General features: G+C 41.2%; 6 protein-coding genes and 1 long non-coding RNA gene across 7 annotated transcripts; 4 read left to right on the forward strand and 3 right to left on the reverse strand.

Annotated features, from left to right (window-relative positions):
* Nucleotides 1-17,777: 17,777 nt before the first annotated feature.
* LOC135469867 (protein SMIM7 homolog) lies at nucleotides 17,778-21,135 on the forward strand. The gene is made up of 5 exons (XM_064748491.1): nucleotides 17,778-17,853; nucleotides 18,733-18,774; nucleotides 19,034-19,083; nucleotides 19,702-19,792; nucleotides 20,266-21,135. Exons 1-5 carry the CDS (start codon nucleotides 17,828-17,830, stop codon nucleotides 20,279-20,281), a joined length of 225 nt encoding a protein of 74 aa, XP_064604561.1. The 5' UTR covers nucleotides 17,778-17,827; the 3' UTR covers nucleotides 20,282-21,135.
* Nucleotides 21,136-22,965: 1,830 nt separating this feature from the next.
* On the reverse strand, nucleotides 22,966-42,397 carry LOC135469868 (uncharacterized). Its single transcript, XM_064748492.1, has 15 exons — nucleotides 42,249-42,397; nucleotides 39,999-40,086; nucleotides 38,658-38,752; nucleotides 38,365-38,498; nucleotides 37,837-37,935; nucleotides 37,226-37,378; nucleotides 36,610-36,768; nucleotides 34,005-34,118; nucleotides 29,577-29,705; nucleotides 28,885-28,989; nucleotides 28,243-28,401; nucleotides 26,958-27,053; nucleotides 25,149-25,848; nucleotides 23,585-23,739; nucleotides 22,966-23,184 (listed from the first exon to the last, which is right to left on the reverse strand). Exons 1-15 carry the CDS (start codon nucleotides 42,313-42,315, stop codon nucleotides 23,092-23,094), a joined length of 2,346 nt encoding a protein of 781 aa, XP_064604562.1. The 5' UTR covers nucleotides 42,316-42,397; the 3' UTR covers nucleotides 22,966-23,091.
* Nucleotides 42,398-42,586: 189 nt separating this feature from the next.
* LOC135471788 (uncharacterized) lies at nucleotides 42,587-45,808 on the forward strand. The gene is made up of 3 exons (XR_010444472.1): nucleotides 42,587-42,748; nucleotides 43,432-43,545; nucleotides 45,028-45,808. It is a non-coding gene; the product is annotated as an uncharacterized LOC135471788 (long non-coding RNA).
* Nucleotides 45,809-47,275: 1,467 nt separating this feature from the next.
* Nucleotides 47,276-57,762, reverse strand: LOC135470415 (reticulocalbin-2-like). The gene is made up of 5 exons (XM_064749343.1): nucleotides 57,435-57,762; nucleotides 55,430-55,577; nucleotides 54,282-54,441; nucleotides 53,528-53,723; nucleotides 47,276-49,829 (listed from the first exon to the last, which is right to left on the reverse strand). Exons 1-5 carry the CDS (start codon nucleotides 57,589-57,591, stop codon nucleotides 49,558-49,560), a joined length of 933 nt encoding a protein of 310 aa, XP_064605413.1. The 5' UTR covers nucleotides 57,592-57,762; the 3' UTR covers nucleotides 47,276-49,557.
* Nucleotides 57,763-63,458: 5,696 nt separating this feature from the next.
* On the reverse strand, nucleotides 63,459-69,998 carry LOC135471545 (very long chain fatty acid elongase 7-like). The gene is made up of 8 exons (XM_064750814.1): nucleotides 69,862-69,998; nucleotides 68,144-68,242; nucleotides 67,504-67,691; nucleotides 66,801-66,881; nucleotides 66,333-66,389; nucleotides 65,496-65,601; nucleotides 64,495-64,631; nucleotides 63,459-64,076 (listed from the first exon to the last, which is right to left on the reverse strand). The coding sequence occupies exons 2-8, from the start codon at nucleotides 68,199-68,201 to the stop codon at nucleotides 63,846-63,848; spliced, it is 858 nt and encodes a 285-aa protein (XP_064606884.1). The 5' UTR covers nucleotides 68,202-68,242; nucleotides 69,862-69,998; the 3' UTR covers nucleotides 63,459-63,845.
* Nucleotides 69,999-76,783: 6,785 nt separating this feature from the next.
* LOC135469722 (regucalcin-like) lies at nucleotides 76,784-82,652 on the forward strand. Its single transcript, XM_064748288.1, has 5 exons — nucleotides 76,784-76,940; nucleotides 78,105-78,284; nucleotides 79,894-80,121; nucleotides 80,999-81,142; nucleotides 82,449-82,652. Exons 1-5 carry the CDS (start codon nucleotides 76,784-76,786, stop codon nucleotides 82,532-82,534), a joined length of 795 nt encoding a protein of 264 aa, XP_064604358.1. The 3' UTR covers nucleotides 82,535-82,652.
* A 7,082-nt stretch (nucleotides 82,653-89,734) lies between these two features.
* On the forward strand, nucleotides 89,735-95,761 carry LOC135469727 (PHD finger protein 24-like). The gene is made up of 6 exons (XM_064748293.1): nucleotides 89,735-89,965; nucleotides 90,538-90,729; nucleotides 91,853-91,931; nucleotides 92,422-92,621; nucleotides 94,579-94,727; nucleotides 95,671-95,761. The coding sequence occupies exons 1-6, from the start codon at nucleotides 89,735-89,737 to the stop codon at nucleotides 95,759-95,761; spliced, it is 942 nt and encodes a 313-aa protein (XP_064604363.1).
* The last annotated feature ends 21,469 nt before the right edge of the window (nucleotides 95,762-117,230 follow it).

A 117,230-nucleotide genomic window follows, 5' to 3' on the forward strand; every position in this document is an offset into this window, starting at 1 on the left:
ATTCCATGTGTGTGTAGGGCTATACTTAGTCCTGTGTTCCCGAATTCCAAGTGTGTGTGTAGGCCTATACTTAGTCCTGTGTCCCGGAATTCCATGTGTGTGTAGGCCTATACTTAGTCCTGTGTCCCGGAATTCCATGTGTGTGTAGGCCTATACTTAGTCCTGTGTCCCGGAATTCCATGTATGTGTAGGCCTATACTTAGTCCTGTGTCCCGGAATTCCATGTGTGTGTAGGCCTATACTTAGTCCTGTGTCCCGGAATTCCATGTGTGTGTAGGGCTATACTTAGTCCTGTGTCCCCGAATTCCATGTGTGTGTAGGCCTATACTTAGTCCTGTGTCCCCGAATTCCATGTGTGTGTAGGCCTATACTTAGTCCTGTGTCCCCGAATTCCATGTGTGTGTAGGCCTATACTTAGTCCTGTGTCCCCGAATTCCATGTATGTACTCAGGTTATAATTATGTGTCCCCGGAATTTCATGTGTACTCAGGTTATAGTTCTGTGTCTCGGAATTTTATGTGTGTACTCAGGTTATAGTTCTGTGTCTCGGAATTTTATGTGTGTACTCAGGTTATAGTTCTGTGTCCAGGAATCGCATGTGTGTACTCAGGTTATAGTATGGTGTCGCGGAATCCCATGTGTGTACTCAGGTTATGGTATGGTGTCTCGGAATTTCATGTGTGTACTCAAGTTATAGTTCTGTGTCTCGGAATTTCATGTGTGTACTCAGGTTATGGTACGGTGTCTAGGAATTTCATGTGTGTACTCAGGTTATAGTCCTGTGTCCAGGAATCGCATGTGTGTACTCAGGTTATAGTATGGTGTCGCGGAATCCCATGTGTGTACTCAGGTTATGGTATGGTGTCTCGGAATTTCATGTGTGTACTCAAGTTATAGTATGGTGTCTCGGAATTCCATGTGTGTACTCAGGTTATAGTTCTGTGTCTCGGAATTTTATGTGTGTACTCAGGTTATAGTTCTGTGTCCAGGAATCGCATGTGTGTACTCAGGTTATAGTCGTGTGTCTCGGAATTCCATGTGTGTACTCAGGTTATAGTATGGTGTCTCGGAATCCCATGTGTGTACTCAGGTTATGGTATGGTGTCTCGGAATTTCATGTGTGTACTCAAGTTATAGTATGGTGTCTCGGAATTTCATGTGTGTACTCAGGTTATAGTATGGTGTCCTGGAATTCCATGTGTGTACTCAGGTTATAGTATGGTGTCCTGGAATTTCATGTGTGTACTCAGGTTATAGTTCTGTGTCTCGGAATTCCATGTGTGTACTCAGGTTATAGTCCTGTGTCCGGGAATTCCATGTGTGTACTCAGGATATAGTCCTTTGTCCGGGAATTCCATGTGTGTACTCAGGTTATAGTCCTGTGTCCGGGAATTCCATGTATACAAGTGAATGGCTTGAATGGGTTTTCAATCCTTCGACCTTCGTTTGTTTATTTTTTCTTAGTTTTCTGGGTATAAAAGGCGCATTTCAAAAAGGGTTGCATTTATTTATTTATTTTATGGGGGCCTCCTTGGCTCAGTTTGTTAGCGCGCTACGGCAGCGTAATGACCCAGTAGCCTCTCACCATTGCGGTCGCTCTCATCTTCTCACCAATGCGGATGGTCGTGGCTTTCCCCAGGCTCTGCCCGATTTCCTCCCACCATTATGCTGGCCGCCGTCGTATAAGTGAAATATTCTTGAGTACGGCGTAAAAACACCAATCAAATAAATAAATAAATATTTATTTTGCGTGATATTTAAATAACATGTAGATAAACTGTAGGCTTGTCTTCTATGTGCCCAGTTAGGTGACCACTTGACTCCATGCCTATAACCTGTATACGTACGGTGAACTGAATACGTTAGCAAAGCTTGTCAGTTTTAATGAGGTATACGCCATGTCGATTTAGTGGTACTACATGAATGAATATAATGGCTGGATTCACAGCCTGACAGTGGCATTGTACTATCGGCATTGTACTATTGGCGAAAAAGGCTACCATACATGTCATCGTAAGTATAGTGTACTCTGTATTTTACGGCGGACGATTGTTAACCGACTGTCTGGTCCGTTGTCTGGATTATTAGACTCACTCTATGTATTACAAAGTAGGTGACAGATTCTTTGTTATCGTTCTAGGCGGCGTAAAGTACGTGGAAATTCGATGACAATTCAATAATTCCGACACCACTTACTCAAATTATTAATACAGATCCTCAAAAGTAAAACCAAGAAGGGGAAGGGAGGACTGGGTCCGAACTCACGACCAATACAAAATGTTCCTCAAAACTAAACTACAACTCATTTCGTTTGTTGACAGAAATCTAGGTTAGGTTGCGATTGATCCAGTATACATTTAGCTACAGTAGGCCTATGCACATCGTAGTGGACGGAAAATAGGACGTCAGCTTCCCACAACGACATCAGCACTCAGAAGCTAATATAAACCTTCCCCTCGGGCTATATAACTACCACATTTACCTATTACTATGACAACTGACTTTGTTAAGATAATTTGCGTGTATTTTCACATCAATGAATCTGCAAGTCATGGTGAGTGCCCAAGGTGCATGACATGTTTGTTGTAGGGCTGGCTCAGTCTTGTTGACATACAAAGTTAGCCACTGCCATACATACACAAATTTACCTGTGTCTTGATGCATGTAAACAAACTGATAACTGTATACATGCCAATGCATCGAGACTCACTAGCATTGGAGACTGGCTCCAGTGTGGTATCACATATTTTAATATTTGAAAGATTCACTACAGCTTATAATATATGTAGCACTCAGTATAGTTAATAAATAGATCCATCAATTTATACACTTTGATCGTCGATTTGAACGGCAGATGAGATTTGATCTGTTAGATTCACTAGCATTGCTGGATGTCCTTTTAAGGTCTCTATACAACCTGTGCATAGCCGACTCCTGTATGTTTGATGTGATGTAAGTCTGGTATCTGTTCAGAGACCGGGTAGAGCCGGAGCTGAGTACCACACCTTGTCATGGCCAAAAGCGGGGCGACTGCTTCCGGCCAGTGAGACCCAAAGGAAGACATGTGGGCATAGGTAATATAGCTGCTGGAGAGATACAAATATACTATGCACTTGATTTTCTGTTGTTTATGAGAAACAGGTAGATGAAGACGTACACCTGCCTCGATGATTGAGCGGTACAGGTTCACCCCATTTATACCACCCAGGGACGTTTGTCTTTGCTATCTGTCTGGTTTCTTTCTCACGTGAAACCTGCACATATACGATCCTTTAGTACTACCGGTACTCAAACTTTGAGCAATAAATAGTATACATGTGTAGTATATATTCCAAGCATTTTCAACTTATACTCGTCACAAAACTGAAAAACAAATAGTGGAATCAAACAAACGTTAGTCATTCTCTAAATGTCACAGAGCAGTTCCCAATCATTCTGACCTTGTCACATTCTTCAGAATTGATGATCAATATTCTCTTGCAGAATTAATTTGAGATTTTTTAAATCCTTATTTTCCAACAATTTGGTATTATCAAATGGATATTATGTCCCACACGTTATTTTCGACCTTTATATTTTATCCCCCGGTAGACGACAGCATGCTTGTTAAATAAAACAGTCCATAGTTATGATCTGTTACAGCTGGTTACTGCCTCATACATGGATGCGTACAGCTGCCGCACCGACATGTATATGCAATGACGAGCCAATATTTTCCTTACACACATGTATCGATCCAACGTTCGCTGAAATCAAAAAGCGTGAAGATGTTAAAGTACCTGATTTTTTATGAAAATTTAATCAATCGGCATTAAATGTCATCGCTTGTTTAATAGATTTTAAAGCATTGAAAGTGTTTTTAGAAACGCCAATGTTTTAACGCCTAGACGTATAATTGAGCAAAAAGTGAAACGGCAATGCTTCGAAACTTTTGTCATGACGGAGTTTCAATTTTTAATAATTGCATCTGCAGAGAACAGAGAATTAGAACCCAGTACCTCACAACACCTGGCTTCAAACACCTTTGAAACGGTATCTGTTGTCAGGAACCATTTGTTGTCATGAACGAAGCCATTCATACGACTTCACAGTCATTCCAACTGTTAAGAATCACCCGCCAAAATAATTTTAGCTTTACTACGTTTAGGTGGGGCATTTGGCTTTAACTTTTTGCTTCTCCCACTTTGCATGAGCGAGGCGTATCACGATGATGTCTCCATGTAGCAAACCTGGCCCTGCGCAGACATGACTCCCTACCCAAATATAACGGGTCGACTAGCGCTTGGCTTTTCCTCATACATGCATGAGCGTCAAAGCCGTCACGTTTAAAAAGTAGGCATGGCAGGTAAAGGGGTCAGCTGCTTACCAGCACGAACTCAGAGAACGGTTTTGAAGATTGAGAGAGAACGTTGTTCCGAGAATCTCACTGAGGACATGCTGGTCAACGTTAGCACCAATCTTGAAAAAAAAAAGCTAGTTAAAGTACTGGTATAACAGTATTTTTTAGGCAAATTGATCTGATAGGGGAGTTTCGATTTCGAACTTTTATCGATAAAGGTCGAAAAGGTTCAAATCTATCCTGTGACCTGTCACATTTACTATAGCATGTGCGTCTGAAAAAAAATTTCATAAAAAATAATTTAGACGAGACGAATGATGGAGAAAACCGAGAAGCTGAACGTTTGGGAAGATGAAAAAGTCCCTAATAGAAAGAGGTGTAATATGTGCCTCTGGAACATGGTGAGACAAGTGATCGGTAAATTAATGTCAGCAAAAAGTTGGCTAACATTTTTTACAAGTCATATGACACAGTAGTACTGTTTTTACCTTTGACGACTAAAAACTTCCAACTAGAAAATCCCCTACTGTTTTCCTTTTTATCTCTTGGTCATGTTTTTTGTTTTTTGTTTTTACTTGTTTTTTTTTTTTTTTTTTTTTTTTTGTTTTTTTTGGGGGTACGTTTTCTTCGCTCAGTTTTTTTTTTTTGAGACATTATTTGCATTTTCACACCTTTCTGCTCGATGCCTCGTGGGATGCCCAGGATATGTGATAATTTGCAGGTGCTTGTCTCGTGCTACTCCAAACCCCTCCGGCAGCCCTGCTATATATACATGTATCAATAGTGATAAACCCATAAGTCATATATGGTGAATGTTTGGGTTTACCTTGAGGCGATTCACTGATTGGTCAATCCGTGTCATAAATAGTTTCGCCTATACGTTCACCACCAAGTCAGCTGTGTTGTAATCAAGTTATAAACAGGAAAATTCCATCGCCTTATTAATTCTACATGTGCGCCTGTGTCACTATTTTCAACCACGTTGTATATTTATAATATATATATAGACCTGTAGACCTATACAGATATGTGTGTGGAATGGCGGGGAAATCTATATTAGGAATATTACACTGGTGTTTTACTTATTAGACCTGTGAAAGGACCTCGGCGATCACACAGGTGTAGGCCTTTTGATAGGGTATAAACGTGCATAACAGATTGTCACAATATATTAAGAGATTTTATTTATTTATTTATTTATTTGATTGGTGTTTTACGCCTGGTTTTTCAACCCACCCTGCAGACATCAGGGCACATGTAGTTCTCATTCACAGAATCGCGTTTTGTGTAAAACAAAGTGATATATTGATAGTTATTTATTCACTCAGAAATCGATCTGTATATCACAATTCATAACACTGAGTTGACGTTTCTCCAACAGCAAAAGTATAGACGGTTATACCAACACTTTTCGGCCTAAATTTTCCGGAAGCAGTCGAGGTTGTTTTCGTGGGGCAGCGCGTATGTAGGATCCAGGATGCAACCACTAGTACACCTCTCAGTCATTGGAAGCCACACTTAGATAAGGATACCGGCCGGTAGCTCATATTCTACGTAACTGCTTCTTCATTTTTTTAAATAAAACACAACCTCATGGAGGTAAATTTAGTGTATTTTTATCAGACAGGATTTCCCTCACGCAATCACGAAGCAATGGAGAAAACTGGTAATGTATGTGAGTATCGAATTAAGACGTCAGGCAGAGACTGACCCTGCGGTTACACGAGGTCAACGATTAATAAGGGCTATACCTTCTGCCAGGAAATATATATCTTCCGTAGCACTGTTGTTTTCCTTCGTCTTAGTTCAATAAAAATTGTAGTGCTTTTACAGAATTTTTTCACCGCTTGCATTTGTCTATACAAAAAAGTAAAATAATAAGTTATACGTTAATAAAATGCTTAAAGCTACAAGAATTGGTAAAAAGCAATTGATTAGATGGCGATTATTGTCTGGCTGCTTCACAGGCAATCTAATTGACTGAATGATTACTGACGGACTGGCATGTACCTGGCGAACCACTCGTACAACTGGTTGCTGCCTAGGATGATTGCCTATAAAACTGTTGGCTGACTGACGAACTGAATGGCCGAATCACTGAGGGACTGGCTAAGCGGCTGGGTAGTTGCTTGTAAAACTGATTGCTGACTGACGAACTGAATGGCCGAATCACTGAGGGACTGGCTAAGCGGCTGGGTAGTTGCTTGTAAAACTGGTTGGCTGACTAGCTGATTGAATGGCCGAATCACTGAGGGACTGGCCAGGCGGCTGGATAGTTGCTTGTAAAACTGGTTGGCTGACTAGCTGATTGAATGGCGAATCACTGAGGGACTGGCCAGGCGGCTGGATAGTTGCTTGTAAAACTGGTTGGCTGACTAGCTGATTGAATGGCCGAATCACTGAGGGACTGGCCAGGCGGCTGGATAGTTGCTTGCAAAACTGGTTGGCTAACTAGCGGACTGAATGGCCGAGTGACTGGTGAGGGAATGATTTGGCGGCTGGATAGTTGCCCGTAAAACTTGTTGGCTACAAGGCATATACGCACATATACTTAATAGCTTTATGACTTTTGGTACATAGGTTTTCTAGCCGGCCATATAGCTGACTGTAATGGCTGATTGACTGGTTGACTGAATGACTGAATGACTGTTCAGCTACACGCTGCTAGCTGGGAAGGTGGCTAGTTAAGTATTTGATGTGCGATACGCGATTTATTTCCGGAAGAGATTATGCATATAAAATCTGTGCCTAAACTAGGTTCATCCGCGTGCGCCTTATTATGTAACACAACATTTCAAAGCAATGTGAAAATCAAACCGGAAGCGCTCTAATGAACGCAAGATATCCTCAAGGGAACTCTCCTACACGGAGGTCTAAAAAAATGCACCTGAGATGGATGGGTTGAGTGACAAAGGCCAACTGCCTACCCCATGTATTTCACACATGGCTGCCAAGATGCTATATATATTAAAAGGAAGCCCAAAAGATAAAAAAAAACATTTTACATAGAAATTGTTACTTTACAGTTTTTGCACACTTAAGTCCTTGACGGATGCACTTTGATATGCAAATTGTATTGATATAAATAGGCCTGCCTTATTACATTACAAGATGGTCACAAAACTCTTGATTTCAAACGTTGGTTAATTCTATAACATCGAAAATCCATACTCTCTGACAAACATTGGCAAACCAATGTGACATGTAAACTATGGAAATATTTTGTTAAGGATTTTGAAAGAAACATGGGGGTACCATGAAAGGCTTTTAACCACATGGCATAAAGTTGGCTTACTGGCACTTGCATGTACTTTCAAAGGAGGTAATCAAAACACCTATTAAAACTACATGCAAATCATTTATACATCTTCTTCTTCTTAGATTTCGATTTTGTATTTTACGATTTATCTTATATGTGATTAAATACATGAATCAACCATGATGCGGTGAGTTTTATGGGTCTTATTGATGTTGTGTTAAATACGATGTCTTCAGACACACACATTTTTCCTCTGATGAAACTTTTTGATGAAAAAAAATCTGAAAAAGAAGTAAATGTTATCTTCAACCGCCTAGATTGTATGCTCTTGGTTATTGTACTGTCACGGTTGAATTGTATTTCTCTTTAACATTTCAGGTGTAGAGTTCACGTAAGATTAATCACGTTCAGCTCGATAATTAACGTGATCTCCAGTTCACACCATAACTGTCGATAGGATGTGCTGAAAACCTTCATTTAAATGCACCTGGCCCCTCTCAGTGTCTGATCATTCTCCTGTGACGCCTAATTACGCCAATATACAGGTAGTTATCTCAAAGTGGTCTGTGGTAACCCAGATGGTATCAGTGACGTCACTTGCTTCAATGTTCATTCGTCGAATGCATTCACAGATCTATATGTGTAGGCATTTTGAATGATATAATCTATGTGTGCTGAGTCGCGAGAGTCTGAAGTCACATCACTTGTTCCAATACTGTTAGAGGAGACCACACATGAAGAAGACCGAGTCCCAAATGTATTTTACCAGGTCGAAAAAATTCTTATTTTAAGAATTTTCGTATTATTTAAAATTCTAAAATAAAATAAATCAAACTATTTTCTGGACAGTGTTTAATGGTTTTTCACCTAACATAAAGTTCATACAATGATGTTTTCTTTGCTTTTAAATCACAAATTAAATGACCTCCAACAATCCGAAATGTTCACCAATATGTGAACTGTCCAGTTAACAGAGACCGACTCTATGACTGTCGAGCTCACTTGTCAATTAACATACCTCTACTTAAGTGGAAGACCTGTTGGCCGAGAGGTCAAGACAGTCACGAGAGGTCAAGACAGTCACGAGAGGTCAAGACAGCCACGAGAGGTCAAGACAGCCAGCTTACACGTATTGTTGGCAATTATAGGTCGTACATTCAGAACTATATAGGTATTATATTCAGAATTATTGTGGCTTGTCCAGAATTCTATGTCGTATATTCAGAATTAAAGGTCCATTATTCAGAATTCTATGTCATATATTCAGACTTAAAGGTCATATATTGATAATCATAGGCCGTATATTCAGAATTACATAGGTAGTATATCCAAAATTATGTATAGTAAATTGAGACTTTTATGTCGTATATTCAGAATTATAGGTCGTATATTCAGAATAATAGGGCGTATATTCAGAATTATAGGTCGTATATTCAGAATTATAGGTCGTATATTCAGAACTCACACTGCATGCCTCAGGTCAGTTTTCAGGACAAGAATCTGCTATATCCAGAAAGGTAAATCACATATAACGATTTTACTGTTATTTAAATCACTTTCTAAACGGCTATCTGTCTGTAATCTCATGGTGCACAATTGTCCGACACACCTATTTGGTGAGAATTGTACAACAGGCCGCATCAGTAACTACTTATACAAACCTCACGAATGGCACTACTGTTTACTGGAGGAGATATGGCACTACTGTCTACTGCACGAGATATGCCACTACTGTCTACTGGAGGAGATAGGGCACTACTGTCTACTTCAGTAGATATGGCACTACTGTCTACCGGAAGAGATATGCCACTACTGTCTACCGGAGGAGATATGGCACTACTGCCTACTGCAGGAGATGTGGCACTACCGTCTACTGCAGGAGATATGACACTACTGTCTACTGCAGGAGATATGGCACTACCGTCTACTGCAGGAGATATTGCACTACCGTCTACTACCGTCTACTGGAGGAGATATGGCACTACCGTCTACTGGAGGAGATAACAGATTTGGCCACTATAATATACATGTGCATACGTTTAAAGCGAGTTGCTTTTAACAATTTACGCCCCGCATAATGCAGTTTAAAAGCATGTCATATAGCCAATGCTTTGCATATGACGACCTCGTGTACAGGGCATATCTTATCAATCAATAACACTAGCTTTTTGTCTTTCTCTGCATACATGCATGCGCGGGGCACAAATCGGTACAGTTCCCATTTCAATTGTCTATGCACTACTCTCCAGACTGAGGATACAATATGTGACGATATACTTATGTGATCCTGAAAAAAAGTACGTTTCTGCCTCTGGAAGTGCTCGGTAAAAACTAACCTGTAACTGACATTGTGTGGTCACCATGTGAAGATGACAAATGGCCGGAGAATTTACTCTCTGTGTGGCCTTGCATGGAGATCACACCATCCATCAAAAACTGATGAAGAGTAGATCGATATCTGTGTACAGTTACAGTGTCACCGACACACCCCGGACATTCGCGACAACTGAAAGAACTGAAAGATTGCATTTATGATATTTTGATTTAATTGTAATACTTGTAGCCTATGCATATGTGATTTTGTATTATCAACAATCCACTGGGTGGTTAATTACAAATGTCGGTATATATGATTAATAAGGCAGAGCCTGAAATTGAAAGCTGACGCACTTTGTGTGAATTTGTGGATAAGGCCTATCGTGGATAAAAAATAAATTAAAAATAAGGCATATTATGCCCAGCATAAAGTCCCAAGGGATGGTTATTTATTAATATATACGATGCAATGTTGATCGATTGAGAGACTTGGCTTGCACATGAGAGCTCGTTTCAATTAAATCACAATAGATAATTAAATTTTGCCTATAGTCAACAGAAACTGTTATTACGCATCTTCTGAACACTGAGAAGGTACCAGACGGGTTACATTGTATCATCCGCACATTCTAACTTGGCATATCAGGAATTAAACCCTAACTTTTTCTATTCATTATTATACCAAAATTATAACATAATGTTGAACGGTGGATTGAGGGACAAGGCCAATTGATAATTTGGGCATATATCAGTATTATAGCTGACATATGTACAAAGAGGCCTAATTATATGGGTCTGCTTGAAGCGGAGGCCCCTATACAGAGGGATCGGGAGAGGGGGGGGGGGGGGGTCCATTGTGTGCCCAGTTGACCTCATCAATGGTCCATTGTATAGTATACACTAGTACGTAGAGAAGAAAGGCGACAAATTAGCAGTCACCGAGATTTCCACTTACAAAACCGCCATTTCGTCATATAAGTGTAACCCCTACAGTAAAAGGGTTTCTGTACAAAATCTTCATCATGCGCTTCGTAATTAAATAAATAACATCATATCACATCACATCACATCACATCACAATGTAAATTATTGCATGGAGTTAATGCATGCTTGCATTCAATGACACAAATGCTGGATACATACGTCTATCCCATCAGTTAATGATGCTGACACGTACATGTATACCAGTAAGGGGTTTAAGGTCGTTTCTGTCTATACTCTACATGTTATATATAGTACCACACTGTGTCATGGCTACTTCAGCCATTCAGTGGGTACATGGAGTTCTGAATATTTCACAATGCACTTAAGTATGGTCCAGTTCTAAAAAATATTGTTTAGCCTTAAACGTGGAGAAAATATAAACATTACCGTACATAAAGTTCATATGAAAGTGCGCCAAGTTAGTTGTAAGTATGAATTTCAATATTTTATTCGATTTTTTATTTAAAGGGAAAAAGACACTTACACTTACACTTACAAATCATTTTGTAAGGTGGGTATTTGGGACAACCTCTTGGTATATATTGAATAAATAATGATGTAACACATGTGTAATAAATACCTCTGCACTAGAATTTCGCCTTTTCAGCTGCTTACAAATAACCAGGATCATTTGATCATTTTTATATCTTTAATGTATTCATAAATATTGTCAAAATTCACTTTTAATACATGTGTTTATTTATTCACATGCGAATAAATTTATCACATCCGTATTGAAGATATTATTGTGCAAAGACGATATATACCAAGAGGAGGTCCCAAATATAACCATACAAAAACATTTTCGAATACCGGTACCCTAATTTTTTTTTCCTGGAAGAAGAAATGGAACAAAATATTAACGATCATATCTGCCAATTTATTCACTCCCCCCCCCCCCCCAAAATACTCTTTCTTCTGATTTTGCATCATTTTTTATGTTTTTTCTCCATGAAAACAGGCGTCAGTGCGCAAGAGTATACTGCCCTTGTTAATTTTGAAATCCCATCCACGTGCTTAAGTAAGGGGAAATAATCCTTGTTCTACATGATCAAAACCTTGAACATTCAAATTCTATAAAGACCTTACTAGTTAAATTTCCCATGCAATTTAAGCATCATGCAGGTTCTGTATGACTCTATGTCTTGGCAACGCTTTAAACAAAAAGACTTTTTATACACTGAGGTAATTTCGAAAAGTTAGTTTGCCATTGCCGCTACTAAAACCGATAATAAATCTGTGTTCAGTCGTATAGGCTTAATACATGTACGTGAATATACGCCTACAGTACGGTTTCTGAAGAATTTAGTTTTTCGTGAATAATTCTTTACAAAACCAACTGAGAAAAATGTGCCAATGTGGGATTTCGTTATTCTCAAACATTTCCATTCCTCACCAGGAGCCTGAACCAGGTGATCGAATTTCATGGCTGATAATCATTTTTTAATTTTTTAATTTTTAGAGCGCTAATGCAACATCGGTGCAATAAGCGGATGTCACACGATTTTTTGAGAGTGTAATCGAATATCTGCTAGCCACTGAAGTCGCAAGACCTTTTCAGGTCATCTGTAAGGGTACGTTGGAAGGTATTCCAGCAACCTGGAAGGCTTACACTAATTAGGCCTACAATGTGTATACTTCATAGGCCTACCGTTTCCCATAAAGGCCTGTTATAACCATGCAGCCCATCAAAGCTCGATTTGTCTTTCGTTCACCTTACAGCCAGGCCTACAGCCGCTATAGGGGCCTACTCTCCACCTTAGGGATAAAACTCGAAATACGAGATCAATTCATAACGGTTTAAATTCAAATACGAGATCAATACATAACGGTTTAAATTCATATTTAAGTCCTCTCGAAAAATGACTAACGTGTGGGCTTATGAGAGGCTGAAAATATAGCTGTCCCTGAAAGACGGGTATGGTGAGCGAAGTGAGACAAAACTGGATTGGTCACAATAGCCTGTAAAACAGGAATTTATTCTGTTTAGCGACAGGTACTCAAGTCGCATCTCCAGTGGTAAGCGGCGAGTGCGCCGTTGGTAACTACAAAATTGCGAACGTTGCAGCCTAACGAAATGAACTTCTGAAAATTATCATTCTGAATAATGTATTTTAATTTGAGGTAGCTAAATACCACCTACACCCACCCCGGGTAAGATAAATGTCGTCCCGACATTTTAGAATACAGTAATGAACAGGCGAATAAACATATCGCGTGAAAAACCACTTGACTGCACATGCACGACTGGAATATTGCTCCTGTATCATTTTCTTGGAATCGTAATGTGTTGGACAGACAAATTAACGATAATACCTCCAACATTTACTTATCTATGGTCATGCTTTAGCAATCTAAAAGCAATACAACTCTAAAAGTACACATTTAGTCCCGCATCACACTTCCTATTTTTTTTTTTTCGTTTTTTTTTCTAGATATACTCAGCCTGAATATACTAACATCACTAGATGCTCAACTTTCGCTTGTACTGTGCGACTCCTTGAAGCCTTTCGTTACACATGTAACGACAGGCATGAAAACATTTCCATTAACACATACTGAAATAAAATAATTTGTGATTCCGTAAGGCTTATCATATACTTCAACATAATACACAGAGCTTTACAGATTGAAAAAAATGGCGGAAATAGGCTGACTGGGTTTATGAAACATACCACAATGAGTAAAGGTACTGTAAGGAAGTAATCTTCGGTACTGCCGTCTACACCGTATGTCAGACGGGTTGGTGGCTTTCTAGACCTTACTGAACGACGGAGGGATGGCTCCTCACCTGATGTATTGGCCAAGTTATGACCTGGTCTCTGCCGATGATCTGTTAACGATTACTGTGCTCTCGAGAACGAAGGCATTCTTGGTAGGATGGGCGTAACAGTAGGGTTAAGCTGACAAGGCCTAAAGTCACGCTCATCATGGTCCGAGACATCTGAAGTTACTGGGCCTGAATATTTCCTCTGCCGTTGATTGTACTTTGGGTGACTTGATCGAGCTCTGTCTTCTGTAGTTCTTTGGGATGTGATAGGAAGACACTTACAAAGTCACACGGTAGAAGTATGTTCCGATGAAGAACTCGCTGTCTCCCATCGCCGTGCTGAGTTTTGACACGATATAATGGGGCTTCGTCTTCCATCTGCTCCACCACGACATGGTCTTTTTCTTCCCAGTGGCTACGGAGTTTTCCCGGTCCACCCCGTTCCAACAAATAACGTATCAGCACATGGTCGCCAGGCTTCAGGACACCTGCACGGACTTTCTTGTTGTATTGCTTCTCTGAGTGGGTTGCCGCTCTTCCAGAATTTCGTGTAGCTTCTTTAAACGCTTGCTGCATAGCTTTCTGCTAACCCGTAACACCTGCTGGTGCTTTGTTAGGTTGTCCAACGCTGAAGACAAGATCTATCGGCAACCTTGGAGATCTTCCAAAAAGCAAGAAAAAAGGCGCGAAGCCTGTGGCATCATTGCGGGTACAGTTATATGAGTGCACCATTTTGTTCAAGTGAGTAGCCCAATCTGGGAGTGTTCGCAGGGTATTGAGCAACGTGCGATTCATCCTCTCCACTTGTCCATTCCCCAGTGGGTGTAGACTGTAGTCCGCGATTTTATCAGACCGCAGTGTTTTTCTAGATGGTGGAACAGATTGTTTTCAGACTCTCCCCCTTGGTCGTGATGTATCAGCCGAAGGAGACCAAACCGCAGAATATAGTCGTTAAACAGACGCGTTGCAGTTGTCTTGGCACTCTTTATTTCTGGTGGGATAGGCTTGAACGTATCTGGTGAAGTGATCTACTATAAGGAGGATGTATTCGTATCCACCCTTGCTTTTCTCCAGGTGTAGGAAATTCAAAGACACGATGTGGAATGGGGCTGTCGTGACTATAGGCTGCAGAGGCGCTCGCGTTGGCCTACCTGGGTGCTTGTTCTTCAGGCAGCTGCATTGATTGTTAACAAATTGTTTAACAGCATGCAACATCTGGGGCCAGTAGAATCTCTCTTGAATGAGTTCCAATGTCTTTTCGGTGCCTGGATGACCCATCTCTTAGTGCAATTCCTTGTATACCAGCGATCTATATGAAAACGGAAGCACCAATTGTCGACGATCTTTAGCATCTGAACATGGCAATAACCGGCACAAAATTCCGTTATTGTCCACCTGTAGCTTTACTTCTCGCGCAATAGACATTTTACTCTTGGCGAGGCATTATCTGTAAATCCCTTCTTGGAGCCTTTCAATTTCAGGTAAGTGCTTATGTCAAGATCACTGAGTTGAGCTTTCCGGATGGATTCGCGCGTTGGAGAGGTAACCGTATCGACTGAGTTACAAATTAGATCTAAGTTCTCGGTACTCATAACTTCTGGATCGTCTGTGACGGCAGAAATTCAAGAGGTAAGTTCATTTGCTTGGGCCGTGATACCATTTACCGTGGGACCGATGGACTCTTGGGACATCTCTTCTGTTCACTGGGGTATGTATCCTTCCGTGTCGACTCGCACACTGGCCATCGCTCCTCGTAAAGAGAGTCTTTACTGACAGCAAAGGGCTCAACTTTATTCGACAATTTAATTTCTGATGCAGAAACGGCTCGGATCACAGAATCAACTTTTTCTAATGTTCCAACTTTTGTCTGACCCCTCACTAATGCATCATGCTTGGTGGAGTTACAGATGATTACATCTTCTTTTCGACTGTCCTGACATTGTACAAGTGTATCCAAGACAGTGACATTTCCTGGCAAAGTTGACTTCAGCAGGGCCATTTCAGTAGGGCCATTTGAGCTGTCACCTGTTAACTCAAAAGTCATTTCCACCCAACCTTGATAAGCAATCGCTGATCCATTTGCTACTTTTCAATTAAAATTCTCCACTTATTAACTCAGATCACAATCGTAATTTGCGCTCTGAAAAGTTCTTCTGGAGCCAGATATAGGGAGGTATACAAACTTGGGACCTCGTGTCCCATAAAACCTCGGTGGTGAGACCATCCAAAACACAGTTCAACAGAAGTCTTCTCCCAATAAGCTGTGCTACAGTCTTTTCTCGATGCGTGTTCCTTGTGGATCCATGATTTTCTGAGGCTTAAGAAGTTTTTCTGTCCATCCCACGCTTTTCGCTGGAAATTGTTTCCACACTACTGATATATCTATCCTCGTGGGTCTCTTTAACAACATCGGTTGTAACTGGAGCCTTAGTAACATTCGCTTTTAGTTTGCCTCATTCTGTTTGACAACCCTACATCCTCGAGCCCAGCGGTCCGAACTTCCACACTTGTAGCAGTGTGTACACTCATCACCGACTCATTATTTGCTGAACAAGGCTTATAAAGTTCAGACGTCCTTGCTGAGAGGCTTCTCCGATTTGCCCCTTAAAGTCAGTACTCCATACAGGTGTATCAAAGCCAGGTTGTTTACTTGGTAACCATGGGTTTTCTGATTGATTTATATCTACAGAGCACAGAAATCGGTCAACTGACAGGCATCCCATCTTGTGAACACACCTCGCTAGGGAAGTGGTCGACTACTTGAACAATTGTCGATCTACCATGCTCAACTTTGTAACTACCAGGTACTTTTATGTGATCCAACAATTGCACAAGTTTTCCTCAAGGAATACAATTTCTGCTTAACTGTAAGGATGAGGTCAGGATCTGCCATTTTTAAAGAGATGCAAACAACTCTAAAATCTGGAATCAGTTAATGTGCTCATCTGTTGTGTGACATGCATGGGCAATTAAACAATGTCAGTGGCACAAATCACATTATACGTGTTCAATCTCCCGATCTTCAACAAGGAAAGATATTTATGAACTACAACACTGTCTCTGAAAGGTTTCACTTAACAATACACATACCATAGTTGCACTGAACACTAATCATCTTGCGCATTGTTCATAAATGTTCACCATGAAAACCCAGCAAAACACTGCGACTGTCCATCACGGTTTTCACGGGGTTTCTCCTGTCGGCACTCGTGATTGTAACGTCCTTCCATAGAACGTTTATGTCCTTATGCGCTCAATGTGTTGGTACTGGTGACCGTAACGCCCTTCCGTAAAATATTTATGTTTGCATGGTGATCGGTACGTCAGAATCTGTCCACCATAGTCTCCTCACACTGTATCTTCCGACACATATGGCTTGGCTGTTGCAGTGTTCTTGTGACCGCAACTGTCCACAGTACTAGCCCTCATCCCGGTCAGGCCCCCAGATGTAACACGGATATGATGAGGGAAGTGAGCCAGAAACTGGATTTGTCACAATAGCCTATAAAACAGAAATTTATTCTGTTTAGTGACAAGTCACATCCCCAGCGGTAAACGGCGAGTGCGCCATCGGTAGCTACAAAATTGCGAACGTTGCAACCTAACGAAATGGGCTTTTGAACATTATCATTCGGAATAATGTGTTTTTAAAAAAACTGGGAGGTGGCTAAATACCGCCCTACATACCCGTCGAAGTTGGGAGACCCGAGATCAAAGCCCGGTCGGGTCATACCTAAGACTTTAAAAATGGTACTCGTTTGGCGCTCAACATGGAGAGATTAGAGCAAGGAAACAGGACTGGTTGACCCGGTGTCAGTATAATGTGACTGGGTGGGTGTCATGTCTGGTGTCTTCGTCATGATACTTCGTCGTGACAGCAACACTTCGGCGGAATGGACTCGCTCTGCCACAAGAAGACACACTATGTGCACACACATCTAACGACTCCTCGTCGTCATATGACTGAAAAATTGCTAAGTACGACATAAAACCCCAAGCATATATATACATAGATATATACGTACAAATATGTATTATCCATGCTTTATCTATCTGAAGGTTAAGTAGGTCATCTCCACTACATCCATTTGAATGTTTGAAGATTACCAGGGCTGTCGTTTGAGACGTGTTCGATGCGAGGAAAACAACGACTGTCAAAATGATCTCGGATTTATTGTTATTTGGGTAAGGATTGATTACCCTGACTAAATATACTCTTATCTCAGAAACGGGAGCAAGAAATACAGTGTTGTTTTACTGACATAGCAAGATATCATGTATTTGTAAGTAAAAACGAAAGGAAAGGGTGCTATGTACAACAACAACATTGTATATTCGTGGTTTCGAGCACCCGGGTTCCTCGCAAGTAGAAGGTTATAATAAACCTGGAGCTGAATGGACGAAATGCTGATTTTTGCCGTTTCCTAGAATTCTAAGTTTAGAATACTACTGTCATTGAAGATAACATATCTGAAAGCTAGATGCATTCTGATTACTTGTCCAGAAAAAAATTCTTACCTAAAAGCTAAATTTTTTTTTTTTTTTTTTTTTTTTTTATATGCTAAAATCATCTTCAGTGCCTATATCTCACCTGGGTTAAACAGTCAGCGAAATGTTCTTTGTACACAGTTGTAAGCCTCTCACCAATTTGGTCGCTCTAAGTTCAAGTCCATTTCTGGCTTCCTTTTTGTGCGATACATGGGAATGTCTGCCAACAACCTGTAGATGGTCATGGATTTCTCCTGGGCTCTGCCAGGTTTCTGCCCACCATAATGCTGGAGTCGTCGTATAAATGAAATATTCTTGAGTACATCATAAACACAAATCAAATAAAGAAATAAATAAATAACATAGTGGAGAATGCGCCAACCACTTGCACAGAAATTATATATAGGACTATGAGAACTGGGTTTACTCTTCTGCTGACAAGGGAATAAGGATTGGAATTTCCTCACAAATTTTCATGGTTTATATATGGCTGGACTATTAAGAGAATATGGCAGTGAGCAAGTTAGGGTTAACTTCAATGTTGATGTTGTTATTATTATTTTTTTTTTTTTGAAGGACTCTGATGGTCAATGCTGGAGCCATACTTAACTTCAATCTGTAAGTTTTCCCTCTCATCTGTTACCATGTTTTCTTGTAACCACTTTTTTGTTTTCAGCTTCTTACAAGCACTTTGAAAACTAACACATAAGAGCCTGTGATGTTCTGTACTTTGTACTTACCTGAAACTGTTGAATTGTGGTATTTAACAATCCAATTTCTTCAGTCTCTAGTATTTAAATAAAAGTTATACTTCTTTACAAATCACATTTGTCATATATTTTAGTGATTTAAGGTTGTATATTTTTTCACTTTTCAGAAAAAAAAGCAGGGATGACACCTTTGGTTCAAACATGGAGCCATCAACTGGTAATCTTTATTCTGCACTCTCCAGCCGTACGTGGGAAGGTCTGCCAGCAACCTGCGGATGGTCGTGGGTTTCCCCCGGGCTGTGCTCGGTTTCCACCCACCATAATGCTGGCCGCCGTCGAATAAGTGAAATATTCTTGAGTACGGCGTAAAACACTAATCAAATCAAATCAAATTTATTCTGCATATTAATGGGGTCTGATATAGTTTTATTTTTTGTGCTGCTTTATTTTACCTTTTTTAATTGCTGCATGCTTGATTAATATGTTATGAAAATAAACAGACCTGAGCTCTCCATGTCCAAAGAATGTTTTACCCTTGAGTTAAGACACTTCCCTGGCAGGTCTTAGTTTGGAATATTTTTTGTTCTTTACTTTGCAGGGTGATGCCCTTATATTTTTTATAATTACATCGACAACTAATAATTGACACAGAATTACATGTACCATCATTTGGAAATGTTATATGAAGCATCTTGAGAATTGAAATGAATATTTTGGGAGATATATAGATATATAGATAAAATACCATGTTCAGAGTTCACTGAAAATAACCTGGATCCAGAAGCTGATGTTTGTTGCTATACTCTGACACTATTTCGTCTTTTCTTTGTATCAGGTGATAAAGTCAGAGAATTCTTGCAGTCATTACGATACTTTAGAATCTTCATCGCCCTGTGGAACGTTCTGATCATGTTTCTCATGTTAGTGTAAGTACCAGAATACCATGTCTCATCTTTCTGCCTGCCACTTAATTTTAGAAAGCCCATATTGTGTTGAGGATAGGACATCGACATCATATGAATAGCATGAAGTGTGAGATCAGCTCGAACATACAGTTGGTATTTACCCCAAGATGAATGCTAGTCAGTTCGTTATTGACCATTTAGACCAGAAATGATACCATTTCTATACAGGTTATATTCATAGCAGAGTATTTTTGACATACATTACTCTGAGGGGCCTCAGCAGCTGAGGTGATTAGTGTGCCAACGTAGTAAAATGACTCGGGAGCCCCTCACCAATGCGGTCGCTCTGAAATCGAGGCTGGCTTCCTCTCCGGCCCTATGTGGGACAGTCGTTGGTTTCCCTCTCACCATAATGCTTGCTGTCATCATATAAGTGAAACGTTCTTGAGTATGGTATAATACAACAGTCAAATAAATATGTTTTCTGTTGACAGATTTTTCAGCCACTGATGTTCTGGAAGACTGGACAAGGGAATTGCTGACCAGACATTGACAGAGAGTATGGTGTTGAAGATGGAGGCAGAGGAACCTGGGATAAATATGAACATTTGTCCAGTGGTGTTTAATTAGACATCACTTCTTGTTGACAATAACTATGCTGCTTTGTATCAGGTGATTCCCTGGGCTCTGCCCAGTTTTCTCCAATCATAATGGTGGATGACAGTGTATAAGTGAAATATTCTTGAGAACGGTGGAAAAACCAATCAAATATATAAATAAATAGTATCAATTGATTGTTCATGGACACCAGACTCAACACCCTGCACAGTTACAATATACTGACAATGTAAGTTAACCTTTGTAAGTCTGCCTTTCTCAGCAAATCTGCCTTTGTAAGTTTGTCTCTATCTGCAAGTCTGTCTTTGTAAGTCTACCTTTCTGTACATAATGTATCTCTACAGAACCACATCACCTGGAGTTATCACATTTCATAAGCCTATTTACAGTCCTGTAGCCTTAAAATGTTTAAACCTGTGCCCCTTTTTGTCTGATATAGCTAACTTCGCTAATGAGAATATATATTCATGCAGCACAGGATATGTATAGATGTAACCAGGGGAGATATGATAGTTTGTTTACTGGACATTTTAGTTCATACCATAATGCATTCATTATTAACTCACAGACCATACAGAGGGTGTATCTTTCCAAGGGATACTTAAATAGTATACAGTCCAGGGTCCTGTTCCTTGTGAATGTACGTGAATTACAAAGGAGCTGGACTATGAATGTAGAAACATTGAATATGCTCATCACACTAAACTGTGTATATATTGTAAATAAAATCAGTATTTATATTTTCAGTTTTGCATGTTTAACTTTTCTCTGTCATGTTAGTACATGTAGATATTTTGGATGGACTGACTAATAGATCATTTGATTAACAGGTTAATCAATTTCAAATTTTTCCTTGTCGAATATCCTAGACAAATCAAGTCGGGTGTTCCCAGCCAGAGGTAATCCATGACCATTTGGTGTGGTGTTACAATCCAGCTGGAATTCTTTACCAATCCGGTCTGGTGTTACAATCCAGCTGGAATCATTGACCAATCCGGTCAGGTGTTACAATCCATCTGGAATCCTTGACCAATCAGGTCTGGTGTTACAATCCAGCTGGAATCCTTGACCAATCGGGTCTGGTGTTACAATCTAGTAAGCTCAAATGCTTGATCACATCTGGTTTTCCATTCCAGCAGGAGCCATTTAGTTTGTGTGGTCCAATCCATAGGGAAAACTCGGACAAAAATGTCAGATGTTCCAATACAGTGGGAGCCTTTGAGCAAAAATCAGGTGTTCTGATTTAGCAAGAAACTTGGCCAGTAAGGGCAGATGGTCAAATCCCACTCTTTATCGATTAAACTGACGTAACCTGTCAATGTGCTGGTACTTCCTACATACATAAACATATATGGGCTGCTGACCTTTCTCCATCCAAAAAATCGACAGGTCTTAAAAGTGAAATATTCTTAATTATGGTGCCAAACAAATCAACACACCCATCAGAACAAACTAATGGCATTTCATAAGCTGAGTTTTTTCTTCTTGATTTCATTCATTTAGCCCAATATTTTCTCACTTAGTACAGAAGTATGATGGAAGGGGAAGCAGAGTTTTAGGTCAGTCATAACTTGTGGCATGAAGGTTCAAGAAACTGGCCAAAAGGTGCCAAGTTTAACTATTACAAGAAAAAGAAATTCCCTGAAATGTCTGGTTAGCATCAATGTATTTGATTGGTGATTGGTGAAGAATATTTCACTTATACGACGGCAGCCAGCATTATGGTGGGAGGAAACTGGGCAGAGCCCTGGGGAACCCATGACAATCCACAGGTTGCTGGCAGGCTTTGTAAAGTACGGCCTGCATTAATGTATTTGATTGGTGTTGTACCCCATGCTGAAGAATATTTCACATTTACGACGGCGGCCAGCACTATGGTGGGAGGAAACCAGGCACAGCCCGGGGAAACCCACAACATTCTACAGGTTGCTGGCAGGCTTTCCCAAGTACGGTCAGCATTATTGACAGAGTTTATGGTGCACTATGATCAGGGCCATGGGATGCTTTCTGTCTGGTGCATTGGTTAATGTTCTTCAATTTTGACACTGAAATATCACAAAATCTGTTGCGTGCTAGAAAAAAAGACAAGTGTGGTTTGAATGAAATCTTTTCATAGTACTGACGTCTTTTAAGTTTGTGAAAAATTCCCACTGGTTACTTTGGATTATCAGAATGATGAAGGATTTTACACGCTGCAGTAGAGGTTATTCGTACAGCCATTATCCCATTTAGAAGAGGACAAAAGGGACATAACCCCACATTTCACAAAGTCACATCTTACTTTACAGAATTATGAATAAGATGAGCCAAAGAATTAGCTGGAACCCAAACTGGCTCATTTGGCTTGTATGTTATTCTCAGTGTCATAGATGATAAACCCTCGACCAGTGAGCTCACAAGCTAAAGTTTATTTATTTGATTGGTGTTTTACGCCATACTCAAGAATATTTGACTAATATGACAGAGGCCAGCATTATGGTGGGAGGAAACCGGGTAGAGCTTGGGAGAAACCAGTGCAGAAGCACAAATCTGGGTTTGCTTTCTGAGGAAGGAAATGTAACACGCCACACACAAAAAAATCACACACACAACAATTGCTTTGTTTATTACATTTCTTTTCACTTTTTTTTTTTTTTTGGTGGTTGGGAGGGGGGGAGGGATGGGGGAGCTGAAGCCATTGGAAATTATAAAATTGTAATTCATTAGCGACGGAACGATCGATTTTTCACATCTGTATTCTTATAAAAGTGCACACCAATCTTCTTGGATCGTTCTTGTCGAGCCAGTTTTCGTTTCTGAAACAACAAAAACAGAGTTTACTAGCGATTACCTGTAAAACATTACTTATTCTTTACAATCTTCCTAAACTTTCATTTTTCCTTCATATTCCAAGTAAACAACAAGAATAACTGACTGGTTGGAGATTAACACTACAGTCAATATGTCACTGACAGAACAGCAGGCATTGTCCTGGGAAGAGCAACATGAAACCAACCACACAAATCCTGACAATTTGCCCATATCAAACTGAAACCCAGAATGAACAAAAAGAAAATAAACAATAAAAAGAACCAGACACATACATTTGCCCCTCTTTAACAATGCCTTGCTTTTACTTGCTTTCCTTTTACCCCTAGGTAAGTTAAATTGCACCAAGTCCAGATAGAATGCCATTTCTCTAAGTCTTGTACCCACCTCACGACTGGATATACTGGGAAGCGAGTTATCTTTTTCATCTGCCCTTCTGCCAGTTGATCGTTTCCTTTGATCAGATTTACTCTTATCTACTGGCACCACTTCCACCACAGCTACCTGTCCTGTCTGTTTCACTTTGCATCCAAAAAATTTACCTGTCAACAAAAGTACATGCATGTTTAATATCCTATTACTCCAGAATAGTGCACCTGAATGTTGGATTTAGAATGGAGACAACTGAGCACAGCCTAGAGGACACTACTGTACTTTGCCCGATACCGGACATATCTCCTGATGCAATATCCTGATGTTAATGATGTCAATCAGCACTAATGTCAATCAGCACTAATGTCAATCATCACTGATATTAATGATGTCAATCATCACTGATGTCAAAGATGTCAATCATCACTGAAGTTAATGATGTTAATCATCACTGATATTCATGATGTCAATCAGCACTGATGTTAATGATGTCAATCAGCACTGATGTTAATGATGTCAATCAGCACTGATGTTAATGATGTAAATCAGCACTGATGTTAATGATGTCAATCAGCACTGATATCCATGATGTCAATCAGCACTGATGTTAATGTCAATCATCACTGATGTTAATGATGTCAATCAGCACTGATAGCAATGTCAATCAGCACCAATGATAATGATGTCAATCAGTACTGATGTCCTTGATGTCAATCAGCACTGATGTTAATGTCAATCATCACTGATAGCAATGATGTTAATCATCACTGATATCACTGATGTCAATCATCACTGATGTTAATGGTGTCAATCATCACTGATGTCAATGAGGTCAATCAGCACCAATGATAATGATTTCAATCAGCACTGATAGCAATGATGTCAATCATCACTGATATCACTGATGTCAATCATCACTGATATCACTGATGTTAATGATGTCAATCAGCACCAATGATAATGATGTCAATCAGCACTGAAGTCACTGATGTCAATCAGCACTGATGTTAATGTCAATCAGCACTGATACCAATGATGTCAATCATCACTGATATCAATCACCACTGATGTTAATGATGTCAATCAGCACTGATAGCAATGTCAATCAGCACCAATGATAATGATGTCAATCAGCACTCATGTTCATGATGTCAATCAGCAATGATAGCAATGATGTCAATCAGCACCAATGATGTCACTGATCACTGATATCACTGATGTCAATCATCACTGATGTCACTACAAAATAAACATTCGGAATCCAGGCTATAGTGACATAATACCTTCAGTAAATTATTCTAGCAAGAGAATTAAAAGTTTTGCTCCTCCGTCTTTGGTAATTAAGTCAATTTAAAAGTTTATAAGTCGTAAGTTTTAAGTGATAAGTTTATATAAAGTGATAAGTTTCACCACACTTTAGCAATACATGCTATAAACTGAAGAATGTTCAGTAATATGGATTAAGGTTAAAGGTCAATGGTCAAGATCAAGATCTTAGCCAATTTAACCAGTGTCTAATTTCACTGTTACATCTAAATTGAAGCATGGGTCATGAGATTCCTCTACAACCAAAACCTACTATCATAGTTTATCTCCTTCATGGGCGCTGCTTCGTCCGTGGTACTCGTAGTGGTCTGATCCAGGATTCTGAAGTTGCCACTCGTACTGGACCGATATTCCACGGATCTCACAGCTGCACTTTGGCTGACCGCATTGTCACAACTGACCAGTGAGCTTCCAGAAGTAATGTTCATACTGATACCTGTATTTTTATCTACATGCACATTTCTTCTCTTTGAGGTTTCTTCCATGTCTGGAGGAGTGTGCGAGTTCCTCTTTCCAGATTTCTTCCTTTGTTTGCTATTTACACTAGATTCAGTCTGTTTTACCATTTTTCTTGACTTTTTCCCTTTAACACTGCTTTTATTTATATCACTATGTCCAGTTTGTGCCCTTTGGTCATTTCCCACTGGTTGTCTGCCCTTGGAGTTTGAGGGCTGCTGTTCGCGGTCTGGAGGGCTGACAGTCTCTGCAGCAGTTTCTGGCATTCTCCCTGCAGCAGTGGCCTCCCCTTCCTCCTCCTCTACCTCTGCCTCCCTCTCTAACTCAGAGTCACTCTCCCCATCAGACAAGTCCTCATCCTTCACATCCTCTCCCACATACTCAGCATCTACCTGAATCTTCCTCAGGTTCTGCTTTACTTTAGGTTTCTCACTCACAGGTTCAGATGGGATCTTCTCCTCTTGCTTGTCACAAGGTTTCTCATCAACACCCTCACCCTGTCAAACAAAGAATCACAGGCCGGTCATTTTGAGAATTTCTCTGATGTTTTGTCAGCTGATGACCTGCTGATTTTATAACATGCACTTACACAATTTATCAGGCATATAGGATGAAAATACAACCTTGCCACCTGGAGAACTGCGTTCTTATGAAAGAAATATACAGAATCACTGAATCACACAAGCTAGATTCATCAGTGGTTGGTTGACAGACTTGTGCTGAACAGTCAGTCTACTTACATTGTGTGAAAGAGATATACAGAACCACTGAATCACACAAGCTGGATTCATCAGTGGTTGGTTGACAGACTTGTGCTGAACAGTCAGTCTACTTACACTGTATGAAAGAGATATACAGAACCACTGAATCACACAAACTAGATTCATGAGTGGTTGGTTGACAGACTTGTGCTGAACAGTCAGTCTACTTACACTGTGTGAAAGAGATATACAGAATCACTGAATCACACAAGCTGGATTCATCAGTGGTTGGTTGACAGACTTGTGCTGAACAGTAAGTCTACTTACATTGTGTGAAAGAGATATACAGAACCACTGAATCACACAAGCTGGATTCATCAGTGGTTGGTTGACAGACTTGTGCTGAACAGTAAGTCTACTTACATTGTGTGAAAGAGATATACAGAACCACTGAATCACACAAGCTGGATTCATCAGTGGTTGGTTGACAGACTTGTGCTGAACAGTAAGTCTACTTACATTGTATGAAAGAGATATACAGAACCACTGAATCACACAAGCTGGATTTATCAGTGGTTGGTTGACAGACTTGTGCTGAACAGTCAGTCTACTTACATTGTGTGAAAGATATACAGAACCACTGAATCACACAAGCTCAATTCATCAAACACTGCAGCTAAATTAAATTGAATGGACTGATGGAATAAAGTGATCCTGAATTGGTTTAAGTGACCAAGCCACTTTGTAAGTAGACCCGATAAACAACCAAATCATTTACTGTTTGTCCAAGTCAGCAAGTACACCTGTGACCAGGAGATAATGTATCACTTCTGCACAAGTAAGACGTAAATTTATTGTAAGGCAGCTTTTTCTCATGACCACTGCCACAAATTCCCATAACTGACCTCCGAGCCCGGGGGTTTGGTGAAGTATGGAATTTTTCCTCTCACAAAGTCATTCAGCACCATTTTGGCCACTGTGGATATATCAGGCTCTCCACCCTGAAAACAACAAAACTGCCATGTAATCCTGGTAACAACACTGACTTACACCTTTAAATTATCTTTCCTCATCACATCTAAAAACCAACAGTTTATTTGAATATATACCAGCATTGCATGCATATACAGATATTGACTGTCTACATCATAGGACAATGTATGAGAGCTTCATGACACATGTACACCAGCTCCAGTTGGCCTACCTCGGTATTCATCCACACTACCTTTATAGTACAGGCCACTAGTATCCCTAGCTCAATGAGGTTCTGTTCATCCACACTGCCTTTATAGTACAGACCACTAGTATCCCTAGCTCAATGAGGTTCTGTTCATCCCCACTGCCTTTATAGGACAGACCACTAGTATCCCTAGCTCAGTGAGGTTCTGTTCATCCACACTGCCTTTATAGTACAGACCACTAGTATCCCTAGCTCAGTGAGGTTCTGTTCATCCACACTACCCTCATAGTACAGACCACTAGTATCCCTAGCTCAATGAGGTTCTGTTCATCCACACTGCCTTTATAGTACAGACCACTAGTATCCCTAGCTCAATGACATTCTGTATTCAAATTAAGGGTCCTGCCCCACAAACCAATCACAGGCTAACTACATTTACCTCCCATGATAGCATATACATTTTAGTGTTACCATGTTTTTATTTACAGCTAAATTAGCGTCTGAATGTTCCGTGTTAGGCACGGGGGCCTGACTGACATCATAGAAGTGAAATGATGTCATTCAGGTTGCCATTTTTCACATGATAAATATTGATTTCAAAATAATGATAAAATATATTTTGCTTCTCAAGAAAAAAAAACTGATGCATAAATTTGTATGAATGTTACGCGCTACAAGCCTACAGCTTACCATGTATGTGAAGGAAAATAAACATATTAAAACCAAATTTTGATTGATTCTGATTAATCAGGGCCATTTCAGCTTTTTTTTTGATTAATTCCTTATTAGAAATAGTCAAGTGTTGGCACAAAAAGTATAATTTAAAGGCCTTTATGTCCTTTTGAAAGTGCATTTTTACAAACTAAACTTTAGGCGAAATACGGTATGCTGACCATACCGTTTGGAATAAAGTAACTGACTAAATAATACTGATCATTTGACATTTTTTTCAATTACTATTTAGCAACTTTCAGGCTCGTCACCTCTGTTAAACAAGTCCATGCCAGTACCTTAAGCAGTTTTCCAGATTTCCTCGCTACTTGTTCCAGGAAATCCTCATGGTTCTTCCAGTCCTCTATTTTGTATGTCCTCTTCACATACTCTGGTTTGATGCGGTCTAACATGGGGGCCACATAATCCTCAGGTGCCTTAACATACTCCACACGCACCTGACAAACACAGACAGGCATACAGAATGACATGTAGATAAAGTTTGTTTCCTATCTCTGCAGCCAACTTATTACAGCTAGACAGACATTAAGTGAATGACACTTGATTACAATTTTCTTGAATCACTTTACACTTTGCTAGCTTCCGTGGCAAAATGTCCCAGAACATACAACACTAACGTGCTAAAACCCTTTTTGTTACGCTGGATGCTGAATGAAGTATATGCCTAAATAGGAATCAAATACCCTAAATGACTTCAAATTTCCCCCACAAAAGTGCCTTTTTCAGAGGCAAATAAATGTCACAAAATATTGTTTTTGGCGTTAAAACTTAAAAGCAACTTTCCAGTAGAATATCATCCCATGTTCCAAGCAAACCTCAAACACCTTTCTAAATGCAATAAAACTCTCAGATTAAGGAAAATGATCATTCATGGTATTTATGTACCAAACGTCCCCAAACTTTCACATGGACAGACTTACCACCCCTTTGAGAACACAATCTGTGGGCGTTGAAGCCGTCGGGTAGACCACGCCGGGGCAGTCCACCAGGTATATCCGCTTCATCAACGTCACATACTGCCACACCTACCCACACAAACGCTATGTAAATATCACCATGTAATCACAGTTATACAGACAGCTCGCTCACCAGGTGAGAATATGCTGTAACATTTGATGCATCCCAATAATCCTGTAACATTTGATGCATCCCAATGATCCTGTAACATTTGATGCATCCCAATGATCCTGTAATATTTGATGCATCCCAATGATCCTGTAGCATTTGAACCATGTACATGTATTATCTCTTAAGAGTATTTTACTTACTAAGACAGTGGCCAGCATTATTGTGGGAAAAAAAGGGCAGAGCCCAGGGGAAAACCATGACCATCTGCAGGTCACTGACAAACTTTCCCACATACAGACGTAGAGGATGCCAGCTTGAGCTGGACTTGAACTCACAGCGACTGTATTAATGAGAGGCTCCTGGGTCACTGCGCCCAGACAAGTGTGATGTAAAGATAGTTTCACAAATCACTTTTGCCCTCAGTTTACAGTTAACTACGGATACATGGTACAGTTATTATCTCTCCTGCTCTCTGAATAAAGAGCTCTTACAATCACCTTGATCACAGTAACTCTTCTAAACCTGACATATGCCCGGGCCTCACCTTTGTTTCCCCGGCTATAGGTGCCACGTTGCAGACTTTCTTGGAACGCAGAGCATTGATTATGGAGCTTTTGCCTGTGTTGGGGTAGCCAATAAACCCCACACTGATCTGTTTGTGATCCTGATGTAACTGTCAACACAGACAACAAAATGCCTACAAGATTTCATGAAAATGCAATCATAATTAAAGAGAGACTTGACAAGGACTTGCTTGAGATTCTACATTTAAAGGGCCATAAAGATCAACACAATGGCCAGAATCAGACAAAAATGAGTAAATCAGCCATTAGTCTGCACTGCTATTTGTCTTCCCCTCCAGATGTTGTCACATTCTATTTCTGTATAAATCAGTTTGATAAAGAACTGCAGTAGCAATCCACATTCTGACACAAAGACGGCTGAAGTGTGAACTGTATCACCAGTTTCACCTGTATCAGCACTCAGCCTATGGTGACCCTTGGGTTAGTCAAACACTATCCAGACCCAGACTGGGCTCAAATCCATTCACAAACTCCCCTTCAGAGCACTGCAGGCAGCGAAATTTGGCCTGCCGGCGAAACCCAGAAATCGGTTACGTCTTTTCCGCCTCGCCTAACCGATCATTCGGTTACGCCACGTATGTTTATCAACCCGATTGGTTACGCTAATTGTTTACGTGGTTTATGTTTCAGGCATCATTATGGATCATTAATAAAAGTATTCAGCTCAATGTTATTTTTTTTTCTTTTCTATATCTAGCAGCTCATACCGTAAGGTTGGTGAACAAAAGAAAGAGAAATTTTACACTCACACGGTGTTTCAACGTTGTGTGTTGCCTGGTTGGTAGGCCTACTTGACTCCTGTGGCACATTTTTACGTGAAATTCCGTTATACAGGCTTATATGTTTGCAATATGCCCAGTCCAACATTAAGTACTTCCAGTAAGTGTCATTACGGTATTGGGGAGCGAGTTTGGTATCCCTGATTACTGATAATTAACGCAGTTTCCAACGCACGTGGTGTGAGTCTTACCATAGTGATATATATATATATACAGTATATATATATACTCGCTACAGGGCCGGGAGAGACCTTGACGTCACAGGCCTGTGCTCTAAATCAGAACGCAGCCGGTGAGGTCCCGTAAGGGTTCCATCATTCTGTACGGTAGACTCGACTAATTTGCGCTCGAGTAGCAGTTAAACTACATGTACATGAAAAGGTAACCTTGTTTTATTTACTTGCGTGAAAAGATAAGTCAAAATAAATAATTTGAGTATTATCTCAAAGCCTGTAAAGCATATATGAATGATTACATTTCCATGTGACCAGCACAGGCAGCTGGCTGTGGCTGAAATCGATGTTTCTATTTTTAGACGCGTTGCCATACTGGCCGCGTTGTGATTATGAAAGCTGTTCAGTCCAGTTTATCTGTAGTTACCTAATGCACACTGACTCTAAGAACGTTCTCGTTGGACAGTTGGCCTAACCGATTTTCCGGTTAGCCAAATTGAACCGCACGTAACCGTTGCGCGACCGACGGTTTCGTTCGCGCCAAATTTCGCTGCCTGGCACTGTGGCCACACAAATCGCACTGTCAGTGTAAGTGTACTCTGATCATCTTACTTAGGCTTTTTCTCATATTCAGCAATGACCAACACATATGAATATAATTTCACTAGGTATCAAAAAAAGGACATCACAGTTTGTGATGTCATGGTTGATCCTGGCAGGCACATATCACAGTTCGTGATGTCATGGTACATCTTGACAGAAACATATCTCAGTTTGTGATGTCATGGTACATCCTGACAGGCACATATCACAGTTTGTGATGTCGTGGTACATCCTGATAGGCACACATCACAGTTCTTGATGTCATGGTACATCCTGACAGGCACATACCACAGTTCGTGATGTCATGGTACATCCTGACAGGCCAATACCACAGTTCGTGATGTCAAGGTATATCCTGACAGGCACATATCACAGTTTGTGATGTCATGGTACATCCTGACAGGCACATATCACAGTTTGTGATGTCATGGTACATCCTGACAGGCACATATCACAGTTCATGATGTCAACATATCACAGTTCGTGATGTCATGGTATATCCTGACAGGCACATACCACAGTTCGTGATGCCAACATATCACAGTTCGTGATGTCATGGTATATCCTGACAGGCACATACCACAGTTCGTGATGTCAACATATCACAGTTCGTGATGTCATGGTATATCCTGACAGGCACATACCACAGTTCGTGATGTCAACATATCACAGTTCGTGATGTCATGGTATATCCTGACAGGCACATACCACAGTTTGTGATGTCATGGTACATCCTGGCACACATCACAGTTCTTGATGTCATGGTACATCCTGACAGGCACATATCACAGTCCGTGATGTCATGGTACATCCTGACAGGCACATATCACAGTCCGTGATGTCATGGTACATCTTGACAAACATATCACAGTTTGTGATGTCATGGTATAATCTGACAGGCACATACCACAGTTCGCGATGTCATAGTATATCCTGACAGACACATATCACAGTTTGTGATGTCATGGTACATCCTAACAGGCACATATCACGGTTTGTGATGTCATGGTATATCCTGACAGACACATACCACAACAGGCACATTTCACAGTTTGTGATGTCATGGTATATCCTGACAGGCACATATCACAACAGGCACATATCACAGTTTGTGATGTCATGGTACATCCTGACAGGCACATACCACAACAGGCACATATCACAGTTTGTGATATCATGGTACATGCTGACAGGCACATATCACAGTTCGTGATGTCATGGTACATCCTGACAGGCACATACCACAGTTTGTGATGTCATGGTACATCCTGACAGGCACATATCACAGTTTGTGATGTCATGGTATATCCTGACAGGCATATATCACAACAGGTACATATCACAGTTTGTGATGTCATGGTACATCCTGACAGGCACATATCACAGTTTGTGATGTCATGGTATATCCTGACAGGCACATACCACAGTTTGTGATGTCATGGTTGATCCTGACAGGCACATATCACAGTTTGTGATGTCATAGTAGATCCTGACAGGCACATATCACAGTTTGTGATGTCATGGTACATCCTGACAGGCACATATCACAACAGGCACATATCACAGTTTGTGATGTCATGGTACATCCTGACAGGCACATACCACAACAGGCACATATCACAGTTTGTGATGTCATGGTACATCCTGACAGGCACATATCACAGTTCGTGATGTCATGGTACATCCTGACAGGCACATACCACAGTTTGTGATGTCATGGTATATCCTGACAGGCACATATCACAGTTCGTGATGTCATGGTATATCCTGACAGGCACATATCACAACAGGTACATATCACAGTTTGTGATGTCATGGTATATCCTGACAGGCACATATCACAGTTCGTGATATCATGGTACATCCTGACAGGCACATACCACAGTTTGTGATGTCATGGTATATCCTGACAGGCACATATCACAGTTTGTTATGTCATGGTACATGCTGACAGGCACATATCACAGTTTGTGATGTCATGGTACATCCTGACAGGCACATACCACAGTTTGTGATGTCATGGTATATCCTGACAGGCACATATCACAGTTTGTGATGTCATGGTACATCCTGACAGGCACATATCACAGTTTGCGATGTCATGGTACATCCTGACAGGCACATATCACAGTTCGTGATGTCATGGTACATCCTGACAGGCACATACCACAGTTTGTGATGTCATGGTATATCCTGACAGGCACATATCACAGTTTGTGATGTCATGGTATATCCTGACAGGCACATATCACAACAGGTACATATCACAGTTTGTGATATCATGGTACATCCTGACAGGCACATATCACAGTTTGTGATGTCATGGTATATCCTGACAGGCACATACCACAGTTTGTGATGTCATGGTACATCCTGACAGGCACATATCACAGTTTGTGATGATCTTGTACATCCTGACAGGCACATACCACAGTTCGTGATGTCATGGTACATCCTGACAGGCACATATCCCAGTTTGTGATGTCATGGTACATCCTGACAGGCACATACCACAGTTTGTGATGTCATGGTTTATCCTGACAGGCACATATCACAGTTTGTGATGTCATGGTACATCCTGACAGGCACATACCACACTTTGTGATGTCATGGTTGATCCTGACAGGCACTTATCACAATGCAAATATTTTAATGCATTTCACAATTCACACAAGTTAATAAGGTAAAAGAAAAAACCCTTTAATTCACGTAAGTCCTTCAAGCGCTACCTATTATAATCGTAAGTTTCTGTTCCGTCCAAGGAAGTGGAAAACTCTTCCCTTTACTGTCTAAACCCGAGGATACCATTTCTTGAAATCCTACTGGTTCTCACCTTTCCAAACTGTCGTAATAGGTTGATAAGAGCTCCTTTCCCAAATGGGTTGGTCAGGCTGGCATGGAAGGCCATCGTTGGATGATCCTGTGACAATATAGCTACCCATTTTTTCTGTAACACAAATGTATGTATGTTAGTAAAATACTCTGACTTCTTTTCGGAAGAAACAACCATACATGTAAATGAATATCGTCAATTATTAAGAGAATGAATCAATATCTATGTTGCTAATCAAAGAGGGTAGCAAATATTTATTTATTTGATTGGTGTTTTATGCCATACTCAAGAATATTTCAATTATATGGTGGCAGCCAGCATTATGGTGGGACGAAAATGGGCAGAGGCCGGGGGGAACCCACAACCATCCACAATTTGCACGGAGGCACCAGACAGCAAATAAGTGACCATTTGAGATGGGCACTAAAAAGCACACCAGCTTTAACTAACACGAACAGTTAATTCCAAGTTTACTGTCTTAGCACCTTCTCTGATTACAACTGTAGCACCTTCTATGTTTACAACCTTAGCACCACTCATGTTTACAGTCCTAGCACCTCCCATGTTTAGTCTGGGCACATCCTCCCCCATGTTAAGTGGGCACATCCTCACCCATGTTAAGTTCGCACCTCCTATCTTTACAGTCTGAGCACTTTGCATGTTTGCAGTCTGAGCATCTTTACATTCTTAGCATCTCCTAAGTTTACAGTTCAAGCAACCCCCATGTTTACAGCCTGAGCACCTCTCATGTGTACAGCCTGATTACCTATGTTTACAGCTAAATATCTCCTATGTTTACAGTCTGAGCATTTCCCATGTTTACAGTCTGACTACCTCCTACGTTTACAGCTAAATATCTCCTATGTTTACAATTTGAGCATTTCCCATGTTTACAGTCTGACTACCTCCTATGTTTACAGTCTGAATACCTCCTATGTTTACAGTCTGAGCATTTCCCATGTTTACAGCCTGACTACCTCCTATGTTTACAGTCTGACTACCTCCTATGTTTACAGTCTGATCACCTTCCATGTTCAGAGTCTGAGTACCTCTCATGTTTTCAGTCCTAGTATCTCCTATGTTCACATTCTGAGCATCTCCCATATTTCCAGTCTGACTACCTCCCATGTTTACAGTCTGAGCATCTCCTATGTTCACAGTCCTAGCACCTCCCATATTTACAGTCCTAGCATCTCCCATGTTTACAGTCCTAGCATCTACCATGTTTACAGTCCTAGCATCTACCATGTTTACAGTCTGAGCACCATCCATGCTTACAGTCTGAACATCTCCCATATTTACAGTATAAGCATCTCTCATGTTTACAGTCTGAGCACCATCCATGCTTACAGTCCTAGCATCTCCCATGTTCACAGTCTCAGCACTATCCATGCTTCCTATGTTTACACTCTGAGCCCCTTCCATGTTTACACTTCTAGCTCCTCCATGTTGACAGCCTTAACATCCCTCACCCCGACAGCCTTACCATCTTCAATGTTGACAGCCTTACCATCTCCCATATTGACAGCCATAGCATCTCCCATAATGACAGCCATACTATCTCCCATACTGACAGCTATACCATCTCCCGTATTGACAGCCATACCATCTCCCATAATGACAGCCATACCATCTCCCACACTGACAGCCATACCATCTCCCATAATGACAGCCATACCATCTTTAATGTTGACAGCTATAGCATCTCCCATATTGACAGCCACAGCATCTCTCATATTGACAGCCATGACATCTCCCATATTGACAGCCAAGGCATCTCCCATATTGACAGCCATAGCATCTCCCATACTGACAGCCATAGCATCTCCCATAATGACAGCCATACCATCTCCCATATTGACAGCCATACCATCTCCCATATTGACAGCCAAAGCATCTCCCATATTGACAGCCATACCATCTCCCATATTGACAGCCAAGGCATCTCCCATATTGACAGCCATACCATCTCAAATAATGACAGCCATACCATCTCCCATATTGACAACCATAGCATCTCCCATACTGACAACCATAGCATCTCCCATATTGACATCCTTACCATCTCCCATATTGACAGCCATACCATCTCCCATACTGACAGCCATAGCATCTCCCATAATGACAGCCATACCATCTCCCATATTGACAGCCATACCATCTCCCATATTGACAGCCATGGCATCTCCCATATTGACAGCCATGGCATCTCCCATATTGACAGCCATACCATCTCAAATAATGACAGCCATACCATCTCCCATATTGACAACCATAGCATCTCCCATACTGACAACCATAGCATCTCCCATATTGACAACCAAAGCATCTCCCATATTGACAACCAAAGCATCTCCCATATTGAAAACCAAAGCATCTCCCATAATGACAGCCATACCATCTCCATATTGACAGCCATACCATCTCACATATTGACAGCCATAGCATCTCCCATATTGACAACCAAAGCATCTCTTAAACTGAAAACCAAAGCATCTCCCATACTGACAGCCATACCATCTCCCATATTCACAGCCATACCATCTCCCATGTGGACAGTCTTATCATCCCCATATTTATGTGTTCTTTTCACAGATGTACTGACCGTGACCCAGACTGGGATCAAATCCACCTTGTTGAGGACAAAGATCAAGTGTTTATGCGGCTTCTCCTTCCTTAGGTATTCCTCCACCTGATAACACCTGGTGCCCAGAGGATCACGGGCATCTAATACCTGCACCACCACATCGGATGAGTCAATCACCTGACAAAAGATAAAAGTATGTGTCAACAGCATTTACAGTTGGTACACAGAATATGACACCCAAGTTTATGTCCCTCACCTGTGGCCTGAGAAAAAACCCTGACATAAGGCTTATGCCAAGCCAAATGGAGCTCAATCAAAACTTGCTAGTTTACTTGTCAAAGACTGGTGATCTGAAGTCTGGCCGCCTGCTCAGCCAGCTAGGGCGCCACAAGAAACAGATGCTGTGTGACGTTATCACCAGTGCCTCAGCTTAACCCACACTTTTCCCATCTCTAACAAGTCTGCACTGCTCAACCAGCTAGAGTCCAACTGGAGACAGATGTAGTCAGACGTGGTTGTGTAATGTACTTATATGCAGCAAGTAACATAATTACCAGTGCCTCAGCTTAACCCACACCTCCCCATGTCCCGCACAAATCCATCCAAGGACAAACCTAACTTGACTTTAACTTACCTTGTAAAGCTCATTCCAGACGCGTTTTGATTGGCCAGCCTTAAACACGACTTCTAGTGGCTCATCTTTCATATCCTGCACCTCTGTCACCAGGTCGCTGTCTTTGCTCACATCATACTTAGAGTTCGAGGCTTCTACCCCTGCTAGAAGGGTCTGTCGCAGAAAGAGAGCAGTTAAAACTTGACACCATGAAGTAAGCAGTGAACTGAATGCTTTACAACTGAGAGGTTTATTATTTTCTTGCTGAGGGACGAACAGAATAGAGACTACTGTCTACACTGTATTTGACAATATTACATCAATTTCCATACATTATATCATTATCAGCCCGTACTATGAATTGGAAGAAGGGGTGGGGGGGGGGGTATAAAGGGAGGTAACTTTTGACTACACCATGGGATCGGATGTTTTAAAGTCTACACATATGTAACTGACATACTGTCTTTTGCTAGCTCTGTTTTTCTTTTGAATTGAAATTTGCATGAAGTTTAAGTGGAAATGCTGATTAGCCCCCAAACAAGTGTTACTTTCACCAGTTTGGTGATTACATGGAAACATCCCAACAAAAAAGATCATGAAAATATGGGCTGAATTCCACAAGGTTATCCCACCTCCATGTCAGCCACCTTCATGTTTGGTCTTTTCCTGATAGACTTTTTACCGAAAGTGGACTCAAAACTCTCCGTGTCCAGGAGATGGACTCTAGCATGCTGAAACACAAAAGAATTACAGTAAAATATCTGCTTCGATAATCATTTATTTACTTCATTGGTGTTTATTGTTGGAGTAACGCAGGAGCATTTTGACATTTATCACATAACAACACTTAGTTCAGCTCATTATCACTTGTCAACATGCTACATAAACTAAATAGACTGCCACAAATGAATACAACAGAAGCATGTATCTGCACATCAACAAAATTTGGATATAACAACAACGAAAAGAACAACAATTAAAAGAATGATGAATGCACTTCTTCCATGGAGATGGAATATTTACATCAACATTTATTAACTAAATGATGATTCAAACCAGAAAAGACTGCTCTCCAAAACAAAGCAGCACATACAGGTCATAAAGACACCATGCACAGGTATTTATCTGACCCCAAATTCCAAAGTATTATGTTGTCTAACCTTGGCCGTCTCATTGAGCAATGTGACAGGGAGTTGTGTCTGTCTCATCACCACCTTATATGGGTCCCTCATCACCTTGCCCAATTCTTCTTGGAAGGTCTGCAGTGCATTCTGGGTAACCACTCGTGTGTTTCCTGAAATACAGGATGTGTTAAAAATCTCTCTGACATCAGGACACATAGTAATGATTGATGTCTGCAGGTAACCAGCCATAAAAATGGCAATGGCAGTTTTTTTTTCTTCATTTTATTAGCTCTGTGCTCTGTTAACAATGCAGTTCTAAGAAGTCTTACCAACCAGCGTCTGTTTTGGCTCCACACGAGCTACACTTCCTGAGGGCAGCCGAGACTGGAACGGAGCTGGCTGGACAATTTTTCCTCGTCTGTCCCTGCACACGCAAAACATCAGGAAGTATTAAGACTCAGATTTCAATAAAAACTTTCACAAAACTATACATTCTTTTATATTTAAAATCCATGTGTACCTCATTACAATATCATGCTGAAGACACCAGTCATGACACCCCATCATACTGCCTAAGACACCACTGATAACACTCCATCATTATGCCTAACATAAAACAACAGCCATGGCAACCCATCACTTATTCTATGACACTAGAGATTACAACTCAACATCATGCTCAAGATGCTGGTCCAGACAGCCCATCATGCCAATAACACCTTGCCCAAGACACCAGTCATGGCCCATTGTCATTATGTCTATGACACCAGTTGTGGCACCCCATCATCATGCCAAATTTGTTTATTTATTAGATAGTGTTTTACACCCTTTCTTACACCACAAAAATCAGCGTTATGGTGGGAGGAAACCAGGCTGCGCTCTGGAGAAGCACACGACCATCCGTAGGTTGCTGTCGGACTTCCAACGTATGGCTGGTGAGGAAGCCAGCACGAGCTGGACTTAAACTCACAGCGACTGCATTGCTGTGAGACTCCTAGGTCATTGCACCACGCTGGCACACTAAAAACCTCAGCCACAGAGGCACCTCATCATGTCCAAGACACCAATCATGACACTCCATCATATTTCCAAGACACCACTGGACACAGTATACATGTACTTACACAGGGCCCACTGCAACCTTTGCAGAATGTTGAGGAAATGAATCACTGGCTGCTATCATTAACAAAATCTTTGGTTTGACACAAAAGCACCCTGGAATTTGTGCAAACAAAGCTGAGAGTTCTATCCACTAAGCCAACCTACCTATCCCCTCAAATGACTAAGCGCAGCTAATAATGTAAGTGTGACTTGTGACCAAAACTCCTTTTACATACACCCTAATTCTTTTGCTCCATAACATGGCAACTCTGAACTGAATTTATACACCTTAATATCTTTACTTTGTAGTGAAAATTACATGTATACTTCTAGAGGCGATAACTACAAAGTTCTGCAGAGAATAATGTTCTCATCAAACACATAAATTAACCCAAGAAAACATGCAAGACAATGAAAAACTACTACTAACAATGGTGTTATTTCTTCAAATACTTCAATGTTTAGCTAAATGTTTGAGCTTAAGTTGACCAACAAAGGCAAGGTTACCTACATGAAGATCTGTAGTAGTTGTTAATACATACAAAAAGAGTAGCATTCAGTTTATTAACCTTTTTGGTTTGAAATTCCTATACATCTGCAATCGCCGAATGGTGGATTTATCCCTCATGTTGCTGCCACCCTGCCCTTTGACCCGGTCTGAGACAGCAAACAGAACAACAACACAATCGTAAGTTTTATACATGTCTTGAATCACAGGGCAAAATTCAGTTTTTAACTGCTTATGAAGGGCATGCATGACATTATAATTTCAAGTGTGCAATACAGTTGGGGTATTACCCTATTTCTTCTAAAATTTAGGACACCTGGTCTGCTCACTTTAGCCAATATATATGTAATTTTAGCAGGAATATTGAGTTTCTTTTTTCTCACATGGTTAGACTTTCTAATGAACAACATACTCATATCTGTACTTTTCCTAAAGGCTTGTAAAAAAAATGTAATATTCTACTTTTAACACTACTAACATCTGTCCCAAATTTTGGAAACATTAGGGTATCAAGATAACACTACTTACTGATTGGGAGAGGTGATATTTGGTTTAAATTGAATGCATTTTGATGGAAGTGGAAAGACTGAAAAAATGCCAGGGATCATTTATCTGCAGATATATGACACATTATTACCATAAGCGTGTGTAAATGACCAAATAAGATCAAATAAGCCAAATAAGCCAATACAAACAGTGAATGTAGGAGCAGTCCATGCCACAGGACAGGAGCATGCTAATACTATGCAGACTAACATTCGTTGCCATGTTTTTCTTTTTCGTCCAGTCCAATTAACATGCCTGAAATTGAACTAAATCACCACATACTGTTCGTTCAATTAAATTAAACGTTGAGGTCTGTTTTCAACAATTTCTGATATATACCATCCTCAACGTCTAATTGTTAAATTAAAGAACAAGACAGGTCCATTCCACAAGGCACTTTGAAGAATGAAGTGGTCCTGTCAATTCACTCTAAAACACCAACACACACTAATTTCTTTCGAGGACTGAAGAGAAAATGATGTTTCCAATCACTATTACACATTTAAATCCATTTCAGACTAGTTATATGCAGAAAATGTGATAAAGTGTTCACTTTTCACTCTTCACAATCGCTGTGTACAAGTGCAACCCATCAAGTTCATCAATAATCCAGACTGTATTATAGGTCAGAGGATGAAAACATGGGTAATGAAGCCAACGTGCACATGGTAGCTGCAAGCCTTGACTGGAATGATCACTGAAGTTTTCATTTATGACTGGTTGCATAGTCTTGCCTTGCTAGGTCTATTTCCGTATCTCTTTGCCACACAGTTCCAAGACAATGGTACAACCATCCTATGCTCTTTCATGCAGACCAGAAATCGGAGTGTGTCGCCGTTTTGGAGTGGATTAAACGGCCAACTTCGTTCCACAAATTGCATGGCAGAATGGACCTACCATGTTTTTTAATTCAACAATTAAACGCTGAGGCAGGTAAATATCCGAAACTGTTGGAAATATATCTTAACGTTTACTTTATTTGAACTATATATATTGTGTATTTCTGGATAGCTTTAAATGTGCTTTTTCTGAATCTGTTGCCTTCTGTGTTCCAATCACTTGTGCACAGCTGACCCACTTCAAATCCAGTATTGATACCAGTCCAGTCTGTTATTATGGACTTTAAGGCAGCCCTTTTCAAACCTAATCTACAATGACCATAAACTTTACATCATTCAAATATGTGCGCGTTGAGAATATGGCTGTAAACAATTTATTTCTTCAATCAGTGTTTTAAGCCAATATGCAAGTCCTACAATGTGTGCACCACTGGCCACTAGAGAAACCTGTCGGAGTAGCCTACAGCCCCAACAACAGCTGGATTCGAATGCGTGAACTTAGTCCTAGTACACTGACTGTTGATTGAGAAATATTTGGCTACGCCATATTCATGGCTGCTCAACCACAGTGTGTATTGGGATTGCTACCCGTGCCACACCATTGAGACAAACTTGCTCGACTCTGACTGTGGTTGAGCATCCATGAATATGGCGAATCCAAATATTTCTCAACCAAGTCAGTGGACTCGGACTAGCGTGAACTCTGCCAGTCTGGTAAATTCCCACAGTATTTTGATGTCACTTTTAACTTTTGATCATGGCTTGTTTACCAACACACTAACCGTCATCACGATATTCTTGTAAACTTGACAGCTGACATACGTGCTCACACACACTTCGTTAATGAGAATGATATTGATACATTGGATTGATAGGGCTACGTAGACAGGTCAGTTGCCAAATTCCAGACCTTTTACACCACGTACCTGGATTCATGCTATGATTCGCTTTGTTGATGCCCTCTCGGGGCTTTTTTGTCTTGACCTTCACCATTTTTCCGACGGTCAAACACCTAATCTACAGACTTCCACCGATATCAAGACAACTGTTACAAGCCCACGACAACCTAACCACGTTTTCCTCACAGGAAGCTCAAAGCAACACATGGTTTCAGGAGGATGAGAAAAAACTCGACGCTGGTTGGATAGAAAAAGGTAAAACTGGATTGGTGCAATGTCGCGAGAGATATTCCATTATGTTTGCCGATTGGCTAAAATTGATAAATGTCAGTGCTGCGATTGGCTCAGTTGATCTGACACTGGAGAGAAATCCCGCCTGTGTTCGAAACACGTAAATGTCGTTTTTACTTCACAGACCTCTGTAAAGCATGGCGATGAAACGAAAATTTCCCGTTTCCAGGCTGCGGAACGTACTGAAACAGAACAACAGTTCTCTCAAATTTGCAGGACCAAAGGTTTCATACCTGGTAAATATGTTCATCTGCTGATCAGTGACATGCTGTTGTTGTTAAAATTTTGCTTGTTAACTGCTGTAGCATTATTCGTTTATGTAATCGTTAGGCCAATCACACGTCATAATAAAACGTGGAATGATTGACTGACTATCGAAAATAACCGTAGTAGCTTTGTGTTTGCCGCGGACGCCGGAGCTCTATTAGGCTAAACATATAATTTAGAAATGTGCAAATATAGGCCAATGCATGGATGCGTTCGATTCCATTAAATTGTGAGAAACACAGTGACTTGTTAAGCAGGCACAGAGGTGAAGAAGGAGTGCATGTAATGTGCAGGACGGGTTTCCACTGCTCTTTTTATCTAGTGCTGTTTCACAGAGATAACTTACTAAAGGCACCCCGCCCAAGCCATTATACTGATATTATGTGGGGAAATTTTGATTCAGTGCAAGTTTGTAGTTTCAAGTATTTCAATATACTGATGAGTACGAAATGCAAACATGAACAGGGATTAGGGAATACCACATCATACTGAGGACAGCATATGTATATTGAGAATAGCATGCTGATAAGTGCAGGGTAAGCAGGTGCTTATTAACTGTACAGTTTACATGACTGGTGTGTTTCACAGTAGCTTAAGTTCGTACTCTGGTTATGAACGAGTATGCTGATTCAGAGTTACCGTCCTGTTGTAGATATACCTGGACTATGTGCTCTTCCTGCAAAGGTTGGCGACGGAGGCTACAAATGTGCAGAGACAAGAGAAGGCAAATAGGCTTAAACCAGCACATGTTGTTAAAGCAAGGAAGGTAAAATCTGTAAATTTCTACTTAACTAAGGAGCAATAATCCATAGCCACACATTTTAGACAATATGTTTATTAGTACCCTACTGCAAGAGGGGAACCTATACAAGATTGCACACATCCATGCACATCACTGGCATAAGGCAGACGAGGTGAAAAATAACATGGTAAGGTATAGACAAATGAATAACATTGGACGATATTCCTAGAACTACAGCTGATAATAACTGAAAACTGATTGTATGTGTGACCGTAGAACAATGCGTACGCTCCTCCTCATCATGTAAATTGTGAACATCAGTTAAACATACACAACAACCAGAGTTCTGTGTCAACTCTCATGTTATTCAGAAAGTATTTTCACCTCAGTGTCTACAAAGGTGAAGTGTGTAGGCGTGAGTAAAACGGCAAATGCCCGGATGTGTGTGGTCTCAAATAGGGCTTAAAAGGGCTCCCAAATTTCTGTGAACTTTGCATGGACCCAAAATATGCTGGATTCACTTGATTCTCAGAATCAATACTGCCTTACTTGAAAAATGCTTTGTTGAGCACAATCAGACTCTAACAAAAACAGGGTCAGTCGTTTGGGAATTCTGATTCCAACAAACATTTTAGAGGACAGTCTGTGCTTTTCCCAAAACTTCGTATACATGAATGAGAACCAAAACCTGGCAATCCACTTAAGAAGTCCTGTATATCTTTCAAACCATTCACTGTATTGAAATATATGGTTTCACCATCATGATTTACAAATTACTATCTGGCTTTTTCATCTGTTAAAATTATTTCCCTTTCTTTCCAGTTCATTGTATTGAATTGAAACTTGGTTCATAGGTACATATTGACAAACTAGAGACCATGTTTAAGTATGTTGGAACATGTTGGATTGAACTTGAGCCTTCTGGACAACTCACTCATAACTGCGGAATTACCAATCATGTGAAATCATACACCTCAGAAATCTATTACGCAATTTACGCCAATATCCCAGATAAAAGTAACGATGAAATTTCCATTGTATTTTCTTGATTATCAGGGATTATTTCCATTACCTGGTTTTCTGCATATGAAGAGCAACTTATTTATTATTATAAAATGACATTGCAATAAGGTCCTGAAACTTGTTTATAATGGAAGTGGTCGAGACACACCAGAGAATACACACAACAGCAACGCTTTGAGTGGCTCCTCTTCTAAGTGTCCAGTATGTGGAGGACAGTTCAGAAATACATCATCATGCTCTGGTAACAAACATTCGATTTGAACAGGTGTACAAGGCATTATGAGGGCTGTCCAGCTGTATTTTCTCAGCCTTGCAGAGCCCACATCAGGCCACAGGTTCAAATCCAGCTGTTGTTGGCTCTGTTCATTTGCGGCTTTGTAAGGTGCTTTGTTTGACACATAGCTGATGAAGGACAGTGTTTCACTCCAGTAAGTAAGAAATAAAGTTTTTTTTAAATTATTTAACAATTTCTTTTATATTCAGAAAGTGCTCAGCATGTGTCGGGGGTAAGGAGACAGGACAAACATACCAGCAGATAGTGTTCAGTGAAGCCAGGGGAGGTAATCGTTATGTGACACGAGAAACCTGGTCAGATTCTGAAGTCAGCATGTGAAGGAAGGCTGAGGGAAATGAACACATCATTGTTGCTCCTTGTGAAGTCTCTATAAGTGGATGATGTGGACAACACCCTAGGACATCATCACATAGGACAGGTCATTGTGCAACAAAGTACATCTTCATTTGCAGAGAAAACCTGTAGCAAAGCATTTCATCATTCAGGTTCCCCAGTGTTTACTGTTGTTTGGTAGCTGTTTGACACCTTCATTAAACACACACACACATTTACTAAAGGGTTTTCTTGGCGTTTACCTTTTTTCACCTGGATAAACTGTTCAAGGCCTGATAATGTTTTACGGCACTGGTAGTCACTTAGTCAGGTTGTTAACAGGTATGAAATCTAACTTTTAAGACTTCAGAGTGAGCAACCAAAAGCTTCTAATTCTCTGAATTTTTTATTCTTCCCCTGATGCATCCAGTGTTTTGTGTATTCCTCTCTCAAATGCTACATGTGCATGTCAGTTCTAATACCATTGTCAGTGTAAAACACAATTCAAATAAATAATGGAATGGTAGTGGCTGGATGTGATATGATGGAATTTTTGTAAAACAGGTAACACTAGTCAAGCTGTGCAATAGGGACATTTCCTCTTGTATTTTTAGACAGTCGGGTACGCTTAGATGTACAGACCACATTAATAAAAATTGGAACATGATAAAAGAGTATCAAGGTACATGTGTCGTGTTTTTTTTTTCTCCTCAGCCCCATAGAGCTGTTAAAGGAATATTGCCATGGTCCTGTCTGTCCTCATCAGTTTAACTGGCATATCTCTGGACCTGTTTATTTATTTGATAGGTGTTTTACGCCGTACACACAAATATTTCACTTATACGACAACGCTGACCAGCATAATGGTGGGAGGACACCAGACAGACCTGAGGGAAAAACCTTACATTAATGTGTACATTGATCAGCTTAATTTGTGTAACTATCATATTGAAAAGAAACTGAAAAAAAAAAATCCTGAAGTTTAGCAGAGACGGTGCATTTGCGTTTTGGTCATCTCAGGCCTGTCCTTGCTTTGTTTTGGTCATCTCAGGCCTGTCCTTGATTAGCTGTGGTAATGTCAGGCCTATCCTTGATTAGCTGTGGTAATTTCAGGCCTATCCTTGCTCTGCTTTAGATTAAACATTGCTGACCATATACCTGCAAGTGTGAAATTGGGCGGATTCCACCAAGCCAGTTGACTTCAGTAAAAAATTTGAAAGATGATTTTATAGCTTGTTTCTGAGCCCTGTAAATTAAAGTTTTGGCAAACTCATCAATGTTATCTTGACACAAATGTGTCAAAATTTCAACTTCCATTACTGAAAACCAAACACTGTATCAAGGTTTTTAAATTTGACTGGGGTCAAAAATGTCTCTGGAATCGGCCCCAAGTGCCTGACTTTTGTGCAGAAAAGTGTAACACCCCTGTGGTCCATGTTATAGAATATTGGATCAAGGGTACTATTTATCAAAGAAATAATTCTCCGAGGCATAACACTCCACACTGTCAGGGTGTTCTTTGGTGATCTAGAGGTTTCAGACAGGGTTAGCCACGACATGGCTTAAATATTGCCGATGTGGCGTTGAGCCATAATCAATCATTCAGACAGGGTTATAATTCAAGTATGTTTGATGTCCTCTTCAGAACATTTGTAATATTGCTTTTCTGATGAAAAATAGCTGTTCATTATTTTCCTTTGAATAATACCTAAATGATCCTTTCATTTGATCAAGAATTTAACAATGACCTTGGCACTTCAATCCTGACAAATTTAATTTTGAATTTATTTCATAAATTCTGTGAGAGCCATTATTTCTCGAGCTTAAAGCACTTTTCAGGAATTATCTCAAATGCAATGATTATTTACTGGACTAAAACCAAACCACTCTTTGGAATGAAAAGTCTCAGCACGCTAAAAACAGCCAGAATTAAGCCAACGCCTTCAAAACCAAACCAGTCTACTTCATGGCTAACCAGCATTACTTGGCTTCAAATGTGAAACTTCAGATATAGTATTTCATGTTTCTAATTTTTCTTTATTGTTGTATGTGACAATTCAGAATGATTGTGAATAGAACTCAGCAATCTGAGATCACAAAAACAACAACATAGCACACAAAGAATAAAAATAATACATTTATTATGAATTGGTCTCTCTGGCTGCATCAATGTTGTACAGGATATATAAATTATGTGTTCAATCCCCCAAAATGCCTTACATTTTATAGATAATAAGGAAGTAAAATAAAAAGTTGAACATTTGACCAAATACCAACAAGGTGTTAAAATTAAAAAATGGCCTACAAGCATCCTGAAAGTAAAAAATTCATAAAGCAATACCTTCCAGAAGGGTACTGGAGTTTTATACTCTCAATACCCTAAATTTAATCCTCACAATTTTGGAGATATTTTGATATGTATAAAATATAGGAAAGGCAGAAACCCAAATTAAATTTCAAGCAATTTTTAGTTTTGACCAGTAAGGAATCATTAAAATAAAAGTACACCAATAATACATGAATTTACAGCAAGATCATTTATGATAAAAATACAAGTGGTAAAAATAAAAAAAATTCTATATAAATCATCTGAAATAACGTCAACATCAGATTGGGGTGTTAAATCCATAAAACCATAGACAAAACAATTATGCCCCTTTGTAAAAGCTGATTACTGAGTATAGAAACAGGTATCCTGTGACCTAATATAATTGTTTGTACATGTATTCATGCAACTTTCATGCCTAAAACCTTTATTTTCACCAATCAATTGCTGTATAATTACTCTGTTACAACACATAAACTTCATGTAAGCGGACAGGAATGACATCATTCAGTGTGATATTTACACCTTGCCTTTGAGCAATATCAGCAGCTACATTCTGTCATTAGACAAAACAGAAATACAACTACACATGTGAACAGAACAGGTGGGTAAATATATTGTCCAAATGTGTATATTAATATCACGCAGATAACATCCATAAGAAGCATGATGAGCTGGTACATAAGCAACACCCTGATTTCAGAACAGGTTTTAATAATAAACCCCAAAGAGTTAACGCAGCGACTAGTTCATCACAACTATAGACTGGGCAGGATAATGATGGTGTGCATACATAATGTGCACGTATGGTACACACATTGTGCATGTATGGTACACATAGTTTGCATGTATGGCACACACAATGTGCATGTATGGTACACACAATGTGCACGTATGGTACACACAATGCGCACATATGGTACACACAATGCGCATGTATGGTACACATAGTTTGCACGTATGGTACACACAATGTGCATGTATGGTACACACAATGTGCACGTGTGGTACACACAGTGTGCACATATGGTACACACAATGTCACAATGATATACAGTTTTGAACAGCTCTAATGTCATTACACCCTTTGTTAGTCCTGCATATAAAGTCCACAATTAGTAATTGTTATAGAAAAATACATAGCATGCAATTTGTTCATAACTGACTAGGTATTCTCCTCATAATGCCAAACACAAAAATCAGCCATCCTGACAGAAGGTTTTACTGAACATGTGTGTCCCAACATCTTAAGATCTGCTTGTACTCCAAGAACAGGAATGGACCATGAAAAATCAAGCACACCTTCACAAACTTTCATAAATCCAGCCTCTGACAAGTTCTTTATAAAGAGAAATGATACTGTCCAAGTTATAATGTCAGAAGACAAAGCAATTTCCAAAATGTTAGAAAAATTGGAGAAAAAGTTTTGTGAAAGGAGTTTTTTCTGTTTTGCTTGGGTCATAAAGAACACTGATGTCATACAGATGGCTTCTGTCCAAGAAATGGGTGATAAACGTCTCACTCAAATACCACAGTGATAAAAAAGCTAACCGAGATACTCAGCTTATTGTTCATATTTATTCCACTCATACTGTCACAAAGTTTTAATCATGATATTCCTAACACTTTTCTCAGAAATAGTACAAACCTCGCCAGAAGATGTACATAATGGTATGGGCTTTCATGGCTTTTTTTTTTTATTTTTTGTAGACCCACAAATTACAAAACCTACAAAATTGTACAAATTATTCTTCGAAAGAGAAGAAAACTACAAGATCACTTATTTCTGAAATGAAAGCCTATTGTTTATAGTCATAATAGTAACTTATTTATCTGGTTGGAGTTTACACTGTACTAAAGAATATTTCACTTATGCAAAGGTGGCCAGCATTAGGGTGGGAGTAAACCGAGCCAAGCCCGGGGGAAACCCACGACCATCTGCAGGTAGCAACAGAAACCTTACCCATTCTAAGCCAAAATAACATTCGTTTTCAATTTCCTGTATTACTACGCTGCTGAGAAAAAAATTAAGGCTGTACAAATCATATGAAAACAGTACTAGGATGAAAACAACATCTGTCTACAACTCATCATTTAGATGTTTGCCATAATTGGTCACCTGACTTCCTACCCAGAGTTCATACTGATCAATGATTTCATCAGGAGACAACACTCCATCTTGATTGCTGTCTGTCTCTCCAATCAAATGCTCTGCTTCTTCCTTTGCTGCATATTTGTTGTCAGGTAGTACCCATGGCAACGCCTCTTTTCTATCCAACAAGCCATCTTTATTTGTATCGTACACCTTGAAATTTTCAGCTTGAGATATTTTGTCCTCTTCGGTCATTTCAACTGTTTAGAAAAAAGAACAACATTTTTTTAATTTAAACTTCTAACAACTACATATGCTCAGTGTCATTTCTAAAGGGGAACAAATTTCCTTTCTAATCTTGCTCAAAATGATCACAGGATGTATGTACACTTATGTATGTATACGTGTAGGTATGTATGTATGTATGTATGTTTGTATGCGCGTATGTATGTATGTATGTGTGTATGTATGTATGTATGCGTGTATGTATGTATGTATGCGTGTATGTATGTATGCATGCATGTCTGTATGTATATGTGTGTGTGTATGCGTGTGTGTATGCGTGTGTGTATGTATGTATATGTATGTATGCTTCGGGTTTTATGTTGTATGCAACATAAAACGTGTGTGTACATATACTGTGTTTTCTTGTGGCAGGGCGGGGGCTTCCGTGGCTCAGTTGGTTAGCGCGCTAGCGCAGCGTAATGACCCAGGAGATGAACTACCTTAACCCAGGCATCTGTGAGATGAACTATCTTAACCCAGCCATCCATGAGATGAACTACCTTAACACAGCCATCCATGAGATGAACTACCTTAACCCAGGCATCCATGAGATGAACTACCTTAACCCAGGCATCCATGAGATGAATAACCTTAACCCAGGCATCCATGAGATGAACTACCTTAAACCAGGCATCTGTGAGATGAACTACCTCAACCCAGGTATCTGTGAGCTGAACTACCTTAACCCATCTGTGAGCTGAACTACCTTAACCCAAGCATCTGTGAGACGAACTACCTTAACCCAGGCATCTGTGAGCTGAACTACCTTAACCCAGGCATTTGTGAAATAACTACCTTAACCCAGGCATCTCTGAGATGAACTACCTTAACCGAGGTATCTGTGAGATGAACTACCTTAACCCAGGTATCTGTGAGATAAACTACCTGAACTACCTTAACCCAGGTATCTGTGAGATGAACTACCTTAACCCAGGTATCTGTGAGATGAACTACCTTAACCCAGGCATCTGTGAGATGAACTACCTCAACCCAGGTATCTGTGAGCTGAACTACCTTAACCCATCTGTGAGCTGAACTACCTTAACCCAAGCATCTGTGAGACGAACTACCTTAACCCAGGCATCTGTGAGCTGAACTACCTTAACCCAGGCATTTGTGAAATAACTACCTTAACCCAGGCATCTCTGAGATGAACTACCTTAACCGAGGTATCTGTGAGATGAACTACCTTAACCCAGGTATCTGTGAGATAAACTACCTGAACTACCTTAACCCAGGTATCTGTGAGATGAACTACCTTAACCCAGGTATCTGTGAGATGAACTACCTTAACCCAGGCATCTGTGAGATGAACTACCTTAACCCAGGTATCTGTGAGCTGAACTACCTTAACCCAGGCATCTGTGAGATGAACTACCTTAACCCAGGTATCTGTGAGATGAACTACCTTAACCCAAGTATCTGTGAGATGAACTACCTTAACCCAGGTATCTGTGAGCTGAACTACCTTAACCCAGGCATCTGTGAGATGAACTACCTTAACCCAGGTATCTGTGAGCTGAACTACCTTAACCCAGACATCTGTGAGATGAACTACCTTAACCCAGGTATCTGTGAGATGAACTACCTTAACCCAGGCATCTGTGCGATGACTACCTTAACCCAGGCATCTGTGAGATGAACTACCTTAACCCAGGCATCTGTGAGCTGAGCTACCTTAACCCAGGCATCTGTGAGATGAACTACCTTAACCCAGGCATCTGTGAGATGAACTACCTTAACCCAGGCATTTGTGAGATGAACTACCTTAACCCAGGTATCTGTGAGATGAACTACCTTAACCCAGCTATCTGTGAGCTGAACTATCTTAACCCAGGTATCTGTGAGCTGAACTACCTTAACACAGGCATCTCTATGGCAAAAATATGGCAAACCTACCTTATCCCAGGTATCTGTGAGATGAACTACCTTAATTCAGGTATCTGTGAGATGAACTACCTTAACCCAGGTATCTGTGAGATGAACTACCTTAACCCAGGCATCTGTGAGATGAACTACCTTAACCCAGGCATCTGTGAGATGAACTACCTTAACCCAGGTATCTGTGAGATGAACTACCTTAACCCAGGCATCTGTGAGATGAACTACCTTAACCCAGGCATCTGTGAGATGAACTACCTTAACCCAGGTATTTGTGAGCTGAACTATCTTAACCCAGGTATCTGTGAGATGAACTACCTTAACCCAGGTATCTGTGAGATGAACTACCTTAAACCAGGTATCTGTGAGATGAACTACCTTAACCCAGGTATCTGTGAGCTGAACTATCTTAACCCAGGTATCTGTGAGCTGAACTATCTTAACCCAGGTATCTGTGAGATGAACTACCTTAACCCAGGTATCTGTGAGATGAACTACCTTAACCCAGCTATCTGTGAGCTGAACTACCTTAACCCAGGTATCTGTGAGATGAACTACCTTAACCCAGCTATCTGTGAGCTGAACTATCTTAACCCAGGTATCTGTGAGATTAATTACCTTAACCCAGGCATCTGTGAGCTGAACTACCTTAAACCAGGCATCTGTGAGGTGAACTACCTTAAACCAGGCATCTGTAAACTGAATTACCTGAATAACCCAGGCATCTGTGAGCTGAACTACCTTAACCCAGGTGTCTGTGAGCTGAACTACCTTAACCCAGCTATCTGTGAGCTGAACTACCTTAACCCAGCTATCTGTGAGCTGAACTACCTTAACCCAGGTATGTGTGAGATGAACTACCTTAAACAGGCATATGTGAGCTGAGCTATCTTAACCCAGGCATCTGTGAGCTGAGCTACCTTAACCCAGGCATCTGTGAGCTGAACTACCTTAACCAGGCATCTGTGACTTGAACTACCTTAACCCAAGTATTTGTGAGCTGAACTACCTTAACCCAGGCATCTGTAAAATAAACTACCTGAATAACCCAGGCATCTGTGAAATGAATTAACTCAACCCAGGTATTTGTGAGATGAACTACCTTAACCAAGCATCTGTGACTTGAACTACCTTAACCCAGGTATCTGTGAGCTGAACTACCTTAACCCAGGCATCTGTGAGCTGAACTACCTTAACCCAGGTATTTGTGAGATGAACCACCTTAACCCAGGCATTTGTGAGCTGAACTACCTTAACCCAGGCATCTGTGAGCTGAACTACCTTAACCCAGGCATCTGTGAGCTGAACTACCTTAACCCAGGTATTTGTGAGATGAACCACCTTAACCCAGGCATTTGTGAGCTGAACTACCTTAACCCAGGCATCTGTGAGATGAACTACCTTAACCCAGGCATCTGTGAGCTGAACTACCTTAACCCAGGTATTTGTGAGATGAACCACCTTAACCCAGGCATCTGTGAGCTGAACTACCTTAACCCAGGTATTTGTGAGATGAACTACCTTAACCCAGACATCTGTGAGCTGAACTACCTTAACCCAGGTATCTGTGAGCTGAACTACCTTAACCAAGGCATGTGTGAGATAAACTCCCTTAACCCAGGCATCTGTGAGCTGAACTACAAGTCATATATCAGCCCGATGCATCTGGCACAGATATGATCATTACATCTTGAAATTCTGTGCATACAGTTGGAAGTAAACAACTGAAAAAAAAATTCTCACGAGGCACAGGTTGTGGGAGTCTGCTTCATTTGCGCCACATTATACTTACGGTCTCCAGTAAACTCGCTCTGAGAGATCAGGTCATCTTTGTTCTTATCCAGCTCCTTCATGGAACGGTCCATCTCCACTTCGTACATGTGCTCAAAGTCATACGGGTACTCAAAGGCCACAAACTCCTGGCTCTCCAGGTAACCATCCTTGTTCACATCAGCTGCATCAAACTTCAGCTTGTCATCATTTTTCATCTGAAACAGAATATCATGTGAACAAAATAATGACACTTGCACATTTGGGGTTCAAAGCAAGATTTTGGGAAATTCCAGGACATCTCTATGACAAAATGCTACAGCGCATATAACTAGGGATCACATAGCCTGATTCATTTTATTGCAGTTCAAAATCATACTGAAGAATATTTCACTGTCACCAAGTTCCCAAGAGCAGCTTTGAACCTGCACTTCTGGCATGCTTTAGCAACTGTAAAGGCCAGCAACTTTAACCAACAGATTACTGCCCATTCCTCTTACTTATTACATAACAAGGGACAAAAATTCTAGATAGGCAGGCAGGGTGAAGGCATGTTAGTGGAACATTCAGACCTATCATATACTGGCACAGCTCTCTGAATCGCATTATCATCATCCGCAAGCACATATCTGATAGACTCTGACTGACGTCAAAGGTCAAAATCCCCACACCCCCAACCCCTCACTTCCAACTTCCCTCAGCTGATCTTGCCATCCCTAATCTGGCAGTGAGTAGTGGTGAGTGATACCCAAGCAGCGAATGGCTAGGGAGCTTACATCTAGGAAGGCCTCTGTTTCCTCGTTCCTCTCCATTTCATCTATCTCAGCCTCACTCATACCATACACCTTCTCCACATACTCCTGCCAGCCCAGCTTCCCATTTGTGTCCATATCATACTCCAGGAAGCGAGCCTCGCCCTCCTCAACGTCTAGCTGCCTGCAACGAGCCAAATCAACCAATCACACACAAACATATCAGTCATGTGACCAATAACACACTATATTACACCAACAAACTCCACTAACTAAATAAATACAAGAAACCAGCCACTAATTAAAAAAACTAGTCAAATCAGAGAGGTATATATATATATATTTATAAGTCCTGACTATTTATCACCAAGGGCAGTGATAATTTGAATCAATAATAAATGGGTAAATCCATAACTATGGTAAAAAGCTGTTTACCAGAAATAACTGAGACTGTTCAAAGTTCAGAATGTTTTATTGGATTACTACATAAAAGGCTTCATAAAGAAAAGGCTTTGACCTCCTAAATAAGACAGTGGCTGCCCCAAATGTTAGGAGTTACTTCTCTTTGCTATTCTATGGGAGTCTATTAAATACACAGTTATCTGCCCTAGAGTGTACCTGAAGTCTATTAAATACACAGTTATCTGCCCTAGAGTGTACCTAAAGCCTATTAAATACACAGTTATCTGCCCTAGAGTGTACCTAAAGTCTATTAAATACACAGTTATCTGCCCTAGAGTGTACCTAAAATGCATCTGTCATATTTGACTGTTTCAAACCACATAACTTTTTGCCTATAACACCATTTGTTTTAAATGATGAAAACCTACCATTGACAACATACCATTGATTAATTAATAAGAATTTAGAAAATAACATTTTAAAATATCAGAAGCTCTTGAATTTAATAGAGTATGCATTTTAAATCATTGAAAATTAAATACATTAGCAGCTACAAAAGCAGTGATGTTCTGTATCGGTATTCTGTCTGTGTTGGTCATAGTGAAAAACTGTAACATCATCACAAAGTATCAATGAATACAGCTAATATCATGAAAAAACAGTTCACAATTCAAAACTCCTATGGCATCATGCAAGCAGCGCTTCAGTTTTCATGACCACTTTGACTCCCTGATGGAACAGTTTGACAGTATACACACAAGCTGTATTACCTGAAGGAGTGAAGAATCCATACTTCAAGCTCAGAGCGTGATATTATGCCATCCTCATTCTGGTCCATCTTCAACAGGAGGTTTCTCAGCCGGGTCTTTGACTCTTCAGGACTTAAATTACTGAACTCTTGCTCAGCTTTGTGCGATCCTGAAATGCATAAATGACATTAACAGCTCAATTATACTTATGCTACACCATTTCACTTACATCTGAAGTTACCTACAGCTTTCCTTCAGGTTTAAAGACATATTATTTAATTTTATTTGATTGATGTTTTATGCCGTACTCAAGAATATTATAGACTTATTTCATGCAACATTCTTAGCTACTTTAGTTACTAACAATTATATAATTTAGTCATATCCTGCACTTTGGCTTACACTGTGTCTAAAATACTCATAACGTCAAAGGTTGGACCTGATGGTTTTTAACAATTTTTCAGTCATGTGATGATGAGGGGTCATTAGGTGTGTGTACACATACTGTGTCTTCTCGCAGCAGGGTGAGCCCATGACACAAAAGTGCTGCCATCACTGAAGTACATTATCATGTCAAAGACACCAGACAAGACAACCTACCCAGTCACATTATACTGACACTGGGCCAATAGGACACCACACCCAGTCACATTATGCTGACACTGGACAAACATGACACCCCACCCAGTTACATTATACTGACATTGGGCCAACATGACACCACACCCTGTCACATTATGCTGACACTGGGCCCACCAGTCCTGTTGTCTCACTGCCGGATGTTTAAATCAGAAGTGTCTGCGTTATCTGGTTCATAGTGGTATAAACCTTTAAATTTACCTCAAGAACATTCCCAGTTTATTGTACATTATGCAGGTAGCTCTGTTTGATTAACATTTAATAATGTTCAATTTTACACAAGTATCAACCATGTATTTGTACTTCTAAAACAAAATCACACATTACCACAGTCATTTGCCTAGATAGTACTAGCTTGGTATTAAAACACTCCTGTTTACTTACACATAGTTCAGTTTGCCTGAATCTACTGTCTCCAATTCGATCACTCTGTAGACATGTGTGAGGCTCATAACTGGTCATGCCAGAAATGAAAGGCTATATCTCCATACTGTTTTTTCCTTATTCACACTTTTCTTGCTATCTTATTAATGTTTCCCAACCCCAACCTGTCGCTCATTTCTCTCACGTAACTTTCAGTATCAGTTTAAGCAAGTGCCTAGTGGAATCCTGTCCGTTGTTGGCCCAGAAGCTATCTGACCCGGACACTGGCCACATTTAATTGAATTCACAAGGTAAATTTCACTATAACCCTTACAACTCAAACCCGTCTTAATGTTGAGTATAGACCAAATTCCCAAGTCATCCTGATCCAAAAATCACAAAACCAGCGTTCACAAAGCCTACTCTACCAATAATCCTGCCCTTCAAACGTTTTAAATGAGATGTCAATTTGTCAAACTGAGTGCTGTATTTCACACTCGATCCTCCTTCAAGGTATTAAAGAGCTGGCAGTTCAAAAATTTCTTCCAACTGGACTATGCATTGGGAGTTTGTTGACTCAACTTCAGTTTTGTTGTCAACAGTCATGCTTCCAACAGCCCGCATATCCTTTTCCCACAGGAGCTTAGTATTTGCACTGGTGTGACGTGTTCAAATCAAAAGTTTCAACACCCTGGCTAAGCTTAGATGATGCTTTACCGATCTGGCACTTCATATTTATACAACATGGACGACATGGAGATCAGTGCATATGAAACAGAAGGACTGACTCGAGTTGTAAACGTACGTAAAATTTTCCTGCTAGACCACATGGACAGCGGCCCAGGGCTCTATACTGTGGACTGGGTTAGGGGCTGATGTCAACAGCCGATGTACATCCTAGTCACAGGTTCGAGCCGCCCTGCCAAGGTAAGTTTTAAGTCTAAATTACGTCACCATGGTTAGGCTGGCAAAACACTAGCTCTAACCTGGATAATATGATATTCGTATTAAATTCCATTCTTACCCAGGATGGCATCGTGGTCGTACCCGGAGTCATGTCGACCGTTAGGGTAGTGCTCGTGCTCGGGGACAGGTTTGTGTGCCCCGTGCTCTTGTTTTTCTGGTAACGCACTCACCCCCAGCACACACACAACAACAACAGCCAGATGCATCGTCGTCATCTTCAACTTCGGTCGATGTTTGCAAAATCAAAGCTCTCACTAAGTCGACGTTATCAGCCTCAGCGCCCTTTGCTCAGCTCACTGTGGCGATCGTGTGGGGTAAAATCTGTAACAGTACGTGGCCACCTGAGTTATATGCACACTGATTGCCCGGTGATTTCCTGTCAGTGACGCTAGTTATAGGGCATACTCTAAAATCACACCGCCACGTCGCTTCACGGAAACCGGCTGATGAAGCTAACAGGGTCCTGAGAGGGGGTGCCGAATGTCGAAGTAAAATGTGGCACTCGCAACTTTTCCAAACAATATTTCTCAAGGGAAAATAAAAAGATTATACATTTTTTGTGTTACACGTTTAGCTTGCTCGCAACTATTCTCAAACTAGAAGAATTTTTAGCTTAGTTTGTAAAACATTTGCTTTCCATGCTCGACGAGAAATCACTGACGCATAAAAAAATGTCCTCGTTATTTTTCATCCAGCCAGTTAAAACAGAACACGCACACATTCTGATGGGGAAAACAAATCTGCAAGTAAGCAAGAACAAAAATCTGTGTAGCGGAACGTCCTATAAATTGTAGTACAGATCGGCCTGTAAAGCATAACGGAGCCTATATAATATACACCTAAATTTTCTAATTTGTAGGACACATATTAGTAATGCTGAAAACAAAGAAATACGGGCCTCTCCCAGTTTTTTGGAAAAGTAAAGATGTGAATATATTGTTGATCAGATGGACTAACCCTGTGAAAAACAAGAAGAGAAATATTCCTGTTACATTTACATGAATACTGGCTAAAAAGAGCAGACCATGCAGGTTTCCCCAAAATAGAAGAAATAGAGTATGCTTGAACGCTCACGCTAAGGAAAGGTATATATGTACACGTAATGGGGATATTATGTGTACAGCTGGCCTGACTTCTAAACAACTCTATTCTTCACCAGTGAGGCTTGTAATTAAAAGCTATGGTGAACTTCTGGCAAGAAGTGAGAGAAGATGAGGCCTCTACATTTTCCGCCTTTGTCAGGTTAAGACACACGATATTCATTATAGGCTTTGGCCCTACCTATTCTCTTCCCAAATCATCCATGAGTCAGTACAGATGTTCGTCATGTTCGTATTATTGACTAGGGTATGGCTTAAATATTGTCTACGTGCCCTTAAAGCGCAGTCATTCTTTCGTTCTGGATTATAGCGAAGACTAATGTAACAAAGTCCCAGTTTATATTAACCACGGTGTGTCTGTACTCTATGACTGAGGTTTGTATATTGCAAAAATAGTACCACTGAGTCAGAGTCGTTTATAACATTATGTTCCAGAATGAAATTAACAATGTTCATATATTGCACTGAAAGTTGCGCTTTCATATGTGAAAGGGTTGAGGAATTATGGTACCTTGTTGGTTGCTATGGTAATTACGTGCTGGTAACGTTAAGTAGACTTTGCAAATACGGCCTAGGTATTGTCTTGATTGCCTGTGCTTAGTTAGTGTAAGCCAAGTATTGTCCTCATTACCAGTGCTTAGTCGGTGTAAACCAAGTATTGTCCTCATTGCCAGTGCTTAGTCGGTGTAAGCCAAGTATTGTCCTCATTGCCTGTGCTTAGTCCGGTGTAAGCCAAGTATTGTCCTCATTGCCAGTGCTTAGTCGGTGTAAGCCAAGTATTGTCCTCATTGCCAGTGCTCAGTCGGTGTAAGCCAAGTATTGTCCTCATTGCCAGTGCTTAGTCGGTGTAAGCCAAGTATTGTCCTCATTGCCAGTGATTAGTCGGTGTAAGCCAAGTATTGTCCTCATTGCCAGTGCTTAGTCGGTGTAAGCCAAGTATTGTCCTCATTGCCAGTGCTTAGTCGGTGTCAGCAAAGTATTGTCCTCATTGCCAGTGCTTAGTCACTGTAAGCCAAGTATTGTCCTGATTGCCAGTGCTTAGTCACTGTAAGCCAAGTATTGTCCTGATTGCCAGTGCTTAGTCACTGTAAACCAAGTATTGACCTGATTGCTCGACTGCCAGTACTTAGTTTTACGGCGAATGTTGCCTTGCATGCCAGTACTTAATCACTATAAGTCATGCACTGTCTTGATCAGAGCTGTATACAACAGAAAAAAAAAAGTGTAACAACTGTCAGAAAATCAAGACCAGCAGAGGTACGTTTGCTCAGAAATATATTTATTCCCTTCAGAATTCCACACATTCAGTACATGTATAATTTATGCATATAATGTGATAAAAAATAGTACTGGTGATAAATTATATATACCAATCATATATAAATTTTACAGAAAAAAGTAAATGCTCAACTTCACCGGCAGATTTGGCTGGTCTGACCCAATCCAGTGTTAGTCACTCGGGTTCAAGAAAGTTCTGGAATCTGGAAAGCCACAGTGATGAAATCTGACTTGTTCATCAAGTAATCCAGGTGTTTATACACATACATAGTACATGATCCACAAATACATACAATCCTCAGACTATGATAGCTGACATTCTCCAGGGACCCAAATAAACACATACTAGGAGATGTTTTATCTAGCTCACATTAACCAGGAGATTTTAATATTGCCACTAAGTTTTATATTTTTGAACAGTCGGCTTCAGCTTTTCTTCACCCAAAAAACCCAAAACAAAACAACAACATATGTAGAAAGCTCACAACACGTACTACATGTGTTTTGTGTAAACTACAATGGCCTACACGTAGAAGACAAGTGTCTGTTTCACACAGACAAAATCAATCAATCAATCCCAACCCTGATCATAGTTTTGCCTACATGGCTGTACGCACGTGGCACATGGGCAGTGTTACAGTCACATGTATAGATGTGAGAGGTATTTTATACATCAGTCAGAACTGCATTTACATGAATACATGTACAGATAAATATGTCTTCACCAGAAAAGAGTAATGTACCAAATAAAAATTAACGGTCAATCATTTTGTAAGCACATCTATAGTAAATATTTAGCAGTATGGATGGAAGGTACACCTGACAGGTAAACATACAAACAACTGTATATAAAAAGAATCCCACAGTATTATTACCAACCTACTGTACAGTGTACACAATAACTTCATGATTATACCCTGCACAAAATCAGCTGACTGAGACGCTAAAACACATTAACAAAACAAACAGTCTGTGGTAAACCACCGAAACCCATTAAAACTTAGATTACATGTAGTTAGGAGGAATAACAAACAGCTCACCTGAAGGAGTCACGTGAATGCAAAACTTCAGCTCAACACATAAAGTAATGAAACACTTACCGTAACATGGATTCTAAATAAAAAAGAGCGATGTAAAGGTCATGAATTTTGTCATTTAATGTAATTAAAACGCATGTAAGCCTTCAAAACTCGACCATTCCCTTCATGTTATTGTGCTTTATTTATATGCCATACCTGAGCTAAATACAGAAGGCATGTTAGATACCACCCTATAAAGTTATCTTCACATTGATTGTCATGAATTTTACAATTTACCATAATTTTTTAGCACACCGCGCATGAACTGTGGAAAACACACCTCCCCCCCACCACCCTTCACCCATTTTATTGTACTTCACATGTATGCCAATCCTCAGCTCAACAGATGAAGCCACACCAACCCTAACATTTATCTTCACATTGATTCTAACAAGAATTTTATAATTAACAGTAATTAATATGCAATGATTGAATGATGCCCCCCCCCCCCCCCCCCCTACACACACATATGTTACTGTGTTTTATATATATGCAAAACTTCAACTTAATACATGCAGTGCTTTTTGAAATACATGTACCACCACTAACATTTACCACAACATTGCTTTTCCTGTTATTGGACTTCGATGTTTGGTGTATGCATAGCTATGCCTGTTCTTTTTACAGGCGAGCTAAAGAAAAGTTCATTTATTGTAGTCTGTGCATGATTTATGATGAGTTGAGGTCATTTACAGTATACCGCAGTAAATTACATGTGGATATAACTGAGGTCATTTTTAGTATACTGCTGTTTAACAGATACATGTGTATTACAATCTGAAAAGAAAAGTTCATTTAATGAAGTCTGTGCATGATTTACGATGAGTTGAGGTCATTTACAGTATACCGCAGTAAATTACATGTGGATATAACTGAGGTCATTTTTAGTATACTGCTGTTTAACAGATCATGTGTATTACAATCTGAAAAGAAAAGTTCATTTAATGAAGTCTGTGCATAATTTACGATGAGTTGAGGTCATTTACAGTATACCGCAGTAAATTACATGTGGATATAACTGAGGTCATTTCTAGTATACTGTGGTACATTAGAGATAATTGTACATGTGGATATAACAGCATCCAGTTTCATGAAGCTCACTTTATATAACACAAACCAGTATAACACAAACCTCCACTGAGGTCAGATACAGCACACAGAGTACAGGTCATACACTGTTTGACCTGTATGCCATACACTACAGCAAAACACAATTATTTACTGGTTCATTAGGCCAGGTTCATAAAATAGTGCACTGTGAGTTCAACTCACAGTCAAAAGTTAGCAATTACAGTTTACATTGAAAATATGTATAGTTTTCCTAAGATAAGTGAGGGCAATTACTACAAGTAGCCTAAACCCCAGCTTATAGATTATATACTGCCAGCCACAGCTTATATACTGCAACGCTGCCAGCCACAGCTTATATACTGTAACGCTGCCAGCCACAGCTTATATACTGTAATGAAGCCAGCCACAGCTTATATACTGTAACGCTGCCAGCCACAGCTTATATACTGTAACACTGCCAGCCACAGCTTATATACTGTAACGCTGCCAGCCACAGCTTATATACTGTAACAATGCCAGCCACAGCTTATATACTGTAACAATGCCAGCCACAGCTTATATACTGTAACGCTGCCAGCCACAGCTTATATACTGCAACGCTGCCAGCCACAGCTTATATACTGTAATGATACCAGCCACAGCTTATATACTGTAATGAAGCCAGTCACAGCTTGTATACTGTAATGCTTCCAGTCACAGCTTATATACTGTAATGAAGCCAGCCACAGCTTATATACTGTAACGCTGCCAGCCACAGCTTATATACTGTAACGCTGCCAGCCACAGCTTATATACTGTAACGCTGCCAGCGACAGCTTATATACTGTAACAATGCCAGCCACAGCTTATATACTGTAACACTGCCAGCCACAGCTTATATACTGTAACAATGCCAGCCACAGCTTATAGACTGTAACGCTGCCAGCCACAGCTTATATACTGTAACGCTGCCAGCCACAGCTTATATACTGTAACGCTGCCAGCCACAGCTTATATACTGTAACGCTGCCAGCCACAGCTTATATACTGTAACACTGCCAGCCACAGCTTATATACTGTAACACTGCCAGCCACAGCTTATATACTGTAATGCTACCAGCCACAGCTTATATACTGTAACGCTGCCAGCCACAGCTTATATACTGTAACAATACCAGCCACAGCTTATATACTGTAACGCTGCCAGCCACAGCTTATATACTGTAACGCTGCCAGCCACAGCTTATATACTGTAACGCTGCCAGCCACAGCTTATATACTGTAACGCTGCCAGCCACAGCTTGTATACTGTAATGCTGCCAGCCTCAGCTTATATACTGTAATGAAGCCAGGCACAGCTTATAGACTGTAACGCTGCCAGCCACAGCTTATATACTATAACGCTGCCAGCCACAGCTTATATACTGTAATGATACCAGCCACAGCTTGTATACTGTAATGATACCAGCCACAGCTTATATACTGTAATGATATCAGCCACAGCTTAAAGACTGTAATGCTGCCAGCCACAGCTTATATACTGTAATGATGCCAGCCACAGCTTACAATGTAATGACACCAGCTAAAAGTGCAACCAGAAAGTGGCCATATTAAACTAAATCCAAGAAAGAGATCATTTATTTGATTGCTGTGAAGACTTCAATGTGACACTGATAAGGAGGAAAGTGGGGTTTACGAGGGGTGAAGACAGACAGCTCTCTAAAGTATATTATGTTATCAAACAAAGCTTATCACCAAGAACTCTTTATACCACTCTGCCAACAGAGGAATTAGAGCACAAAATTAACACAAATCAGAACACGCCATCCTTGGCACCTATGTACCATATATATGAGACACATGTAAATGAACCCATGAGCAAACATAATAATGTTGTTTTACACATTTGGAACCAGAATTAAAAGGGCACTACCGGTTAACCTACTCACACTTGCAGCTTTCCTAGGAGTGCTTTTTACTCGCGTTGTTGTTCTGTGTGTGGTTTTTGATATGTCCATTTTCATGGATAACTTTGTTCTTGGTGCTGCTTTGGTAAGCCTTTCTGTAGAAGTTGATGAACATGACGAGAAAGATGACAGCATAGGCCCCGATCCAGTAGACGAAAGTCATTGGGTAGTTACAGTCTATAAACAACAGCTGGGAGGAGTGGATGACGACCAAGATAAATTGGGTCTGTAACAGAAAAAATACTTCAGGTAAAGAACAAATCACCAACATGCAAAAACTCATTGATTTAAATTGACTTTTATGTTTATTTCATAAAAAAAAAATAGTACACGACATTGGACACTGTCGTGGAACTGGCTTCTGATTACACAAACTGGTGTAAGAGACTATGACTTCAACTCCAAAACATTTATTGTTCCACCTCACTTATTTCACTTGATTCTTTTGTCATTTCAGTCATATCACAGCAGTTAAATTTATCACCCAGCATCTGATATCATGAAGTAATGAAGCCGCAAACCAGTAAACAGCTGGATTCAAACTCACACATAAAGAGCTGGTCTCCCGCAAGGGACACCTTTCATCACTCAGCCAGCCAGGGCCTCTGCCCATTACTACTATTCATCCCTATGAGTTCACTCACAATTTGCATGGTAGTCATATAACGTTTCCACCACAGGTACTTCTGGAAACTGGGTCCTAAAGCAGCCAACCCATAGTATGTGTACATCATCAAGTGGATGAATGAGTTGAGTAGTGCGTGAAACGTACCAAAGCCACCTGGAAACACAACCATCTCAGAGTTATCCCCCTTGTTTCAAAATGACTTTCAAACTGACTGGTCTGTGAGAGACTGGTCACCTATCAGCTGTGGAGGATACAAACTTTCATATCTGGATTTCAACAAATTACAGCTTCATTTAACTGTCCTGCAAACATGTTTTAGTTTTCTTTTTCACATGATTTCAAAGTAAAGACGATTTCAATGAGATGGAAACCACAGCTCTTGAGCATTGGATATGAAATTTGTTAAGCAGATGAAAATTGTGAACTTTGTTGTTGTAAACTTTATTTTGTTATTAGCATCTCAATCAAACTGTCAGCCATCTTAAAGCACTACATGTATTAACACTGCCTGAAATTCTGAAATCGGTGCGCCTCATTTCCAACTTTTCTCAAGATTTTGCCCATGTTAATTTTGTCAGAATAGGGCGTATCAAAGATGCTAAGATAGACCGCCACCAGCAGACCCACCCCCATCCCCAACCTCATCACCATCCCCATTCTCACCCCCATCCTCACCCCCATCCTCATCACCATCCCCATTTCCACCCTCATCCTGACACTACCCCACCCCCATCCCCACCCACACCCTCATCCCCATCCTTATCACCACCCCCATCCCCACCCTCATCGCCATCCCCACCCCATCCCCATCCCCACCACCATCCCCATTCCCACCCCATCCTCATCACCACCCCCATCCCCACCCCATCCTCATCACCACCCCCATCCCCACCCTCATCACCACCCCCATCCCCACCCTCATCACCACCCTCATCCTCATCCCCATCCTCACCCCCATCCAAACCTATATACGGTTCAAACCTATATACGGGCCAGAACAGCAAATTAAGCCCTTACCTGGGGCAAACTTGACCCCAAACCACCATGAGATGGGCATGATGCCGTGGTGAAACACATGCAGGAATGACACCTGGCTGAACTTCTTCCTCAGCACAAAAAACAGCTACAACAAAAGTAACAACAATTTCCATACGAAAGCCATACAATATTGTGTTATAATCTGTCACTCAAAATAAACACAAAGGAGGATTCTTGGCAGGTCATCTTAGGTCAAGCAAAGGTCACTCCACAAAACATATATTTCCATTTTTGTTTATGTAACAGCTGAACAGATTGATAATGTTTTTCAACCAAGTTCCCACTGCTCAGGCAGGCAACCCTCATGACAATTTGAAAGAATCATAACCTGTGAGGACATTTTTTTCTTTCTGCGCTGAGGACTCTCCACCATTCAGTGTTTTCGCAAATGTACTGTAAACTAAATGCACCAAATGGACTGTGGACATACTAGGAGAATGCACAATCATGCACAGAATGTTGCACCACCACATTACCTAAACATGTGTGCAACTGTTGAATTTCATCATTGAAGCTTTATGTTTTAGAAAATAAAAGTAAACAAGTTGGAGTTAATGGCAGCATCACATGTGAAGGCTTTAATAGCATCCAACAAGCATGAAGGGAAGCAAGTCAGCATCAATATTTTTTCAAGTCAACTATAAGTCTTCTCAGCTAACAAATGATAACATTTTACCTGTATAACCTTTCTTAGTAAAAAAAATATATACATAAAATGGCGTTAATTAAAGAAATAAATGATATATTTATAAAATGTGTTAATTTTTATATGCTTGCGCATGCAGATCTGACTAGGGTAAAGGCCATCTTACTTACTGTGTCAAACAACTCCACAAACTTGGATATGTAGAACAGCCAGCATACACGGGCCATCTGGAATATGGACGGAACAGCTTTCAAACAGATTCAAAAACATTTCTGTTCTGGCATGTAAGGGTTTGGGTCATTTTGTAACTCTTCATCCAGCCTATTGGGTTCTTATTTACTTTCATCTATCCAAATTGGTTTTATTCAGTTTTATCCATATTATTTCTTAATAACTACTTTTGACCAATCCTCCCTTTTTATGAAAATTCAGGGGTTATGGTCACCTCTATCACCCTGAAGAGGTCACTTTTGTGTCATGTCCCTGAGGTTTCAGGTCGACCCCAATCCTGGCCACCTCTATACCCATGAACTCATCCATCAATTATTTCTGCTGTTTCTGAAGGCATTAAACAGCCTTTAGGTATGACACATCCTAGAAACCGTTACTTGTTTAATACTACAGCCGGAGAGCCTTACCCTCAGAGCCTGTGGGGACGTGGAGTAGTCTACAGGCTGACACCCAAAGCTGTACCCTGCTGCCCAGCCTGATAACAAAAACTGCAACACAGAAAACACAGGCATACATAAAATATGGTCCTGAATTTGATAATTATGGTGTGTATACTGTGTGTTTACACTACCCATCAGTTTTTGAGTTTACAATTATCCATGTCAAATATACAGATTTCAAGTTAGTCTCCTTTCATGTACTCTTCAAGCTTTGAGGAACAAAAGGTGTAGGATGATGGGGTGTCTAAAACAGTTTCACAAAAAGTAATTTAGACCAGGCGAACGATGGAGAAAACTGAAGAGCTGAATGTTTGTGAACTTGAGAAGTTTGTAAAGAAAAAGGTGCCATTTGTGCCTCTTGACCACTGTGATCACCTATAGGAATGCAGCAAAGTTCTCACAACAGTTAATAAAATCTAAAATATGAAATTCACTCTCTGATGTCTCATCTTAATTTTCGTTCTGTAGTGCTTCCCAAATGGTGGTGGGTACACTAATACTTCCACTGACTAGTTTATGGCATCAAACTGCACGTGCAATCCTGGGAGAGCACAAATCAAAACAAACTACTTTTGTTCAAACAGCAATTTGTTCACACTTCAGCAGCACAATTTCGCACATATGCAATCCTATCTGTAAAAGGGGCTACACGTATTTCCATTCATCTCACCTCACAAAAGATGTAAGTGGACAATCCAACCATGCCCAGGTTAAAGAAGAGAAGAATCCTCCGCAAGTCCAGGGGTTTTCTGTCTCCCATCAGGGTGGGTCCGAGAGGGATCAGGACGAAGTAAGCTATGCAGACCAGCAGACTAGGGACGGGGGAGCTCATCAGGAACCAGTCACTGACGCGTGGGTCTGTAACAGGCCGGGCAAACACACAGGATGGTCTTACAGGCAGGGCGGTCACATAAACAGGGGAGATAACTAGGTACAGGGATCTCACTACTTACAAAGGTTCCCAGAATTAGCAGAAAAATGATGTTCAAGGATAAAACAAAGAAACCGTTGGAAGCACTTTTAAGGACATTTAAATCTACAAAGAAATATTTCCCCTTAATTATATACATGAAAAAGAGAAAAACATGTGCAAAGCCTTTAAGAAAATTTAAGCAACAGTGTAGGAACTTCCACTACCATGATGGATGCAAATATTACGTTAAATGGAATGTTCAAATTGAACACAAAACTCACAATACATCATTACAACCCTTATAGGTTATGCTACAAAGCAGTCTGTCTGTAATACGTTTCAGATTATTAAAAGATCTGATTTGTTGTGGATTAGAGTTGTGGCTGTGTGTACTCACCAGCCTTGAGCATGAGGTTGTCATAAGACTTGACAGCTTTGGTTACCAAATTGGCCATGTTGATAGAGATGGACTATAGTCTGACTGCCAGCTGAATGTCTGAAATACAATCAAAGTCAAAGATATTTACCACAAGAATGAACTACTAAAGTATAAGGGTTTTTACAGGTTAACGATATTCTGTGTTTGTACATGTAAGTGCCCTAATTCCGAAGATCTACACCACATGACTCTTCTTAGATCAGACTTCATACAAGTCAGATACTTTGATACTGGAGACCCCATGGGTTGAGTTGGCCAATTTCAAGGCTTCACAAAAAGTATGATTTTGTTAGTCAACACAGAATAATGTCCACAGAATATACACCTTTGCAAACATCCGAAAAGGCTGAAGCGCATAGGGCTAACCAGCTACCCAGCCAGCCAGAGGTAGGAGAAAATGAAATCTGGACACCCTGCTATAATAAGAGTTGCCTCAAAAAGGGATGTTTGGACACCACCTTTCACATTTCTGGTTAACCCCCTGTTGAGTTACAGGAGTGCAACTTTACCTTTAAAACTGAGTGAGTGAGTGTGCGAGTGCTTGGGGTTTAATGTCATACTTAACAATTTTTCAGTCATATGACAATGAAGGAGTCCTTAGAGTGCATGTAATGTGCCACCTTGTTGAAGGACGGATTTCCACCACTCTTTTTTATCCAGTGCTGCTTCACTGAGACGACTTACTGAAGGCAAGTAAGCCGCCCCATCCAAGCCATTATACTGATACAGGTCAACCAGTCATTGCACTATTCCCTTAATGCTGAATGACAAGCGAGGAAGTTGTAACTTCCTCTTTTAAGGTCTTATTTATTTATTTGATTGGTGTTTTACGCCATACTCAAGAATATTACACTTATACGACGGCGGCAAGCATTATGGCGGGAGGAAACCAGGTAGAGCCCGGGGGAAACCCACGACCATCCGCAGGTTGCTGGAAGACCTTCCCACTTACGGCCGGAGAGGAAGCCAGCATGAGCTGGACTTGAACTCACAGCGACCGCATTGGTGAGAGGCTTCTGGGTCATCACACTGCGCTAGCGCACTAATCGACTTTTAAGGTCTTAGGTATGACTCGATCTAGAATTAACCCTTGGTCTACTGCCCCCGAAGCAGATGCTCAATCAGCTGAGCTACTGGGCTATACTGAGTGAAGATATGGTGTTAACATCTTAACTAAGAGTTAACATCTTACTAATTAAGATGTTGTGAATAGAATATAAATCCTTTCATAACTGGATATTTCATTCATTTATTTGTTTGTCGTATATGAACATACTTCGGTACTGCAATGACATTCTACAATATAGGCTTAGAGACAGAACATTTCCTACAACTGCTCCGTCAATAATAAACAATAAGGATAATAATGTCAGCCACTTGGAAAGAAAATAGCAACTTTGCGTTACGTATACATGTCATTCACATGACGCCGTCTGCCTCCTCGCCAAGTACGGTCACTTGAGGTGAGATCTGCCGACGACTTGGCGCCAGTGCCACGACTCTCTCTGGACGGTTCTCGGTCGCACGAAGCCCAGAACGGACATGTTCTCCGTCCCAAAGAGCTCCTGTACTGGCATTACCGTACCATACAACATGGAAACTCAGACTCGGAGAAACAATTAAGACACCCGGCCCGCGGCGCCGGTAAAACTAAGTTCCGTAATTGCCACACTAACCTGTGCAGGTTCTGTGTTAAAACCAGAAAATATTGTCTTTGGGAACTTTCAGGGGACGACAATCACAATCAAAACGCAGAAATCTTCCGCGGTCCTCTCTGTCGGGGCCGGTTGGGTCGCTTGTGGTCGGATCGTACGATTTTTACACCACATTCAATACAGGCAGCATGATTGACAAGTTCGCAGTGCGCATGCTCAACCGGTGCAGCGAACCGCACTAATCCTGCGATACCCGAATGCTAATAAAGACCTCTGCCTAAAACAGGGACATTTTTATTGTAATATAACAGTTTAGGCTTCAAGTAAAGATGGCTTCTAATATTCTTGCTGAGATAATCGTACCAGGGCCAGAATGGTCCACAAGTTAGCTTACGTTTCCAGACGATGCAGAGCGAAACAAGGTGTCTCCAAGGAGCACAGAATATATTTAAGAATTAATTCAACCACGAAACACAGTTGCCCTGTTATTTATGCTGCACACTAGTGTATTGTAGTGATTACATATTTTGGGCCAATGAACATATTGTGCTAAGCGGAATGACAAAATGCTAGTATACCAAACACAGTTCTAAAGATAGAACTCCGGGATGACTCCAAAACTGGTCCTGACTGTGTTTGGTTAGAGAAGACGGCGCTGCGTGAACTACATAGCTTTGTCATTACTATTGACTATTAGCTATTAACTCTTAACTATGAACTATTTTCTTCCGTTAGGCCTACATTTGCAGGAGGCTGTACATCTAGGGTTTCCGAAAATTAACTGCGGCTGCCTATATAAATCTTGCATTATATATACATGTGAACCACCGATAGCCTATATACATGATACATGTAACTGCATAATTAAAACTTAATTGAATAAAATATTGAAACATGACATATATTGTGCTTTTTTTTTATCTTATTATTTATTTTCCTCTGTGTCATATTCTTTCCTAACTTTAGTTTGTAGGGCCAAATAAGGTTGATTTCAATACCGTAATGATGTTAATTACTAAGGTAGCATGCAGGAAAACGGGTGTTAAACCATTATATCTCGCCATTACATTAAAACATGATGTATAAAATGGTGACATGCGGGATTTGAACTTACAGATACATTGTTATAAAAGACTGAGTTATTATTAGCCATGTGTCCACGGTGTGCTGACATAATAGTAGGCCTATGCAGGTATGCGATTCTGATATTTACTGAAAAGCAATAATCTGAACTATTCTGGGTGCATAAACGAACAATTTCATTTGATTAGCGGGTATATGCGCTGTCTGACCTAAAAGTCACCGGTAGAGCCTTCTTTTTTAAAATATCAGGCAACAAAGAATTACCATACGTATCTTATAAGAGAATCAGCGGTATGTACCCGCATGTATAGATTCTATACAACAAAATTTTTACAATAGAAATGGACTTGTATTGTAAATTACACCAACAAATATAGCTGCATAGGCCTATACTGAGAGAGCTCGTATATATGGGGTTACACATATGTATTTAGGCTTATATATAGAAACAAATGAACCACATAAAAATGAAGTCAGCATGTATGATGCAGGAGAAAGGCCTTTGAAATATGTCTCTAAAATATGTTTATACTCATAGCACACACAGACATCGCCATTTTGTCTGCATATTCAGCTAGAACCGAATTTGTTGCAAACAGTATTCAAATAATCTTTTACTCATGGATATAATAAGAGCTATACCAACATTAAAAGCTGTGTTTAGAATGGGGAACTTTTCTTGTTGTACTTCAAGGTGCCTGAACACCCGCTGTACGCATGGTTTATGAAGCCCTGCTTTGTGATATAAATTTAACACTCTTAAATATTACAAAAAAAGAGAAAGGAAGTCCATTTATGCTTAGTTGGTTTGCATGAACGGTATCCAATGAGCCTCCTTTCATTTTTTTTCTTTAGCTTTCCTTCACCTTAACTATAGCATACATAGTATCTCAGTGTAATGTCCACTTAACATAACAAGATTTGGTTAACCAGATTTCATCTCAGAATACCACATATAATGGCCGATATGCTCGTGGGGAGAAAATATGCGAAAATTGATTACGCATGAAACGTGTCTGTGCTATTTTTTATGCGCACAAAACAAGCTTCGTTACGAATGCTTTTATAAGCATTTTGATCTGACAAAGATGATATGTGTGTTGTCAAGTCTGCGTGGCACATAGATCTGTATGTCCTAGGATACCTATACAAATATTGGTATACACTATACATACATGTTACGCTGCTAGGTTGTGCGTTACACGCTGTGGCTGCGCACATGGACACGCCTATAGGCATGCTGTATGGGCGATAGAAGCGTAGTCACTGGATACCGATATAGCATGGTGAATATAGCAACCTCAGATATACATAAATATTAGCACACAATTCACCAATATATAATGCTGTACAAAGTAAATTTTGATGAGCATATATGTTTTGAATGATGTATAATAACTATACAATCTAGATTAGTCTGTAGGCCTACTATTCACTGAGTTTTACACAACTGTCCTTTTGTCAACCACATTCACTCGCGGCACAGAATTACTATACTAAAAATTTACAATATTCTCAGACATAGACCCTCGGTCGCTATATACATGTTTCAACCAGAAAATACACAACGCCCAGACCAATGAACTTAATGCCGTTCAACAACATCCCACAGAATTATTCAGTGTATAACACTGCATCATACCGGCATCTCTTCGTTTATTTCTTTGTAAATGATGGTGTTTAATCCATGCTCAGGAATTTTTCACTTGTCCACGGCAGGTTTATGAGTGAATCTCACCCACAGTGAGCTGTGGTAAACTATACCGACCTCAGTGGGCAAGGGAATGACACAAGACTGCAGAGAACCAGCGCTTTAATTGAGCTCCCGAGTCAGAGAGGCACCCGCGACATCTCCCGAGTCCCCCACGAACAAACAATATAACTGTAGTACTTATTTATTTATTTGATGTTGTGCGTTGTACTCAAGAATATTTCATTGTGGTGGGAGGGCCATCCACAGGTTGCTGAGAGGCCTTCCCACGTAGGCTACGTATCATGACATCTAATCATACTGTTAACATACACAGTCATAATTACAACCGCTTTAGCAAAAATCACATAATATATAACGCGATACTGCAATACATGAACATATAGGATATAAATAGGTAAATACTGTATTCATCACACGACTGAGGCACGTCAGTCAGGGAAGACTGAAATCTGTAATAATCCTGTGACATGCTGCAACTATTACATGTAGCCCATATCGTCCGTGCTACAGTGACACAGTTCCGCTATATCATCAGCTGTCTGCCGGATTGACCTAGTACATCCTTATATGAACCAATTCTGTATGAGACGTTTTCATATATAGCGTCTCCATATTTGTCGTTTCCCCTGGGCTCTATCCGATTTCCACCCAGCAGAATGCTGTCCGCCATTCTTGAGTGCGGCGTAAAACACCAGTCAAATAAATCAAATAAATAAATATATTTGTTGTTGTACAAAATTGTAAGTGATCAGAAGGTAAGCCAAGCTGATACCATGGTTGTATATTGCGTACTTTGACTAGTATGCGTATACCAGTATATATCAACACAGAATAACCGAAAGAAAGTTTGTGCAATAGTGCTTACACCATTATATAGGTGTGGCATTGGTAGACCTACATGTAACTGGTCACAAGCATTTTTAGTCACTGCAGTTTAGCCACCTGGCATTTTTAACTAGATCAATGTTCTGTATGTTACAGAGAATGTCAAAAGGTTAACAGGACGCCAGCATGAGCTGGACTTGAACTCACAGCGACCGCATTTGTGGGAGCCCCCTGGGTCATTGCGCCGGGCTGGCTATGACGGACTTTGACGCGATGGCTTTAAAAAGTTTATATATGAGTAGAATTTCCTGGAAATTTACATAATCATCAGGCCCTCGATAGTTCGGCAATACTGTTTACAACCAACTCAGGTTGCAGCACATCTTCCACCTAAATCCTTCCGTTAAATGGGTTGCATGAGGGTCGGTCTATCGGATTATAATCCATTACCAATAACGAAGAAATCTATCCTATTAGACTGACATAAATGCGATCTGTCATCCCTTATATAGGCAACGGATTTAACGGGAGTTTTAAGTGTCGGAAGTAATCACAGCACATCACCTAACAAACAGCCATGACATACAGCCGCAGTCGAATCAACCAGGGCGAGCTGGAATCGAACACGCGACCTCACTGATCAAAGTGGGGGCTATAGACGTCTTCTGGTGGAAACCATATTCATGAGCGAGGCTACTAAATCGAGGGTCTTTATCTGTACATATAGCACTACACATGGCATATAAGTTACATGTCGACGTGCCCTTAAAAGTCATTAAGCTGGATAAAGCTAGATTCCCTCAAGCTGAGGTCTAGATAAACAGATTTGTTATCATCTCATAAATAATCCACTCGTCGGCATACTTTCACACTCACAAGAAATTAGGATCAGTCACCTGAAAGCTGTACAGGACGCTAGAAAGGTAAATGTGTTTGATGGTGTTTTATAATTCGGGGCCTACGTGTGAAGGGTTATTGAATGTTGACCTGCTATGTACGTTCAATGTTAACCTTTTGACATTCTCTGTAACATACAGAACATTGATCTAGTTAAAAATGCCAGGTGGCTAAACTGCAGTGACTAAAAATGCTTGTGACCAGTTACATGTAGGTCTACCAATGCCACACCTATATAATGGTGTAAGCACTATTGCACAAACTTTCTTTCGGTTATTCTGTGTTGATATATACTGGTATACGCATACTAGTCAAAGTACGCAATATACAACCATGGTATCAGCTTGGCTTACCTTCTGATCACTTACAATTTTGTACAACGACAAATATATTTATTTATTTGATTTATTTGACTGGTGTTTTACGCCGCACTCAAGAATGGCGGACAGCATTCTGCTGGGTGGAAATCGGACAGAGCCCAGGGGAAACGACAAATATGGAGACGCTATATATGAAAACGTCTCATACAGAATTGGTTCATATAAGGATGTACTAGGTCAATCCGGCAGACAGCTGATGATATAGCGGAACTGTGTCACTGTAGCACGGACGATATGGGCTACATGTAATAGTTGCAGCATGTCACAGGATTATTACAGATTTCAGTCTTCCCTGACTGACGTGCCTCAGTCGTGTGATGAATACAGTATTTACATATTTATATCCTATATGTTCATGTATTGCAGTATCGCGTTATATATTATGTGATTTTTGCTAGAGCGGTTGTAATTATGACTGTGTATGTTAACAGTATGATTAGATGTCAAGATGGTATACAAAAGTGATGAATTTCACATCCCTATCGTATAATGTGTCCATAACATATATCAGATCATCATCAGTATGTTGCCGCAGGCATAGCACTATCGTAAAATCGTATACCATTATAAAGCGATGCCACCGCATCGCAGTATTGCACTTTAGTGTACCATCGTAGCGCTACAGTACACGGCAGTACCATCGTATCGGAAGGGTGTTCGACAGTCAAGGTACCACCGTATTGCAAAAGTGTTAGGTAGTTACTGAACCATTGTATCACAATAGTGTCCGGCAGCTACTGTACCACTGTATCGCAACAGTGTCCGGCAGCTACTGTACCATTGTATCGCAACAGTGTCCGGCAGCTACTGCATCATCGTATCGCAATAGTGCTCGGCAGCTACTCTGCCATCGCCCCGCAATAGTGCTCGGCAGCTACTGTATCATTGTATCGCAATAGTGCTCGGCAGCTACTGTATCATTGTATCGCAATAGTGCTCGGCAGCTACTGTATCATTGTATCGCGATACTGCTCGGCAGCTGCTCTGTCATCGTCTCGCTGTGACGCTCGGCACGTACTGTATCATTGTATCGCGATACTGCTCGGCAGCTGCTCTGTCATCGTCTCGCTGTGACGCTCGGCACGTACTGTATCATCGTATCGCTCTATAACTTGAACGTACTGAAGGGCAAAAGTCATGACTGGTCGATTGGGAAGGAATCAGCCGATGATATAAACTGCAATCATAAATATTCTTGACACAAGTCAAGCGAATAGCGCTGGAAAAACTTTTGCGCAAGGGGATACGTTTTCCGACAAGGAACAATGTTACCCATGTAGTTTCCGGTATAACTGTTCTTTGCTCTTCATGTAGCACACCATGACAAACCGATAAAATCACATAAAAGTCCACGTCGCCCGAACTATGAGTCAACACAAAGACTGAGTAAAGTTTCAAATGTACTATGTGTGTCTGTTGTATATAGTGTGACAATAACAAAAGAATGATGTTGATATGTTATCATACAAAGAGCGTTAAAGTCCACATAAGACCCTCACCACTACCATGTATGGGATGTGATCCACGCTGTTGTATATTTTAGTTCACATAAAAATTGGCCAGCAATACTTTAGAAGGCTATAACCAGGTCTACACACCTGGACACGGCAGATAGAGCGCTGGAAGACTTAGTTTGTAGTGTACTGTTTCTGGAGGTGGGTAAAAGTCATCTGCCTGAGACTGACCAGTATTCTCGTGGGGAGAAACCGTATTCCCGCTTTTCATGTCTTCCCTGTATAACGTGAAGGACAAAAGAATAAACCAATTTATACACAAATTCCTACTGTCAAACGCATTAACCATTTCTGGGTTCGATCAGAAATGAATACATCCAATTTATAGGTCTCTCTCAAGACATGGAGCCTCTTTGATAAAACTTGCAGGGATAGGAGTCTTTATCACAGCTTTTTTAAAAGAACGTTGCTGTGGTTAGCATGGAATGTGGCGACATGCATGGTTTACATGACGAGTTATGGAATATTGATTCAAAAATGGATTCCTTGGCTTTGTTGCACTCTTTAGATAGTGCATTTTGCCCTTGCAGATGTCGGTCTCAGTGGTGGTGGAACGGGCGACGGAGACGATCGGGGAATCCCCACATTGGCTGCCGGACAGAAAGAGCCTTCTTTACGTTGACTGTCTGATAGGAGGTGTCCGGATATGGGACTCGATGACCGGACAGGTGAACAAGGTTCACCTAAGTAAGTCGTTATATATACTTCCCAAAAGGAAATAGCTGTTTAGTAGCTGTATCTGTAAACATCTCTCCCTGCATGGAGATCTGGTATCTGTTCGCACAAAAATTGAGTGTAGGTGCGTCATTACTCATGAAATGTTGAAGATAGTTACTTCATTACTCACAAAGTGTTGCGTAATGGCGCGTTTTTACTCACAGAACTTGAACTGAGGACGCGTCATTACCAACTCAATGGTGTTGACTGTGTGCGTCATTACTCATTAAAGTGTTGTCTAAGATGGCGTCATTATTCACGAAGTGTTGACTATGGCTGTGTTGTCATCACCATTTTTACACTATGCTGAGTAAAGATATGCTATATGTTGTGCAGGCTATGATACATCCGAAATCACTTTGACAATATGGACTTGAAGGAGTGTGCCATTACCAAAGTCACCAACACGCCTTTCTTGCGTTTGTCTAACACATCATTATCAGTGTACATGTATACCTGAACGTGTCTCCCGTCTAATGGTAACTTTATTTTCACCATCATATAAATTCTGATGTTATATTGCTTCACCGTTAATTGAGATTCATTATTGGAACACTAATTTTGTAGTTTGTAGTACATAAAACAGATTTGATTTCTTGTTCCCGATGGTTAAAATTCTAGCTTACAGTTCTTCTTTAAATAATTCTAGAACATTTTACTTTTGATCTATGGAACATATCTTAGATTTATTGCTGTCGAACTGTGTATTTGAAGGCCGAAATGCAATGGGCACAGCACAAAAGATATCATTTGTCTGTATGTACGCCATTCACTATGCTCCATCTTTCTATATAACCCGACCGCTTCGGTGACTTAACGGATAGAGTGTCTGCATCGAAATCTAGAGACCTGGGGTCAAACCTAGGTCGAATCATACAAATGGTACTTCTTGTTGTCTCTTTCTGATCTCAGCATTCAGAGGTTAGTGCAAAGAAACAGGACTGTTTGGCCCGGTGTCAGTATAATGTAATTTCTGGTGTCTTCGGCATGATACTTCAGTGGCGGCAGCACTTTTGGCAGCATGGCCTCCATAAGAAGGCACAGCACATGTACACACACCCAATGACTTCGAAAACGTAAAAGCCCAATCAATCAACCAATCAATTTTATATAACCTTGTGTTTTAATTTCCAGAGGGCTGTGTCGGTTTTGCGGCACCCCATAAAGATAACCATTACGTCATTGGTCTAAATCAGGACTTGTGCTCTTTGGATTGGAACAGTCAGAATATCACGAGGCTTGCTTCCGTTGACAGCGGGCTACCAACCCGAGTGAATGACGGGAAATGTGACGCGAACGGTCGGCTTTGGGCAGGTCAGTTGTCTAAAGCATTCAACGTGATTATCATGACTGGCATCATTATCTTCACTGTGAAACCATACACATGGGCCTAAAGCCAAAGAGACCCTCACACTATGGAGTAGTAGTAGGTGTTATGTTAGAAGCCAAGGGCAGGGGGCTCCATGTGTGACTAGCGGTACATATACAACCTAAGATTCGTGTGTGGCCAAAGGATCATATATGCCAGCAAAGACTATAGCACGCGGCCAAAGGCTATTGTCGGAAGACGAGCTGTGACCTAAGACACGTAGACCTACATGTATGTGGGCAGAAACACCTCTGTGCAAAAAGGATCATGTTTGGTCAAACATTAAAGAGTGGGAAAAGAAACAAACGTGACCAAAAACTATAAAATGCGCCATTATCAGTGACTTGTATGTGAGCAGGCACATTTGTCGCTAAAGACACGTATTTGTTATAGTATCCGCATAACTACACAGCTACTAGATCTGAGTTCTCTGCCATTCTCCCCAGCTTCGTTTTCACAGATCTGCACCCTTCCATCCAATAACTCGGATTTTTTCACCCTGTGCTGTCCTCAACATGTCAAAGCTGTAGAGTACAAAACATGTTTCCTTTCGCCAGGAAGAAATTTTGATTTCAGTTAACATCACCATACGTTTTTAAAGTCTAATTCTCCGTAAGTCATGGTGCCATAGGGGAAGTCTAAGTTGCTGGTTTTAAGCATTTATATGAACAGTTAGAATATCGGTTAATGGAGTTCAGATGTTATTCAAAGCCATCTTCCTCCGCCTATGTCCCATAACAAACACACGCATGAGATGTTAGATATGTTAGAATGTACATGTAGACATGGCTAAGTTCTGTATAGACCCTGGCTCGATCAGTGGTCTACAACCTGTGCGGCGCCGTAGAATAATATTGGAATATTAATATGAGCGCGTGTACAATTGTTCGCGGGTACATGTTTGGCAAGTCCCCCGGGTAAAGAGCTGCTCCTGGCTTCCTTTCCCATTAAACCAGATCACCATCACCACCAGGCCGCCTAACACCAGTCAAGAGATAAAATCTAAAAGGCATATTTGTCTTGTACATTACCTTGTGTTTATAGGCCAAGGCGATTTAGAATAATTCCTAACTTTTGTATTGGCTAGGTTTTTAGAAGACTTAGTATATATTTAACTTTGATGTCGTGCAGTTCTCTGCAATGTGTTAAGTTCTGAGATAAGTCACAGGACTGTTTACTAATAAGAGGTCGTATGTCTGATATGTACAGCATCTTATTGTGGCCTTATACAACGTTTGTTTCACTGTACCTCAGTCTACAAATACTGTGGTTTTGCTCATTTTTATTTATTGTATGTATTTGATTGATGTTTTTTACGCCGTGCTCAAGAATATTTCACTTATACGACGGCGGCCAGCATTATGAATAAGGAAACCGGGCAGAGCCCGGAGGAGTTCAGTTTTAGGTCCGCAGTGTAATAAAGAAGTTAATGGTCATTTGTAATGTATGACAGCTTGGAAGTATAAACATTATCCTACAACATCTTTTTCCTTTTTCCCTATCTGAAACATTATCCTACAACATCTTTTCCCTTTTTCCCTATCTGACGCACAGGTACAATGGGATTGTTCAGTGCCTCGCCACTCGATGACCCACTGGAGAAGCGAGGTCATGGCTCCTTCTACTCGCTGGATGCAGACGGCAATGTCAAGCGTCACATGTCTAGCCTGAATATTTCTAATGGGTTGGAATGGTCCACGGATAGCCGGGTTATATACCACATAGACTCTGTTCCAGGAACACTAACAGCTTATGACTTCGATCTCTCTGCCGGATCTTTATGTACGTAACCAAAATCATAAAGTAGTTTTGTTTTGGTGAGTTGTTTTTATATTCAAAATGTGCGACAGGGGTAAAAAGATTTGCGGTTTGACGGGATATACGAAAAAAGGGGCAGATAATTCAGACTTGCTGTAATATACTTCAGTCCTGACAACAGTTGTCGCACTGTGACATCACACAGAAATACAGTTTCTGCTATGGCCAAAGCTTCAGCCTTCAGTGAAATAAATATTCCTATTTATAAGTTGTCTTTTTTATTTTCTTTTCTTTTCTTTTTTCAAAGCGAACAGTACCTTCGGGACAATATGCCTTTTAAGACTGCTGCAAAGGCCTTTAACATTTTTAGAACGGAACAAATTTCTTTCACTTGGTTTGTGCAGTAATGTAGCTGGGTGGGCTGTAACGCCTTCCGTCTTCGGTGTGATAAACGAGTGAGGCAACACTATAAGTATGTAAGCCTGCTGTGAGAGTGACCGTCGTGATGTAACCGAAAAGCAACGTTAGAACAGGTATATGCAAACAGACAGTCAAAAAGTTAGTTTGGTGCCAGGAAGTTTACGGGGAAAAAAAGAAAGAAGAAGAACTATATCGAATGAAGCCGCATTAATCATACATAGGTTCTATAACATTCCATTAAAACATATCTGCACAGGTCAACAGAGGTACGAATATATTACGGAAAGGTATCTAACGGAAATAACCGCTATGCCGGGGGACGAGAATCAAAATCCACTGACGAAGCACATGTATAGGAACAATGTGTTTAGGAGGCCTAACAGGATCAGCTAAATATACACTGAAATGACTGCAGTTCTCTGAATTTCCCATGTTACATGTATATTTCCAATAGTACATTGCACCATATGCACAACTGTAGGTAACCCGCGGGTGATCCTGGAGAGCCGGCCTGATACCCTGGCTGAGATGGGCCGGCCGGACGGCATGACGGTGGACATGGAAGACAAGCTGTGGGTGGCGTGTATCACAGCTGGCAAGGTGATCCGACTAGACCCGGAAACAGGTAGGCCGTTATATGATGTGCATCACAGCTGGCAAGGTGATCCGACTAGACCCGGAAACAGGTAGGCCGTTATATGATGTGTATCACAGCCGGTAGGGTTCTCCAGCTAGACCCGGAAACAGGTAGGCCGTTATATGATGTGTATCACAGCCGGCAAGGGGATCCGACTAGACCCGGAAACAGGTAGGCCGTTATATGACGTGCATCACAGTCGACAAGGTGATCCGACTAGACCCGGAAACAGGTAGGCCGTTATATGATGTGTATCACAGCGGGTAGGGTGCTCCGGCTAGACCCGGAAACAGGTAGGCCGTTATATGACGTGTATCACAGCTGGCATGGTGATCCGACTAGACCCGGAAACAGGTAGGCCGTTATATGATGTGTATCACAACCGGCAAGGTGATCTGACTAGACCCGGAAACAGGTAGGCCGTTATATGATGTGTATCACAGCTGGTAGGGTGATTCGGCTAGACCAGGAAACAGGTAGGCCGTTATATGACGTGCATCACAGCTGGTAGGGTGATTCGGCTAGACCCGGAAACAGGTAGGCCGTTATATGATGTGTATCACAGCCGGTAAGGTGATCCGGCTATACTGGAAACAGGCAGACCGTTATTTAACGTGTATCACAACGGGGAGAGTGAGGCGGCTAGACCCGGAAACAGGTAGGCCGTTATCTGACATGTATCACGACCGGGAGAGTGATACGTCTAGACCGGGAGACAGGAAGGCCGTCATATAATGTATATAATAGCCAGCAAGTTGACCCTGCTAGATCTGGAAACAAGGATGGAAATGGAAAGTGTGTTTATGAAATGTATATGTACGGCTTTATGTTAAATAAGACAGCTTTAAGAATCTGTGTCACTATATGGCGAAGTTAAGACTTTAATACGCCAGACAGGTAAAACGTTATTACAGAGAAATTATCAGTATAGGGTGATGTTAAAGTATCGCATTTTTGTTCATTTTATGTTCCAAGACTATTATTTATTGATTTTGCCCGTACCTTTTTTTTTACAATTATGCAAAAATGATAACATTTATGTGCACTGAGAAAACCAGGCGGATCCCTGAGAGAACCACGGTCCTTTGTACCAATAAGGGCAGTAATTCCCATTAGGCGTCTTGACATAAGGGCATATCCGAAATATAATTCGTACATTCGGGAATACTGGCCAGTGGATTGGAACCAACGAGAGTGACACTGTAAGTGAATGAGCCAGCAAGGGACCCCAAGAGGACACATTTGAGTATTTAAGATTTATACATTAAAATAGAGGTATATTTTCTGTGAACAGGGAAGGTTCTGCGGACTGTGTCTGTTCCTGCCATAAAAGTGACATCGTGTTGTTTTGAGGCGAGGGGATGGACGAATTGTACGTGACGTCTGCCCGTAGTGGACTGACGGACGACCAGCTGAAGGCATCCCCGCTCTCAGGGTCCGTGTTCCGGATCTCCGGGTTGGGGGTTAAAGGCAAACCTTCCTACAACTACGGCGGATAGACGACTCCATAGCTTAGAGGAAGTAAACTGGTTTAGGGTTTAATAAGAACACGGCAGCTCTACTCGCCTTTTTAAATTCCACGCTAATGATACCAGAAGTCCTTTCTTGTGAAGGTATTTTTTTTTTGGTTGTTGTTATTTATATGATGATACAGAATTGGTTAAAATCAATTGACTAAAATCGGACTGAAAAATCAAAATGTTAACTATATTCATATCCGGATGTCCATAAAAGACGATGTCTGCAGTGAGTGATATTGTCAGAACAGCTGTGCAGTGTAAGGTGTTATGGCATTGTCACTTTCATCAGCATTTCTCGGCGTAACAGTCATTATTTAATGTAGCTGTGCCCAAGTCAAATAGCTGTGCAGTGTAAGGTGTTATGGTATTGTCACTTTCATCAGCATTTCTCGGCGTAACAGTCATTATTTAATGTAGCTGTGCCCAAGTCAAATAGCTGTGCAGTGTAAGGTGTTATGGCATTGTCACTTTCATCAGCATTTCTCCTCGGCGTGACAGTCATTATTTAATGTAGCTGTGCCAAGTCAAATAGCTGTGCAGTGTAAGGTGTTATGGTATTGTCACTTTCATCAGCATTTCTCGGCGTAACAGTCATTATTTAATGTAGCTGTGCCCAAGTCAAATAGCTGTGCAGTGTAAGGTGTTATGGCATTGTCACTTTCATCAGCATTTCTCGGCGTAACAGTCATTATTTAATGTAGCTGTGCCCAAGTCAAATAGCTGTGCAGTGTAAGGTGTTATGGCATTGTCACTTTCATCAGCATTTCTCGGCGTGACAGTCATTATTTAATGTAGCTGTTCGCAAGTCAAATAATACAATAAATTACCCCAAAATGCACCAGATTTTTGTCAGAATTGGCAGTTTCATTTCTGTATGGTAAGCGAATACTTCTGTGGTTATACTTTAATTTACTCTGTTACATCATATATATGGTTTTAGATGTGACATCATCACCAAAGAAGAAACATAGATAATGACTATAATGGAGGGTATAATGACATAGGCTTGTGGGACAACATTACTCCAGTGTCATGCTGAAGAATGCGGCGCAAAGGCCTGTATACAGCGTGGGTATACAGGTCAACTGCTACTATACAAACTTTACAGCTTGTCCAATGAAAATTACTGTGGTGCATAGTCATAATATATTCGCTTATTCATCGGCACAAATAGTCAAATATGAGCAGAACGAATGTCGTCAGTTATTATCTCAGTTATTTGTTGTCAGTAAATGACAACAGTATAGTTCTTTAACAGTTAGTTTGTAACTTTGAAACGCATGCATTGGATTAGATCTTTAACCACTACTAAAACTTCGCTGATGATCTCCGTCTGCATTGAATGAATGAATGGATGCTTGGACTTTAACGTCGTACTTAACAATTTTGCAGTCATATGACGATAAGGAGTCATTAGGTGTGGGCACATATAATGTGTCTTCTCCAAAGTGCTGCCGCCACTAAAGCATCATGTCGGAGACACCAGACATGACACCCCACCCCAGTCACATTATGCTTACACTGAGCCAACCAGCCCTGTTTCCTTGCTCTAACGTTTCAGTGCTGAGCGCCAAAGTCTTTGGTATGACCCGACCCGGGTATGACGACTGTTATGAACATGGCATGTTCTTGTGTACAGGGTCAGACAGTTGTGAGGACCACATCTTCTGATCCCCATCCAGGGCATGATAAATCTCCATACCGCCTGCCCCTCACCTGGTACCTGCCTGACAAGAGCTAATCCATACACCTGTGTTCTCGAGAAGAGATCAATCGTTGTTTTGTCCCCCTACCTGAGTATTGTCTAAATAATTAACGGATTGTTTCTCCAGTGGTCTTGTGTATTATTAAAGACATAACTTCACGCGGCACTGTAAATTAAAAACCCTTCATGTTTCCCAGATGCCAGTCAAACCCCTGCATAATTATGTGCTATGTTCTAGGCATGAGGCTTGTCTGAACTGGGCTATCCAAACTACAGGTAATCATTTCCTTCACGTCAGAGATCAAATCAGGGTTTATACTTTGGAGACTTAAACCATTATGTACTTTTAAGTATACAGCCTAATATAGATGTGTTGTCAGTTTACTTGACAAGGAGAAACAGCTGATAAAACTGGCCTCTATTAAAGGGAAATCACAATAAAGAATGGAAGGTTTTTTTAATCAGAAGCTAGAGTATTTCATTCGAAAATCTTTACGTCATGTGCTAATCAGGTCCTTACTGTTTTGTCAGATATCCTATTGTATAGTCTATTGTCCTGTTTCTTTGTTCCTCAAAAAACAAAATCACTGCAGTATTTTACAACAACAACATTAACTCTATGTAGTAGTCTTCAACAATGCCTTTGACTACGGTATTGAGCATCATTTCTATTAGCTGGGAAAATTTTTTACTACAATATGGCTTTTCACTTCATGCAGCACTTTCCAAAAATGTGAATAAAGAATTAATTGTTCGCAACTTTCCTTGTTAAAACATTAGCTTTATGGAGCTATAACCTGCACAACGTTATTTACCAAAATAATTAGGAGACAACTGATTTACGCAGTTTTGTGAAGACTGCCCAGGTATACTTCCACGGCACCTTTGCTGCAACAATTCCGTGTTTTACAACTACGGTAATTTCTACAACAATCCTATGTTCTACAACTATCGTATTCTCCCCAACAATCTCATGTACTATAACTGTCGTATTCTCTACAACAATCCTACTCTCTCCACGACATACCATTCGAATCCATTGGCTGTGGGTCTCTGCTTAAGGAGATCCGGTACAACAGTCCTGTCCAATGCAGCATTCAGGTCATTGCCGGCGAATGTGACTCTTCTGACCTTTAATCCAAAAAAATATAACACAATGATAATTTATATGGCTAATTTTCGATAGTACTGATTTCAAATGCTTTTGTGGGCATTGGTTTACTTTTGCGTAAATGCATGTATATACTTTGGCGTAAATGTATATACATTACATCAGTCATCTAAATCCTTGTCGTGAGTAAATTTTACGAAATCAAAACACTAAATTTCAGCGAGATCTTTGCACATTGCTATTTCCTTGAAAATAGCAACATAAATTTGTCGCTCAGCCAAATACATTAGAGAGGAGTTTTCTCATCACCACAGATTGCAAGTGAAAAGAAATCCAGCAGGTTACAACAATTAAAACATTTGTGACCATTAAAACTAGATTAATGAAATTTGAAACATTGGCGTTTCTGTAAAGTTTATGAGGAGGGATGGGTAGCAAACTTTCTTCCCGTGGTTCCCAACCATGGAGTTAGCATGAACATATATAACTGATTTAGCTCTGATGCGGAAAACCTCTTCTTAACCTCCCAGCGATGTTGAATACTCATCTGTTTTCGCTTTCTAGAACAGGGAAAAATTAGGCATTTTCTTTCACAATAACTTTTGCATTTTACACATGATTTCTCTTTTAGAGAAACTGGAAGTTAATTGTGCTACTGGTAAATAATGATCTCTTCACCACTCGTGAATGATGTTCTCCCTTCATCACACGTGAATAATGTTTTCCCTTCACTACTCGTGAATGATGTTCCCACTTCACCAATCCTGACTGCGGTTCCACCACTCCTAAGAGATGTTCCCTTCACCACTCGTGAATGATGTTCTCCCTTCATCACACGTGAATGATGTTCTCCCTTCATCACACGTGAATAATGTTCCCCTTCACCACACGTGAATAATGTTCTCCCTTCACTACACGTAAATGATGTTCTCTCTTCACCACACGTGAATGTTGTTCCCCCTTCAACACACGTGAATGATGTTCCCACTTCACCAGACGTGAATAATGTTCCCTTCACGACTCGTGAATGATGTTCCCACTTCACCACACGTGAATGATGTTCCCCTTCACCACACGTGAATAATGTTCTCCCTTCACCACACGTAAATGATGTTCCCACTTCACCACACGTGAATGATGTTTCCACTTCACCACACGTGAATGATGTTCCCTTCACCACACCTGAATGATGTTCCCCTTCACCACACGTGAATGATGTTCCCACTTCACCACACGTGAATGATGTTTCCACTTCACCACACGTGAATGATGTTTCCACTTCACCACACGTGAATGATGTTCCCTTCACCACACCTGAATGATGTTCCCCTTCACCACACGTGAATGATGTTCCCCTTTACCACACGTGAATGATGTTCTCCCTTCACCACACGTGAAGGATGTTCCCCTTCACCACACGTGAATGATGTTCCCTTCACCACACCTGAATGATGTTCCCCTTCACCACACGTGAATGATGTTCCCCTTTACCACACGTGAATGATGTTCTCCCTTCACCACACGTGAAGGATGTTCCCCTTCACCACACGTGAATAATGTTCCCCTTCACCACACGTGAATAATGTTCCCCTTCACCACACGTAAATGATGTTCTCCCTTCACCACACGTGAATAATGTTCCCCTTCACCACACGTAAATGATGTTCTCCCTTCACCACACGTGAATAATGTTTTCATTTCACCACTCGTGAATGATGTTCCCCTTCACCACTCGTGGATGATGTTCCCCTTCACCACACGTGAATAATGTTCCCTTCACCACACGTGGATGATGTTCTCCCTCCACTACCCTTGCGTGATGTTTTCCCTTCACGACTCCTGACTGATGTTCCCTTCACCACTCCTGAAGGATGTTCCACTCACCACACGTGAATGATGTTCCCCTTCACCACACGTGAATGATGTTCCCTTTACCACACGTGAATGATGTTCCCCTTCACCACTCGTGGATCATGTTCTCCCTTCACCACACGTGAATGATGTTCCCACTTCACCACTCGTGGATGATGTTCCCTTCACCACTCGTGGATGATGTTCCCTTTCACCACTCGTGAATGATGTTCCCACTTTACCACTCCTGCGTAATGTGTCCACCTCCATCACTCGTGCATGACGTTTCGCCTTCAACACTCGTGCACGCATGCATGCTTTGGGGTTTAACGTTGTGTTTAACAATTTTTAGTCATATGACGATGAAGAGTCAATAGGTGTGTGTGCACATTATATGTCTTCTTGTGGCAGAGCAAGTCCAAGCCGCCAAAGTTCTACCGCCAGTGAAGTACCATGCTTAAGACACCAGGCATGACACTTCACCCAATCACATTATTCTTACACCGGGCCAACAAGTCCTGTTTCCTTGCTCTTGCTGATCGCCAAGCGAGGCAGTAACAAGTACCAGTTCCAAAGTGTTTGGTATGACCCGATCCTGGTTTGGTCCGGGGTCCCCAACTTAGAGGTGGACACTCTAAAAATTAGGCCACCAAAGCGGTCCTCACAACTCGTGAATGATATTTTCCCTTTACCACTTATGAAGGATGTCCCCCCTTCACCACTCATTGACACATGTATGTATGCACTGGGGTATAACGTTGTACTTAACGTAATTTTTCAGTCATGAGACGATGAGGAATCAATATGTCTTACATATGTGTTACCCCCGCTTTACCACTCGTGAATCATGTCCCCCTATACAACTCGTGAATGACGTGACCCCTTTACCACTCGTGAATGGTGTTTCCCCTTTACCACTTGTGTGTGATGTTTCCCCTTTACCACTCGTGAATGATGTGCCCCTTTTACTACTCGTGAATGATGTTCCCTATTTACCACAGGTGGATGATGTCCCCCCTTCACGATTCGTGAATGATGTGCCCCCTTTACCACAGGTGAATGATGTTTCCCCCTTTACCACTCGTAAATGATGTGCCCCCTTTACTACTCGTGAATGATGTTCCCTTCACTACTCTTGAGCGATGTTCCCTTCACTACTCTTGAACGATGTTCCCCCTTCACCAGCTCAAGTAGTAATTGTCTCTCTGGAAGCTTGTTTTACCTATTAATTACCTCTTTGCAGCGGATTTAATTTACTTCTTCGCACACCCCAATATTGCTGTATTAATAGATAATAACTACCCATGCTGTTAACAATGAATTGCTGTAAACTCTCATGGGAGCAGTTTTCAGGCCTGCAGTAACCACCTGCTTTGCATTAAGTTCGCTAATGCTTACATCTAATGTACATTTTATTTCATCACTATGCTGTTGCTGGCTGTTCGTCAATAACCTGCACAATTTCGGTGAAGATACACACAGTAAGTAGCTGTTTTGCGTACCAGCGTGTCAGTATGTCAGGTTATAGCCTATCCGCTGTGGACTAACCACCGCTTTGGGCATACAGGCGTAAAGGCGCCTACGTGTATTAACCAGTGGACAGCTGTAATGCAGTCTACGTGTATTAACCAGTGAGCAGCTGTAATGAGGTCTACGTCTATTAACCAGTGGACAGCTGTAATGCAGTCTACGTGTACTTAATGAATGTGTGTTATCCTAAACATTAGCAACGGATGTGCGGCAAAACACTGACAACTGGACTTCCGTAAAGTTGTGCGTTGTCAAACAATGCATGCCCGTTTATCCGGCGAATGCTGACCCAGTAAGCTAATCTATGGATCGTACAAGAAAAATGGGATACATGACAGCTGAGCATTTTGGTTTGTAATAGTGTAAGCCGATACATCCCGAAGTCTGCACTAGAATATGGTTAAACTTTACAAGCAGTGTAAGGTAAGTTAATAGCTTGATCTATAACCTGATGACATGTGTTTCCATCAGGATGAGCTGTGTTAATAACCAGATTAGACGAGTTTATGGCATGATTTACTCAGCTGATCTACCTTCAAATACATGCTCTGAGTTTACTGTGTAGACTATATATTATAAAGAGTTGAATTACTACTAGACTGGTTTCACTTTTGAAATCTTTATATAATCTGGTTTCAAACCTGACTGATCTGAATTTGCAACAAATGCCTTGACTGTGCTTATTGTATATGATTTAATATTAGCTGATCACATTTAAAATGGGGTTGGCTGCATTTTAGAACAGATAGGCTGTAGCACTTAAGATGGGATCAGGGATATCCAAAATACGAGGTACAAGGCGTAGGTTTCGCAATACGGCAGCGCTAGTAAACACACTCAATGTTAGCCACAGAGCTAGCCAGATGCGGTTACGGACGCCCCAGGGGTGCGCGGACGAGAGTAGTGTCACCTTAACTCGCTGCCTCACCATCACGGACACTAGCGCCGCGTGGGAAGCCTTACGACGGGGACACGTATCGGAGGTCAAGGATTTGCCCAGAAAGACGGTGATCTTCTCCAATATCCAACCGGAGGTGTTGGGAGAAACAGAGGGCGGCGTGGACTGTTGTATCCCTCGCTACAGCGATGTGGAGGTAAGCAACAACTGGTTAAGCTGAATTCTAACTAGGGTTCGTTGAATTGGGTACAAGGTCTGCCTGCGAACTGAAAAGTCTTGGAGTACGGATTGAAAAATAATGCCACACATACATTATAGGTGGTTGATAAATCATAAATTTCTGAAATGATACTTACACCTAGTTAAAACATATCAGAATTTGGGTGTTTGGAATAGAAAACTTTTTGCTCAGCGATACCGCCCACCCACCTGGAGGTTAATAAGGCAACAAAATCATGACTTCACTTCCAACAATAATAGTCGTGATTCAGGGGATTAAAAAATAGTAAGAAAAATTAGCGCGTTTATGTAACGTTAAACTATAGTGAGCTGAGTGTAGCGTATATTTGGATAGAGGAAAGTCTCACGAGTTAGCATTTCTGGTCATAATTTGGAATTAGCTGCCGGTACATGTTTGAATTCAGTTGGAAGGTATGTTGCGATTTTAGGAAGGTTGTATCACATAATATTCAAGTTTTGGCCCCCTTCACCATCATCTTTCCTGTTACGTTACCAAATTTGTGAACATCTCACATTGTCTGGTTTCAGATTGTTAACGACGATCTGTGTAGTATATGTGGTGTGTACACATACGATGACCTGTACCCATGTCGCGTGTGTACTCGGGTGTACCACAGCAGCTGTCTCCAAGTGTATTTCCGGTGTGACGAAGATGGGGCGTGTTTTCGACAAGTCGACAAGGCCATCCGTTCGGTGACAGGCTGGAGTTGCTTCAAATGTGTAAGATACGCCAACATTTACACTCGTATAGCTCTGTCCTACTTTGGGTGAGATACGTATTTATTTATTTATTTGATTGTTGTTTTTATTTATTTCTATGATATTGCGGTCAGTATTCTAGTTGACTGAAAGCGAGGTGCCCAGTGTAAACCAATGAAGTTGCAGACAAAATTTCTCACGTGAGTTATATATGAAAGCTTACATGTATATGTGCATTCTATCTTGGAGGAAGATGGATGGTGTGCGATATGTATAGACAGTTTCTTAACTGTTCCCAAATTTACTTGACACACGTATAGACAGCTTCTTAACTGTTCCCTAATTTACTTGACACACGTATAGACAGCTTCTTAACTGTTCCCTAATTTACGTGACACACGTATAGACAGCTTCTTAACTGTTCCCTAATTTACTTGACACACGTATAGACAGCTTCTTAACTGTTCCCTAATTTACTTGAAAAACGTATAGACAGCTTCTTAACTGTTCCCTAATTTACTTGACACACGTATAGACAGCTTCTTAACTGTTCCCCAATTTACTTGTCACAGGTATAAACAGCTTCTTAACTGTTCCCTACTCTACGTGACACAGGTATAGACAACTTCTTAACTGTTCCCTTATCTACGTGACACACGTATAGACTGCTTTCTGACTATTCATTAATCATTGGGAAATACGTTGAATGTCTATAAATTATTCCTTCCTTAGACATTTGCCAGCTTGAAAGTCACACATCCTTTCCGCCGAAATACCATTAGCCCTTACTTAGTAAATGTATTTCTCATCCTCACTCATCCTCTCCGCCGAATTACCGTTAGCCATTACTTAGTAAATGTATTTCTCATCCTCACCCATCCTCTCCGCCGAAATACCATTAGCCCTTACTTGGTAAATGTATTTATTATTCATTCAGTCGTTTATGTAGCAAATAGTTGTAAATAAATTCGTAACGTGTTAAACATTCAGTTTTACGGTGAGACGAATGTCCCAAAAGAATTGCTACACAGTTTATCCTTTCGATTAACTTAGTGTAAACTCAAAGTAAGGTAAATTCCAGACTGATTTTCGTTGGAGTTATGATTGAGACGGTTATCTAATGCTTTTGTTATTTTTATTTCAGGACGACTTAGCTAGTTTACTGACAGAAGACGACATGTTGACTTTGACACAAGCGTTCGACCATTGTGACACCAATCAAGGTACGAGCCACATTTCGATCATAGATAGTATTCCGCACATCACGCTTTTCGTCTTGCCTTTACTGTTTACAAAGCTTAAATTCTTGTAATTTATTCTATTATTTTCGGCATCGGTCTGCATCTTAAACCACACGTCGAATATATTTAGTCCGAGATTGCTAAGACGTTAAGTTTGTTAAAATTTTCCTTACCAACGTCAGAGTCCGCTCCGTTTAAAATCTGATGCAGCTGAGACGGCGTTTGAGATAAAAATTAAATACGTCTCCACAGCCTGAAATATGTAGATATTTATGTTTTTCTCTTTTTTGTTTCATGGGTGATGCACTAAGCCACCTGCTTTACTGACAGCCTTGATATACTGTTTTTGTGGCCACCTTTGACCAAACAAATTTTTGCTAAACCTAACCTCAGAGCAATCTATGTAGCCAACGTATGGTTAAGGAATGAATTTCTATCGCTATCGTCGGTTTCTGTCCCCGCCACACCGCAGATTCCCGTGTAACAATGGAGGAGTACGTAAAGTACAAGAGGAAGGCTTTCAGAGAGAAGACCGGAAGTAGTCTGTCGGTTACAGAAGAGGAAGACGAGAGGTACAAGTTTGCCTTGCTAGCTGGCGGAACAGGAGCTTCCGTCACGTGGTGGACCTTCCTTAACAACGAGGCTCTCAAAATGCTGTCGAAAAGACCAAAGGTAAAGCATGTAACATACAATAAAAAGATTTGTAACTTCATCAGAGTGGAGTATTTCAACGTTAAGCTCAACTGCACTATTGTTCATAAGTATTATTTACTCTTAAGTGATGAATGGCTCATGTGGCACAACGCTCACAAAGGCATGCGTCGCTTTGCAATACAGGACGTATATATACCCCATGTGTCCGCTGGATCTCTCCAGCGACAAATGACCGCTGCCATATTAAGTAAATCTTCTTAATTATCAATACGACTGAAATATCAATGAGATGGTAATATAGTTCTGTACATAGTTATTATATAAAGTTTTCCGACTTGAACCAGTTTTGGTCCAAGCTGAACAGCTCTGTTGCTTTTACTCGTGGAACTCCCGTATTATGTCTGTGTCATTTTACTGGTCGAACACCTGTATTGTGTTTGTGTCAGCTTACTAGTCGAACACCTGTATTGTGTCTGTGTCATTTTACTGGTCGAACACCTGTATTGTGTCTGTGTCATTTTACTGGTCGAACACCTGTATTGTGTCTGTGTCATTTTACTGGTCGAACACCTGTATTGTGTCTGTGTCAGTTTACTCGTCGAACTCCTGTATAGTGTCTGTGTTATTTATTAGTCAAAGACCTGTTTTGTGTCTGTGTCAGTTTACTGGTCGAAGACCTGTTTTGTGTCTGTGTCAGTTTACTGGTCGAACACCTGTATTGTCTCTGTGTCATTTTACTCGTTGAACACCTGTATTGTGTCTGTGTCATTTTACTCAACAAACACCTGTATTGTGTCTGTCATTTTACTCAACGAAAACCTGTATTGTTTCTGTGTCATTTTACTCGCTGAACACCTGTATTGTGTCTGTGTCATTTTACTCAACGAACACCTGTATTGTGTCTGTCATTTTACTCAACGAAAACCTGTATTGTTTCTGTGTCATTTTACTCGCTGAACACCTGTATTGTGTCTGTGTCATTTTACTCAACGAACACCTGTATTGTGTCTGTGTCATTTTACTCAACGAACACCTGTATTGTGTCCGTCATTTTACTGGTCGAACACCTGTATTGTGTCTGTGTCATTTTACTCGCTGAACACCTGTATTGTGTCTGTGTCATTTTACTCGATGAACACCTGTTTTGTGTCTGTGTCATTTTACTCGACGAACACCTGTATTGTGTCCGTCATTTTACTGGTCGAACACCTGTATTATGTCTGTGTCATTTTACTCGTCGAAGTCCTGTATTGTGTCTGTGTCATTTTACTCGACGAACACCTGTATTGTGTCTGTGTCATTTTACTCGCTGAACACCTGTATTGTGTCTGTGTCATTTTACTCGTCGAACTCCTGTATTGTGTATGTGTCATTTTACTCGACGAGCACCTGTATTGTGTTTGTCATTTTACTGGTCGAACACCTGTATTGTGTATGTGTCATTTTATTCGTTGAACACCTGTATTGTGTCTGTGTCATTTTACTGGTCGAACACCTGTATTGTAGTGTAGTGATTAACAATAACCAACAGTGCATATTACCCAAGAGAAAGGCCAAGTATTAATCGGACCAGTGTCGGTGTAGTGTGTACATGGTGTCTTCAGCGTGGCGTTACACTGAGGCACCACTATCAACATGCATGTCATGCTGCAAGAATGCATCGTTGTATTGCAACTCGGAACTTCTGTGACTATATTGTGGATTAGCCCGTTAGCTCGTTAGCTAACCCTAGGGGCTTCCCACAGTGCGATCGCTGTGAATTTAAGCCTACATCTTCTGGCTTTCTCTCTGGCCGTGCGAGGGTGTGACAGCAACCCGTGGACGGTCGTGAGTTTCCCCTGGGTTCTGGGCGGTTTCCTTCCACCATACTGCTGGCCGTTGTAATATAAGTGACGTAGTCATGAGTGCGTACAAAAAAGTTAAAAGCTGTCAAAACTGTGCCCTGCACACTAAACTGAGGCTCTTCTGTTTCCAGCATGAACTCGTGAAACTACTGTCAGAGAAAGAAATCCAGAGAGCTCGGGAAACGTTTCGGTTTCTGGATCGAGATGACAACGGTGCAATTTCGTACCCCGAGGCCGCCGAGGCCTTCAACATCTGGTACCGAAACTTCTATCAAGACAGGTAACTACTTTCAAAACATGCTGATCAGCTGTCCGTCCTCGTAAATGTGCTTCCGACGTTTTTGTCGAGCAGCAGTGGTCAGAATGTTATTTTACACGTAACCAATCTCAGTCTTTTTTTGCGTAAAATATAATAAGGGTATGCTGTCGTGTGTTTTTTCTTTGTTGTCCATCTTCTTTTTAAAAGAAAAATACATACATTTGATACGATTATTCGTCTTCATAATATTAATCATGGAACTCTATGTATGGTGCGTCCACCAGTAATAACAACATACAGCAACAATGTTTGTTTAATATGTAATTGTGTACATTTACTGTTTTATGGAATTGAGACAGACTGTGTGGTATAATGACGGCGTTTCATCTCGATATTTGCTTCATATTCAGCCCTGATCAGCAAACAGCTCTTGACAACCATGTGACCACAAACGCCACTCTGCTGATGGAGGCTGACCACAATAAAACAGGGTACCCTATACTTGTACTTCACCCTTTATCAGATTTCTCATTCCTTCTCATTTTGGTGTCCAGAGTATAAACGTTAAAACTGTCAAAATCATCAAAAACGTTATAATGTACTCGAATCCAACTGTCGCTAGTTCGGCTGCGGCCTTTAGGAAGAGGGTTTGTCAGGTATACCTGAGGAAGTTCAAATGTTTCTTGAGATTCTACTTTTGATAAATGGAATGCTGCCGGCAGAGTACCCCATAAAAAACATTCAAATAATGGAAGTAAAATTTCCAATAACGCTAAAAACAGACTTCGTTTATGTATCAAGTTTGCACCTTACCGAGGATTTAAGTTGTGAATATTGTTTCAGCGTAAACACCCAAGTGTACTCCTTTTTCTATGCTAAATAGACACTTCGTCAAAGAAAATTTACCTGGATTTCAGTTGTATAAATAAACAGATGAAAGAACACAAACTGCTCTGGTTTTCAGGACTGTGACGTGGGAGGACTACCTAATGGATCAGACTTTGTTGTTTCTGGCCGTCCGGCCAAATCTTACATGTGCGGTGAGTGGAGATTGACAGCTGTGGACAGCATCGAATTACCGTTACACGCAGCTTGTAGAAACGCCTGGTCACCAGACAATGCTATACCGTCTGAGGTCTGCTTCCGGGATCTAAGATTGGCTGCATGTATACCTGTTTCGACTTTTTGTGTCATGAAGTGCCCTTGATGTCAGCGAGCATAATAATTCCAGATTCGAACAATCACCATGAGAAGAGGGATTTCATGACGTCGTCGTTCATAATGACTACCCATCGATGAAAGTATAAAAATGGCAGAAAGATAGCCAAAAAAAATCTTATAAGCAACCTGTGTCATTGAAAGCTTTTACGTCATATATTTGTATCCGTTAAGTTTATACTAGAGGTGGCTCGTTTGTATGAAATAGCTAGCTCTGTTAACGACTTCGAAGGCATACCAGTTTCCGCTCCCCAACCGACGTCATGTTCGTTGAGTTGCCAATTCGCGTAGAATTGCTCGAATTTCTGAATGTATAAATCCATGAATGCTTGGGGTTTAACGTCGCACAACAATTTTCCATGTTATGAGGAGGAGTCATTATGTGTGTGTACATACACCATGTCTTCTTGTGACAGGGCGAGTCACTGAAGATTCATGCCGAAGACACCAGACAAGACACCCCCATCCAGTCACACTATACTGACACAGTCCAACCACTCCTGTTTCCTTGGCTCTCACCTCTCAGTGTTGAGCGCCAAGCGAGGCAGCATCGAGAACCATTTTTAAAGACTTTTGTTTGTGCTGACCCGGATTTGATCCCAGGTCTCCCAATTTGGACCCCGGGTCTCGAGTTCGAGTCGGAGGCTCTAATCATTAGGCGATCGATGCATCGAATTTCTGAGCAATACCATCTACACCATACAAGTATCGCTGTGGGTACTTCTACTACACCATCTACACCATACAGGTATCCCTGTGGGTACTTCTACTACACCATCTGCATCATACAGGTATCCCTGTGGGTACTTCTACTACACCATCTACATCATACAGATATCCCTGTGGGTACTTCTACTACACCATCTACATCATACAGGTATCCCTGTGGGTACTTCTACTACACCATCTACATCATACAGGTATCCCTGTGGGTATTTCTACTACACCATCTACATCATACAGGTATCCCTGTGGGTACTTCTACTACACCATCTACATCATACAGGTATCCCTGTGGGTACTTCTACTACACCATCCACATCATACAGGTATCCCTGTGGGTACTTCTACTACACCATCTACATCATACAAGTACCCCCTGTGGGTACTTCTACTACACCATCTACATCATACAGGTATCCCTGTGGGTACTTCTACTACACCATTTACATCATACAGGTATCCCTGTGGGTACTTCTACTACACCATCTACATCATACAGGTATCCCTGTGGGTACTTCTACTACACCATCTACATCATACAGGTATCCCTGTGGGTACTTCTACTAAACCATCTACATCATACAGGTATCCCTGTGGGTACTTCTACTACACCATCTACATCATACAGGTATCCCTGTGGGTACTTCTACTACACCATCTACATCAAATAGGTATCCCTGTGGGTACTTCTACTACACCATTTACATCATACAGGTATCCCTGTGGGTACTTCTACTACACCATCTACGTCATACAGGTATCCCTGTGGGTACTTCTACTACACCATCTACATCATACAGGTATCCCTGTGGGTACTTCTACTACACCATCTACATCATACAGGTATCCCTGTGGGTACTTCTACTACACTATCTACATCATACAGGTATCCCTGTGGGTACTTCTACTACACCATCTACATCAAATAGGTATCCCTGTGGGTACTTCTACTACACCATCTACATCATACAGGTATCCCTGTGGGTACTTCTACTACACCATCTACATCACACAGGTATCCCTGTGGGTACTTCTACTACACCATCTGCATCATACAGGCATCCCTGTGGGTACTTCTACTACACCATTTACATCATACAGATATCCCTGTGGGTACTTCTACTACACCATCTACATCATACAGGTATCCCTGTGGGTACTTCTACTACACCATCTGCATCATACAGGTATCCCTGTGGGTACTTCTACTACACCATCTACATCATACAGGTATCCCTGTGGGTACTTCTACTACACCATCTACATCATACAGATATCCCTGTGGGTATTTCTACTACACCATCTACATCATACAGGCATCCCTGTGGGTACTTCTACTACACCATCTGCATCATACTGGTATCCCGCAGATAGCACATGTTATATGGATTTGTGTATTTCATCTCGCGTCGATTGTCTAACAAGAGAGATGACTTTAATTTCGATATTTCAAGATTTCTTCAACTTTGCCCAACATGCCAGTCCTATGACTTGCTTTATAAGTAAGTATGTAACTCCGCTAGGGTCTCTATAAAATAGAGCACAGTTTTAATATCATCGTTATATTTTTAACGGTTGCAATAAAAGCGTCACTGAGGTACTTTAATACTTTTTCTTGCTACATAGCATGATATTTTGTATCGTGTAAATATGGACCTTTCAACATTTTAACCATAAAGCGGTGTGGACTATCTACTAGATTTGACAAATCGGTTAGTACAGAGCTATGTCTTTCCAACATCACTGAAAACTACTGACTCATTGTAACTAAAACGGTTTGCAATTTTAACTGAGTACGGCGAGGGTGGGGGATGGGGGATCTAGGATCTGCAAATATATCAGAAATTACCGAGATTCGTTTGAAACCAAACACGCCACAATCGCTTTCAGGGTATAACTCAAAGCGAGGCTGTACTCGGGGACCAGCTGGCTATTACATAAATGTGTCTGGGTTTATGACCGGAAACAGACAAATTCGCAACAATATGACAAAGGCTTGTTTTACCTTGGGAAGATAACATTAGAACATTCAAGAAAAAAAACTCCAAAATATAGGGCGTCTGCTATATATCCTTGCACAATGGCCGAAAGTTTTTCGTCAACATCGAAGGAAGTCCCAACGTAGAACCTTATGTATTATCGCACTAAATATATACCTGTACGCATTTAGGCGTCATGGATCGTAGCCATTTCTTTATGGGACTATATTCATATAATCTATAGGTTGCATAGCTAACTTTCACATTAATTCTTCCTGAGAGACATGTACAAGTATGTAGCGATGGTATTCTGAGGCGAATTCTATCTAGCACCTAACCAGATTTTTGTTGGATACCTATTACTTCTGCTGATCTATTCAGTGGTTAACGTTGGATAAGGTAGAGAGTGACCAGACATGTTTAGTTATTGATGTACTGATTGGTTAATACTTGAAAATGTACGAGATTGGTAAGCTTATGGACTGAAGAATCCGGAATACCTGGAGTAAACCATCGGCCTTACAACGACAAAATTTCTCTTATATACAAACTGGGATGTCTTGAATGATTGTGTCTAGTTGGGCTTAACCCAAGTGAGGGTGTATATATACATCGTGTGGAATAAAATCGTCACGATTAACAGAAAGCAGATGAAATATTTATTAATAGGTTTTATAAAGAAAAAGGTACATAATTTGGATTTTATTAAAATTACGCACTTTGAACATTCCTCGCGTCTTTCGATATTACTGAAAACTGATGATTGCTTTCTTTTTAATGTACGTACTTTTATAAGAGCCTGGATAGTATTTTTGGAGATCGATTAATTTGTTTGTTTTGTTAAAGGTTTAATATAGTTAAAGATGTACAGCATTGAAGAAGAAGAAAAAACAGAGCAGCGACGGACAATGTGATAGTTGACAAATGGTCACTGACAAAAGCAGTGACAAAACGGATGAAATACGGCCTCTTGTCAATTTACCTCCAACTGTCAAATGTAGCAAATTACACGGCGCCTAAACACCATGGCTTTAGATAAAGAAGTCATGCAGTGATGTTGATGTAACTTGTAACACTTTCGGTCACAACGCCACAGTGTTTATACCTGCCTCAGACCGGAAGACACTGAAGTGCCTCACGGAAACGTCCAGCTGAGACATACCCTAAACCATTAAGAAATGAGGACAGAGATGCTGGGATTCACACCACCAAACCGATGGTCTTCCATAGAATTGACCTCAAACTTATATTTTTTATGAGTTTTTTTTTAAAGTAATTCGTCAAAAAATGCACAGATTCGGTAGGCTTGGCTTATCATCATTGTTAATCGATACACTCCTAAGCCTGACCTGACGCCTTAACCTTACTTTTGGCACCCAACACAGTTTATGTAACAAACGCTCCGCTTCTTTTAAGCCAGAGAGTGAGACATTAACCCTACAATGGATTAGGACGTACGGGACATTCACTCTAGTTCTCACGGCAAAACCAATAAAACTCGCATCTTGGGGAAGCCATTTTAAAAAGGAATCATAAAATCTGGTCGCATCTTTAAACATTTAATCATGAGGATAAATTTTTAATAATTTAAAGGAAATGGCTTATTAGGAACATTGTAGAGCTGAAAAGTCTTAAAGCTTTTGGCTGTGGGAATAAATCGGAGAAGCAGGTGAAGCAGGTGTGGAACATGGTCTTATAAAGTGTATTAATCCGCTTGCAGAATATGTATATGGCGAACGCAAAAAACATAGTTCACGTATATTTGCCCCACACAGTGATGACATAGCTGACCTCAAATACAAGGGTCACACAGAGGTCGCGGGCTTGTCAGACTTACACACAATAGTTCGGACTTAGTTCTGACAGACGTTGCGACAGAAGGGTTCTAATATAAACTTCCTGACTTTAACACAAGGGACAAACTTTGGAAATGAATTCCCATACGAAGAAGACGGCCCTTTTGCCAATAACCACGAACAAAGAAACTCGCTTTCAAGAACACCGTATGACGAAAGTATCGAGTTTGGAGGGAAAACTTCGCAAAAATCGAGCTCTTCGAGAGGCACACAAGACCGTGGTGAGAGACCTGTATACGCCGACAAAACCGAGGAAGAAGACTGCCAAAAAGGCCAATGTGCCGGCTATTGTTGTAGTGGAATCCAACCAAGATGACGAATCAAACATTATTGACAATGACGTATTTACAGCAGCGGAGGACGAAGCAAATCTCTACAAATACACGGGGCGAAGATGTTCGGAGAAGGCAGCCCTGGACATAGCGGGTATCAATATAGCAGCAAACACTGACGACACGCCCAGCGGCACTGAGACAACGCTTCTACAGGCCGAAATCCCGAAACCATGCTCCATTACCAAAGAGGGGAGGCAGTCAGCAGCGCAGATCGAAACAAACCAAATTTTGGACAACTGGACGGCAAATCTACGCTCTGACATGTCTGATGACGCAAACATGAGCGCGTGTAACTTCCTGAGAAGACCGAGCTCCGCCGGGGCTGTAAGACGTCTGTCGAATGACAGCGGTGGATCCACGCATGCCCTTCGTACCCTGTCCCCGATGGAGCTGCTAAGTCGATCTACGGAAGCCCTCAATACGCTCAAGGACAGCTTGGAGGACGGGGAAAGGCGGCCGTCTAGCGCTTCGAGAAGGACGAGCTTGTATCAGATGACGAAAGCAGAAAGCGACATCTGGCGGCACTGCCAGCGCGTTCAACGCCGGAAGTCCTTGTCCCTCAATGACATCAGCATAAGTGAGCTGAAGAAGTGTAGATATCTAAGAATACCGGAAAAGTATCAGTGAGTTAGAAAGACAAATGTGAAATTAAAAATTCGCACGTGAAGAAAGGCGGTTACCTGAGTTGGGTGAGTAGCTCCTTGAAGAACTGAACGACTTTCAACCGGTGACATTTAATTGACACTAAATATAATTTGATAGTCTTCTTTGCATTGTGAATTTCTCATAGCACGTCCACTGGAACAATTTTAGAAAGATGTTTTCTCAGTTCGGTGGCAAGAGAACTGTTCTCTCTACTGTAAAAACTGTAAAGCGTCATGAGAAAATTCTCCTCGCCGTTTACTCTTTTCTTCTCATGTAGAAATCGTGTAGATTTCCTCATGTGCTGGGTGTCACCTTGAAAAGAAGATTCTATGGTTTATATCTAAATAGGTTTGAGGTTAATATAATACTGTGAGTATGGTAAGAAAATTCTCTGTTAGCTGGTAAAAAGGAAGTTTTTGTTGATAATTCATCCACACCTGTTTTATAGTGTTCTTTAAAAATTCTGATACATCGCATGGATTCGAATTCCCAACGCCATTGTTTATGTCATTTATGTCAAGTGGAATAGTTTTAAATCGCTCCGATGGCAAACTTCATAGTAATATCACCAGATGTAAAATTTGCAGCTCAAATGAAATTGGTCGTTAGATATATTGATGAAAGATAGAGCGTTATTGGAACAAGTTTCTGTATCAGATATATACATTATAAGTAATTTTTGAGACATAGATTAATTGCTATTCATATATCATCGAATCCGTATAATATATCAACGAACTGATTTCGTCTACATTTATTGTATTTTACGTTTGTCTTTCAATCATTAGTATATTTAGTTTGTTTTATTTATTTGATTGTCGTATTACGCGGTACTAAATAATATTGCACTCGCTAGCAGACTTTCCCGCACACGAACGCAGAAGAAGCCAGTATGAGCTGGATTTAAGCTCACAACGATAGCACTGGTGAGAGTTTCCGGAGTCAACGTTCAGCGCTAGATCGCTAAACATCCTTCCATGAAGTATTCTATCGCTGGAATACTTCAGCTGGGGGTTAATAATAGCCTCTAATAGGACATCGCTCATATTTCTCTGCTTTTTAATAATCATAAGCGATTGACGGTGCACATGTGACGGTGCACACGAGACGGTGTACACGTGATCGTGCACATGTGACGGTGCACACGTGGCCGTCCAGACACTCGTACATGAAGTTCTGTGGTGACCATTTGTCACCGTTCAACACGACTTACATCTGTCCGCCACATGTAAGTTTGTAGTGCATTTGCCAAAGGCCGGTGGTTTATCCCGGGCACTCAAGTTCCCTCGAATTATGAAAATGACTTACGACGTGTAAAGATGAATGAAATTGTTCCACTTTCCTGAAATGATGCTTGCTTCGAAAAACGTAAATGTAGTTATTATATTCATAATAAATGTAATTATTATATTCGTTAAACGTAAATGTAATTATTATATTCATGTAATTTTTGATATTTTTGAGATATCGTTGGTAAATTTGGAAGGCTTTTGACCTAAAGTTGACCACCATCAAATATTAAAAAGGTTTTGTTTTGAATACGGGCTTCTGTCATTTGGTCCATGATGTGTTTTATTGTCAAATAAGTGGATTGATATTTTGTTTCCATGTCTTTGTCAGTTTGGATTTATTTACTCGCCTGAAAATACTGAAGAGAGAAGATCAACAGTCGGTGTTTCTAGCATGCATGCCTCTGTTCACATTTATGATGATGGATCCATTTTTACCAAGTGCAGTATAAATTTAACAATACGTTTTTGTACGAATGACAGTAAATTTTAGGACAAAAGCAAATATTTATTAATGATCCGGATTTCAGGTTGGTTGTTATGTCAGAATCTATGCTCTGTACCTTGATTTATTGTTTTAAATCTTTTAAAATGTTATCTTTAAAAGTAAAGGAAATGCATGTTATGAAATGTTATACATATAAATGTATAACTAATTGGCAGATATTTCACTTGATAGGTATAGTAAATAACGTGAAATATACACCACGGTTACTACAGGGTAGTCAGAATCATGTAGTCGGGATCAAGTTGGCAATGTCAGCCAAGAACTGCACGTGCTGAACAAAGCAGTATACGCGGATTAACCAGGTTTAGAGTTGAGGGCAGCCAAATTTTGCTATCCCTTATACTTATGTAACATCAGCAGTGTATAGCCATAGATTAGAACGGCCGGCTGGTCACATCCACAATACAGTCTACCCAGCGGTGTGTGAAAGGCTTCTTCTCAGAGAGGTCCACAGCCTGTTTGTTGTGTAGAATAGCAGCAAGGTTCAGCAGGTATGGGCTGGACAAGAACTGGACAAATGACAAGAGTGTTGATCTAATCATCAATACGATGGCAAAGAAGAAAGGAGGATGGTTTCTTAGGCAAGGGGTTTGCTTGCTAGGGGAGTCGTGTCGCGAGGTCATGCTGAAAACGGCTCACTTGCACGGCTACAAGAAAGGGTGCGACATAAATGGAACTGGGAGCGGGTCAGTGAAGAGTATAAACGGAAGACAACTGGTGATACCTCTAATTGTGTTGGTCCCACCTGAAGATGACGGTCCTAGGCAGAAACGACCGTCTCATTCTCCTACCAGTTCGTCTCGCCATATGTTGAAACCTGAAGACGCAAGCAAGCCCAGAAGGCATTACGTCAGCAGAGCTTCTCCTCGGGGCACATCCGCCTACAGCAAGAATTCCAAATCTTTGTGCAACAAATTCAAACTTAACGAGAATCTTGCAACAACAAGAGGCGCGGATACATCACACTTCCGAAAAAGGTCAGTTGGGATCTACAAAACTCCTTCCGGATGGATAAGGAAACGTAGATCCTGGGATGTTAAAAGTGAAGTACCGCAAGACTGTGTGGATACCGGAAGTGAGAAAGTGACTCAGCTGGATATCAGCACCCCTTTTAAAGGTCGTCCGGACCCTCATTTCTCATTACCTGAGGTCTTCGTCCACAAACGACCCTTTCTTCCCAACGATGAAAGGATATCTCCCCGAAGTCCTTCTCCTATAAGGAACCTGAACGTTAAAACGGTCATCAGATTTCCGGCTGCCAGGAGGTCACGTGTGATTTGTCTGCCATCTTCAACACTAAAATCTCAGGATTCAAAGCGTCCTCCTGCGTATGATCTCAAAACCCTGGTGATCAATGGTGTGAAAAAATACAAACCACATGACACTCGATGTACTTTTATGTTGTGAGTCAATATTTCTTGAGCTATTTAAAATGAATCGGGGACTCAGAAATGAAGGAATCTGTTGTTCGGTATAATTGCCCTCGGTGACAAATGTCAGAGTTGGTAGTCAACCAAAAAAAGACATCAAGAAGATGATACCATATTGTCTCAGATAAATTACGCTGTGGTTGCTGCACAGACTGTATAAATCCGGTTAAAATAGGCCTACTTAATAACGGAATAACGATGTTTTGAGAGGGTGTGGCTCAAAAGCCGCCATTCTTAGACGATACTAAGTCAAATATTGGCAAGCCTGTTTTTACTTTGATTCACTTTTTGTTCTCAAACAAAGCGTTTTCATAACCTTACTTCTTGTTTTAAACAAAGAATATGCAACAGTGAGTCACACATAGGAATTAAGACCTACTCAAGTGAAGGTATTAACTTGATTTCAGAATCGGTTTAATTGTTACCATTTCATGACTGGAGAACCTCCGCGCTAAGCTTATTACAGAAATAATAAAGTAATAAGCCGCATAACGTGTAAAACTGAGCGTGTTTAAGAGCTGTATTGCCTGTGAGGAGTTGGAATAACACACTTGTCATATCCACCGTCTCTAAGGAACGGCTCAGGCAAAATATTTTTCAGACAGATCACCTTTGGAACTTTGGTGGGCGAGTAGTGCATGTGTAGGAGTAGTGGGCAATATGGAAGGATATAGCACTGCATGCAAAACTGCTCATTGAATTGTGAGAAAGTGGAGAACATTGACTGCCATGGGCAGCCACCCTGTACCCCGGTCCTCTCCACCAAAGACATGTTATAAGGCCATGGAACTAAGAACGGCAAAGAAAATTCTGGAAAACCAAGAGAAGAATCAGAAAGAGCTGAGTTTGGAGCTGATGACCCTAAACCACGACCAGGGCGTGGCAATACGCCAGATGCAGCGGGACAGACTGTTGTTTTGTCGTCAGCAGACAAGTAAGTTACAGCCCCAAAATGGGTCTCGTCTCTCCCTGATTACTCTCTGCCAAAGAGGTCAAAATCAGTCCCGGCCTCACCTCAGATCTTCGTGTCCAGATTTTCACTCTGTAAAGCCAGGTTCTCGTGTCGAGAAAGAACACCAAGGCCGCCATTTTAACCCTAATCACTTCGTGCCTCTTTCCGACGTTCGTCGGAGTTTGACGGAAATCCCCATGGGAAAGGCGAACTCGCTTCGAAGGTCACGTGACAGGACGTCTCCGTTTTCGGAAACCATGACTATGCCATCGGAGCGTTTAGAACGTATGTCGCATACAAGTTCCAGTTCTGTACAGGTCAACAGATACAAGTTAGGGTTCCGACCGTCGGAGGTGCAAGTCCCAGAGGAGCGTCCTCTGGGGACAAATTCACTTGTGAACGGCACAGATAGATCCACCACCTTTCATTCCGACAGACAAGCTCCCCTGAAGGTGCCTAGCGGAGTTTCGGAGGGAAGCAAGGAAGGAGTAGCCGTTGGAAGAGCGCTCACTGAGGAGTGTTCACAGGGTGTGGTCCCTGATAGGGAACATAAAAGCTTACACCTTACAAAAAGTTACGGTGCCGTTTCACATGCTCGTGGTTACAAGATAATCTTTTCAAACAAGACGAGGGTGACATTGTCCGCTGACGGCAGACAGGAGCAGAGTATCAGTGACAGAAAACCCCACTTGAAAGGCAACATCACAAACTCTGAATCAAGCTTTCGAACAAAACTGAACTTTTCAACACCTCGGAGTGTAAGGTTTAACCATCCTCCGTCATTACGTGGCAAAAACCCTACGTTTGATTAGATTTATATCCGTTGTACTTAAGACGTGACAATTCAATAACTGATCGAATGGGATCCGCTAGTCTTGTATCAATACAGTACTGACGAAATTTCCCCCTTGCACAGATAAATTGCGAATTTATCATGTAGTCTATAAGTACATGAACTAATTTGTATCAGAAACATGAACTAATTTGTACCAGAAAACAAATGAACAATTATTTTGTAACGATGTGACTTATTTAAGTGTTGAATGTTTGCTTGTCGTTTATGATTACACATAGGCGGACTAGTACAGTCAGAAAGACAATGATTCATCCTTTATATTGCTGCTCAATACGTTTTTTCATATACTTCCATGCATTGTTACGTCGGTGTTCATCTATTTACTGAATTGAGGCTTAGCGACGCAGGGTTGATTTTTTCACTTGTACGATGGCGGTTATTTTATGAATGGAGCCAGATGGCAATCATTGTAATATGTGACCTGAAGGGTTTTACCTACAGGCCTAAGCTCAGTGTGTAGGTCTAGCTCAGCGTGAAGGGCCTAGCTCAGCGTGTAGGCCCTAGCCAGCGTGTAGGCCCTAGCTCAGCGTGTAGTCCCTGGCTCAGGGTGTAGGCGCTAGCCCAGTGTGTAGGCCCTAGCTCATCGTGTAGGCCCTAAGCTCAGGGCGTAGACCCTAAGCTCAGGGTGTAGGCCATAAGCTCAGCGTGTAGGCCCTAGCTCAGCGTGTAGGCCCTAAGCTCAGCGTGTAGGCCCTAAGCTCAGGGTATAGGCCTTAAGCTCAGCGTGTAGGCCCTAAGCTCAGCGTGTAGGCCCTAAGCTCAGCGTGCAGGCCGTAGGCCTCAGGGTTTAGGCCCTATATTGTTAAAAGGTAAGTGATCTGTAACAAACTTCATGTCCAGATAACTAGAACAATCCTACGAAAGTTGTCGACCTCTCATCGCCACCAAACCCAAGATAAATGTAGATGTATTTGATTGTTGTTTGATTGTATTTAATGCTCACCCACGAATGTTTCATATACGATACGAGTTATGGGTGGCGGAAACCGAAGTGTCCATGGGGAAACCAACACTTCGGGAAGTTACTGACAAATTTTCCGCGTGTTCACCATGTTGGTGTGAAGACAAGTGGTCTTCAGCGAACGTTAGACTGCGCACTCAGCCCCACGAACAGTACAAGGGCAGAGGGCGGGTGGGCATAGGGAGGGGCTATAAATTCCCTGCCCAAGTGTACCGTATTTGTTATTATTTATTTGATTGGCGTTTTACGCCGAATACTCAAGAATGTATCACTTATATGACGGCGGTCAGCATAATAATTTGGGAAACCGGGTTGACGAAGACTGCTAATATCAGATTGTAAGAACAGATGTGTTTATGGCATATATTTGCACCCCTTTTCTCAGCGTCTTCCCTGTACATAAGAAACAACTCTGGTTATGTCTCTTACCTCAGAGTGAGCAAGTTTGAAACTTCATATATGGTTACAAATATCGCTGGCCCGTGACTATCCAGCTGTTAGTCAGTGAGGTAGCGAGTTCGAATCCAGCTTACCCTGTTTCGACAGCGGCTTTAAGTCAGGTGGTCTGGCGATGGTCATTAGGTTTGTCACGTATCTTGTGAAGGTCGGTAGTGTGCTCCGAGCCTGGTCATACACGTGAAAAAGTCTTGAGCAGAACGTCAAATGACACGACAGCACCTGACTAAAACATATTTCAATCTAAAGCAGGATTCTCAAGCTTTCTAAAAAGTATCATACTTTATTATTTTAATGAGATTTCACCTAGCAGCATGAAGAACACAGTGTCAATATTGCAACAATTGCTGGTGTGAATCGAGGCAGATATCTTTAGAATTTCATCCAGTCAAACACGTTGCTATCAGATTGCGCGGCATACACTGTGACGTAGCCTTTACCCATTCACTCCTGAGTTGACATACGACAACACAGAACTACTGCATAAGACATCATTTTGAGATTGTTTACAATGATTTAGTCACGTAGAGCCAAGGGGTCATTTCACACTCTAGGCTACTTAAACGGTACATGGTATAGCAGAATTACTGTATTAACAGCTCAAGCAGTGAAGAAAAATATCCTCCCAGTATGTCAAATTTCTCCAAAGCCATTTAGCACTTAGATCTTCATCGCTGAAATACACAACTTTTATCTGCCATAGGCTACTGCTTTGACTATAGTACGGAAAATACCTTCGACGTTAGAGAGCTAGAGTAAACGTGACGCCACCTTGCTGTCGATCACGGAGAGACGCTCATGCTGTGTCAAGACGAAGTTTCACTAAACTTTTATTGAATTGAAAAAAAATTTAAAAATATATTTAATGCCGGTTTAAGATACTTTGAATGGTAGTCTTTCAGTGAACATAAACATTAGTCAGGTGCTGCCTTTTACTTTAAACACCCGCCCAAAACATAACTAAATAAATTAAGGCCTAAAGGCTTGTGACATTTTTAATTGATTGTTGTTTTACGCCCTCTCGGTATGCACTAGGGAGGACTCAGTAGTATTAGTAACTTAACATCAGGACCGTTTTTCTTGTACCAGAAAACCAGAAGAAGAGGGTCCGTGCCTTTCATTTCAATATTAAGATATATACATTATCTCATCAAATAGTTTCTGGACATTATCTCATCAAAATATAATGGACAGCCATGACGAAACAACAACATGCATAGTTTGTCCGCACCCACCGCCGATGGCGGGTTAGTCCATTGATCTACATGGACTCAGAGAGTTATTTTAAAATGTAACCATTCACGATAAACTTGAGTCCATCCCTGCCTATAAAAAATAATCACCGCAGATTTCCGAGCTCCAGTTCGATGGAGGTTATCTCAGGGAGTTCATTCAAACTGTCGTGCATTACAAAAACAACTTGAACCCCTTTCTTCTCTCCTTCTCTGTTGAATTATGAAGACTGAGGTTGAGCCTATAGATGGCTGTGAAAATTATACTTTTCAGGAAGTTTTAATGTCAAGGCTCAGCTACATCAATCGACGTTAAAACGCCATAACATAGGCACTTTCCATACCTTCTACAATGGGGACGAAAACCGACAGAAGCAGCGAGATGCTTATTTGCTGCATGTTATATTAAAATGTGATTTAGCTTCTCGGAGCGTTGGATCAACTCAAGTTGCCCGCCATATGTTGATAACGCTCGGTATGTCTAAGACTCAACCCGACTATTGCGCCCGGTCCTATATAGTCTGTGAGCTGGGCGAGGTTTAATTAACATGGAAGGTACAAAAGGTTTCAGGTGAAGGGGGTGTAGTACTACCCAGCCTTTACACAGGGCAGCCATTCTTACGTTCTGGAGGTGGTGGGTGTGATGGGGGCGCCACCCGAAAACCCTCAACATTGGATTTAATTAACATGAAAGATACACATTTCATTACTGTGTCAAATGATTATAGGCACCACACTTAAGTACAGCGTTTGGCAAACATAAATCAAATATATAATTCATTTATATTCAGTTTTCATATATACATATATATGACCACGTGTAGCAAAGGGAACAGCTTTGCGGGATTTATTAAGAGTATTTCCTTTAGGTCAGTAGGTTAAGTGTAAGTTTTTAGTGCTGCCAATGCTTACACTTTTTAAATTGACTATGTTTCTCCCTCTCCTAATCATCACTGATTTTGAACAGCCTTGCAAGATGTGATATACGTGATCCAAAACGTGTCGTCCTCGTGTTAATTTGAAACTGAGCTGCTTTATGTCGGATCCCCCTGTCTTGAGCCTTTATGCTATATCTGTCGAAACGCAGACACCAACAAGAAACCGACAGTTTTATAGACAGTTTGTTTCTATAAAGAAAACCCCGCCCTTTGCCTCACTGTATTACTATACTCTATGGATAACTGACGTGATTTGGCAACCATTTGTTTATCTTTATGGCATTTTCTAAGCACATGTAAACATGTTTGTTAGGTTTATTGACCAAAGGTAAGATGTGGGTTTTGTGTGGCGCTTTATTCCGAATGCAGTAGTATATGTCGTCATATTTTAACTGGCGTAGATCGGATTAGTGGATTATAACCTGTAGTCGACTGTACCGTGAGTCCTGTTTCCAAGGATTGCAGTAGGGATTATCTTCGCAAGCTATTTTTTCTCTTTGATTAGAAAGTTCTTATTCCTTGGTAAGCCTGCCTGAGGCCAAATACCGTGTTAAACATACGTCGCTGAGTAGCAGGAACAAAGAATGCACTGCCAGTCTGGGCCAAACTGCCCCTATATGGATATCAAAATGATCTCAGTTGGTGTGGTCTGTGGGCGAATGAAGCCGCAGCTTCAGGGTTATACTTTTTAGCGTGGTCCATGAGAGGCATAAACATTTCGGGAGAGTGGTTATGGAAATCAAATATAATGTTTTGTTCTGCTGACACCTGTAGGTGGTAAAACATATCATCTTTACCTCCTTGACACAGACGTATCTCAAAATGCAGAAAAACACCATGCGGACGGTAACGACGAGGAATGTACAGGAAGAGAAAGCCTTGGCTAGAAAGCTGAACTACCTTCAGCAAACACAGACGGTTGTTAACTTGGAACACGACAGGGCACAGACAGCCTTCATGAAAAGGTATTCAGCTTTGCTCAAACGTAAAAATGGCAGCCTGACTTCGTCAAGAGGAAAAGCATTGCCCCTCAAAAGTGGGCAAAATGTAAATTTCATGGTATCTGGAGCAGGCCTTGTAAAACGTAACAACCTTGAAAATGGTAAGAACATGTCTCAGCCAGTTTTCCAATTGACGGAACCTACAACAGCAAATCAGTGTTTTCCACCACAGAACGTCGACACCTCAAACCATCCCCCTAATTTATCCTTCAACGGATCATCCCGTGGAGGACGACGTCTGTTCAAGTTTTCATCCCGTTCCATCCCAAGATCTGCCCCGACACAGCGACAAGCATCAGCTGGACTACCTTCTATCGCGGAACAGTCCAGAGTGGTCCATTGGCAAGTCCACGAGCATCCCCCACAGGCCGCGCAGGCATCCCTGTGGTCATCTGATAACATCATAACAGAGAGGACAATACGTAAAGCTTGGTCGCCTGACCTCAAAGTGACAAGCTTCTCTCCGGAATCTGGCGCCAATCCGCGTCACACTGATGCCACACAGTTTCCGGGTGAGATGGCGCCACCAAACTCCGTCCCAGTTCGTGGGATTCTCGTGAACAAGTTCAGTAGTACCTACCCGCTCAATTGTGCTGGAAACATGGCTGAACTACGTGCTCAGCTACGGGAGGGAAACAGGCGACATTCCATGCCCTACACTTCCGGTGCCTCAGGAGATTCCGGAAAACCCGAGTGTAACCGAAAGCGAGTTACTTTTATCGAGGCTCAGATTATCGGCCATGAAGCTGACGTGGAGGACCCATGCAAACCTAATCCAATGAGGTCTTCTGGACTTAACATTGTCACACTACTCAGTGACGTGAATCTTGTATCTCGGGACTTCAGTAGATGTACACCTAATTTTCTTTTCTGACGTCATCATGCAGGCTTTACATGTTTCGCGAATTGTCTTTGGGTCTAAGGACGGGATGAACAAAACTTTCACTTTTACTGAAGTTTCTTCTAAGTATAATTTGAAGTTTTACTTAAGTTTCTTCCAAGTGTATTTAATTATAGCAGTGTTTTTCGCATAAAAAGACGGCATCTTTAAAAAAAGCATAGGATTTCTCGATAAGATATAAAACAGCTCATTGTGATTGCCATTCTTCTTTTAGTTTTGGTGCAATATGTGGCAACCAGTTGCTGTAAAGTTAGTTTTTGGAGATCGTAGATCTATTTCGAGGGAAGAGAATGGCACACAACCATGCCAAATTCTGTCAGATCAGGGAACACGTAGGTTTAAGCGTTACAAATTATTTGCACTGAGAGTGCCTTTTACGACGTTTTGCTTTATGAAAGTAGACCAAGAATTTCTATACCGGCTTTGTACTCAGGCTTTTAGCGCAGATTGTTACCCACGTCTTCATAACATTTGTAACAGAATGATATACCCAGGATTTTGTAACAGACTAATACCCAGGATTTTGTAACAGACTAATACCCAGGATTTTGTAACTGATCATTGAAACCCAGGATTTTATAACAGACTGATACCTAGGTTTATATATAACAGATTGATATGCAGGTTTTTGTAACATGTGTAACAGACTGATACCTAGGTTTATATATAACAGACTGATATGCATGCTTTTGTAACATGTCTAACAGACTGATACCTAGGTTTATATATAACAGACTGATATGCAGGCTTTTGTAACATGTGTAGCAGACTGATACCTAGGTTTATATATAACAGACTGATATGCAGGCTTTTGTAACATGTGTAGCAGACTGATACCTAGGATTTTAAACACTGCTCCTCAAAATGTTTGAACAGATTGAAAGGTTAGCTACTCAGCGTGCAAGGACAGCAGTAGGACTTGACACAAGTGTAGATAAACCAGCATTGTGAAGTACTTAACAATAGACACTGCTTCTTTAATCGTCATTTTCTTGTCACTGATATTTCAACGTACATGTATATGTACATTTTGACGGCATAACCAATTTTATTAAAAATATACTTGTCTCTGTTATGTTTTAATTAAACTCTTAGTTTCAATGTGCTAAGAGGGCTTGTTAAGACCGTATAAATGTAAGGTGATTTTAATGTTTCTCGGACATCGGGCATGGGTTCACTAATCACGTCACCTTGACAGGTTGTCTTTCATAAAGTTTGTAGGACATAACTTATTTTCCACTAATGTTTATTTATTTCTTTGATTGTTGTTTAACGCTGTATTTAAATAATGTTCCCTTCTATACGACATCGGTGAGTTTTATTAGTGGAACAAACAGAGTGCCTGGAGAAAAACAGCGACAAGTCACTGACACTCTCTAGCTGCACGGGTTTAACGTCGCATTTGATGTGCGTTTCAGGTGGCCTCAGACCCCCATTAATTTTCCATAAGCGACAATGTTAACATGTAGCACTGTAGCTCAGTCCCTTGACATGGTTGACCGTCAAAATCTGGATCTTTCCATGCCGGCAGATGGGAGGCGTGCTTAGCAACGCCATGGGGACGTCACTCGGAACCTCATCACTACCTCACACCTTGTGTCCTCTCGCCCAGAATTTCAAACTTTCAACAATAAAGCTCATACCTCCTCAAAGTTAAGACAGTTTCCAGCATTTTAATACCAAGCATGCACCTGTACACCAAAAATGGCCGCATGGGAGCAAAAAAAGATTTTATACCCTAAAATGTACAGAATTACATTTCGAAAAACGGAAGTTGTAATGGGGGCCTGTGTCCAGATGGCCAACCTGGCGCCTAAAACGATGAATTTTTCCCCCTCGCCCCCTCCCCTAATCCGCGCAAAGCTCCCTCCAGGGACACATCTTCCTGTGTCGCCCACGAGGAAAGTTTTCCTCTTATAACTATAAGATGGTAAACACAAAAACAAAACAACTGAATTCTCAGCAAAAAGTCTGGTGACAGTTTTGCGGCACAAAACGCAGTATCTTTCAAACAGCCATGTAGCGCGCACCTTGACGGCAAATATGTAGTTATGTTTGCTTGTCGTTTCACGTCGCAATTTTCAGTCATATTACGACGACAAATCATTAGGTGTGTGCATATATACTGTGACTTCAGTGGCAGGGAGAGTCCATGCTATCACCACTGAATTGCCATGCCGCCAGTATCAAGGCACCAGACATAACAACCCACCCAGTCACAAACTGACACGTACCGGGCCAACCATTCCTGTTTCCCTGCTCTAATCCTTCGCTGCTGAGCACCAAGCGAGACAGCAACAAGTGCCATTTTTTAAAGTGTTTGGTAATACCCGACCCAGGGTTTGATCCCAGGTCTGCCGACTTCCTTGATTGGAGGTTCGAACATGAAAGATATATGGGATGCAGGTTTGACATGTTGACAAGTTTGAGAAGCTGTATGGTCAGTTACTGTTAGATGAAGCTTTGTCTGTGCAGTCTTTGAAATCAACTGACTTTCGAATGGATCACTATACATACCTGTACCAGGTATTATGACATAATCGTGTTGTGAAGGAATGCCCACATATAGGTGAAATTTTCCTCGGAATCTGTGCTGGGCACTATGTAGCAAGTACAGCCCCTCTGACAGGGCTCTATGTAGCAAGTACAGCCCCTCTGACAGGGCTCTATGTAGCAAGTACAGCCCATCTGGATGGCCTCTATGTGCCAAGTACAGTCTGTCTGACTGGGCTCTATATACCAGGTACAGCCCATACGGCTGGCCTCTATCCACCAAGTGCAGCCCACCTGGCTGGGCTTTATAGATCAAGTACAGTCCATCTGGTTGGGCTCTATGTACCAAGTACAGCCCATCTGACTGGGCTCTATGTAACAAGTACAACCTGTTTGAATGGGCCCATCTGTACAGAGTACAGTCCATCTGACTAGGCTCTGTGTACCAAGAACAGCGAACCTGCCTGGGTTCTACGTACCAAGTACAGCCCATCTGGCTGGGCTCTATGTGCCAGGTAGAGCCCGACTGACTGGGCTCTATGTACCAAGAACAGCCCGCCTGACTGGGTTCTATGTAACAAGTACAGCCCGTCTGATTAGGCTCTGTGTACCAAGTACAGCCAACCTAGCTGGGCTCCACATACCAAGTACACTCCCGTCTGACTGGGCTCTATGTACCAACTGCAGCCCATCTGACTGGGCTCTGTCTACCAAATACAGTCCATCTGACTAGGTTCTATGTACCAAGTACAGCCCATCTGGGTGTGCTCTATGTACCAATTACAGCCCATCTGGCTGAGCTCTATCTACTAAATACAGCTCATCTGGCTGGGCTCTGTGTACCAAGTGCAGCCCATCTGGCTGGGCTTTATGTATAAAGCACAGCCCATCTGGTTGGGCTCTATGTACCAAGTACAGCCAACATGGCTGGGCCAAGTACAGCCAACATGGCTGGGCTGTACGTACCAAGTACAGTTCATCTGACTGACCAAGCACAGCCCATCTGGTTGGGCTCTATGTTCCACGTACAGCCCAACTAGTTGGGCTCTGTGTGCCATGTACAGCCTGTCTGACTGGGCTCTATGTGCCAAGTACAGCCTGTCTGACTGGGCTCTATGTACCAAATACAGCCCGTCTGGCTGGGCTCTATGTATTAAGTACAGCTCACCTGGCTAGGTTCTATGTACGATGTACAGTCCATATGGCTGGGCTGTATGTATCAAGTACAGTCCGTCTGGCTGGGCTCTATGTGCGATGTACAGTCCATCTGGATAGACTTTGTGTACAAAGTACAGCACATTTGGTTTGGCTCTATGTACCAAGTACAGCTCATCTAAGTGGGCTCTATGTACCGAGTGCAGCCCATCTGACTGGGCTCTATGTACCTAGTACAGTCCATCTGGCTGGGCTCTATGTACCAAGTTCAATCCGTCTGGCTGTGCTCTGTGTACCAAGTACAGCCCATCTGGCTGGGCTCTATCCGCCAGATACAGCCCGACTGACTGGGCTCTTTGTACCAAGTATAGCCCATCTGGCTGGGCTCTATTACCAAGTGCAGCCCATCTGGCAGGGCTTTACGTATAAAGTAGAGCCCATCTGGCTGGGCTCTATGTAACAAGTACCACCCGTCTGGTTGAGCTCTTTGTACCAAGTACAACCCATCTGGTTCGGTTCTATTTGCCCTGTAGAGCCTGTCTGACTGGGCTCTATGTACCAAGTACAGCTCAAATGGCTGGGCTCTATGTACCAAGTACTGACCATCTGGTTGGGTTCTATGTATCAGGCACAGTCCGTGTGACTGGGCTCCATGTATCAAGTACAGCCTATTTGGTTGGGTTCTATGTATCAAGTACAGTCCTTCCGTTTGGGCTTTATGTATAAAGTACAGCCCGTCTGGCTGAGCTCTATGTAAGAAGTACAGCCCGTCTGACTAGGTTCTGTGTACCAAGTACAGCCAACCTGGCTGGGCTCTACGTACCAAGTACACTCCATCTGACTGGGCTCTACGTACCCCTGTACAGTTCATCTGGTTGGGCTCTATGTGCCTGTCTGACTGGGCTGTGCCAAGTACAGCCAGTCTGACTCGGCTCTATGTGCCAAGTACAGCCAGTCTGACTGGGCTCTATCTACCAAGTACAGTCCATCTGACTGGGCTCTATCTACCAAGTACAGTACATCAGATGGGCTCTATGTACGAAGTACAGCCCATCTGGTTGGGCTCTATGTACCAAGTACATGTCATCTAGCTGGGCTCTGTGTACCAAGTGCAGCCCATCTGGTTGGGCTCTATGTACGAAGTACAGCCCATCTGGTTGGGCTCTATGTACCAAGTACAGGTCATCTAGCTTTGCTCTGTGTACCAAGTGCAGCCCATCTGGCTGGGCTTTATGTATAAAGTACAGCCCATATGGCTGGGCTCTATGTACAAAGCACAGCCAACATGGCTGGGCTGTATGTACCAAGTACAGTCCATCTGACTGATCAAGCACAGCCCATCTGGTTGGGCTCTATGTACCAAGTACAGCCTGCCTGGCTGGGCTCTATATATTAAGTACAGCTCATCTGGCTGGGTTCTATCTACCAAGTACAGTCCATCTGGCTTGGCTCTATGTACCAAGTACAGTCCGTCTGGTTGGGCTCTATGTACGATGTACAGTCCATCTGGCTGGGCTTTATGTACCGAGTGCAGCCCATGGCATCCAACTCTGTGTACAAAGTACAGCACATTTGGTTTGGCTCTATGTACCAAAT

This window comes from Liolophura sinensis, chromosome 7 (assembly GCF_032854445.1).
Source record: "Liolophura sinensis isolate JHLJ2023 chromosome 7, CUHK_Ljap_v2, whole genome shotgun sequence".
Lineage (NCBI taxonomy): Eukaryota > Metazoa > Mollusca > Polyplacophora > Chitonida > Chitonidae > Liolophura > Liolophura sinensis.

What these genes read in the sequence shown, in the direction of transcription:
- LOC135470415 (XM_064749343.1), bottom strand. Translation starts at nt 57,591, where the DNA reads ATGACGACGATGCATCTGGCTGTTGTTGTTGTGTGTGTGCTGGGGGTG. An exon ending in CGACCACGATGCCATCCTGG is followed by an intron (nt 55,578 to 57,434) that starts GTAAGAATGGAA and finishes TATGCATTTCAG; the next exon opens with GATCGCACAAAGCTGAGCAA. An exon ending in GAGCGAGTTTACTGGAGACC is followed by an intron (nt 49,830 to 53,527) that starts GTAAGTATAATG and finishes TTTTCTAAACAG; the next exon opens with TTGAAATGACCGAAGAGGAC.
- LOC135471545 (XM_064750814.1), bottom strand. Translation starts at nt 68,201, where the DNA reads ATGGCCAATTTGGTAACCAAAGCTGTCAAGTCTTATGACAACCTCATG. An exon ending in CAACCTCATGCTCAAGGCTG is followed by an intron (nt 67,692 to 68,143) that starts GTGAGTACACAC and finishes GGCCTGTTACAG; the next exon opens with ACCCACGCGTCAGTGACTGG. An exon ending in CCACTTACATCTTTTGTGAG is followed by an intron (nt 66,882 to 67,503) that starts GTGAGATGAATG and finishes TCTGTGTTGCAG; the next exon opens with TTTTTGTTATCAGGCTGGGC.
- LOC135469867 (XM_064748491.1), top strand. Translation starts at nt 17,828, where the DNA reads ATGATCTCGGATTTATTGTTATTTGG. An exon ending in GCCATACTTAACTTCAATCT is followed by an intron (nt 18,775 to 19,033) that starts GTAAGTTTTCCC and finishes TTCACTTTTCAG; the next exon opens with AAAAAAAAGCAGGGATGACA. An exon ending in AAACATGGAGCCATCAACTG is followed by an intron (nt 19,084 to 19,701) that starts GTAATCTTTATT and finishes TCTTTGTATCAG; the next exon opens with GTGATAAAGTCAGAGAATTC.
- LOC135469722 (XM_064748288.1), top strand. Translation starts at nt 76,784, where the DNA reads ATGTCGGTCTCAGTGGTGGTGGAACGGGCGACGGAGACGATCGGGGAA. An exon ending in GAACGGTCGGCTTTGGGCAG is followed by an intron (nt 78,285 to 79,893) that starts GTCAGTTGTCTA and finishes TCTGACGCACAG; the next exon opens with GTACAATGGGATTGTTCAGT. An exon ending in CCGACTAGACCCGGAAACAG is followed by an intron (nt 81,143 to 82,448) that starts GTAGGCCGTTAT and finishes TTCTGTGAACAG; the next exon opens with GGAAGGTTCTGCGGACTGTG.
- LOC135469727 (XM_064748293.1), top strand. Translation starts at nt 89,735, where the DNA reads ATGCGGTTACGGACGCCCCAGGGGTGCGCGGACGAGAGTAGTGTCACC. An exon ending in CTCGCTACAGCGATGTGGAG is followed by an intron (nt 89,966 to 90,537) that starts GTAAGCAACAAC and finishes GTCTGGTTTCAG; the next exon opens with ATTGTTAACGACGATCTGTG. An exon ending in TGCTGTCGAAAAGACCAAAG is followed by an intron (nt 92,622 to 94,578) that starts GTAAAGCATGTA and finishes TTCTGTTTCCAG; the next exon opens with CATGAACTCGTGAAACTACT.
- LOC135469868 (XM_064748492.1), bottom strand. Translation starts at nt 42,315, where the DNA reads ATGGTGAAGGTCAAGACAAAAAAGCCCCGAGAGGGCATCAACAAAGCG. An exon ending in CCAAACCCCCGGGCTCGGAG is followed by an intron (nt 25,849 to 26,957) that starts GTCAGTTATGGG and finishes TTTGTTTGACAG; the next exon opens with GGTGAGGGTGTTGATGAGAA. An exon ending in CCAGTATATCCAGTCGTGAG is followed by an intron (nt 23,185 to 23,584) that starts GTGGGTACAAGA and finishes TTGTTGTTTCAG; the next exon opens with AAACGAAAACTGGCTCGACA.